Here is a 144,179-nt window from a genome sequence, read left to right as displayed (position 1 = left end):
TAAAGGCCTTTTTATTTTTTTGTCCGTTATAGCGTTTTAAGCTCAAAAACAAAAATATTTAATGTGACAACGAAATAATATAATATATATATATATATATATAAGTAATCAAAAATATAAGCATTAACGACATTATCGAAACTAAATTATAAATAAATTATTTCGGTATTGCAACTAAAAAGTATATATATATATATATATATATATATATATATATATATATATATATATATATATATATATATATATATATATATATATATATATATAAGTATTATTTATATACAAGAAATAGAGTTTGTATATGATTCAGTCTGTAGTGTTTAGACAAATCTATTGTACTTTTAATCATAAAATGTTACGTACGAAAATCGCAATGGTGATAAATTGAACTTCAAAATCCGAAATTTTTAAATTTTAAGTATAAAAATCTAATATTTTATTTTGTTTTGGATGACTTTCTATTGTTATTTATTTATAGTCCCATTTTCGATGATGGATATACAAAGAAATAAAATCTTCTTCATCATCGAAGGGAATCCCCAGTTGTCGTTTAAAAGAAATTCTTTTAATATATCTGATGTAAAATATTTAATTTAGAGAATTAAAAAAAATATTCACATTTTCCGAAAATTTTCTCAATATTAAACGCTAACTTATAACCAGCTTTCGCATGTGATTTAGGATTCTTAAAAAAATATCAGTTGTTAATTCGCTATAAAAATAAATATTATTGGCAGGATAGTTCATTACAGCGTTCTTTGACACATTATCAGTTATTATAAAATAAATTATTCAAAATACATAAAAATATAGTTCTTTTTAAATTAAAGGCACGCTTCTATTTACATCAGTATGAAAATTCTCAGGTATAAATAAGAATCTATTTTTGGAAAATTCGGTATCAGAGAAGTTTTGGTTTCTCTTTTTTTTAAATTCCGATTATCACTAAGCAAATAAACGTTAGAAAATAATGCTGAAAAACGATTTCTTTCTCGTCTTCCTCTAAAATACCATTAAGAAGGCACATGTTTCCCAGCATGGTAAGGCTTCACCAGTGCAAACTGTAATTATTGTTCCCAACTATTTTTTATTTCCGATTACCCTCAGTAATCCTATACCAAAAAAAAGGGGAAAAATGAGAGTTTACACTAATGGAAGTAAGATGGATAATAGAGTGGACAGCGCTGCAGCCTGGAACGATTCTCAAGGAATCTCATGTGGAATTTAATATTAAACGTAGCAACGAGACAAGCATATCAGTAATAGAGGCATTTGCAATTTTACGGGTACTGGAAAATATCAATTTATATAATAAATATTAACTATGATATATACACGAACTCAAGTGGCTCTTAATGTTACTTTATGTTTGATTGATTTAAATCAAAAAATTATTTGAAAAAAATTAGAATTTTTCTTTTTTTTTTTTTACCATTAAGATAAGAATCAAAATTATGTGGAGGGGCCGCAGTGGCCTGGTGGTAAGGTCTCAGCTTCGAAACCGATTCTATCGAATAACCGTCGTCTAAACGGGTCTGTTGCACGCTAAATCTGCCGAGGCCAAACGTCCTCCAGCTGGTATGGTGTGGAAGCTTGGAGAAAGGGGTTGCCAGCCCATGTGTCGTCCTCGTCATCTGACTGCGGCTCAAAATGACGAGATCCGTCCCAAAATAGCCCTAGTGTTGCTTTGAAACGAGACGTTAGAACTGAACCATGTGCACTAAAGACTATACAGTTATAAGAGGAAATGAGTTTGCAGATATTATAACTTAAAAGGTAGCAAGGAAAGAAAATAATGACAGCGAGTAGAGTCCTAGTAACAGATATTTAAAAAAATTAATCATTATATCAATCATTATGTTATTTATTAACTAATATTTTAACAATCAATAATGTAATGTTTATAATTATAATTAATATCATATTATTATATAAAATTAATATTTTATATCGCTTATTACACTACTGAAAAAATGAATTCATTTCAAAAATATTTTTAAAAAAAACTAGTTCACAAACAGTGACATGTTAGATCTCATTTTATATATATATAGCGTTTCCAGACTTAATCAAACTAGATTCTTCGGAAGTGTCAGGATGTGATTTAGATGATGATACCACATGTAGTACGTATACGGTTCACTTTTTGTGGATAATTTTCAACTTTATTGTTCAAAAGTCAATTAAATTTTTTTCCTAGTTTAATTATTAATAGTAGCAAGAAACATAGATGGTTGGACAAAAAAAGAATGCGTTGGCTATTTCATACAAAAAAATTATTTGTGTCCACTTTTGTAGAATGTGTAGAATCCATCCATATTCTAAAATTTTTTTTATCGAAGAAAATGCTAATCCCGTGATATATGAAGCAACATTTCTTGGCTTTGTCTGACAGAAAAGCAACCTTAAATTAACAAATTTTTATTCTGAAACGCAAATGCGCCAAGACTGCAAATATAACTTTTATATATATATATATATATATTACATAAATAGATAATTTTATATAAGTTAACCTGTGGTTACTACAGAATAGTTTCGAAAACAACATTGAGACTATTGGATCTAGTTCATCCTTTGGAGCTTAGATTTTCACAGAGATCTTTGTGTATATCATCTACTCGTATATCATTTGTGTTTAGTTTTGTTTAATTATATTAACGTCCTGCTTTAAAGAAACACTAGGGCTATTTTGGGACGGACCTCTGCGGACCTTTGAACTGCGGTCAGATGACGGAGATGACATCTGAGCTGACCTTTGAAATATTATACTTCTATATAATCCGGGTTATTATGCAGAAATCGTGATTATTATGCCTAAGTGACTTCTACAAAACATATTATATCGTAGCAATAAATGCAAATAGAATAAAGAGACTCTAGAACTGTTAGAATTCCCCATGTTCAGGATGTCATTACTGATGAAGATTCCAATTTCTAAATTTTCATTAAGTGAGAATTAAGAATTTATAAAAGACCGTAGAAATATCAGTATGACTTTGAATATGAAGAATCGGGTATAGATTATGAATTATAAACAAATTTATTATTATAAATATATTCTGTAAATGATATTTCAAACCGTTATTATCATATTTTATAGGGAAGGAAAATGGTTAAATTTGCCAGATTTCATTTTTTTTTCTCTGTGATTCATTATAGACTATCTTTCCTTTTTGCTTGTTTAGGCCGATTTTAATAAAATAGTGTCTTTGCTGAGCTAGAATTCGAATATGAACCACGCTGTGCTGTACATGTCTTGACAATTAGAATCGAATTGTTATTTGTGAAACAGAAAAAAAATATTGATAAAATGTTTATTGTTATCTTTCAAAATCGAGTAACAATTATAAAATTATATATTAAATAGATCCCCCCCCAGTTCCCTTTCAATAATTTGTTAGTTCATATTTAAATAAGAATGGTTTAATGTAAATAAAATTCAGTTTTACATTTCAAGGATTTGATATCATGGAAGCTTTTAATGCATGAGTTTTAACTATTTTTAAATATAAATGAGCACGGAATTTTTAAAATATAGAGAAGACTATAAATTTTTCTTATCTTATCTGGCTTTCAGTTTCTTGCGTAGTCAAGGATCAGTCTTAGATAGAGTCAAGGATCTTGATTGTCAAATTGACAGAAATGTTTCATTCATTTCATTTGTAAAAGTAGAAACAAATAGATGAAAACCTCGTTTTATATATGTCATTTTAATGTAGAAAGAATTGACTCCACCATTAATAAAGACATTGTGTAATGCATTTTCTAACAAAAATAATTCTCTGATAAGTAATATAAGGAGATGACATTTCTATTATTAAAATGGCAAATAATAAAAGTTTCTTTAAATGACTAATAAGATCATTCATTTCTATGTAGCTGCCAGTCTTGTTAAATTTCAACAAAATCAGAATATTTGAATTTGCTTATGAATCAAAATTTCATAGGTGGAATAATCGATGATGAGTGAATTTTAATTAAATTAGTTCGTTTAAAGAATTGACTTTTAATTTTTTTTTCATTTCCTATAATTTATGAACTGGCTCTCTGAAATGACTTCCTGCACCCCCGCTCATATATACCTTCATAAGTTTATTTCAAAGGAGATAATTAATTTTCCGCAGAAAAGTTTTTTTTGTCCTTGCTTGTTTTACCACGTATCCTACAACATAAATAAGAAGAAATAAGGAAGTATTTTCGTTTAAACATAACGACAATTATATAAAAGGAAAAATTGAATGATGCAAATAATACCATTAAACGATTAAAAAATAAAGTAACAATTAATTGTAAAACATCGTAATCATTTTTCGTTCAATCGTCCTATTTCTGAAACTATTTAGAAATCCACACTCTTTGCATTTTATTTATTTACTGGATCAAGTTTGAATTTTAGAGTACGAAACTCAAATCATTATGTAGATTGCGGGCTCAGAATGAATCTGATTTCTTATTTCTTTTGTAGAGCCTATGTTACTTTTAAGTGCATTAATGAAATAGACGGATTCCTTTTTTTTTTAATTTTCAATGCCGATTTTAGTCGAACTAAAGGTTAGGTGGAAGAATGTATGTTATTTTTCATCGTCTTCTTCTGTGCTCTGATGTCATTCTTTTGTTTTTGAAAGACGAACAATGGACTCCAGAATTAAACTGACATGTAGAGTTTTCCTTGAAGCACGTAAAAGTGAATTCACTTCCTTTTACTTCAAAATAATTATTTATTTATAATTTATAGGCACCCTTAAAATCCTGAACTATAAGAGACAAGTTTCTTTTATGAGTAAACTGAATAAAATTTTCTACAATTAAAAATACTTTTTCATAGAAATACACAGTTTATTTAAGCTCATTAAAACTACAAATCCATGAGCTAATGAAAAAAAAAAATACAGCATCATTTCTCAAAAGAAAAATATGATATATTACGAAAATATTTCATATCTTAATTTTTTTAAAGCCAGTTTTAACATCGTTTTAAACTCGCATTTTCTAAAATAAAAATATTTGACAAAAAGAAAGGGACATGCAGAGCCTAGGAAACGCAACACTGCGCTCATAATAGCTTATAATTATCAGACAGAGCTTTCGCTAGCTCAACCACGATGTCTCTTAAAAGGACATTATCTATATTTTGTCCAATAAGATCAATGACAAACCAATCCCCGAAAGATCCTTTTCGCATCAGTATTCGAATGTCCCTTTTATCAACCAAATGAAAGTGAGTTTGCAAAGTGTAAGTTCTTACAGCGACGGAGAAAATCAACAGTATGTCCATCATTAATGATAAACTAGTTAAAACGATGAGTATCACGAACCAAAACCATTGAAAAAGGTAAATCTTTTCATTGACAATATTCATGGGCATGACACAGAGGACATCGTAGATTTCTATCGCCGATGACTGTCCGTATTTCCGAAACACACACTTGGAGACTCGAGGGAACATCATAATCATCGGATCGCCCCTGAGGTCAACCGTCGAGTTGGCCCTTAGCCGAGGAGCTTCGTAAAGCTGGAATTCGATGACCCTGAGGCCATATTTTAAGAAACTGCCACCGAAGAAAGTATCCAAAAGAAACATTTGTCCGATGACATTGAAGAGAGCTAAGAACTCGCAGACAGTGTACTGAACAGCGTAAGCATCATGAGCTGTCCAGGTTCGAATTAAATATTTAGTTAAACTACCGAATTTTTCTTTTAGTTCCAGGTCGGGGAGCAAGGGATCTCCTAGATCTTTGGTCAGAGTCTTCATTTTCCCGGCTTCCCACACTTTCCAGAGCCATCTTGGAATGTAGAACAGAACTGCTTGGAAGAAAAGCATGAAGTAGATCCATTGATAGTATCGAAGGAAGCGGAATTCTCTTGCATTTTGGGTTCCATCTATGCCGGGATGAGGAACTTCTATGCCTACCTATGAAATGAAAAGAATGATTTTATCACAGAAATTTAGAAATGAAATGTACCACGAACGTATTGCACAACAGTATGTTTCCAAATGACAGTGATTACTGCCTTTCTTAATCTAGAAACTGCTATTGATTATTATATTTTCCTTAAATGCCAAAATTTTTAACTTACTGGCTCTTTTGGGAAAGTGAAATAAATCTATATCTATATCTAACGAGTGCGGCATAAATTCGTGCAAACTTCAAAAAATCATAATAAAAAAAGTAATGCTCGAAAAAATTGCAGTTCATGAGATTGAGATTGCAAAATGTGTTCTGAGAGCCTTTGGATTTTGTTATTTCCATTAAAAAAATGTATTTAAAAATGACCGATTTATGGCGCACACACGTCATACTGAGACTGTTTATGCAAATCAGTATAGCTATAAAACACAAGGCTGGAAATGGATCTGTCATTCGACGCCAGTAGCATGCTATCGCTACCGGATCGAGCATTAGTGGTTAAACTGTGCTATAAGAACGGTGAATCCACGACTAAAGCATTGCGACAGTTACGGACGGTGAAAAGAATTAAAGCGAAGAAAACCCCAATTTCTTTTAATGGGATATTGAATTTATTTCGCTGTTTTGAGGAAACGGGAAGATTAGAGGATCGTCCACGAAGTGGCAGACCATCCGTCAGCGCTGACCGCGTCCCTGTTGTCCAAAGAGTCATGAGAAATGTGGCAGCCGAGACTTCAACGGGAGTTCCAGTGCACGTGAAGCAGGTACAATAACAGGAATTCCGGAAAGGTTGATACGACGCATTCTGCACGAAATCTTGAAGCTGCATCCTTACAAGATAGAGGCATTTCACCAGTTGTTGCCAGCAGATTGCGAGAAAAGACAAGCCCTTGCAACATGGGTGCTCGCACAAATGGAACGTGACCCACAATGGTTACTGAACATCATGTGGACAGATGAAGCCCACTTTTCATTGCATAGTGACGTCAATACGCAAAACAGTAGTATCTGGACAGCATCAAACCCTCATGCGTATAGGACCAAACCACTACATTCTCCACATGTGACTGTTTGATGCGGTTTCACTGTGTCCTTCATTCTAGGCCCTTTCTTTTGAAGAGCGTTGTCCTGTATCCGGTTGGAAAATCTGTTCCGTCACTGCAGAACGCTATCTTACGCTTTTGCGAGGCCACGTTATGCCTGTTTTGCAGCAAAGACGTGCGTTATCTTCCGTCACCTTCATGCAGGATGGTGCCCCACCCCACGTTACTAGTTCCGATAAGACGTTCCTCCTAGACACATTCACCTGGGACAGAGTGATAAGCAGAGGATGTAAGAATGAGTGGCCTTCACGATAGCCAGATCTTTCTCCAGCGGACTTTTGGTTGTGGGGATACCTGAAGTCTCGTGCCTACCGGGGTTCTTTTGCCACTTTGATGGAACTGAAAGATGCCATTCAATTGGCTGTTAGTGGCATCGATGCCGCCATGTTACATGCAGCTGTAATAGGCATAGTTACGCGCCTTACTTGCTTAACACATTGTGGTGGCGGTCATGTTGAGCATCTTTTGTTTTAAAATAAAATGTACTATAATGTTACTGTGCTCTGTTTTCCTGATTTGCTTAAACCGTCTCGGTATGACCGTGTGAGCGCCATCTATCGGTCACTTTTAAATACATTTTTTAATGGAAATAACGAAATCCAAAGGCTCTCTGAACATATTCCAGCAAACCGCAATTTTTTTCGAGCATTACTTTTTTTATTATGATTTCTTGAAGTTTGCACGAATTTATGTCGCACCTGGTATATCTGTATCTGTATTTGTATCTGTACCTGTATCTATATTTGTATCTGTATCTATACCTATTCCTATATCTATAGGAATTTTATTTAAAAACGCTGCCAATATACAAGTTCCTTTGGGATAAATGAATTCGAATATAACTGTCAATGCAGCCATCAGAACGCAATTATTTAAGCCTGATCAATCAACCAATATGATTTCAGCCTTCATCTTGGAATAAAGAAATAAGATACTGATAAAAATATGGAGACAACTAAAAAGTACAGAGAATACGCATGAAATATGTTTTAATTGCTTTCCGAAGTTCTGCCGTGCTGAATTTCATGAATGGCAACATTGGAGATGTGATAGATTTTGAACAGCGAAGTAGAATTAACCCTTATCGTGGCAAGACTGCTTTTTTGAAGAAAAGCAAAAAAATGCATATAATTAGCTTATTTTATATTTTATATATATTTTTTTATATTTTATATTTTTATATTTTATATATATTATATTTTATATATATTATATTTTATATATATTTTTTATTTTATAGTGGTAGTATATTTTTATAAAGTTGTATGTATGGTATACTATACAAAATGACCATAAAGGTTAATCAAGGCAAGTGAAATCTAATGGTGTCTTTTTAGTCAGATGCAGTTTAAAATTTTAATCTGTATCCGTTACTCTATAACTATAAGTGCACTCAAAATTCGTCAGCATTTAGAGGTCCCACATATAAGAAAAAATAAATTGCACATATTTTTATGTCTTTCTTTCTTCAATTCATTCATTCAACCTTTTAAGATATTTTAAGATTTTCAACTCTTATTAAAATATAAAGTAATTAATTAATATGGAAGATTTGAGATAACGACATTCTTAATCTCATTATTTCATCTTCAATTGCCTCATTGTGTATGTATGTATACATATAGAGAGATACTGAACAATGACACACACACGTATGTAATACGCGTATTTTAAAACAATACCTTTTTTTTGTTTCATTTATGGGATTTATTACCACGCATGCTATAACGAAATTATTATTATTATTATTATTACTTTTTAGTATACGAGGTATACAAACAGAAAGTATAGTAATCTTTAAAACAAAGACTTCTTGATTTAGATATAGATAATTCTAGATTTAAAAAAAAACTATTTATGGAATTACGTCTATCTATTTATTGATCTCTCTACCCGTTAAGAAGATCATCTAAAAGAGAAAGCAGTTGGAAGGAAAAATCTAGTATAAGATCTTAACATCACATTTTTAAATTTCTATGACAGTTTGGGCCAAATACGTTGGAAAATATGTACCTGTCCTGAGCATGGGAATAGGATAACTCAAAAATGCAAACAAAGAGATGGATGACGTTTTGCACAAAATTTTATCACAGAAATGTATAAGTGGATTACAATTTGTACCTCATCCATGAATAGTCCTGCATCTATTGGCTAGTTTTATCGCTAGGTATGTGAAAGCGATCATCCGAAAAGAAGCAATATAGATAAATGAATAAAATTTGGTATGCCTTTTTGCAACTAAAATGGATCTGTATTAAAAGGTTGACATAACTGATCAAACGAAAGACGACCGAAATTCATAGTCAATTTTCTTTATATTGTAAAACGCAAAATACTGCACGCACACGCGCACGCACACAGAGAGAGAGAGAGAGAGACTGGTTCAATATTTAATAAATGTTCCTTATTTCATGATAATGTTTTTGAGAAGTAGTGATATCAGCAGTTTTCAGAAACCCGAAGAGGATAACTCTTTTTTCTAATTATTAAACTGCAGCCATAATCATCTTCCGATGCAACTTTAGCTTTGAAAAAAATCCTTTGATGTTCATTCATCTATGGTGCAAGAAGTATCGATTGTTACACAGAATTTACTTTTCGTTATACCTAACAATACTATGCAGGAATAAGTCAATTTGTTTACTTAGAAGTCTTCATAGTCACGAACCATTTTTATTTGTTCTATTCATGGGGTCCTACATCTCTTGGAAAGATTTTTATACCTCTCAATTCGGTGGAAGTATCTACTGAATGATCAAGACTGAAATATTTTGCAATGTTTTGGCCTGTTCTTATTTAATGTGGCCTCAATGGACTCTTCAGTTTCCTTATATCCAATACTTTCATCTCAATGACTAAACGTCTTGAAATAATATTTTGCTTAATGCTTCTGGTCCATCCCCTTTCTAAATGCTTTGCTGATGTTCTTGCAATTTCTAAAGTATTAAATAACAGTTTTAACTCATTCAGCAATATCAAGTGCTCACATATCACATTAGGGGTGATCTTAAGACTACTCAAAGATCGTTATGATCCTTAATACATAATACAACCATCTTATCGATGCATCTCGGTGATTAAATCTGAGAGCCACTGTAATAAGAAAGTAATCAATATTACTCAAATTTTCTTTCATTATTATAAAACTCTGAGATAACGAAACAAAACGAAATTTCTACCATATAATATTAAAGAGCAAATTCCGCACTTTGCACTATTATATAATATGAACAGAATTAAATAAACCCATTTCATGGATCAGCTGTGAGAGTCTGCAAGCAGAAAAACCTAAGTTACTTTTGAATCAATCTAATATCAAATATCCTTGTTTTCGCTTTAAAATTCAGCAAATTAAAGAGACAATGAATACTTTTTTTGTCAGCTAAAGTTATCAAATGCTCATCAAATACGCAAAATACATATTTCAGCAATAATTACCTTCCTTGGCGATTTTACAATAATTTCCTTTCGTTGTAAATCATACCAATTGGAATTTTCTTTATCTTCGCTGATTTATGCCAAGTTGATATCACAATGGATGGTATAGTTATAGTAAAAAATATTTCTCAAAATTTAATAATTATCTGGATTGAAATCTACATCTGTTGTTAATATAGTAACCCAAACAAGCGAATAGAGTAGCTCTTCTAACAACCCTATAGATACATTTTTTTTACAAATGTTTTCCTTTTTGAACTATTCACCTACTAATTGGCGATTTGGCATTGTTGTCATCTTTAATGATCTAAATAGATACATTAAAATCAACTTCAGCTAAGCTTTAATATACAGTCATTTGGCGTCTTGCGAGGTTTGCAATTTTTCGGTGGCGCTTTGTTTCGGTTACAGTGCCGCCATTTTCTTATGTAACTGTATTTCGATCTTTCCTGTTCATTTCCCTTGATTTTTTTCCTGCTGTACATATTCCGTCTACCTACTTTCATTATTTTCATTTAATTTTTTTTTCATGTATTCCATTTTACAGCATTTATAGATTTTTTTTCTGTCTCCGTTAATTTGCTGTAGCGTTCATCGGAACCTTACGATTGGAAACGCTATTGCTCCAGTTCTCACCACATTCGGCCATTTAACTAAAATTTAGTAACAAACATTTTTTTTTTTTTTGGTTAAAATGATTGTAAATCAAAGCTGTTTCTCAACTTCAACAGTAATAAAAACCTGAAAAAAAATAAACGATAAGATTTAAGATTAATGTACGTACCAAACATGCCAAAATTGTCTAACATAGTCTCATATAGTATCTTCTGGAGTGGTTTCAACTCCAGGAAACCAGATAGGACATTGCTCCATGTTGATAATGTTGAAAATCGTGCCAAGTACTGTTCAGCAACGGATTGTAAAACCCTCCGCGCTTTTACGCATACGTTAGGATGGGTCCGTCAAATAATTAATCCGTCAAAATAAGGATGAAAATAAAGATGAAAGGAGATGTTTACATTTACTAGTATCTAATAGAGGAAATCCAAGGTCAAAGGGAATACCGGAAATACACTTATCGTTCCGCGTCTCACCCCTTAATGAAATGGAGTCTTCGAAATGTGGCCGTCTCAGAATCCGTTGACGAACAGTAGTAAGCGATTCTATCCTTCCAATGCGGAATTTTACCAGAAATGGTAAGAAACGAACAACTTTTAGGTAGCAATAAATATTTGTTTCGATTACATTTGACAAGAAATTACTCCTAAATAGTTTAACTTTAGTGGTAGTACATTAATCTTAAGACTAGCCGAAATTAACTCCTTCTTACCACTTTGTAAAAGGCTTTGGGGATGATGTAAGTGGAGTGAATCCAGCAGTAGGTGTTGATTAAGTCCGCTGAACCCTCTTCAGTGACGTCACACTCAATAGGTTCGCCCACAAACTGCTTGGTAGTCACAATTACAAAGAAAGCCAGGAGAAGTCCGACTGTAAAAGTGTAATGGAGTCTAAAAGTTTTGTAATCATTCTTTATCTCCGTTGTTTGTAAGAGACCAGATTGAAAAATACCCCGAACTACAGTGAACATCTTGCTTTGCTCAAATCTGATCAACTAAGGTGGGGAAAATGACGAATTAATTATTAATATTCTTTGAATGTTTATAAATGTTAGATAATCATATAATGCTTGAAGTTGCCAACTTCTTATGACTTTCAATTTGTTCGAAACTTTTTGTTATTACTAATAAATAATGAAATTTCATTTTTGAATATTTTTTACAATAACTCATACATCTATTCAATTTATATCAAAAATTTTAAAATTTTAAAAGTTATGAAAGTTTTGATACAACATCTTTATGAAACTGTTTCCATAATTAAATAATTGTATTGCTGCTTTCAACAAACCTGTCTCTTTTTAATTTAGTTTCACATTTTAATGCATAGTGCTACTATATTAAAAAAACAAACGCAATGTTATGCCAGGTATGCACTCGGTCAGTTATAAGACAACAAGTAGGTAGCGTATGCGTAGAAAGGGTCACGATTTAATAAGATGGATTCAGGCATTCCATGCTTGGCTATAAATTGCCGTTTTGGCGTATCTGATTTTTTTTTTTTTTTTCACTGAGCATCGTATTAAAATGATGGATACTTACACAAAGAAACATGGTAAAATAAAAAGAAGGTCAACATACCTAAACTTGGAAAACTATAGAAAAGAAATGGCAATTAAAGTGAAAATAACCCAACCTTGCATCAGAAAGAGCAAAAATGGCGGAATTAATCTATGATAAGTGATCAATTTTTTAACGCCAAATAAAAACTCCGCCAAATTCTACAAACGCATGCGCAGTAAGAAAAAGTACAATGCAGAGGCTTGTAGTTGTCCCGTCGGGACAATTACTTGACATCGACCGAACAGCATTTTTCAGCTTTTCTACGCATGCGCTGCCTACTTGCCTTCTTTTAACTGGCCAAGTGTAAATCCGGTAATAAAGTTTGTTTGTTTTTTTTTAATTTTAAAAGTATGAAATAATAAAAATGTATTTCTGAAATCAAAATTACCACGAATAGTTACTACCAATTTTTTCACTAAAAGAAGGCTCCGTGATAATGTTTATCATGATGATAAAGTAATACATTATTATCAGAGGTATATATAATAAATTTGGGAGGCTTAAAAGTCATGGGACAAAGATAACTACAGAAGACAACAAACTAATAACATTGATGTCAATTAAACACAAGTAATCGAGATACGGTGTACGGACGATTCGACGATAACTTGGATTCACGGCATCAGAATAGATCTTAATTTGCTTAGGAAGAAAATAAAAGAAACTAATTTTTGTTTATAAAAAAAAGGAAAAGATCTGTGGCACGATGAAAAAAAAAATTTCTTTGATTTGAAAAAAAAGTACATGGATAATTAATAATAAATATAAACTGTCACAAAGGATCGCGTTCAATAACATTCTACATAAATATTTCAAACTATCGTACACAGCTATGCTAAAGACTCAAAGTTCAAAACATACTTATTCATGTTAACATTTGATATCTTTATTTTAAGGCAATTGAAATTTTTTTAAATAAATACTTTGCATTTTTTAATTTTTCTTTTGTTTTATTACCATTAAATGGAAAGAGAGGCTCTTAAATCAGATACAGTAGCGTTTCGAATTTCTGTATTCTTTAGTTTATCCTTTGGGATTTCGTATTCGTAAAGAGTTTTCTTGCTGCCTTTACAATTCAGTTCCAACCATGTTCAGGTACAGACGGAGTTTAGCTGAATGTTTGTCTTATTGTCCCAATTCCGTGATCTGACATATTTTTAACTCAAAGTTTAACCTTTTAGGAAGATACTTCTATTTCTCATCAAAATAGAACAAGCCTATGATGGTTTTGATCTAGAAGCTGCCCTCGAATTAAGATCTAAGTTACTTTGTTCTGTCATGTTGTTTACTTGCCTATTATCACTGATGCTTTAATTAAAAGAGATTTTTACTGCAAATCTTTCCGTAGTAATTCATAAGATGGAATAAATGTTTGGATGGGGGAATTTTAGTCTAACAACAGATGTAAACAATAAGTTGATAACAATAACAACAGATGTAAACAATAAGTTGATAACAATAACAACAGATGTAAACAATACATGAGAAATATCGTCAATGTTATATTAAAATGTTATCTGGCATTTTTGCCAAAACATTTTATAGATTCAAATGGCTCGATTTCACATGAGAAATATCGTTTTGTTGTTGTTCCTGATCCCAGGTGCGCTATACCACCTCCATGAAACCAAAGATCTCTAAAAAGTCCAAAAACAAAAGGGGATGCCTAAAAATCTCGAAAATAGTAAAATTTAAACATTTAAGAATATGATTGGAGGAGACTTGATCTACCTTGCACCAAAGACATTCAGCATAGATCATCCGGCCATATTGGAAAGTGAGGGATGTAATGTGTCCACTCAAAAAACGAGAGAGAGAGCAGTTTTCTGTTTTCTAGAGATATCCAGACGGTGACACCAACCAAGACTCTTACCAAAGAACCAAAGATGAGCAGGTGGGGCTATATGCACTATATTGCATCTTTTTGATAGAGGAAGTTTCAAAATAAGTTAGTGTTACGTCACCATGAAAAATGTCAGCTGAAGCTGTCTTAGCTAAGTTATCGGCTATCTCATTATAATTTAAACCAACATGTGTGGGGACCCACTGAAAGTATATAGAGTGTTCTGCAGAGATCCTGGCAATAAGGTCTAAGATATTCATGCCAATCTTGTCCCCCACTTTCGTCCAATGAGAAAAGTGCTGTATAGAGGCACGACTATTCGTTAAAATCCAAATGTCTCCGAAGACAATTTCAGAGGACGGGTCGATAAATTGAAGTCCCTTATAGATTTCAATAAATTAGAACCTGAATACAGAACAGTTGACAGGATTACTAAATAAAATATCAGTAATTCCTTCAGGTGTCTCAATGTGCACGCCACTAATAGAAACGCCACTATCTCCTTTACTGTCATCAGTGTACATTTTCAGAACCGAAGATGGAATGCTATGAATTGTTTCCAGAGACATTTGTCTAGTAAATTCAGGTAACTCTGACTTTTTGCTAATCTTGGTCAAGACATCAGTATGGAAATGAATTCGATGAGGGTCAAACTTAAAATTCCAATAAGGCTTTAAGGAATGTGGTTCCACATCTCCAGAAGGTAGATCCATCTCTTTTGCGAGGGAAAAAAGGCTGTGTTTCTTTAAACGCTTATTATTATGCCAAGAATGAAGGTAAGCAGAAGTTCTGTGCTGATCATTGTAGCTATAGAGCTAGTTGTAATATTTTGAAAGGCAGTGACTTCTTCTCAGAGAAAGAGGTGGCAGATCACTCTCTTACAGTTCAATGTCATTAGGACAGCTATTACGAAGGCCAGTAATTATTCTTGAAGAATTTAATTGCACTCTTTCAAGTTTGTCTAAGTTAGCTTTTGGGGCACAAAAATAAATTGTTGAACCATATTCTAGAATTGGTCTGATCAGAGAGATGTACGTGATTCTCAATGTATTAGCATTCTGCCCCCCCCCCCAGTTTCTCCGGAAATATATTTAAGTATGTTGAGTCCTTTCTTACATTTATTTACAAGAGCTCCTATATGTCTGTTGTTCAATATCTCTTTATCAAGAACGTGACCCAAGTATTTGCTATTTTTTGCATAATTTAATTGCCATTCATAAAGACATTTGGTTGGTAATTATAAAGATGTCTATTGGTAGTAAAGAAAGTAACCAATGAACTTTGAGGTATTGAAAGTAAGTTTATGAATTTCAGAAAAAGCACACATACCTCAGTAAGTGCAGAGTTGAGGTTAGATTCAATTCTCTCTACGTCAGAACTAAATAAAAAATAAACTAAATAAACTAATTCTCTCTAAACAAGATTGCCACAAGATGATGTGATCGGAAAAAAGCCCCACGTTACAGTAGTTATTGATTATCTCTTCGATACCAGCAATATATAGTGAAAACAATAATGGGCTCAGTACTGACCCTTGAGGTAGTACATGTCTCAGTCCGGAAGGCTCAGACAAAGTGCTTTTGTATTTAACTCTAATCGATCTGTGTTGCAAAAAGTCAGAAATCCAAGACAGGGCTCTCCCTTTAATATGAAAAACATCATAAAGTTTCGGAAACCGGAACATCATAAAGTTTGTCTCCGGACCCTGTAAAAAACTCTACTCATGTCCAAAAGGACAGCCGCAGTGTGGTTGGTTGGTTTTCAGTTTTGAGAATCCCTGACATTCTAGCAAAAGAATAACATCTGATCAATTGCACTATGTCCCTTTCTAAAGCCATATTGCTCCTTTGGAAGCAGTCCATTTGAGGACAAATAAAAGTTCAACCTGGCTAGGACAAGCCTCTCTATGAACTTGTAACCGAAAGATGTCAGCGAGATGGGCCTAAAGCCCTCTACGGATCTAGCATCCTTTTCAGAGAAATATTGTCGCTGTTATATAAAAATATTTTCTGGCTTATTTGCCAAAACATTTTATAGATTCAAAGGGCTCGATTTCCACATGAGAAATATTGTCACTGTTGTATCAAAATGTTACCTGGCATATTTGCCAATACATTTTATTGATTCAAAATGTTTGTTCTGGTAGGTTACATGTTCCTCAGATTGTTTTATTTTATATTTAGCTGTTCTGTGTATTGGAAAAATCATACATCGCTAATGGTCCAGTTATTTTTCCAAAGTACATATGTTTTGAAGTGCAGGGATTTTGACATACGATCATTTTAATTCGCCTGTGACTGGTATTTAATATGATTAATTGAACGCAGCCGAATCATCCTAAAAATATACATTTTAAGATTCCATCTATTTTTGAAGAACTCTACAGAAAAAAAAGTCTTTAAACAACATTTTTCTAAAATTAACTATCGTCCTGAAAATCTGTTAAGAATCGAATTTAGTCCATTTTTGTATTGGAAACTGCATATACTTCGACGCATTTTGTAAAAGTGAAACTGGGAATCGTTAAAACAGAGCTTAACATTTTTATGACTTTAACCTTAGATAACAATTTTATCTAAGATTTTCCTCTCATACATATGAATTCTCTCTATAAGAAACATTTTTTTATCAACAAAAGGGGAAATGCTTTTGAAATTTGTAACATTTTTTTTTTATAATCAGACTTCTTTTTAATTGATTTTATTTTATACAACAGCAAGAATTATAGGAAAATTCTCAGTAAAGTTTGTAAGATGATAAATAAAGAAATCTCTTTGAATTTCAGGCTTCTAGTGCAAAAAACTTACACATAGAATGCCAATCTGAAAACATTATTATAATATTGAAAATTTCAGTCAACATTCTAGTTTGGATTTACAGCTAAAAAAGCAAGTTTGTTTATTAGAACTTCAGCACTGGAAAAATTGCACGAATGGATGATTCGAAGAAACCGTATATTAGGTTTCAATTTCAATACAAGAAGAAAAATGTTCTTAACAAATTAATTTCGAAATGTTTTATGGAAAAAAATGGCATGAAAATAAATTTGGTGTTTCTGAATATATAGTGTTCTGAATTTGCAAATGGTGTAAAACTGATTTAAATGGTAATGGAATGGTTACATTTTTAAATTATTAAAAATAAAAACCAAATCTTCAAAAGCCCTTTTCTAGCGAGTACTTTCTAAGCAAGATGTAATTATTTGATAAACTTAGTTCCTCTAGGTAGATTCTAGTTTTTAGAATTCGCATTCTATGTTCAAAAAGCATGATTATATTTCGCAATTTACAGGAGGTATTTCAGTCTTGAAGCATTATCACATAAATATTTTGATTTATAGACTCATTTTCTGCATTTTTATTTGATTTAAATACATTCCAATAAAAAAATCAATTGCTTAATATCTGCTTTTGTGTGGTATTTATAGTTACTAGGTAGAAAGTAAACGAGTTCAAAAATTTAATTCTTTTCCCAATGTAATAGTTTGAAATATATTATCATTACCATATATAGTAGTTACTTAAAATATCAGAAACTGTTTTAATAGAGTCATTAGCTTTCGGTATAGAAGTTTTCTTTTGACATTTAAAATGCATTAAAATGAATTCATCCCTCTTTTTATAAAACGTATAGTCGGCACACTGCTAAAAAAGACCAACTCAAAAGAAAGAGAAAAACGACCTAATGTGCTATTATTTTGAAATGTAATCTCTGCAACAGAAAAAAAAATACAAATATCAATATATATTCAGTAAACAAAGTATGCTGCTAATTATGTGTACTTTTTTTTTCTGTTACGGAGATGCCTTTAAATAGTGTATCTTCCGATTCGGATATTTTTAACTCTATATTGACAATATCGGAAGTTAAACCAGTTTCTAATGAAGCAGAAAGTAGTGAGAATCTGATATATAGTTAAAAGAAGATGTTGAAAAATAAAATACAAAACATAAATAACATTCGATTCCAGCATTTTATAGCCCAAGATTCGAATACGGGCCTTGTCGATTCTCGAATAAAATTTAAAAGAAAATTCCATTCCGATGATCGTAAGACTCCGGGCACGTCTCATCCCATCTTCTCCTTCGCCTCTTTTCCATTTTGTATTCCAGATTGGTTTCTCTTGTTTGCACAGGACATCTACTTTGGAAAAGGATCTTTTTCTTCCGCCTCATTTACCGTCATAATTATTCATGCCAGGCAGAAAAATTCTTCCCGGGTACCAAAAGAAATATAAGTTCTTCTCTAAGCCCAGAGAATATCTGTTATCCAACATTTGTGTCGATGAGGGAAATGCAGCATTCTACTACCCTCTTTATACATAAAAGAAAGAACTGATTCTTTAACGTATTACGAAACTAGATGAAAGAGAAGTTTTAGAAATTCCTTTAGATATAGTAATATAATTATCTATTTATTTATTTAATTATCAAGCTGTCGTATTTACTCTTCCCTGTACGAAATAAAAATTGAAACATTATTATAAACTTCATTTTAGATATCCTAAAGCCGAAAAGATCTTTAATTGGAATTATGTTTGCGTATCTGCAAACATAACGTAATATAAAGCTGAGATATTGTATGCGGTTTCATTATAATTAACCTCTTTTAAATTTTGCACGAGATTCACGGCGTAAGAATATAATAGTGGCATATATAATAAGAATATAATAGTGGAATATATTTTGGCAAATGATTTTATCGAGCAGCAAAATGTTGACCAACTTTTTAAAAAAAAGTTTGACTGTGTATCGATTTACTTATTCCTGCGTATATGAATGTACACGATAACTCAAAACATACCACAAGATGCTTAAATAAAAATCTGGTACTACTCATTCTTTTCTGATTATTCAAGATACACAAAACACAGCAAAATAGATAAAAGAAATTCGGAAAGTGAGATTAGCACCGAAATTATAGATAGAATCCATCAATAAACTATAGAAATGTAAATATTATATTTTGTTTTCTATAATATACTACAAACTTTAGCACAAAACACTGAGAGTTTACGAAGTATAAGAGAAGGAGCGCATTCACCTTCGTATCATTTCTAAAATTCTCTCAATGCATCAATGCATTAGAGTGCATTTTATACAATGAAATAAAAGCGGAAAATAAGTTTTTTTTTATTTTTTTACTAAGCATATGGAAATCAATAGCAGAATCATAAAAGTATGAGATATACGAAGCCATAGAGGAAGAATACCAGATGTTTCGAAACTTATGAACAAAAATTTAAAGGACGATAAAAAAATATCTAAGCAGGCACTTTTCGGCGGCCTTGCAATACACGGGCAGATAGCAAGTGGGGAACTACTGGATAGAGCAGTAATGGAAATGATAAGGCGCATATTTTCTTATACATCATCATTTTTTTAATTGAAAAGAGAAGAAAAACCGGCCTCTTAAACTGGCCTCTAAGCATCCTCATCAACTGATCCTACAGTAACACCCTGAAGAATCCTGTTAACAGAGAATCTCTGGTAAACACCCGAAGACAACTCGAATAGATCCTTAGCCCAAATTTATACACCAGACAACCCGAAAAGGACCCAATTAGAAGATAATATCCTCTCTAATATCAGTGAAATTAAAGATCTGCTGGGAGCACAAGATGAAATTAAGAATTTTTCTAAGGGAAGGCTCCGGATTAATAAAAGCAGCAATGAAATTAAAAGAAACTACCGACAAAAGAGAGAGAAAACTTCTCAGCGCTTTCCTAGAATAGGTTGCAAACCTCATCCGCTCACCAATTCAACGAAAGTTCCTGATTCGCTACCACCAAATAATAGATAATCCAGCAACGGCACCCGAAAACATGCAAAAATGTTTCTATCTCACTTACGATACCTCCCTTGAAGCACACCAAAGGTACTGGTAAAGACAACACATCTTTCTGCCTTCACCAAGTCTCCAAGTGCCTCTCGGTCGGCACGTATCAGCTACCTCATTTCGAACTTTTGAGTCAGACAGGACACACATAAGGCCAGAACCCGAAGACAGGTTTCTCACTTTGATAAGATCGGAAATGCTTTCAAAAATTTGCGGTGGGTACTCCCTTGAACCATTATTCAATTGTCACATCACCATTTCTACAATGAATTTCAGAAGATATAACGATGTACAGAAACCAAGAAAAGGAGGACATACATTTTATATATGGTCTTTCGAACGAGAACGCTTTAAAGCCGAAAGACTGTTTAGGTAGCGTTAACTGAGAATATGCATATCAGACAGAAAAATGTTCGATCAATTGCATCGGTGCTTGTATGAAATGAGATCCTTTGTCCCCAGTATGTATGATACAGTGCGTGGCATAAGTGTGAGGATGCCAGAAGTTTTAGAAGTCATTCTGCAAAGCGTGGAATATCGTCAGGATATTAGCATATGGATGCTTTCTCATGCGCATCACTCGATTGTTTGTAGTACTATGGGAGTACGGATTTCACCCGTATCATGTACAGAAAGTGTAAGCCTTCATAACTGCAGATTACGGGCTGAATTTGCACGTTAGCTTTTACGACAGCTAGTAGCGCAATCTCAGTTTAGTGCACAGTTGTTATTCCCGGATTCCTTTATTCTTGAAGCATTCCTTATACGCATTACTGTCAATCATGGGTATCGAGCAATTCGTACTACTTACATCTTAATTAATATTGCTTATTGCTTCAGCGTAAATGTTTGAGCTGAAATTGTGGGCAACGATTTGAGCGGCCCATACTTTCTGCCATTCTAACTGGACGGCAGAACATACTTCAGATTTTTACAACAAGTATTTCCAGAGCTACTTAAACTTATTGCAGCTAACACAAAATTATATATGTGGTTCCAGCAAGATGGAATTTTCCCCATCGTGTCCCATTTCAGCTTGGATGTGTGGACGCTTTAGACGCTAAATTCTCAGTACGATCGTTGGTGGAGGTGACCCATACTTTGGCTAAGTTGCTAGCTTTATAACTTCAGTCGGGATTTTTTCCTTTGGGGCCATTTGAAAAGTCTTACGTATGAAAGCCCCATCGACTCAGACGAGGACCTAGTTGCTTGAATTTCTGTTGCTGTCTAAGAAATGTCTGTTGCATGATCCGAGAAATGCCGGATGTGTGTGAAAATGTTCGGCACTCGATACGTCGCAGGTGTTACGCCTGCATTACTGCAATTGGTCGCTCTGTTGAGCAGTTTATGTAGTTTTGACACACATACTGCCAATAAAATTATTTAGCATCTCCTCTAGTCTTTTGGTGCTTCGTTCTTTTATGTGATAATGATGGATTCCTCCGAGCAGTTCACCACTTGTTCACTTGTTCTCATTGGGTCCATACATATGGTGAAAGTTTCTTATTGAGATGTTTTCAATCACCCCATAAATTTTTACTCAACTTTACATCCTTCATAAAGGCACAACAAATGTTTCAAGAATTAAACAAAACAATCCTAAATTTCAATCATATAAATATTTGAACACATTATTAATGCATTTACAATTTCAATATACTGAAAAGTATTCCTGTAGCTCATACTTTGAATAATTTTGTTTTTACTTCCTGATTTTCGAAAAAAAAAAAAAATACATATTTCTTCTTAAGCATTTAACTTTTTTTTTTCTTTTCTTTTCTTTTTTTTTTTTTTTTTTTTTTTTTTTTGCTATCCAATTGCCAACTATTTTATCCACAGAAAATTCAAGAATTTTAAAGATTATATGTACTTTTTGTAACGAATTGTAACTTTTAAAAGCATTTAACCCTTAACTGGGGAGGGGTGGTCTACGAGACCGCATTTTATTTACACTCAAATAGAATTTTCTAATGAATGTATTAGTATGAAAAACTGCCAATATATGTTGCAGATATTTTTCTTGATATATAGATATGTTTTAGAAATTTTTCAAAATATATTGTCATTGAAAAAAAATAAATGCGTCGGCACATACATTTTCTCCTCAAATGACATGTTACAATAAATAATATTCTTGAAAAGGCATATTACTTTTTACTTTTTAAATCATATTTATTTTTACTGTATATGAAGGTATATAGAAGACAATATAATGTAAAATTCAACATTTATATGAAAAATAAAAAATAAAAAGACAATGGGTTAAATTGGCCTTTTTTTTATCGGCTTGTGTGACTTTCATAGCGCGTATTTCTAGGGCATTTTAAACATACAGGTTAAGAACTAGTATAAGAATCAACCTATAAATTCTGTATATATATATATATATATCTCTTGGTATATTAATATATTTTATAAATTTTTCAAAATACATTATCACTAGAAAAATTGATTATGTTTGAACATACATATCGTTTGATTATGTTGAACATACATAGAACACGTTTCATCGAAAAATTCTTCTGTACAATTATCCTTATCACTAAAATCACTTTCTGCTTCATTTAAAAGTGTCTGGAGCACTGCTTCATAATAGGATCAGTAAACTGGATGATATTTCGGGCCCCAAGTTTTAGCGCCATCTGCTAAGCCTTGTTTATCACTGGGACACTAACATTGAGATGCGGTCTTAGACATGGCGCTCGAAGAAATAACTGAATTATTTTAAAAAGCATCTTCTAAAATCGGTTGAAAAAGTGCACGTGTAATGAAGGTCACAAAACAGGAAGCTACAAGGTCAATCCATTTAATTGAGCTAAAAATAGAATAGGGGTGATAGAAAAACCATCGCTAGTGGTCTCACAGACCGCACGTCCCCAGTTAAGGGTTAATAATAGAATTTGTAAAAGATAAGTTCGGTGTATGTATGACTCGTGGGGACGATAGTTAAGGAGTTATACATTTATTATTATTATAAAGTTAAGAATAATATGAAACTGTTTTTCAAATCTTCATTTGACAACTCTGAATTGTTAAAAACAAGCATTAAAAATCCTTAACCCTAAAAGTGGCAAACCCGTCAAAAGACGACATCTTTTCTCCCTTCAAAATGGCGGGCCAATTCAAAAGACAGAAACAAAAACTCCCTTAAAACTTTCGTGCCCGTATTTTTACGGGTTACTGTTTTACTCTTCCCCCAATCTCAAGCTCTGAGATAATGAGAAGGGAATGTGAGATAAGGAAAAGTGAATCGTTATCAGTGGATGATATGATTGACATCTTCCTGCTCGCGTCCTTTTATGCATTTTAAAATATCGCTTACTTTCTGAGCCGTTACTTCTGAGATTTTGATGATAAGTACGTATCCAAAATGAGTTTTAAATAAAGGGAATAAAATTGAACGTATGAAAATATATACCTGGAATGAATAAATATACGTATTATTAATAATACACTCATGTCCAAAATTAAGGTCACAAATATAAAATCTGCGAAAAATGAAAAACTATTCACTGTGTTGCCACGAAATTCGGCACAGAGGTACACCACAATGGAAGAAAGAACATAGACACATAACAACATGGAAACGATTTTAATTGGGAATTTAGAAACAGAGTATATAAAAAAGTGTTACATTATGAATCACAGATACGGCATTTATCTCGGGAATATTCTGTCTAATATGGAGTGTGACCATTGTGCACTGCTATGCAGGCTTCACAACGAGCTTTCATACTGTTTATGAGGGTGTCAATAACTGCTTGGGGCAACAAAACCCATTCTTCCAAAAGTGCGGCTTTTAACTCTTGGAGTGTATTAGAAGGGGGTTACTCTGTGAAATGGCTCTTCCGAGATCACCCCAAACATGTTCAATAGGATTGTGATCCGGAGACCTCGAGAGTCAGTCCATACGTCGAATATCCTCTTTCTCAAGAAAATCATCAACGATCTGGGCTCTGTGTGTACTCGCGTTACCGTCATAAACATGAAGTCTGGGCCAAAAGCACCCTGGAACAACCTCACATAGGCTTCAAAGATCTCATCCCTATAGCGATGTGCATTGACAGTCCCCGTATCGACGTGCAGTTGTTTACGAATGCCCAACATTATGCCGCCCCAGACAAGGATTCCTCTGCCACCAAATCTGTCGATTTCTTTCATGTAGGAGGGATGATAGCGAGCTCCTTGCTCTCTCCAGATAAAGATTCGACGAGTGTCACACTGTGTGGTAAATTTCGACTCATCACTGAAAAGAACACGCTCCCATTCTTGCTGTGCCCAAAACTGATGTGTTCGGCACCACAACAACCAGGCTTTTCTGTTGGATACAGTCAAAGGGATGCACTAAACTGGTCGCCGGGCGTAAAGGGCCCTCTCTGCTAGACGTCTGTATTCTGTTTGTCTGGAAATTCTTATTCCAGACGCAGCAGCAAGGCACGAGCAAGTTGAGGAGCCGTTGTTAGCCTATGTCGTCGTGCGCTTAATGCCAAATAGCGATCCTGTGCAGGCAGTACCACTTGTTTGGAATTGATTTCCACAACCTGGATACCACTTTCGGTGCCACTTGTAACCATCGAGCCACCTTCGCTTGAGACTGCCCAGCTTCAAGCTTGCCAACGACTCTCCATCTCAAGGAATCATCTAAACAATTATGAGAACTCATTCTCACTGGAAACAGTTTTTTTTTTTTTTTTTTTTTTTTTTTTAAATGCAAGATTCATAAAATTGCAGGCAAAAATCCCAGATGCCTAAACGGTCTAATTTCAGTAGTTCCTCAAAAATTAATGCTAAACAACACTTTTTCCCACAACAAAAGTTACCGGTCCCTCACAATATATAAAATATAATTTGTTTAAATTTTACTGGCAGCCATTTAGAATTACTTTAAAAAACATTTTTGTGACCTTAATTATGGACATGAGTGTATTTTGATCAATAAGATTTTAAAACTTTCTAGTATATGAAAATAGTTTATCTAATAAATAAAATATAAAATTAAAATCTGACAAGTATCTCGTTTGTAGCTTGCTTTCATTTAAAGATTACTTATGCAATTTATTTTTGAAAATAAGCACTAAACATATGTACAGAATTTACTTAACGAACGAAACTTTTTAACTTTTAATGAAATAATTTTTTTAGTTTTCATTAATAAGTGTATTTAAAAACGGGGAGGTATATAGAACCAATATATTAAAGTAGGATATTTCGGAAAGATTAGCATTCATTATATTAAATCCTTATTTTTATAACGTAACAATCTATGTATGAAAATTGAATATTTGGTTAATTCTTTAAACCTTATAGAATTTCACATTCCTTGACGAATTCGAACAAAAATGTAAGCAATGTAGAAATATAATTTTCATTGTTTTTATATTTTTCTCTGGTTTTTAATAATATTTTCAAAGTTAATATTAGCGCAGATTTTATAGGTTCTTTTTTTGAATCGAAATGTTAATCTTATTTCACTGCTCAATCTCATATATATCGAGCGGTTTTGTTAATGTTAAACTGGTTTCTACTGACATTTTTACTTATACGTTTAATGTTGAGTAATTTAATCCGCGGGAAAGTAAATGAATGAGCGAGTTAAAAGTGAGAATTTTTTGTTAATTTCATTAAAGTGAAATAATTATACTATGTTTGTTTGTTTTTAAATTGTTGCTATTTTGACCAAATTTTATCTTATCTTAGCATTTTAAAAATTTTTAATGCATACAACTGGCATTTAGACTACCTTCTCCTGTTTGTCCAGTTTGAGTTCACTGGATGTGATTTTAATTTATTTATCAAGTTTGTTAGTTTTTATCTCCTAATATGCCAAATAAAGAAACTAAAATGCTCGTTTAGTTTCCCAAAGCTTTAAAGAGGTAATTAGTTATTGTTAATTAGGGCTAAGTTTTCTAAATACTTTTAAGAAATTGAATATAACAATTCAAAAACTTAAATAAAAAAATCTGCTTATATATATATATATATATATATATATATATACACAATATATATATATATATATATATATTCTTTTTCACAAACAATAAACGCAGGCGAGGTGTTTTATATATACTAGTTTGTATACGTAAAATTAATGAATCTTTTTCTGACATTTTGGCTTAATTTTTTTCACATATTTACCACCTTTAAATTTTTAATGTATCTAATATATATTATACCTTTTTTTTAGTTTGTTAAAGAATAAAATTGTATTTTACTTCGTAAGTTTGACAACATTATATATTTTATCACACTAGATTTAAAACCATACTTTTAAAACGTTCCGATTGACAAATCTGATAAGCTTCCCTCACTACAGATTTCTGGCCTTCTTTTAATTCCGTCATAAATATAGACTTCAAGCCTTTTTTTTGTGTGTGTGTGTGTGTTATTGAAAATCTAAGTATTTAGTTTTGGAAATTTGTTTAAATACTGTAGAAAATTTGAACAATAATGCTCTTAAAACAGAACGAATAGGAACGCGTACTTAAAAACCTGTTACAAACCAAAACTATTTTTACAAACACAATCAAAAACATTTTAAAAATATATTCTTATATACACATCTTCATTGATATGTTACTTTTATTAGTAGTTTATAGTAAAACTTCTACTTGTGCTGTTACATCGGGTTTTTAATGAAGGGATTGTTACCTGAAACCAAAACATTTTTGATTCCACTTGATATTAATTCCTTAAAAAAAATTAATCCCTTCAAAATTCCAGCATGCACCTAGAAACTTGGTTTTTAACCAACGTTCAATAATGGTTCAAGCAATCTGTATATATTTGCACCAAATTTAAGACTAAAAATGTTGTTCTTCCAAATTCTTTAGATAATTAATTAATTAAAATAGAGGATCTTAAAACTTCTTAAGGATTTAAAAAGAAAAATTTGTTAATTAAATATGTTCTGTATTTTTAGTAGCAGATATAGCAGATAAATGCAGGTGAATCCACGTATAATATTTGTGATTTCTAATCTAGTTGAATTTTATATAAGATACTTATATGGGTGTTATTTTTAGAACTGTGCAATAAAAATAATATTTTCCTTACTTTTATGAAAATGTACAAGAGAATAGACACATTTAATTTGATGACAAAACAGCAAATAAATTTACTCCATAGAAAAATGAAGAGAAATTGCTCAACCTATGAACCTTAATAACCTCCATTTAATTTAAAATTTTATATTGACCAGCAATCTCGGCCCATGTGTTGATCGCAAAAGCAGCTAGGAAGAAATAAGTAAAAAAAGATCAATGTAACTGCATTTGCAAAGCTTTTAAATTCAGACATTTTTTTAATGATTCGTTTACCCCACGGTATGTCGTTATTCGATTGCAAAATAGTGAAAACTTTGATTTCAACCCGAATAACTTAAAGTTGAAATTTTTTTTTAGATTGTAATTTATTTTAAAATGGTTTTTAATATTCTGTGGGAGCTTTCTTTAGAAGCATTCGAAAAATTCCAGTTGCAAATGGTTAATTATATGTCTAAATAACCTGTATTATTTAAGTCATTTTTCCGGGCCAAATTTGTATCATGGATATTACAAAGAAATATTTTGACAATTGCTTTTATTTGTTATAGTCATAAGGTGCATCCGCTGCATAATACAGTTATTTCAGCAATACTGAATTATTGCAAAATATATTTAATTATAAAATTTTAATCATGCAGATAAACACCAAAAATCGATATCTCGGAAATTTAAATATCGTATGGAATTCCATAATTATACAATTATTTTCTAAATACTTAAGAAACAAAATTATAATTTGATGTTACTTATCGCAATTAATGTTTTAAATGCGCATTCTAAAATATTAAAATACATTGGCAATGCGCTGAAAGGAAATTTTTTTCAAGAATTAAATCGATTGTACGTAATTTCGAGAAATAATTTCCCAGTAAGAGGGGATTAAAAATTTTGTGAAAAATATTTCAGTGAAAAAAATATTAGATGTACACTTTCAATTTATAAAAATTAGATACTTATCGAATTAAACATAACAATTTATTACTGACGCAAATTTTATACGGTGTTTCATGAAATAATAAAAAAAACCTCTAAAGACAATCACGCTTTCTGCATTTTCAATCTATGTTATTGTTACTCTCTTCCTAACCACTAAAAGAAAAATGCTCTTAAAAATCGAAAGACAGTGATAAGCAACACCTGCCACTCACACCATGTGGTCTGCTAATGACTCAGATCAGCAGCTCTGAACTGACCGGAAAAGCGGAAAGCAATCCCTTTGTCAAAATCCAGACACTTTTAAGAATAAACCTGACATTCAGACGTGCCGCTTTCGGTAAGTATAGCAATCTGAATGCCACCGACAGAAGGGGTAACTTCTGTTGCACCTCTTCTTTACCTCTGATGTGATGTCCCGGTACTGAATTCAACACAAGGAAAAAGAAAATCTGATTGGACAATATTGAGGTTGAATATTTAGCTAATACCTCCCATTCCAGACAACAAATGAGTTCTGCAATTTATGTTGCTGCGTGTGATCATGCATTGTCAACATCCTTCGATGACGACCCCACATCATTCTGGTCTCTTGGATTAAATAATGGATACCAATTTGCTTAAGGTAGACCACTTTCCCAGAAAATGTTTCTGCGTCATACTAGCACGAATTCTCAAATAAATTTTGGCATGCCGGTCTATTGCTTCTCTCTCTTCTTTCACATTCAACGAATGCGCCAATGCTGCCCTGCTTTCTGTCCGTCGAGGAAAGATAGACTGGCTTTATGGCAATGTGTTTTCTCACTTTGGAATATAGTTACGTTGCTAAATAAATTGACGAAATTTATTTTTGGAACATTTATGCGCAAAATTATTAAAATTTATCTTAGTATAGTTCAATCTCAGGATTTTAACAATTTCTCTTTTTTTCGTCTTCTTGAGACGGAAAAATACATTTTTGAAATCGTGTCTTTTTATCTCTGAGCAAAATAATTAAAAATTGCTATGAGCTCGAAGGGTGGAATTTGGTATGTGGTCTTTAATTCAATTTGTAGTTTTCCTTCAAATTTTGAACGAGTTCCATTCAATCAAAATCAGACTGTCCGGCTGTTTAAGTAAACAAAAAATTTGGTGTACATGTTTAACATCTATAATACAAACCAAGTTTTTGAAATTTGAACCAAATCTGTCAAAGAGTTGACCCATCAGTCCTCCTGTTTTTCTCATGCATATAAACATGGTAACTTCAAATACATTGATTACATTAAATACTTGGTATGTGATTCCATTGCTAAAATTAAATTTACATATCAAATTTTGGTTTTAATATGTTGTGGAAAACGATCTCAAGATGCAGAATCGATTTTCTGAGATTTACATATTAACTGCATATAAAACGACCCAATATCGATATTTCAGACTTATTGATAGACATGCAGTGAATGAAGTAAACGTTTTCTTAACGTTCTGCAAAGGGGTAGTGGGACAAATGTGTACGAACATTTGCGTACGGGTCATAAAAGGTCAATAAATCACGCGTAGCTCTTTGAAAAAAAGGGGGTAGGGAGTGATTTGTCTAGGTTTGCTAAAACATATCTTATCTGTTGTTAAGAGTATTTGGCGAGAAAATGTATTAGTATTTTAACTAAATTTTGATAAACACAAGGAAAAAAACTTTTGTCTCTATGTGTATATACTGGTTCTGTACACACCAGGCCGTCTGCCTATCAAATTTGGCAAATATATACTTTGGATGGTAGGAAAGTGATTTTTTGAACTTTTAATTAGAGTTTTAATTAATCAAAAATTATGAGAAATATTGACTTTTCTCCGTGATAACTTTCTAAAAATTTACAGTAAAAAATAGTTTTTACTTTCAAATCATATCAATTGTCTGCATTAATCTTTCACCGTCAAAGTATGGTAAATATAGTTCTGAAATGAAAATCAATAAACTTTAAAAGAAAATCTGAAATAGAAATTCCATTCTAAAAAATTACGCCTGAAAACTTTTACCATCACAAACGATTCCAATTGTTTTAAGATAAATGGATTATTTAAATGTGCATTTCAGCTAATTAATAACACGCAAATCAATAAGAGAATTTAACAGTTGATAAATTTCCTACTATTTGAAATTAAATCTGTTCAAAGCTTTTGATAAATCTGGTAATCAAATAAATAATTCATATACATATGAAATAAATAACTTAAACCTGATATAGTTATAAATATGTTTAACTTATATTTAAAATAATTGTATTCTCGCATATATGAAAACTTCTTCATACGTAAATATAAACGGAAGATCTTGACTATAAAACATACATGCTATCTAAGTTCTGTATTTTTTTTACAGAATAAAAATATGCAAAAACTGATAAACCAATAAAATTAATGATTTTTTTTAAATTTTAAGATAATTTACGTTACAGATAACATTATTTTTTGTATTAATATTTTTAAATGCACTGAATTGCATATTTCTTTCTCCCAAATATACGTGTGTTAAATTTAGTATCTCTACGTGCAGTGGTCTATATTTTAAATAGACTTATAGTCGCATATATATACATTCACTTTTATTCTTGGAAGAAAATCTTATTTTGTTAATTAAAACTTTTAGATTAAAGTCTGAATATTCCACACTTAAATTTTTGAATAATTTTAAACTAAAGATTTGGAGATATCTGTGAAATTTAAAGAATATGCTTCCGAGTTAAAAGTCAGTTTTTTCCATTCCCCCCCCCCTCCTTTGTGTGTGCGTGTGCGTATGTTATCACGTAGTTTGTTATGTACGTTCCTAAAACAGTCCTTACTTTATTTTATGAATTAAAAATAAAACTCAGGATATTTTAATGGAACATTACAACTGGAAATGGAATAATAATACGTAAGAAAGCATTTTTCACTATTTTCAAACTGATCCCGCATTTACTATTTATTTGATTTTTATAATATTGCAGTGTATTGAATACTATTTTAAAATATTCTCAATGTGATTTCTTTTATCTTTTGTGACATTGTTACAAATTTAGTATGCTGTATTCTTTTATTTTTCCATTGATGATGTAAATTTTGAAAGCAGAATGCATAAGAAAATTATAAAGAATACTTATGATAAATATTAATCGCAAAATGCATATGCAGGTAAGTTAACATAATATTCTAGTCGGATGAAGAAGTATTTAAATATCACGAGTCTGATTAAATGACAAATCTTAACAAAGAATGATTAGTTAAAAAAAGCAACAAAAAAGTACCCTCAGCTCTTGATAATTTTTAGTAGTTGTAGAAAAGTATTTAGTTTTAGACTTTCATTTAATGACAGAGGGCTCTGCAGTCAAATTTATTCAAGTCATAATCAAATATTGATTAAATTAATTTTGGAACTTTATTCTAGAAATATTCCTAATTACCATTTACATGTTATTCGTTATGCTATTTTATAATTCTAAAAAATTTGGAGCTTTACAGTTTAAAAAAAATATATTCCCTTCTTTTACAATATTGTTTAGTGTTATAGAAAGTTGTCTTTTGTTTTCGATATTTTGCTTAAAATTAATTTTACGTTTTGACTGCGCACTTTTTTTTATTTATACAATATTGAAATGGACTTTTTAGAAAGGGACTTGCGACTTCAGTTTTCAAAATTTACTATTAAAATTGCTGAATAAAAATTAAATTAAAATCAATAAAAAAAATTTGGATAGAAAAAGGAGCTTTGAGATTTGCAATATCTCAGAGACCTTTAAAATGGCCATGAATTCTTCTGAAATTAGAAATAATTACATTGTTTAAAATATGGAAAAAATGCATAGCTAATCAGTAAACATTTCAATAAAGGTGTAGATATATATTGTTGAAGAGTGTATTACCAGAACTTCATTCAACACTATTTTTAATGACTTATTGTACATATAAGAACGATCTTCAATAAAATTAAGGTTTCTGAAAAACATATATTACATTTATTAATGTAAAAATCATTTTTCTTAATTTAATTTTATTTTTTAACAGTATATTTGGATTTTGGTTTAATAAAAGTGCAACTAGAAGAAAATTACATTTGAATTCAGCTAATATCTCCTACAAATTTTTGCAGATACAAATGATCAGTTAGCAAAATATTAATATACTTCTGATTTAGTAAGCTGTTTATTTTATACACCGTATACTTAACAATATTTCATATACAAAATGCAAAATCATATAATGAACAAATAATTTATCTTTATCAGAGTACAGATTTAAAAAAAATGTAACAACATTTAAATTAAATCTATGTTGATAAATAGAAAAGTTTAAAGTTGTAATGACTTTCTACTCTGGAAAGTGATTTTTTTTAAAAAAAACTGATATAGCATGGAAACTTAACATCCGTAGTTGGAAGCTTTTCTTGCTACTTACGGCATTTCAAGAATTGCTTTTGCAACTTTTCCCTCCTTACACATCATTCCAATACCACTAACCTCATTTAATTGTACTTTAAATTTAATAAACAACTTTTTTAAGTGCCTATATTTAAATAACATATATTTTAATATTCGAAATTATTGAATTAAATAAACGAAGCAAGATGAAATAAAGAAAAAAACTGAAACGCAAACTCTTTCGTTTAATGCAAAACGTTATATTTATGTAACTTAATGCCTTTATATCTAAAAACCTAGAAGAAATGATTATTATTTCGAAGTGGATACACTATTTATATGAGAAGAAATATCATTCCTCAATGATTTTCATCATACATTTTTGAATAAATATATTGAAAAGCAATCCATCTTTCATAAAAAGCAAAGTGGAAATTATTCATATAGTATTAAAGCGCATGAAATTGTATTAATGAACCTATCGTTAAGTATTCGAAATTGTGTCAAACATCATGCTAACTTTCGCCAAATCTGACATTTTTACATAATGTTTAAAATGTTGTGATCTCTTCTAGAACTTTCCCTTATCAGTAACACAACCGCATTGTAAACGAGACTATTGATTGGCAGTTTTATGATTGGTACGCAATTGTCATACAACCCTGCAAAGGACTCTACTCTCATGTGAGCATAAGAAAAAAAAATTAAGCACAAGTGGCCTTCATGGTCTTGCCCAAAGTCTACCATTTTACAAGCGGATGACACCTCTATTAGAGAATACGGGAGAAAGTTTCGATAAAGAAAGTTCAGTGAAAACTCGAAAAATAAACACACGTGGTTCAGATTTATCTTTAATATGAGCATAAGTTTTCAAATGACTAATATTTTGCAATTTTTTTTTTTTTTTTTTAAAAATTGAATCCTTTTTTAGTATTTTTCAAATTAGTTTATGATACAGCTTTATTTAATTTAATTGCTTCCAAGCTGAGGAAATAAAACCTATTAATTTATTTTTCGTGAATGAAATATGCTGTTGAAAGAAAAATTTTAAAAAGAACTTTATTGATTGGTTTGACGCAAATACCATACTGGCATTTCAAGCCAATGAATGTGTCAGGCTTTATTAAAAAGGAGATTTTATTTTCCTAAGGAAATTATTGTTATTCCGATAAAAAAAATTTATCATGGTGGTTAGGGTTAATTTCACTGCTATGAAAGATATTTTAAACATTTGGTTTTTACATAGAATTCGAAAATATTTTAATTTGATCATTACTATATGTAAATATTAAATAATTTTATGATAAAATTATTATAATGTGATTTTAAATTACAAAAATAATAGTTCATTTCCAGTAGGAATATCTCGAATCTGTTTGACAGAACTTTATATGTGTGATATATATGATATTAAATAATATTTGTTATAAATCTTTTTTTTTTCAGTATACGAAGACAAAGCATTCTAATTGCCAAATAATTTGACTTCAACATTTTTGAGAATCTTTACATTTTAACTCAACCTCAAATTCCTAAAAAAAGAAAAAAAAAAACATTTTTGTTATTACGTCTATCTATTGGTAAGCACAATCCAAAAATGGCACAAATAACAGAAATGGAATTTGTTAGATCATTCTTACTTCACATCCTTCAAGAATAAACCTTAATAGATTTGTATAACTCTAGCAGATTTGTATCAAATAGAAGTTGGATACACATTCTATAAAAGAAATTTGAAAATGTTATTTTATGCATTAATATGAGGTCCGTTGACATATACGGCCATTTCTTGCCACATAAGAGGCCATTGGACCCTGGTTGTTGAAATCAATTGCGCTGATCTTGAAAAATATCAAGCATTGGTACATACGCGCTATCTTTTACATAACTCAAAAATAGGGTAAAATTCAAAAGCAATTCGGATGTACTCAACATTTTCATCTAACGCGCGAGGATGATCGGTGCTTTTTTTTCCTTTTGCATGTGCAACCATCTTTAAGAATTTTTTTGCACCAACTTTAAATCTGTTTATAAACAGGCTATTTACGAAATGATAACAAAATGTACGTTGCGATGCATCAATGGTTTCAGTCTTTACATACTGCAGCATACAAGATGATATTTGCAGAAAATGCCTTTTTTCGTAAACAAGCAATAGTTCTCGTTTTAGCGGGATTATCAGATTGCAAAAAATAAATCTTTTTTCATTCAGTGATATATCATATGAGTCTATATCTATTGTAGTTCATTAGAACTAAATATCTTAAATCTGTTCTTTCTTTATGAATAACTCTATATTTGTATTAAAGTTAGAACACTTGTTCCCCCCCTTTTTTTTTTTCAATAAAGCACTTTTAGTAATCCGACAGATATTAGGTCAGAAGATTTAATGAAATTACTGGATCAACTGAAATTCATTTAATAAATGTATTTAAATATTAAAACTTACGTTTGTTACACGAAATATATTAAATTATAGAGAAAATTATGCTATGCGGAATAAGTATTCCAACGTACAGAATCCTAGCAACAGCATATTATTGAGATATATCATATTAGCACTTTATTGGGATCACTAATGTTCTATTCATGTGATTCCCTTTAACTCAACCTTATGATATAAAAGAGTCGCAATGATGAAATGCCGGATTGCTAAAAATCTTCTGAATAATTTCAGCTAACTTTGCGTCATTACGCTTTTTGATGAGAATGACTGATTTATTATTTATGTTTGTTATTATTTGTTTATTAAAATATGTGTCTTTACATATATCATGTTATTCAGTTATTATACCTTCAAAGATTTTAGGGACTCTAGTCTTAAATAATAACTAATAGCTTCTCTAAATGTTTCAGATAAATGTCATTTGAAGTCTCACCGTTGGATGTATATGTAAATATTCAAATCATATTTACATATAGCAATATATATATATAATTCCCACACAAGAATTTGACAACATGTAATTAATTAGAAGGGACAGAACCATGGAAATTCATACTGGATTTTTCAGTGATTAATGACATCAAAAAGAAATATCAAATGAAAGAAACTGCTATTCAACGAACTCAAACTAAAGACGGCAAATAAAAAGGTATATGATATCACAAATAAAAATATTAAAATTTCAAAAGAGGCTAAAATAAGCTAAAAAATTAAATTAAATAATTTTAAAAATTGCACAAATTTTAAAAGATGGGGTTGAAAAGCAAATTAGTGTGCTCACGTATTAAAAAAAAATGCTTCATCTACTTAGTAAAAACAAGGATAACCAAATGCAGTGATGTCTCCAAAACTTTCTCCCTGTTCTCTGACAAATGTGTTTCTCCCCTCCCTCCTACATAAAATTATGGACATGGGATAATAGCTTAACTTCATTGCACGATACTGGTGAACAATAATTATAAAATATTGATATTTGCTGCGAATTTATGATTTTTATTATAACTATCGTTTTATCCTTGGCGATTTTTTTTTTGGCAATTAATCCTGACATTTAGCCCAAAAATCGAATTCGTGTTTTTGTCAGGTTAATTCCAAAAAATTAAAACTAAAATGTGACATTACAATTGTGATCACAAAATCGAACACCAGATTTCATACATTTAAGCCATTGTGTTTCCGTTATCTCATTTGCATGCATGTGAAAGCAGATAGACCTACAGAAAATCAAATCCCTCACAGACGTGGTTCCAGATTTGTGATGATATAACACTTTAGGAAATAAATCAGTGCTCCAAATTTTATCAATCAATCTCTCGTCGTTTTGTAATCATAGTATTAACTTATATTCTAACAGCCAGACAGAAAGACTTCTTGTGAATGGATTTCGCTCAAAATTTGAAAGAAATCTGTATATTTGCTTATAAAGATCATATACCAAATTCCATTAGCGTAGATCAAAATGTTTTTCAGTTATCTTTGTCACAGACAAACAGCCTAATGTCTAGAACACGGTTTTCGAATACGAGGAGCTCTAACACAAAAAAAATTTGTCAAAATCTTGAGTTCGATTTTTTTTTGACGAATTTTTAATATTTAACTATATTTTCTCTGCACTTCGAATATGAGAAAGTAAAACTTATGAATAGAATAATAATATCAATTCATGTTTGTGATTACAGAAGATAGTGATGAAATGGAAATCAGTATCAATTTTGAATCGTAAAAGATGAACTTTATTCATAAGATTTATACTAAAAATATGCATAAAAAATTCAGTCATTAAAAGTAAATTATTACAGCTATAATATTAAATGTCGATTACGTTTTTTTTTAAATATATAATTTGATAGCTTCTTCCTATCTAATGTAGATTTAAAAATAGCAAACAGTAAAAAAAAAATCATTTTAACTCTGCACAAATGAAAAAAATTAAAAATCTTCATAAAATTCTATAATTGAAATGATGCATCTAACCCTGCACAATATAGAATTATATATATTGATTTTCGTATGGTAAATTTTAAAACATGTTTCAGTGTAAAAGACAACATCTGAACTTTTTAATTCAAATCTTGAAACAAACTAATTCTTCTTGTTATCAAGCATTAATAACAACGAAAACCCGCGAAGGATAGTATTGATGATTTAATAAAATTAGGTTCAATTCATTATGAGAATAAGAAGGCATTGTTACCAATTATGGTTAAAATTAATTTTAAACAATTTATTATTATTATTTTTTTAATTTTCGAGAAAATATGTTATTACTAGAAAATTACCTTTCGGAATATTTTTAAATACAAAAGTTACTAGCAACTACTTTTATATTTTCACTAGCAATCCTTTCACATTTGCACAAAATTTTAAGCTGTAAATGACATTTATCCGAAATCTTCAGTAATTAATTAATTGAAAATCTCGAAACTTCTTAACGGATTAAATATAAAAATGGTGCGATGCAAAAGTGTATGTGTTATGATTTTTCCTACCTATATACATAAAACAGACAAACGATATGATTAATAATGATTTTAAAAATAATCAACAAAGCATCCGCTGAGAAAAAGACTAATTTTAAAGTAAGAAAAAAAAAAAATTTACAAAATGAGACTGAAAAATAGAAGTCGAATCTTTTTAGAAAAAGCATATTAAATTAAATAAAAATCAATATACTTAGAAACCTATCAGCATGTATGTTAGTACTAATGAAACGTGCATTTTAAAATATTTTTCAGCAAAGGACAAAACGTTTTATAACGCACTATAGAGTTCCAACTAAACAGAGGCAGGAATTTCGTTTACCAAACTTTTAATTTGCATTTCATGAATTCACAAGTGTAGCATTTACTTATATTCCCAAATATAAAATCAAGAAAATTTATTATTCGAGGCAGTATTCAAATTTTTAAATTTTAACGTCTTATCTACTGCCAAAGTAAGCACATCTCTCTTGATTATTTTTTAACCTCAAGTTCTGTATTTCAATTTTTAACTTAAATTCATATTCCAAGGTAGGATCTTTCAAGTTGCAAGCGACTTCTCATTCATTGGACCTATGCCATGCGATATCGCTTACGGCAATTACAAGTTTTTATAGATAGGAATATAAGGCACTTCTGCATCTAATTTTGTATTGTCCTTTTAACAACTCTTTATAATTAATAAATATTATTCACCAGTTTTGTTTTTTTTTAATTTAAGAAAATTAAATTTTTAGTATTAAGAAAAAAAGTGAAATAAAATTTTACCTAAAATAAGGGTTCTGCACCAAAGTTCTAGATAACTTTTTTAAATATAATAATTTTGGTGCGCTCGATGTAGTAAAATTTGGATTAAGAATTTTCAAAAGCAAATTTCTTTTAATTCCTGATATTTACTTTTTATACATTTCCTGGAGATAATTTATTTTACTTTAATCTTTATTTTACTTTTTAAATAGATAAACCAATTTAAAATAAGATTTCCAAAAATATTTCTGGATTGCCTGATCACTTTCTTGTGTTCTAATAACTTCAAAATTGTCTTCACTTTCATGTTATAACAGTTTATTATTCATGAAAATGGATAATAAACTTTTTTATAGTATTTTTAAATACATAATTTCATACCGATGATAATGTAGAATTTTCAATATAGTTTTTACAATACTGTCGCGTAGATGAAATTAATGGTGATAAACCGTGTGTTAACTAAAGTCAAAGATAACACTCGCTATCTCAACTCGGGACTTTATTCAAGTTATCCACGAGAAGAAATGACTGGAACCTTCCAGATTTAGAAAGATACTGAAATTGTAAGAACATTCTAAAACAAACGAGAAATAACAGAAACCAAAACAATAACAAAATAATTTTTAGACAACTTCCTGCAGTCAGATACGAACTTGAAACTGTCGCTTTCATTTAAGAGCATTCTACCACAGAGCCCTTCAGACTACGTCAAGTTAGAACAAGTTTCGTTACAATATAATTCAGCGTTGTTTAATAATGATTTCACAGTATTGTTTGTTCAAACTTGTTCATTGCAGAATTTTCAATAATATCTTCTCGATACTTTACAATATCATGCAATTCTCCGGTTTTTTTTTATGAAATATTATTGTAGTTAATTTTTTCGTATAAAACCTCACATTAAATGAATTATTAAGCGAGAAAAGTATTTGTGAGCGAAAATTTAATTAAATCTCTGTTTTTAAAAATTTCGGTGCTTTCTGCAGTATTGTTACAAAATATGCAATATTGCATCATATATGGCATTTGATATTCCTTTATATTCATAATTTTGTGCAATATTTTCTAAATATTATGCGACACTTGGGTATTTGGAAAGGCAAAGCTTTGTTTCACGTAGTCACTGGACAATTCTGGGATTTCTCGGAGAAGCTTTTCTTAGAAAATGTATCAGCAAGGCGTCAGTGTTTTATGAGATGTTGGTCCCTACGTCTAACTTGCTAATATCAACTCGATGTTAGCAAGATTTGGTGCATCGAATCAATTCCTGGTTCATGTGCTGTAATAAAATAAGCCACAGTTAAGTTTATACCTGCTATGATACTCCCTCTGTCAGATATATTCATTATGGTATTTGTTGTTCATTTGATATTATGTACAGATTAACATTCGTCTTCATATTGCGGTGTTTCAGAGGAACTTCATTCTAGCTGCGCTTCATCTATTTCGACTGAATTAAATTAAAGGACATCCATTGTTAAAGAAATTTGACTAAAATTATTGTGTCGAAATGTTTGCATACTGAAGAATCCTGTTTAAAGATCCTCTTTTAATATTAAAACAGCCCTCGTGAAATCATTTTTCTCCCTGCAATTCGATTCGATCGTTCTAGATCCAAAGCTATATAAAAGCCAATCAAACAATCATTATTTTCTTTTTAACTACAATTTCGTAGTTTCGATTTGGCAGTTCTGATTTCAGAAGATGAAAATATTTATGAAATTGGGCAGAAAGCTGAATACATTCACCGGTTTAGTCTTTTTATTGCCAACAGCGCACTTATGCTCTCTCTGCACGAATTCGACTGTTAAATTTTGAGAATGGAAGATTTGAAGCAGCGTCTAAAATTTGACGACGTAGCTGTTCGATCTCGAGTAAGTGCCTTGAAAATTGTATTTTATTTTGGTATCGAAAACATTTTACGCCAATATGTTACGGATTTTCAAACTGAAATTAGTCTAATTAATGAAATCTGCATTATAACAAAAATTGTCCTTGTATGTCTTATCTTTCGGAACAAATGCATTAAATGATACAATAGAATTAATAATCCAGATAATTTTTTCAATTATCCCCAAACTTAATTATTTGCAAACTTAAAGCTTAAATAAGAGTTTGGGATATTATAATCATTATTAACAAACTTAATTTTTGCATGAAATAAAAAATTTGTTTAACCAATTGTTATTGCAAGTTTCTTTGCATGAAACATATTTCTTTTGTCATTAAAGTTATAGATACTCGTTATCAAAATATTTTTTTGTTGGAAATCGAATAAGTCTCTTATCTGTATAAACTAAAAAAACTGCAAACAAAATAAATTTTCTTTTCCTATTAAAAAATACTTATATCTTTTTTTTTCCAATTCATTATAATATTACAAATATATAGTATTTGCAGTCAATAATTCAGATGAACTTTTTAAAAAGTTTTGCTTAGGCTTTTGTATATAAACTTATTTTTGCAAAGTTTTTTTGTAAAATAATCAATCTACTTTGATAAGAATTAGCATTTGTTATCAAATATGTGCATGTTCAAAGTGTATTCTTTGTTCAATTTATAAAAGAAAAAAAATATTTTATATTGAATAACTTGTTTTTTAAATTATAATTATTTGTAATTTTTATTATTACTTTTAGTGCATCCAAAAAATAGTGCAAGTGGTGAAGAAAAAAGCAAAAAAGGAACTTATTACATCATCATCAGTCCAGGTACATTTATTTACTTTGTTTTCTAAATAATCAGTCAGCAGTGAATAATTGAAAAAATAGATAGTTACCATATGAAAAGTTCACAAAATAGTTTTGTATATATTGAAAAAATATTTAAATATGATTAAGACTAAAAATTAATAAAGACATGAATTTTTAGTTATAAACATTCATGAGTTCATTTAGCAACAAGATTATGTAAATTATTGTCTTCTGTGTTGGAAGAATGCATTTTACATACAATATTATAATGTCCTTAATTTTAATAAATTAATTTTTCATAATTATAGAAAATTCAGATAAAGATATTCTTATCTAATTTTAAGTATGATAGCATGACTCATGATGAAGTATATAGATACATTTCTCATTAAGAAATATTTCAGCAGGAAGCTTATTGAATGGTGTACAATTTTCCTTGCGAAGCTGTATAATCTGTATTAATAGAGGAATAAAGATGGTAAAGCTCAGTCTTTCAAATATTTAGATTTATGCCATATGGCTTAATTTAGATATTAAGTATTTTTCTAGAAAAAAAATTAGTTGCAATCTGCTTTCCATTAATCTATCCTTTAAGGAAAATGACTATCCCTTGAAAGTTTTTTGTCTTTATGTCCTCTAAATACAGTATTTTGTATGCGCTAGTATCTATCTGGCTTCATGGTATTAACAATTTGGAATTCCTTGGCTATCATAACATAAAGGGTATTGTATACAAGAAAAAAAATAATAAGGTCTTTGATTATTTTTATTGTAAAATCATGGATGTAATATTCAAAGCTATTGATTTGATGAGTTTTAGCCAAGCAGTCAATTAAAGCCTCATTGACCATAAAAAAAATTGTTAGTTACATGAATAAATACTTAAAGGTTTAAAATTTAATTCTACTGCTGTATACAAAGCTTGATGCATATTAAATCTGTTTAGGTTGAATATCCTGATTATGCAATATGAATGTTAGGAGAGGGAAATGCCAGCTTGGGCTTTATCTAATTGCAAATTTCTGGGTCTCTTCTAAAATAGTCATCATAGAACTTAAATCATGCTACTTAACTAAATCATACCAAGCAAACTACTTACAAGTGAGATTAAAGGAATCTAAATTACCTATTTTATGTCTTATTTACTTGTTTTTATGAGAGACATGCCAGGAGATGCATTGAAAACTTTCAAGTATTGCATAATTTGTTGTCCCTATCTGTGCAATCTTTCAAATTTCAAGCCCCTGTAATACTACTGACTCCACTAATTTCTTTCTTTAATTTATATAACAATTCTTGCACCATTACATTTCAATTTTTATAAGGGATGGAAATTTATATTTTTTGAAATGATTTTAATTATTTTTGTTACTCAATTTTTACTTTATATGTCTGCTGCAACTTTTACAGTTTTCATATGTACTCAATCAAGTTTAATTTCTTTTTTAAAGATCCCTGAATTGAATCTTTTATGGGAAGTTTGCGCTGATGAATCCACTTCAACTTATAATTTTGCAATACGTGGAATAATATATCTTGTTACAAATTGTCATTTGGATATAAATTATGCTATTAATAAATTCCTTGGCAGTCTTTCATCTGCAAGGCAAGTTTATACCATTTAAATTTTAAATTTATTTCACATTTAATTTTTTTTATGCTGTCATAATTTTTTTTTATTATTATTATTTTTTTTAGCAATGTTTATGGTATTGTCAAAGCGATAACTAAGCTTTTAATCTGTCAAAATGATGGAAATCAGTCATCAAATTATTCACTACAGTAAGTATTCTTTCTTGTATTTGATTTTTTTAAAGTAAAGCATATTAACTTGCAGGTTGTTATCAAAATAATACAAACACCACAAACAAGTACAATCTTTGTTAATAAGGCATAGGAAAACTTTTAGCATGTAATTCAGCCTTTAATCTTCTAGGAATTGAATCATACAAGTGCTGAATATGTTTAGAGGAATACTGTGCCTGAATTCACTTGTGAATCAAATCTTATAAATACTGAATAATATTTGGAGGAATATTGTACCATTCGTCATGGAGATATTATGAAATTTCCAGAAGAGATGCCTGTGGAGAATATCAATTCTGGATTGAATGTTCTAAAATAAACCATAATAGTTCAATTATATTGAGGTTGTAAGACTGTGTGGGCCAAGGTAGATGTTTTGCCTCATCCTCATGATCTTCAAACCATGAATGGACAAGTCCTACCACATTAATAGGAGCATGAACATCCTGAAAATTCCATTGCAAGCAGGAAACAACATTTGCATTATAGGATGAACCTAGACAGCTAAAACTTCTCTATACTTCTTCTTAGTGATCCTTCATTTCAGGGCTATGACAGGGCCAGAGGAAACCAGGACATGGTTTCCACGAGATCCATTTTCATGCTTGACATTTAGAAAAAGACAATCATGATTGTGTATTTATGCAAAATTGCACTCTTCTTGCTGTGGGGAAAAGTATGAAAGAGGATTTGTCTGACCATATAACTCTCTTCCACTTATTAGTTGACCAGGTTTTGTGGTTATGGCATCAATGTAGATGAGATTTAACATTAATATGTGTGATAAGTAGCATGAGTATTGTTGCTTTATTGTAAATGTTCTGTTTATAAAGCTACCTTTTTACTGTAATTATTGACATTGGAGAATCCAGATGCTCATTGAGCTCAGTGATCACTTCGATTGTCAAAATTTTCTATTTAAACATTACAATCCGCTTTATACTTGTCTTTTTCACTCAGCTTTTCCTTCCATCCACTGTTTTGCTTTGCTAAGCTTTCTTGTCACGCTCATCTGACCTATAGACACTGTACCTTTACAAATGTCTAAAAGCTGGGATGTTTTGGTCACAGTTGTTCCATATAGTTATGCTCCTACAATGTGGCTTCTTTGCAAGTTTGGGAGGTCTGACATTTTATGTTTTTGACGAAAAATCCCTAGCATGTATAACTTTTTTTAATGTTACCTCATACTAATATGACATATATTTCTGATATTTTAAAAAACGAACTTATAATTAGGATTTTGTTTTAATGCTTACAGATGTTACTTTTATTCACAGTTGTTTCCATTATTCTGATAACCATCTGTATATGTTTAAAAATTATGCATCAAATATTTATGACATATTGTATTATCTTGTTTATCATTTCTTGTGAACTAAAATGCTAACAAATTATGGCTCTTTTTTCTTCTTCTTTTTTTTTTTTTCTTTTTTTTTTGCTTGTCTTAAATAAGTTAAAGTAATTAGAAACAACTATTTGATTGGATTTTTAGATTATTATTTATTTTTATGTTTTAATCAACTTTAAGTTAATTTTCTCTATAAATTGTACTTCTGAATGAAGCACAGTTTATATATTAACTTCAGATTTAACATATTTGACTTCAGAATTGGAAAGAAAAATAAAAAATGGTAATCGGAATTTTTTAAATTGAAAACATCAAATTGTTATTTCCTTGCTGTTGAATAAATAAAATGCATCAAAACTATGGTCAATATATTTAATAAAATATTCAAGTACCTACATTTTTAGAATGTAGTTTAAATATTAATAAGTTTAAAATAATTTTCTAGCTGAACATACAAAGAAAAGAATAGACTTATAATTTCTTATATATATTAAGAGATGAGTAATTTATATTGCTATATTTTCAGTCGACCTAAACATCCCTTGATAACAGTCCTCCAAACTGATGAAAATTACTTGCCATTAGTGATTGAAAATATTGCTGATGCTATAAATGAAGATAATCTGAGGTAAGCAGAATAATAATAATAATAAAAAAAATGTTTTATTTAACATATTTTCAGCCTTATATGATGAATTTAAATCATTTTTACAAATATTTTTAGGGGCTTTCAATCAATGGAACCTGTAATTTGTTATATTTTATGTAATCCTGATTCAAAGAGAAAGAGTGACTGCTCAAAAAGTTTATTGATTGAGACTCTTCTTGATGTTGTGAAAAATGAAATTAAAACAGCATTTTATATTCTCAGATGTATTCCATTATTGCAGGTAAAATAAATTCCTAATGAATTAAGATATTCTTCTTTTTTTTATACTTATTTTTTAAACATATAGTTTTATATATTTTTATATCATAAAAAAGTTACTTTCGTTTGTCTAAATGTTATATTTTCGATTCTTTCATGTTAATATAACTACTATCAAATGCATGTAAGTGTGCCAAATCCCGAAAACTGTATGTCACAGATATTGTCAAAAAAACCCACATTTTGCTATAAAATATTTTATATATTTTGCTATCAAGAAGAAAAATTCTGTTATTTTTATTGTGCCATTTATAACTATAACATACTAGCTACATTTGATGACCAACTTGTTGATCAGAATCATCGGCTGCATTTCGTCTTTCTGTGAAGTAACATCACTTTCAGATAGCAGTACTAATTTATTGTTTGGTTTCTTTCTTTTAATTTTGTGCCTCAAAGAATCACAAGAAGATTGTTTGATGTTTTGAAATTATTTTCATTTTTGATTATCACTCTCTTGTTTATTAAGCATTCTTTAACGACTTTTTGTATACTTTACTTACTGCACATTTTTTTTTTTTTATTGCACCTTTGCGAATTATTTCTCAAAGAATCTGTAAATATATGGTAGATTATTGGAATATAATTTTAAAATCAAGTTTCATTATATTTGATTTTATTGTGCATATAGTAATTTCCAGAATAATCCAGTAATAATGAACTTGTATTGGATGCTACTACTTATTTTTTACATACAACTATTGCAATATAACAAAGTTTTGAGTTGTGTTTCATATAAATTAAATCGAATCTTGCTCTTAAATTTTTTGGGTGGAAGGTATATTAATAAGTATGTCATAAGGAATATCTTGAGATTATGATAGGCAGTTTAATAACCCTTACAATTTTAAGATAAGGTAAAAGAGATAATTCTGCAATATGATAACAATCTTAGTTATATATTTCAACAAAACAAACCTTTTGAAATCAAACAAATAATAAAAATTTCAATGAGGTTGAGCTAAAAGGCATACATTAAATAAATAATAATATAGCAACTAAATGCATTAAAGTGTATTACTGCATTTAAATGCTTAAAAATAAAAATGAAAGTAAAATTGGAATTATTCTGAAAAGAAATAAATTTTCCTATAAAGATTTTTGCAATTTAACAAAAAAGAAGCCATTAAAACATTTGCTGAAACAAAATTAATTTGAGTTTCATTTTAAAAATGAAATCTGTTGCAATTCATTTAAAATTATTTTAAAAATTTGTTAAGATGAAGGCAAAAAAAAAAAAAAAAAAAAAAAAAAATTAAAACATCAATTTGAGATCATCAACATTATTATTATTTTTAATTTCAAATTTGTGTAAAGATTTTGCTTTCATTTTACTTTTGAAAGTTATTAGAAGAAAATTTCCTTTATTTAATTTTTAATTGACTAAAATTCTTTTTAAAATTTCAAACAAGCATTACAAGGAGCACATTGCTGTTGCATTTAAGAATTTGGCTGCAAACTCAAGATCAAATTAGGCAGCTTTAATCTAGGGTGCCAACTGATGGGCAGACATACATTTCCTTTTCTTATTATTAGAGTTACATAGCCAGGACCACCCCAGACAAAAGCAGAGCCAAAGTTGAGTGGCAAGGCCATGAAACAAAGTCAAATTTTTTTTTATTTGATTTGATTAATTATTAGAATCTTAAAAATTGATGTAATAGACTTATAGTATACTTGAAAATAATAATAAATAAGTAAATTGTATAAAGTTTACATTTAGTTATTAAATAACTATAAATAAAATAATGAAAATTAATTGCTACATAAATATATATATATAATTGAATTTGATGTGCAGCTCACTAGAATAAAATTACAGTATTAGGTTTTTATTTCACCATTTTTTGTATGTTTTATAGCAAATTTGTTTCTTATCACTAGAGTTTAATTTTTTGATTTTGTAGTAATTTTCTGTTGTTGTTTTTACTTGCAGTTTTAAGAAAGACCTTCTGCAGAGGTCTAGAAAAAATGTAGAATATAGACAGTAGAAAAAAAAAATGTAGAATATAATATTTTGATCTTGGGAAAGACTTTATGATAAATTTTTTTCTTCATTAAATGATTCTGTTCAATCAATATTGTTTTGCAAAGCTGCATTTATATATTTGAGGAAATTGTTTTAATCAGTTTTTGTTTTGTAGCGAATATTATCTCGATTATATTCAATCTTTTGATAAATTTCAAATCTTTTCTGAAAAGACATAATAATGATTTCAGTTATGGCCAGAACATTGTTTTGAATTGGAGTTATAGTCAATTGTGTGATGATATTTAAATGCATGTATGTTTTTGTATATATATGTATCATGTAAATAAAATGTTTGGAATGTTCTTTCTTTTTTAAATTTTTTTTTATAAAACATTTATAATATTTGGATATTATAATTGTTATTCACTGAATTATTTAACATATATTATGTTTACAGATTGAAAACTATAATCAAGTTGTTGAAGCTGCCAATTTTATTCTGAAGTCTCAAAAAGCATTTATGTGCTTACAGTGTGAAGAAAGTGAAAGAATTTATATATCTGAATTATTATTGCTTTCTACATTATCTTTAAGTGAAAGAAGTATAGTTTATGGACATGATCCGACCAGATTACTAGACATAGCAAGTACTGTGAGCATTTCATTATTAAAAGTAAGGAAATTTCTTTAAATATTTCTCTTCCAAATAAAAAGTTATATTTTTTTGAAGACTTTACCATTAATTTATGTAAACAGAATGCTCAAAATACTGTAACCAGATTGAATAATATACATTTTTTTTCCTGACTTTGTAGGTAAAATTGTTATATTTAGCACATTTTTGCTATGATGCTCTAATCAAAAAGATTTTATGACAAATTCATGCTTGGAGACTGCTGCTGTCAACCTAGTGATGAAAATATCTTTTTCTGCATAGGATTAATTTTGTTTAAATTAATACTGATGACTGACATTTCATTATTTTATTTTTCAGATTAATTTTACATCTTCATTTGTCAACCTGTGTTTGGCATCCATAGCAAAGATTTTAAAAATAGTATCTGGAGAGCTTATTGAGAAATATGTTTCTATAGGTAAGAAATTTTCTTAGTTTATAGAGGGTAACTGTTTCTTAGAGAGAGATTTTAAAGATATGAATGATTTTAAATCATATGTTTGTACAATATATGCCTTCATTTTCTGCAGCCTTGTTTCATTCTTTTACATTATGGTTCTGAGTTGGCTCAATCATCAAGTAAAAAATATGTCTGAATTAAAAAAAAAAAAAATATTTTCTTTGCCGTACCAATTTAAATAAATATGAATTTTTTCGTCTTTTATCTTCTGTTATAAAAAACAATGCATGCTTATAGTATTTATCTTATGTCATTAGTTTGAAAAAAGCTATTAAATTTCAAATTCTATTTTGGATAAGGATAGATATTTTGAATGATGATTATATATGATATTTGTTTAATGCTGATATTGTGACTTAAAAGTTTGTGCTAAATTAATAAAATTTTGACATGAAAAAACAATTAGCATTATATATGTCAAATAGGGTTGTAATATACAGATTTGAATTGTTATTGCTCATCATTTAATATCTCAATATAAAATGTATGAATAAAATTTTTGGGACAATTACTTATTTGTATGATTAATTTATAAAATTTTATTTAAGCATATTAATATGCATATGTATTTCTTTTCTTTTTTTTCTTCTTTTTTTTTTGTTTAGAATAAATCCAGTATGATAAAAAAAAAATCTAAAAAGTGTTACAAAATCTTATTTTTAAATTTTAAATTAAATGCCATTTGTGTAAATATAATGAGATTTATTCCTACTGTATTATATTTATAAAAAATATCAGTATTGATGTTTCTTATCAATATTGCTGTCTTTTATGTCAAATTTTAAAAAAATAAATATTGATTATTTATGTGTACAAAAAAATTAAATAGGTAAAGAATGATTTATGTTTAATTTAATTTATTATTAGAGACTGCAATTTAATCTAGTAATTAAATAAAATGATAGTGTATTCACAACTAGTCTCAAATTATATTCAAATATATACATGATCAATATAAGTAACTTACAGAAGAAATGTTATTTTGTTACATGCAATTTTTTTGTCTTTTTATACATCCATATTTTATTAGTTTTGTATAAATGAATAACAATTTTAAAAGGTAGATATATATTTTTAAAATTCTATTTACTGAATTTTGAATATAAAATCCCTTGCTGTAAAAACTTTGTTTCAACTAGATTAATTTGTATTTTTCTTCTTTTATCCACGTACATTTCTTTTCCTACTCATTAGCTAATTTTAATGCATTCTTGTTTTGAACAATTAAATTTGTATAAAGTAAAGTAATACTTCTTTCAATGTGTCCCCTCACCCCTCTTTGTACTTTTCCCTTTCTTCCATTACAATGATCAGAAATGTCCAAAGATCTTATTTCTTTGTGTTATAAATTTATTAAATTTCTTGAGTCTATTAGTGTCTGGTTTCTATTTTTAATTCAGTTCTGCTTTTACCCTTCAAATATAAATCGGAAGCATTTATAGAATATAATTTTTAAAAGTTTTTGTGTCTCTAAAACTAGTACTTTTATTTTTATCTTTGCTTTTATGAATTAATGGATTTATAACAATAATTATTTTTATTTTCCAATATATTATCAGGATTCCCATAATACTTTGAAAACTGGAAAAATAGAGGAAAATTTGAAAGCTTCCATAAAAACTAGGAAAATACAGGGAATTTTAAGTTTCTTAATTCAACATTTTTTAGATGGAAAAAAAAAATCTCTAAGCATTGCAAGAATAAGATATCACAGCCTTAGCTCAAAAAATTAAACTGCATTTAAGCATCATAGGGAACATAGGATAAATGGTATGTGGTTCCTAGAATTTGGTATTCATTGTTATTCATTATTGAGTATGTCTTGTGTACAGATCGATGTGGTTTAATCTTCTGAACTTTTATGAGCATCAGAGCTTGTTGCATCTATAGCCAAACAATGTATATTAAGTTGTGCAAAAATGTTATACATTATTTTTTACACATTAGCTTCATTTTTTTTCCAGCAATCTCTTTAAAAATAAACTTTAAACCATAAAAAATTTCTTATATGGATATATACAAAATTTCTTATTCTCCTATAAACTTTGAATTGTACTTGACAAAAATGTCAAATGGATCTTATTGTAAGATATTAGTGTAAATTAACCAAGAATCTTCACAAGACATTGGAATTCAGTACAGTACACTCCCAAGTATCTGGTTTGCGACTATCCTGTTTCTGTACTATCGGCAATTAATCGTACAATTAAATGAGGAAGGCAAGCCTTGCATCAACAACATTGCCAAGGTATTAGAAGTGGGCATCAGCTATGATCCTCCTATGTGCCATGTGCAAAAATACAAGTTGCAACAGGAAAAGAGCAGTATTCTGCTCGTTGATCATTGTTTCTTGTTTCATCAGTGTGTAACAGACCTCAATTGTTGCCCCTGTTCCTGATTATAACTGCACAGTATTTGTAAATTTATGTTCAACATGGTTTGAGGTAAATGGAGGGCTTGGTACTCAATAAGAAGTGAGAAAATAGATATTATAACAGTGAGTGTGGTATAAAAACTTTGTCTTCTGATATTGGTGTGCAAAGGAATGCGTTCATAGAACTCCACCCTATCTAGTTTCTTTTTGTTATTTGGCCTGCCTTTCCACCACATTACACTGGATACTTTGGTATATTTTAAAATACAGTATACTCCTTTGCTGAAGGATTGTTTGTGAATTTTAAAGAAATTATAACAAGTTTTGACCTATAGTTACTTTAACAAATTCCTGTGAATGGACCAAATGTAAATTAAAAATTTTAAATATGTCAAAAATCTTTGTGCAAAAATAATTGCTAAATTTTAGATCTAGATACTTTTGGAGCATTTCAATATGAACATAAGTCTTCTGGATGGAAAGTAGATGGTTCACTAAAAGCAATGTAGAGAATATTAAAAGATAGTTCAGCTAGACATGCTGATTTCCTGGAATTTACAAGTTCTTCTGAATTTCCATTGAAGCTTTGTTCAATCCATTGGGTAGAAAAAGGTGGTGTTTGTGAATGTGTTTTGACAACATAAAGAAATATATAGATTTCAGTTAGAAACTTTACTAGATCTGTCGTGAGTAATAATATTATAAATGTTTATCGGATTCTTAAACAGTTAGTGAAAAAATATTGTCAAAAGAAGCATATTCGAAAAAGCTAAAACTTTTGACAACTAATTTTTGATAGAACTTGCTAGTTCTAAATATCTAAAAATGAGAAGAAATACTGATATTATAAGTTACTTGATTACTAGGGGATCTGAAGTTAAAAAAAAAAAAAGATTTTTTAGCAGAGTGTTTTATATTTGTGAAGAATATTATTAAAATATATTTAAATGCTTGTCCAAAAATTTTGTTGTTTTAAAAATTGCATTTTGTTAAATCATCATTTATTGAAGTTCATTATTGTATAAAACAATAGATAGAATTGAACAGTTCATTATTATGTGAAAAATGATTGGTTGATTTACATCAAATTCTTTATTTCAAAGCACAAATTCTCTCAGCTTTTCTCTCAGAAATTTTTCTGAAAAATTAAAAAAAACAACTTGATTTATTTAATGAAAAAATTTCTTTATATAATTCCTATTCTAATACGAGGTGGTCAGCCAATCGGGAATCGTCAGAGAATTCCAAGAGGTTGAGAAAAATCAGGGAAAAGGTAGAAATTTATTATGAAACTAGAATTTTTTTTATGAATCTGTAATTTTTATAAAACATGATAATTTGCTGGAATTTTTTAATAAGTAGAGTGCAACATAGTTGGCAACTAATGAAAATAAAGCTTTTACTGATAATCTAAAACAGACTTTGGAAGAGAAAGATTAACCTCCATATCTAATTTATTTCATATATGTGTAAATATATAATATTGCCGTCAAAAGTTTTGGTTTGCTTTTTTCTCAGAATAAGTTATTGACATAATTAGCAAACAGGGTTTACTGTGGTTTACTGCTTACTGTGGGAAAACACAGTAAAAAGCCCAGATCCTGTTACTATTATGATTTTAAGTTTTAATGGGTCTCTTTTATTTAAAATATATATATATGAAAGTACCCCCCCCCCCTTCCTTCAAACGTCAAATCGATCATACCACGTATTACGAGAGCAGAAGTATGAATTTTGGGTATCAATATTCAAAACTGGTTGTAAAATATTGATCTATTATTATGATCCAAAAAGTTTATTTTAATTAAATAAGTATTTTACAATAATTATTTTTTTCCCTCTCCTCAGAGATTTTTTTGTTGAATTACAAAGTATCGGATGTTTTAGCTATTATTTCCATAAAATATTTTTTGTTTATTTTTAAACATTATGAATTTGAATTACTAATTCTTCATATGAATGGGTGCTATGAATGTCATGAAATGGACATTATTGCTTATATTTTCTTTTAACATTTTTTTTATTTGTTTAAAATTCTCCATACATTTAACAAAATGCTTTATAATTTTAAAATAATATCAAACACAGTAAATACATTTGTTTGATGCATTATAGATACACATGCCTCTTATAATTTTTTAAAAAAAGAGGACAATATTTTTTTATGTAGTTTGATGTATATTAAATTGTTTGCTACAAAAATATACAAAATTCATTCATACTATCTTTTTTTTGAAATTTATACCTCTAAAAAAATTTATGGAATAAAGAAAAAAAAAAGGAAATTTTCCACTTTTTTCTCTATTTTACAGATTTGGCACTGAACCAGCGTACAAGTGATTTATTTTATTATAGTTGGTGCAAAAGTCAATGCAAATCATTTTGTATATATAAATGAGTTTTTTTTTTCTGTTAGTAAAATTATTGTTCAGTTCTGATTGGCATGTTAAACAGTGTAGATAAGGAAGACCCCACTGGAAGGAATCGAATCATTTCATTCTTAAGACTCCATCAATGTGCATTTATTTTTATACTGCATTTTTCATGAATGAATTTGAAAAACAATTCTAAGATATAACTGGTTAGCTAAAAATCAGTCTAGATGGGCATGTATCTTCTAGTGTTGGTTAATATATTTGCAAAATAAAGGGAAGGGTTCTACAAAATTGAAGCTTTTTTGAAATTCAATAATTAAAATATTTTTTTTTCTGAATTAAATTTTATTTTACATTGAATTTAGTTAAAAAGAGCAGAACAATTTTTCAAATAAAGTTAAGAAATATTGTACAATAATTAAAGAGAAAATAAAGTGACATCGTTCTGAAGATGTTAGAAATATCTGAAAAATGCCGGGGAAATTTCTATGAAAACCTGGAAATATCAGGGAAATTCAAACAGCAGAAATGCTGGCCACCCTGTAATATTTTGAAGTTTTTGGGATTTCTTTATTTTTGGGCAATTGTAAAAATAGTTCTTGTTTTGTCTTATGGCATACTGTTTAAAATGGATTTAGTATCAACAAGGTATGCTTGTTGAAAATCTGAAAAAGATTCTTTAATTGATCTAGGATCTGTGTATGATATTTTAAATATTTATGGAGGTGTTTTAAACAATCCGAGTTTTTTTGTAATATTCTGTTTGTTAAATGCATGTACAAGATATTATGAAGCCTCAGAAAAGCAGAGAAACATCAACGAAAAAAGAGAGGGAGGTGTTCAACAAACACAAAGTAGCATTGCAAAAAAAAAAAACTGATGACTGAAAAATTTGTAGAAATTAATTTCTAAATATATGAATTGGCACAAATTAATAAGTAAAAATAAAAAAGTAATGTTGTTTTGTAAAGTTTTATTTTTGTTATTGTTGTTGTTGTTAAGTACTCATTAAATGATTTGTATCATTGTGTTATTTTGCATTTTATTTCACTTGAGTTCTTAATTTTTATCTGACTTATTGATCGCCTCTCATGCTCTATAATTATATCTCCTGCACCCTTATAATGTGAATTTTGTCTTGCTAAATTCTAGGCAATAAATAAAGATAAATTGTGTTTTTATATATATAAATATTCTTTTAATATGCTATTATTTTGAATTGTATTAAATTGTGACTTCCTTTCCTTGCTTTTCTCCACTCATTATAACTAACTAGTGCGCAAGTGCTGTTAATGCATTTCCTTATATGTTACATATATGTACAGGGAAAACACAGGGAATAATTCAAATATTATTCAAATAAAGCTATCAACTTAAATTTCTATTACTGCCCATGTTGATAATTTTACTGATTTCTTTTTTCTCATTTTTATAGCTATTGTACTCCTGGATTTTCACCACATATCCCCTACAATAGCTGCTTTATTGGCATCTTCTGTGATTCATCTCTTGCCAGAACCATCTGTAATATCATTCAATGAATCAACATCTTCTTCCTTATCACAGCTATTAACAAAACTGGAGCAACTCTTCTTGAATTCCAAAGATTCAGGAAACAATGCTATTACATCTCAGAATGCTGAATCATCTAATGGATTAACATGTTCTGCTGCTTTAGAAAAGACTAAAAGCATCAATCATATTTATATTGAAGCTTTTACATTTTCAGTGCAGTCATCTTTACAATGTGCCAAATTTGCCATCCAACTTGATGAAGCCAATTTTGAGTTTAAACAAAACTGGTTGGAAACTGTCAAGAATGTTGTGAGTTGCTGTTCTGCTGACAACTTAGATATGATATTCTCCTTAGTGACTGCACTTTTTCTTTCATCCACAGATAATCGAAACTTTATAATTTCATGTTTAGAAACTTTTGAATCTATTCTTGCAAAAAGTTCATATTTGGTAAGACATTTTTAATGCTCTTATTTTTAAAATACGCTTTGGACATTGTTGTCTTTGTCACAAACACTTTTCAGTCATTTGAAAAAACTTTAGCTCAATGTTTATGCTAATTTAATTAGACATATTTATCCTTGTATTTTGTTTTAGTCTACAAAATTATTTGCAATTCTTCTATACAAGCAAAGTCTACTGAACTCACCCGAGTCAAAATATCTAATTCTGGATTTCTTACCAAAATCTGCTGCTCATAAGGTAATTAGTGTATTATTATGGAATATTTCTTCTCTTTAGTATGCATATTTATTTTTTTATTGATTTTGTGTAATACAGAGTATTAGTATTACATTTGTATTTATAATACCTATAGGAAAAACAAAATAGTTAACTTGTATTGAGAATTTCCAAACCTGTTGTAAAAATAACATCATTCATTTATAAGACTTAAATATGTTATTGGTGTATTGCTCAGTGATAATTATATTATCAAAACCATCACTTTTAGTATCTAAAACTTTAATTCACATTTGCTGTCACATGCAAACCTATTTAATGTCGCCCACAGTTTTTGTATATTTATAGGGAAAGACTATCTTGAATAATATGTTTTTTTGTGTTGTATCTGGTAATCTGGTTTTGTAATAGCATAATGAGGGTTTTTTTCTCCCTTTTCATGAGGTAATAGTGAATATTACAGTAATTTTAAATTATTTAATGCTTCATTATGAAATCATTTCTTCAGAGGCCCTTGCCCCAGAGGAATTGAATTTCTCATTAAATATTACTACAGGGATAGTTTCTAGTTTATCTCTACCATTAATAAATGCTTGTGTGGCACTCTACTGGCCTAGACTATTTGGTCAACAGCTACTACAAATATGTTTTGAAAAATAAAAATGTGAAATTTGGAGAATTAAAAAAAATTATTAAATAAAAATTATATCAATTTTTAGGTTTTTGTGGAATAATTTGTGCAGTATTGTTACGGAAATTAATTCCACTAAACTTGATGTTTTCCCCATAGTGACAAATAACATAGCCTCAATGACAAATTATAATGTTTATTAACATGAATCAAGTGACTAAATACTGCCAAGCCGTACACAAACAATATCCAGCAGCACTTATAACAAACAGCAACCCACAAGTAGTAATCAGTAATAAACAATCACGACAGCACACAAAGCAGCCAGACAAAACTTGGTACCTGCTCATTAAGGCCTGTCCACTGTCTCCTCACTTTAGTTGTACCCAATTGCTGACTCACTACTATATAACTGCTACACCAAACACAACTTGATACTGCTTCAAAACTTGGAGCATGGCTCAGTTCTCAATCCACTGATTGTTTGAGCTTCATTAAGCACTTACTCTTCACTGGACTGATCCAACTAATTCATCGTTGACTCACTATATGACTGACTTTGGCTTGGATTGCCAGTCTTTTATATCTTCTGGAGTAGAACAGAGAAGTTCCTTGAAGAATCGAGCAGAATTCACCTCCATTTGTTCTTATTATCATCCATTTTCTTGCCAAATAGTTGCCAAGCCAAGGGTCATTGATCTGACATCTTGTCAACATCCAATAGAGCTGTCTGTAAAACTATCTTTCCTACAATTGAATTGTGCTTGGAAGCAACATTACAGATTCATATCAATATTATAACATAAGAATAGTTTTTACAATATCCAAAACTTTTTTAAATCTTTTTAATGATACCTATTTGTTAAGCAATTTTTATTGCTTGAATCTTGATAATTAAAAAAAATGTACAATTTTCATTAGTTCATTTCTTTTACATGATTTTCTTCTATTGATGAAAGTTAATAAGAGATATTGTTTTTTACCTGAGCAAGTTATATGAGGAATATGAATAAATATGGTTGAATATGATAAATAAAGTATAATTAAATAATAGATTACCCCTACAGCTTATTTCCTTTATGAAATGAGACAATATTTATTAACAATATTTATGCACATAATGAAAAGACTTTACGGTTATTAAAATAATAAGACACTAATGTCTATTATAATTGGATGCCTTAAAATACATTTTGAATGAATCATGAATGACACTAAAACCATGTACAAGAGATTTAATTAAAATTAAATATAACCAACATTTCTGGGAACCAGTTGATCACAATTTTTGCTATTAAGAAATTTAGAAAATCCATCCTACTTCCACGTCAACATTTAAGATTGCAAAGATATTTTCATATTAATTTTAAACTTCATTCTTGTGAAAGCCTAAAAATTTTTTTGATAAAATAATTTTTATGGATTTTTTTTTATATATATATATATATATATGAGTATATTATATAGATGAAATTCTTTCATTAAATGAAAATTTTGAATAGGTTGAGAGTTAGATGTATTTCTGGTGTTGCACACCCTGCTATACACATAATATAATTTTTTTTTTTTTTTTACAGTATGCCATTCCTCCAATCCTAAGTATACTTAAAGTGATGGCAAATGAGGATCACTTAAAAGCACAGGCGATTCATTTAATGATGCAGTTATGGAAAAAGCACGACAGATGTTTTTCTTACCTGCATAAACTGTTGACTGAAACCAATAAAATTCAAAACAAAGATCTTAATATAAATGAAGCCTTAATTGCTCAAGCAGCAGCAATCCGAGAAATCTGCTTAATAGCGTGAGTACATTTATTAGTTCTCGTACATAATTTGCTTGGTGCATGATATTCTTTTTATTATACATGTGTATCTCAAAGATTTGGAGAAAAGAAGGTTATGATGAAAAATCTTTTTCAGATTTTGGAATATGTGGCAATGGCATTTATAAGTTGATCATTGATAATATACATAATTCCAAGAGTCCAAATTGTTGCTACTATATTATCAATTTTCCCTATATATCAAGGCTTTATATATATATATATATATATATATATATATATATATATATATATATATTCATAAAGCCTTGATATTTAATGTAATATCTATATCTCATGCATTTTTATTATTATTTTAGTTAATAACATAAGATATGAGAAACATTAATTTAGCATTATATTTTTCGCTAGTTGTTGAAATAATTTTAACCTGAATCAACATGATTTGTGTTTCAGAAAGTACATAAATACTATTTTACATAAGATATATCTGCTATGTATATTTCATAATAATGTATTTTGTAATTTACCTCAGCATTTTGTTTAAACCATATGATAGTTTTTATAAATTTTAAAAATTAAAGTGTGTTTTTACTTATATTTGCATGATGAATAATAAGTATTTCTAATCAATTCTCAATAAAAATTAAATTTGTTTCATTTTCATGGAACTTATCTTGTATATTATATTTGACATTACAAAGAAGTACTAATTTAAATACAGAATCAATAACAAATTGTCAAAAGTTTAAAAAGGAGGGAAAATGTTAATTTTTTAACTGGTTTAATGTGCATTATTCTTCAAAGCCTGTGTGATTTCTAATATTGCAGTGAGGAATGGGATCATTTTTTATTGAATTATCTTTCATAACATTTTTAAATTATTAAGTTTATATATATATATATATATATATATATATATATATATATATATATATATATATATATATATATATTGTAAATAGATGTTTTTAACCATCCAATTCTTTTGTTCACTGAGACAAGCATGAAAATGGTTATACCACTTATAGAAGATAGGGTAAAACAGATTCATTATGTGTTCAAAGCTGAATGAAAGTACAGTGCACCATAATAAAGTTGTCCACCTCAGAATACTTTTTATTTTTTTGTAATTGGAAAGTCTCTTTATTGATTTTATATGTATATTTCAATACAATCTAATTTTTGGTTTATTAAGTTTCTAATTGCAGTGCAAATATATTATTTGATAATTATTAATCAGAAAATACTTTTATGAACTAAAAATGAAATATCTCAGGTTCCCACGCCACTGGGAAAACACGGGAAATTTATAAATCGCCTAAAAAAACTGGGAAAATGCAGGGAAATTTGAAAATTTTCATAAAAACCAGGAAATACAGGGAATTTTAAATTTCTTACGTATTTTTTCCCATCTCAAAAAAGCCAATTTCTAAAGATTGCAAGAATAAAAGATCATAGCCATTGCTTCCAAAAACAAAACAATACCATTCTTGATTGTATAGTATGGAAGTTCGCACCTTTCCTACTCTCTTCCCCTTTTTTCTGTATAGATCAGTACAGTTTCGATATGCGAGATAATAGTTCTTTGTCCAAGATATTCCCGAATTGCAATTAATGAACATGTGCAAGACATTTGTAACTGCATGAAAAAATGGAATACATTTCTCTGGCGAGAAAAATAGAATACATTCAATCTGCGGAAACTGCACAGATGTATTTGGTCACCCACATGTGAGTTTATTGAAGGTTTGTTTGTCATTTGAGAAATTGTCATAGAAATTGTATCATTTGAGAAATCCATATTTTGTATGAATTAGCAGATAAAAAAAAATAAATTCTAATTTTGCTGGATGAGTTCAAGAAGTTCAACAAAATGCATTTGCTGCATACTGTTTGCTTTGTAAGAAAATAATAAGCCAAAGTAATATGGAAAAACAGGCACTTATTAGTCATGCCAAAATAAAAGGAAGAAGAATATGTGCCAGTTCAAAAAAATCATAATTAATGTTAGATTTTGAACTTTTTACTTCAAGAATATGTTTTAGTTTAGTTTTCTTTAAAACAGAATTTATATGGGCATTAAAATTTGTTGCATCACATTCATCCATTAAAGCATTCTATGATATATCAGAAATATTTCCTCATGTGTTCATTGAAAGTAAAATAACAAAAAAATGTTCTTTTGGCTATGCAAAAACATTGTATCTTATTTGTTGAGGATTAGCTCCATTAAACATAGATCAAAAATCATCTGCAGAAATTGATGCCCAAATGCATAAACTGGTAGAAATGAATAAATAAAAAGTAATTTTGCGTTATCATTGTTTTTTGTTAAATAATTATTAAATGATTTATATCATGATAAACAAAAATGTTTTGTGTTTTATTTCACCTGAGTTTTGAATTTTGTACAATTTACAATTAAAGAGCATGAGAGTTAATATATCCCTGCACCCTTCATATTAAATTTCATCTTGCTAAATTCTAGATACGAAATAAAGAGAAATTGTTTTTTTTTATATAGATATCAAATTTCTTTTAATATGCTATTATTTTAAATAATATTACATTTTTGCTTTCTTTCCTTGCTTTTTTCACTCCTTAAAATTATATTACATTATAACCGGGACATGAATACTATTTGTGCATTTCCTCATATCCTTTATAAACATACAGGGAAAACACAGTATTTTTTTTTTTTTTTTTCAGATTTTAATGGCAATGGATAATGTTTTTGTAACCTTTAGTACTAATGAAGAAAACCATAGTCATATATTACATAATTGGTTAGGAAATAGTTTTCTACAAAATTGTGCATTGGCAAACTTTCTTGTCTTCTAGTGTTAATAGTAATAATGTCTAGTGTTAATAAGAATAATATATATTTAAAAAGCATGCATTGATTTACTTTGAAATTTAATAATATTCTTCGTTTTCCAGACCAGAAAACATGTTGTCAAGTACATGGTGTACATTTGAAAAACATGCATTGATTTACTTTGAAATTTAATAATATTCTTCATTTTTCCAGACCAGAAAAACATGGTGTTGGGTTTTTAGGAATTTTATCAAAGATTTTCAATGAATCAAATGATGAAGCAAATTTACCAGCTGCTTGCTTAGCATTGGATGGGGTGATTCATTTATGCAAATCTGAGGTAAATAAATGTAAAAAATATTTAAAATTCCTTTTATTTTGTTATATTTAATTATTTGTTTTCTGTGATGATAAAAAAATCTCCTAAAAAACATAAGATATGTAATATACTTTCTTACACAAATTTCTTTCTTTCTTATATGATATAAAATGTTATTTTTTTAAAGCAAACTTTTTAATTTTTAAAATTAATTTAAAGGAGGAATAATAAGTCTTATTAAAATTATTTTCTAAAATGTAAACTTTATTGTTTATAAAAAAAAAAAAAAAAAAAAAAATCTGCAGTTAAGAGCAAAATAGATAAGAAATTTTCTGAACTCTTTTATTAATGAAACTTATAATCGTTAAAAAATTGAATTGTAATTTGGTAGTTTATTACAAATGATACATATAATTTCATTTCATTCATTTAATGCTACTTTAAAATTATTTAAAGTTTTATTCCAAATTTATTCATAATAATTTTAAACATTTGTTTGTAAATTCCATATATATATATATATATATTAATTTAAACAATGCACCAATTCATATCTTCTCTTAAATAATGTGATTTAATGTTTTTGCACCTTCTATTGTATGGATTAATATGTGTTGTATTGAGCTTTCTTTAGCTTGACATTTTAAAATATATAAAATCTAAATAATATAGGAAAATTTGGAAAGTTCATAAAAACTGGGAAAATATAGGGAATTTAAGTTCCTTAATTTCTTTCCTTCCCCTTCTTATCCAAAAAATACCAATCTCTGAGCATTACAAGAATAAAAGATTATAGCGAGAGCACCAAAAATGAAAAACTGTGCAATTGCAAAAACTCGCCCCTTTTCTACTTGCTACCTTTTTTATGGTATGGATCAATCTAATTTTAATTTCAAAGAACAGTAGTCTTATTTCATGAGATTCCCTGATAAATTGATTTTGTCTAATGTTAACTTTTCTTTTATTCCTAATATTTCTCAGGCATTTCTTAAAAAATTTCATAAATCTAAACCAATCGGCCTTTCTTATATAAAAATCTTTTCATGTTTGCCAAACAGTTTATGAAAAGTGCTGTCAAAAGAAGCATAAGCAAAGAAACAAAAACATTAGACAGCTCATTTTTGATAGAGCTTGATAATCTTAAAAGACTGGAACTGAGAAAAAATACTGATATTGGAATAGGGATTATAAGTTGCTTGGTTACTAGTGGAGTTACTGAAACTGAAAAAGGGGACTTTTTAGCAGTTTTTTTATATTTGTGAAGAATATTATTAAAAAAAATATTTGAATGCATGTCCAAAAATTTTATTGTTTTTAAATCTACATTTTATTAAATCATCATTTATTGAAGAACAGTTCTTTATGTGAAAAGTGACTTGTATCAATTTCTTTATTCCAGTGCTCAAATTTTCCTGGTATGTACAGAACATTATAAATATTCAATTTGAAATTTTTTTGAAAAAAAAAACTAAAAAAAAATGAATATAAAAAACAGCTTGATTCATTGAACGAAAAATTCATTTAGATGTTTTCTGTTCTAATATTTTGAAGTCCAGAGAATTTTGTGATTTTTGTGAAGTAAAAATAAATCTTATGTTGCCATATTGCAAATGTGGCTGTGGAAAATGGATTTAGTATCAACTAGGATATGCTTATTGAAAATCTGAAAGAAGATTCTTTCATTGGGCTAAGAACTGTGTATGATATCATAAACTTTTATGGAGGTGTTTTAAATGTTCCAATTTCCGAAAAGATTTGCCTCAGTGTGCTAAATGAATACGTGAGGTATTAAGAAGCGTTAGAAGAGCAGAAAAAAAGGAGTTCAACAAACTCAAAGCAGCATTGCAAATAAAATTGTTGGAAAAAAAAAAAACTTAAATGGATGGCTGAAAAATCTGCAGAAATTGCAAAAATTTGTGCCCAGATATATGAATAAGCAAAAATGAAAAAAGTAATCTTGCTACATAATGATTTTTGTTAAGTAACCATTAAATGGTTTGTATCATATTTGTAAAAATGTTATTCTGTTTTATTTCATCCAAGTTCTTACTTTTGTCTGACTTATAATTAAAGAACATTAGATATGATCTCTATTTCTCCCTCAGTATGTAAATTTTTGTCTTGATAAATTCTAATCAATAAGTAAAACGAAATTGTTTTTTCTGTGTGTATATATAAACATTCTTTTAGTATACTATAATGGAAAATTGTTTTGAATAATGGGAAATTGTTGCTTGTATTTCCTTTTATATTGCATGTATGTACTGAAAAAACACAGGGATTTTTTTTTTTTTTTTTTTTTTTTTTTCAGATTTGAGTGGCATTTTTGTGACTTACTAAGTAACTGTTTGGATGTAACTTTTTAAGCTAATCCATAATTCTTTTGATTCAGTATTTTAAATTCTACAAAAATAAAATTTTGAAAAAGTCATTAAATCTATTGCATATGTATATTTTATGAAACTGGGTAGAAAATAGTAAGTTGTTTTAAAGAAATTTTTTTTATTAGATTACTGATCTTAGGTCTACTTGGAAAATGCTGGGTCCAAAGTTAAGCAGAGACCGAAGGTTAGTATATTAATAGTCTGAATGTTTTTCCATCTCATAATCTTCTTTTCAATATATTCTATAAATTATTCAGTTATTTTATTTTCATCCATTTTTATTCCACTTAACAGAGCTTTGATCACTTGCCGAATGTATAAACTCCTTGCTTTGGTTCCTGACCTGCAAGTTAAATCCTGTGAATATGATAAGTTTATGAGTGAAATTGCTACTAGTATCTGGAAACGAATTTCAGCTGGAGCAATGCCACCGGAAGCTGTTGCTGAGGCATACACGACATTATCAAAATTCCCTCTGGATTGTCACATACTGAAACAACTACCTCCTCCTGTAAGTTCATAATATAACTCTTGTGATTACATCATTAGTATAATGCAAGCTAATGAATACATGAAATTTGTTAGTTAGCAAAAAAATCAATTAACAAATTATACATTTTATATACATTGCAATTACTAACTCTTCAGATTATGAAACAAATTAAGATGGTAAGCATTGCTATCATATGCATTATTGCTGAGGAAGTGGAAACTATTATATGCACCCTATGAAGCAGAATTGAAAAAAAATTGATTTTTAACATTTTACAGTTTGCATTTATATTAACAACATGATGTGTTAAAAATATAAATTATGTAGTACAATTTTCGGGGGGGGGAGCCGTCCAGCTTTATTCTGGTATTATTCATCATGTAATCATTAAAAAAAAACATTATAAGAAAGGAATGGGCATACTTTTAAAGATGTTTGAATTAAAAATTGTATTAGAGTATACCTTTAGACTGAAACAAGAAGAAGCTTTGAAATTTCATGTGGCAACTAACATTTTTCTCATCAAATTTCAAAACCGTATCAAATATTCTTCTCGGAAATCAGTTTCAAATATTTAGATATATTTGTTTCAAAATTATGAGTTATCAAAATTTTGTTCTTCTACTGTTAAAATAAAATTTTGAACTTTTATTCATATCTTAAAATATAATATAGTTATTGACTTAAACTCTTTTTTTTTTATGAAAGTATAAGATTTTCTACACATTTTGAACACATATTTTTCATTAAAAAATAATTTTTAATGTATGAAAAAATTGAAAATTTTTTAATAGCAGTACACAAAAATTTGGACATAAATTGAAAGACAAGATCATTCTGTCACAAAATTTCAACTAATTCGCACAAGTAGTTTTCCTGTTATATTAAGTTTTATCTATTGCTTTTAAAATAATGTATTTAGGAGCGCATTCATAAATTTTAAAATGTCAATAGTATTTTGACATTTGAATATTACTGATCAAGCATTTTTTTAATCAAATATCATGAGACTTTAATTTAATTTTCTTTAGTCTTTGTAAAAGTCATCTTTTGGAATAATATGTATATTTATGTGTGTGTGTATATATATAATATGTATATTCTCATAGTTATTTATAATATGTATATTCTCATAGTTATTTATATTTAATTGTTCTTATAATTGCATATAATGTTATATGTGTTTTCAAATTTATATTTTATCAGATGTAGCAAAATATGGGATAAATAATAGCTTAAAAAGTGCAATTATGATGTTCAATCATTTATTATTTATATCTTTATTTTTCATCTAAAATGATATTCTACGGTTTGTGTTCCATATCTGCAACACGTATGTATCCTGTATATTGTCTTTATATAATAAGTTTTGAAATAAAAAAAGAATTTACATAAAACATTAACTTTTCAGCATGTAAAAAAAAAAACTGATTTACATTTATCAGTGAATGGAGTGCACTCTCTTTCCGTATGCACATAAAATAAAATTGTATATCTTTTCATATCTATTTAAATAGTAGGCAACGATGATAGAAAATACAGGAATGAAGCAGAAAAAGAGTAAAAGCCAATTTCTTTCTCTTTCTCTATTGGTAAATTATTAATTTTAACTTTAAAATCAATATCTTCTAAACAGTAAAAAAAATTATTAAATTTTATTTGTTTTGCTCATACTGAAAAACTTTCCACTTTCATGCTTTCATCATGATGGAAATTGAGATTTCGATGTAATTTGAATAAATCTTTAAGTGCTCTTGAATATTTCTTTGCAGAAAAGAATAAACTTTTTGTAGAGATTTTTGCAGTAAATATTTTGTCAGCAGTAGTGCAGAAATTAGCAATCTGTTTTGACATATAGATTCCAACTTTATAAATGTTTATGACAGATCTTTAATAGAAAGTGTCAAATATCTTCTGATACAAGCATGATAAAATTTGTATTCAGAGTAATTTTTCCATGGAGAAAGACATAAAAAAAAAGGTGTTATTTAACATTTTAAATGTTAATATGTTATAACTAATGTAATAAAAATATGTTAAAATTTTAAATTTTCAATATGTAAAAAATTTCTTATAAATAATTTAGGCAAAGTGTCTTATATTTTACTAGCTTTAAATTGCTATTATTAGGGTTCATGTAAAATGATCAATGTAAAATAAATCTGGGTGGCCTTTTTTTTTTAATTTTTTTTTCACAATTGTACATTTATTTGAATATTAAACATTATTCATTGTGCTGTAAAATAAAATTTTACAATATGTATAGTTTATTGTTTTAAATTTCATATATTTGTCATCATAGGCATCTTTCTTTTGGTGGTCTTATTTTCACCAAATTCTTTAAGCTGTAAGGTAAATAGCAAAATTCTGAAGAGCCACAGTTAGCTCTACAGACAGATCCTCAGTTTTTGCTATTGAGGTCATGAATTCAAGTTCTGATTCCACTTTATGTTAAACCTGGGTGAATATTAAATTGAACATGCACTGTATGTCTATCAATTGATGAGTTGTGCAGGTTTTGACAGAGAAATGCAAATTTATTTAACACAATTATCTCATAATTAATGACATTCAATCTAAACTATCCATTGTGTAATAGGACATTTAAGCAACTAAATTAAATTAATTTCAAATGTTAAAAAAATTGCATATTGAAGTTTTGTGAAAGTTTGTGTTAGTTACTTCTCTAAAATTGTAGCAAAAAAAAAAAAAAAAAAAAAACTCCTCATTTTAAAAATTTAAGAAGAAATAGTTGATAAGACAGTTGCAACACAATTTATTGCATAGAACATCATATCCTGATACTAAGAGAATGAAACCAACTTTCTGGTATTTTATTACTAGTCAAATTTGCAAATTTCCTCTTAATATTTAAAATTACCATTTTATAATTTGCAAAGTTGAAAATTAGTCACAATGATGTTTAATAAATTGAATATTTATATATATTTTTAAAATTCCTTTAGTGTTCCAATTTAAGATTTCATTTGAAATATGTAGTTTATTTGAAATTTATTTTATTATGGCAGATGTTCAGCTTTTCTATTTAATTCATTTTTACAAAGTTTTATAAATCTCTAATGATTATTTTAGTATGATTTTATTTTTTTATTTTAAATAAAGTTCATTAGCTGAAAAAATGAATAGATAATGTTAGAATTTTCTGTCTACTTATAAATATATATTAGTGTATGTAAATATCTAACTGCAAATGGCTATTCATTTTTTTTAACTTAAAAGTTAAATGGTCTCACCAGAGGGCACCCCAAAAATGGGGATGAAATACTTCTAGTTAGATTATTGGTTCTCATATCCTTGATGGATAAAGTAATGTTGTGGAGTCGTCTACCTCTGTAACAATGATGGGACCTACCTTCTACAAGAAAGGTTATAGGATGTCCATTGATAGATAGCTATTAGGACTTTACTTCCCACCAGAGTCATAATGGTGTGGATCATTCAATTAATTTCTTCAAACTACAATAAAGAAGTGGTAGTCTTTTGAGGTTATTTAAATTTCTTTAATATGCTTTTATAATTTTGTGATAATAATAATTATTATTATGATAAAAGTTCAATTTAATTTAATGTACTTTTTTTAATTTCTGACGTAAGTCATAATCTGCTTAACTTATTATTAACCTAATAATATTTTTTTTAAAGGCTAAAACCAATCTACAACTTCCACCTAGTATGAAAACAACACCATTTGAAATGGGTAAATTACCTGAAGATGTCCTAACATATATCCCTGGATACTGTTATTTAGACTTATTGAAAAGTTTAGAAAATGATATTATTTTAAAAGGTAGATTGATATGTATTGCCCATTTTAGAATTATCTAATGATATATTTTATAAGAAATGTTTGAGTAAAATAACTTTTAAATTGTTGTTGTTATTTTTGGAACTGTTGTTATAATAATTCTTTTATTTGTTGAAATAAACTTTTTTTATATTTTCTTGTCTGTTGGTGTGTGTTTTTCAAAATTCAAATTTCCTTTATTTCCTTATAATACATGATTTCTCTAAATTTTACTTAAATGTATTATTCTAAATTTGAAAATTTTGTCTGTTTAAAGAAATTTATTTTTAACATTTCCCATTAACTTAAAAATTGTTGCACAGGCACAGTGTGAAACAGTAATTGAAAAAACTTATAAAATGTTTGTGATATCATTTATTTGTAAACTGGTAACATAAATCGTCTTTTTCTGAAATAATATATATAGGATAATTAGTTAAATCTTTCAAACTTAAAACAGCCTCTTGTATAGCCAGGAAAATAACATGCATTTATAATAAAATGACTCTGCTGGATTTATTGAGACAGCATCCCTAGTGACAAAATACGGTAGTTACATAAAATAATTCAAAAATTAAAGGAAATTGGCCAAAAATTCCAATCAGAAAAATGTGTACTATACCATAATAAACTTAGAGAAATGCTTCTTTTAATTACAAAATTGGCTGATATATATATGCAGTTAAAATTATGAACCTTTTTGTAGATTGAAATAAGCTATGCTTGAAAAATATGTTCTCAAATATTACAATACAGATTTTCTGAGCTAAGAAATGGAAGGTGAAATTTAAGCAATGAAAAAAAAATAAAATAAACAAAAATTCACCAAAAGGGTGAGATGAGGAGAATATATTTATCAATTCAAGACAAATTTTTTGAAGTCAAGGAAAGCTCATAATTTTAATCAACAATCTCCACCACTTTAAAGATAACTCTATGCAACTTTTTCCTGACTTTTTATTATGGTATGGAGTAAACAAAGTTTTAATGGAGCATTTTGGTGATTTTCCTTTAGTTTTTGAAATCCTTTGTAACTTCCTTATTTCACTGTTAGGAATTGCGTAATTTGTCTCAAATTCAGTATAATCATTTTACTATAAATATTTATCATTAATTCCTGACTATGCAAGGTATTTTAAAATTAAAAGGACTTTACCTATCACTTTGAATATCAAACATTATAATTTGTTTGTAATTTACATAAAATTTTATGGATGCAAGTTCGATTTATTTTATTATAGGTATTTATGCGCACAAATCTAAATCGGTTTTATATCCATTAAACATTATATTTATCAATATTCAGCATAAAATAGTTGGAAGAGGAAACTGTGGTAACAATATAGTCACCACTTTTAATGGCTTCATTTTCAATAGCGAAATGCTGTAGGTCACTGAAATATGTGCATTGTATGAAGATGTATTAAACTTCTCCATTTTTTTTTAAATCTATACTTATTTATTCTATCAATAATAATAGTCATAAATACTAAATTAATTAAACTGAAATACTAATAAAGTGACTAAGCATTGATAGATTTAAAGTGAATTCATGTTCCTTCAAAAAAAAAAAAAAAAAATTGAGACACTTTTAAGAAGTAGCTTAGTTAAAGCAGAATTATCTTTTTTTTTTTTTTTTTTTTTTTTTTTTTTTTTAGTGGAAACAAGTAAATTGTGCTGGGGGAGGGAAATAAAAGGAAAAGAAAATAAATATAACTTAGGCTAAATCTTGTATTCTGTTTGTTATTGGATCTTGTTTTCACATATATTCTTTAGTACTAATCTATCTATTCTGATTGCATGGTAGAAATGAATATGGATATTTAAAATATTTTCTGTTTGAATTTTTCTGCTTATCTCATGTATGCATTATGCATAAAATATTTTAGAATAATTTTGTCAGTTTATAGAGTATTAAATTGCTTTTAAATAACATAAAAACATTTATTGAGAAACATCTTTAAATTCATTTGAGAATATTGTGAAAATAATTCCCTGCCCTCCTATTAATGTTGCATAATCTAGTCTATATTGTAAATGACTTTTAAAGACTACTTCTCTAACTTTCGGTCAATACGAACTTGAAGAAATTATAAAATTCAAATTAAATCTATGTTTAATTTTAGGTTTAGTTTGTATTAAAATGAAACTTTTCTTTTGTGTTTGAATATCTTTCAGTTTTTGATTCATGCACTTATTATAAATTTTTCTGAATATTTTTAACTAATGCACAACTATTTTTCCAATGTCTCATGTTATACATAATCCAATTAATTATTAATATGTATATATCAATTCTTATTGAATCCATGTAGTGGTTTATGCTTGTCCAGATAGTATAATGGTTACTCAGACAGTAATTTGAACTACTGAATTATAGATATTGACCTTTCGTAACCTAATGTTGCTGTGAAAAATTTCAGTTTCTTAATTATTTAACTACTAAGCTTAGTTTAAAGTTGAGACTGTTTTATTCTTATTTAATATTATCACTGTATTCCTAATTGCAGATATATATATATATATATATTAAGTAAAGTTGTTACTATTTTAACTAAGCTGTCAATATGGTTTTTATTTTCATTTTTTATTCTATGATAAAAGTATTTTTTTGAAAAATAAGATAACATTTGTTTTCAAAATTATTTATTTAAGTGATTGACAACAAATTTATATTAATAGGGTATTCTAAATTTTTGAATTCACTTATCAAACATGAAATTGAAGAACTTCCCAGAAGTGCATATAGTCAAAGAAAGCATTTACAGAAACGTCAAAACACAAATGATTCTTTGTCTAAAGTTCCTAAATTCTTATGCAGTCAATTTGAAGCTAGAAAAGCTCCAACTCTTCAAAAAAATATAGCAGGTAAGAATTAATGATTCATTAGTCTGCTTTTGACTTTTTATGCTTACTTTTTCTTTACAATTATTGGATTACAATTTAAAAACTTTCCATATATTATTTATATTATTAAAAACAAATTTTAATTTTATGCTTTATAATTATAAATAACATAATAATTTTTTTAGTGTTTAGTGTATTATGTGTTTGAATATTTTTAGAATTCTAACTTAATTCTAAAATTACTTTGCTTTTTATTTAAAAATCATAATAAGACCTCAGGTTTTATGTTAACCATAATTAAATTATTATTATTATTATTTGGATTTTAATATAATTTATTTGGAATTGTGGAATTTTACAGAGTCTACTTCATCTAATAATTTATTATTGGTTGATTCTATAGGAAACTCATGAGCATTTTGTTAGATTGATGATATATCTTAAAAATTATGATTAACTTGCTTCACAATCGCCGTTTCTAATTTTTTTGCATGATCTATGCCATTGAACATGGTACAAATTTTAATACCAATAAATATATCGTAATTTCTATAAATATATTATGCTTAGAAATTCTGTTTTCAGATCTAATGAATCTTTTTACTAATTTGTGTAAAGCTTAAATAAGTTTCAAAAGTGTATAAATATTTGATACATAATTTTTTTTAAAAAAATGAGCATTTAATAAGGAAATTGCCATTATTTGAAATAAAAGTTCAAAGACAATTTTTTTAACTAATTTATTCTGAAATTATATATTGTATAATATTTTATCACCATTTTAATTGATGCCAGTTTCTGTATCATCTGTTTAATTGTTCTGCATATATGCCTTTTATTAATTATTAAGAATCTGTTTAACTGTTTCTGATATGGTTATGTAATAACATTTCCTGGGTCATTAAACCCTGAAAAAAAATGAAACTTTATTTTGAATCCTCTTTTTGATAATATAATAAATTAATTTATGAGAAAAAAAATTCAGAAAGAAAATAACTAAGGGCAAAAACTCTTATAGGAAAAAAGAATTTGCAAATTTAGTTACTATTTTGCTCTCTGTATTTTTCTTTTATTAGTGTATTATTTTATTATAAAGAGCCTTTAAAACCCAGATTTTATTTTTTTTAGGCTTTAATGATTCAAGCGAGTGATACCATTATATTTATATCGTATTCTTTTCATACACATACATACACAAATATATATAATATGAAGAAACCTTAATATTTGATAATGAGGAAGAATGTACCTTCAAATTCATTCCCTTAAATGAATCCTATTATGCAAAGAAATATTATTTGCTATCTGAGGTGGTTGGAATCTAAAAGTTATTATTTTGCTGAAAATGTATCTGATTTTATATTTACCTTACTTATATTTCTATCCCTTACCTTGCTTTAAATTATATTTCAGAAAAAGCTTATCTTTAATGAACAACAGCAACAAAAAATACATATAAGTTTAAAATTTCGAATTCATTCACTTCTATGCCATAATTGAAATGATAACTTATGTTAGATTTTTTTAAGTGCTTTATAAAAATTGCTATAAATACTTAAATTCCATAGTTGCTCACATAATATCTTCTGGTGCTAAACTCTATAGGTAATTATAATGAAAAGAATATCATTTTTAAAAAAAATCTTATTGAAAGATTTAAAAAGAAATAATAATGTTTAAAATCATACTTTATACTGCATTCTTTGCCTTGTTATTAGCTGGACTGACTTATAAGTTGCTTCTTGTTTCATAAAGCAGAGGTACATGTGAAAACAAAGATTAGAACTGTTGATGCTGTTGGAAACTCTGAGTTAATTAGATTTTATTTCCCTATTATCTACTAATTTCACTTATTTGGTTTCTGCAATCGGCATTAACTTTATGCAACTGATAATATATTTTGAATCTTTTTTAATGACGAAATGAGTAATAATTATGCTCTTTGTTTAGCTTTAAATATTTTTATCATAATTATTTAAAATTAATTTGGTAATAAACTTATGCATCAATAAAAACTGCTTACTTTTAATTAGTATATGTTGGCTCATTTGAATTTAGTTGGAGTATTGTTGAGTTATGAACCTCCTCTAGAAATAGGAAAAGATGGTGAGCCAATTAAAAGATCCTTAGCATCACAATCTCGTTTCTTTGAGCAAGTACTTAGTGTACTTCTCAATGAAGTAAACATTGATACTACAGATTGGCATAGATGTATTCTTCTTCCTTCTGCTTGGGGAGCTTTCATGGAGCGAGCCTTTTTCACATGTGAAGAATCCCGTAAAGCTGAACTAGATTTACAGAGAAGTCTTGGCCATCGTGAATTCACCCCAGAGGAGTTTAATTTACAGTGTAAATGTGCATGGTTGTGGTAAGTTATTTGCTATAAATTGCCCTTTCAAGATATAGTAGTGCAGCACAATAACATAGGTATCATTTTCAAAGCATAAATCTGTTTTGATGTTCAATCCATTGAACAAAAATTTAATACTATGGAAAGCATGGCATTATTAGCACGACTGTTTGTTAGATGAAATAAAAAGTATTTTAAAAGTGTTAATGAGATTAAAAATTTTGAAGTGCATGATTCTTTTCGATTTCTTTTCACAATCTCTAAAGTAAAGCATTTATTTCATGCTTTAAATTTAGAAAAAGTATTGAAAAATAAAAGGATTAATAAAAATAAAAGGATTTAAATGATGATAAATAAAATGTATCAACCAAATTTTCAAACATCTGAAACCTTTGAAAGTTATTAAAAATTTGAAGAATTGTTAATGTTACTGTCTTTATTACTCTCAATATTTTGCTTCATATCTCCATGTTGTAAATAGATATCCAAATAGTAGCTGTTTGAGAATTGTAATTAATGGGTTAGTATAACTAAAATTACTATAAATATTTTTAAAAAATATTACAGCTTATTTACGAAATAAGTTCTACATCATTTATTTAAAATTAAAAATGTTTGAATATTATATGTCAGTATAATCAAAATTCATTTTTGAATAAGGTTTATCCTTGTTATGTATTAGATAAAATCATTACTAAAATTCATAAAGTTATTGATATTTACAAAATAAAAATATATATTTTTTACCCATTTAAATCATTACAACCACTTTTTTTTTCACCTTGATTTATAATGTATCACAGAAATATTATTATTTTTATAATTTAAAAGAAATATTTAAGTTTTGATGTGATTGTAAGATTTATCACAAAAATTTTCATTCAAACAATATTTTCACAAAGGACGAAATTTTAATATGTCAATAAATTAACAAATCTGGATGTACTCGATCATTGGATTAAGGGAGAGAAAAGATTATAGAGCATTGCATAAGTAGTCTCTTTGTCATACAACTTATGGGCACCAATAATGATAACAGCAAGGAATCTTCTCTAATGTCAGTGTCGTGCCATAATAAAAGCTGCTGGATAAAAAGAAGTATGCTTGTGAATTTCAAGAAAAGTTTTTATTAAAGTTCATATAAAATTTAAAAAAAGTCTTTAGATTATTTATGATAAAAATAAATATTATGTAAGAAATTGCAAAAAACACAGAATAAAACCACAGTCCTGTAAATGAGTTAACTCTAAAGTCAGATTAAGAAAAAAATTGATATGAAAATTTGATTTCTTTAGCATCAATTAAAAAACTTGTTGAACTGTAGTTATTCAATGTTATATTAAATGGCTATTAGCTATAGCTAAAATATAATATGCATAAAATGCTGAATGTTACTAGATTATACTTCTCTGTTCCATACTGTTTCTTTTAACTATACAATTCTTTATTTATCTTTATAATCTCTACATGTTTTAAAATATAATGATTGTCAACTATTCATAGCTAGATAATTACTATTTTCCAAAACATCAGCTACTCAAAATGTTGAAATTTTTCTTTCTTTTACTTTTTTTATATTAAATAATACTCTGAAATTATTCTTCTTTCATATTTTTTTACACCAGACAAGTTACATACAAGTATCAACACCATCCAATGTTATACACCATTCAGTGTTAGCATAAGAATAATTGTTAATATCATTTAACGATTAATTTTTGCAGTAACAGTGCTATTATAAAGTCTCAAAAAATGCATCTTGATGGCATTGTAACACAATTAATAACATAATACCATTACTATTCTTAATTGAAATCTAAAGTTTTAAATTAAAATTCATAATTTTTATTTAAAAAATAGGAAGTATGAAACAAACTTAAAACTTCCAGTTTAATTTGGTTAAAGGTGAAACACAAATTCTATTTATCAACTCTTAAAACTACCCTATGACTTTAACAATCCATTTAATTTTGAAAATCTGGATAGCATTTATTTCATGCTTTAAATTTTGAAAAAGTATTGAAAATCATATGATTGTTCTTTTTGAAACTCTAATCTGCTTTCATTTTTTAATAATTTTGCTTTTATTCTCTGCAAAAGAAAATTTGAAGTTTCTTACCTAAACTAAACGCATTATTCTTATTTTAAAATTAGGGTAAGAGATCGTCTTCTAAGTGTTATCAAAACAAGTGTGAAGTAAGTTTCTTTGTGGTATTCAATTTTTATTATACTGTATTATGTTAAGTGTTCATATGTTTTTCATTATTATTGGCTAAGTTTTTTTTTTTTTTTTTTTTTAGCAACATGTATTTTTTTCCTACTTTCATTTCTTTGTGATACTTCTTTTTTTCTTACTTTTCTTTTCTTTGTGATATTCAGCAAGTACTTTATGAAGAAATATATATTTATTTCATATTTTATCTTTTAAAAAAATAGGCTTGGTAAAAATATTTTCATTTTCATCACCATTTGCGAAATATTTTATGCAATTTCTTTATAAAATATGTATATATAACATGTATATATAATGTATTTTGTATATGTAACATGTTTATTTATGTATATATAACATATATACATAAATATTTATGTTTATATAACATGTTTATTTTTTATTAATTCGTTTTTTAACTTATATATAAAGTATACTGCATAGTTATCATTATATGTAAATATATTTTAAAATTAGCTGACTGCCTTCTGCATCCATCACATTAATAGTATTAATTTAACTATGCCAAACAACTTTCATAGATTGCATACTATTATTACAAAAGAAAATATAATTTAAAATTATTCTTACACTGTAAGTGTAGGGCATTCTGCATGATTAACTTTGCTAGGGCAAATCTGCAAAATGGCAATATAGTGAATAAAAGTAACTATGTCGTTTAAGTTGATTTGGTTAGGTACTCTGTCAAAATTTTGTTTTGCAATATCTTTTGAGGACAAAAGATAATAGTAAGATCAATGACATATCTAAGTGTCTAGAGTTTTCCTATGAAATAAAAATTTGAGAAACAGATACAGTGGGTGTGGCTGAAGACTCTATAAGTGTTTCCCTCTTTAATTAATGTATATTGAAGTAGTGTTATTCAGATTTCTCTCAGAAATGAGGGGTGTTGGATAGCAGATAATCATTCATCAAATATCTAGAGATCATGAGCTTTTATATCAAAAGTAGAAATTGATACAGTAATTGTAAATTGGGTACTGATTCTGTGGTTTTGTCAACTATTTTATAAATATAGGTAACATTAAAAGGGTTTTGCCTTAATAAAAGGAGCTTGGTGCTTCTAATTATTGAATTGTGTAATAGTTTAATCTTTTCAAATATTGTCTGTAATAATTTCTGTATTTCATGCATTTTTTTATAACTTATTGCTATTGTATTGTATCTTTCTTTCTTTTATACCATATGTGTATCATGTTGTTATTTTTATTTCATTGTCTATAGAGATGGGATTTTGAGAATTTAAAAAACTGCTTATTTATAATGCCTTTTATAGTGGTTTGAATCAAATTATTCTTTTTTCTTTCATTAGAAATGCACCTACATCTCATGCAAATGCTATTTTTGCAATATCTGGTCTTATTCAAGCTTCAAATAAATTTCAAGCCAGTCTTGATGATAGCACAAAAGCTTTATCGGATGATAATGAAAGTTACACCAACCACCAAGTTTTTGCAACAGAATATACTGAAACAGTTATTTGTGCTATGATATCTAATTATAAAACTAAAGGAAAAGTACATAGCTGGCTGCTTACAGTAAGTATGATTCATTAATAATAAATTGGGGAACCTATAAGTACTTTATTGTATTAATATTATAAATTATTTTCAATTTACTTATCTATAGATAAGGATCAGTTAAGATAAAGTATTCTAAAAAGTCACCATTTTTTATTTTAACTTTAATGGACTATAAGTTTTAAAAAATTGTTATAAAACTTTGCTCTTTTTTTTCTTGTTATTTTAAATAACAGTATTAAAAACATTTTGTATTAAACTTTAGGGAGAGGGGAGTTGAGTTAAAGCAATCTTAGGATGCATTTATTTTTATATGTTATATGAATCACATTACTCTTTAGGATAGATAAAGTGAATAGTCATTGGATAAAAAGATCTTAATTAATAAAAGAATACACAGAAAAGTATTATAATTTGATAGATAGTTTATTATTTAAGAATTTTGCTCTTCAAAATATCTGACATTCAATTGCATCATTTTTAGAAAGAGTGCAATAGTTTCTAATTTTAAAACTTTCTTAGATATTTTACTGACATCATATCTTCTATTTTATCAACAACTTGTTTGATTTTTTTCCTTTATATTTTACTAACAGCCAGTATCCTATAAAAATACTTTGTAATAACTCATTGTCTACAGTTGTTCTACTTTTTATTAATTTTTTCTTCAATGTGTTTAATTTTTTTCTTTGCACCTTTTTCTTCTTGTGGGCATTTTATTCCAGTTTTCTTCGGTTAAAATTTCACCATTGTTTACTTGAACCCATATATTCTTTTCCTTCTTGACTTCTGCATTATCAATTTTTGTTCATCTGAAACAGATGGTAATAGAGTAATAAGTATAGCTCATTTCAAATCTTTCAACGGTGAAACTATGTTGTCATCAACTATACTTAAAATTCTATTGCATTCTAAAATTGGCAAATAATTGTTTGTACATGACCATACTGGAAAAAAAAGTGTTCTTCAAAATGTAAATTACTGTAAATTAATTAAATTAAATTAAAAATTTAACTAACTGCAATTACTACAAAATTTAAAAAAATGAAGTAACTGTAATTACTGCAAACTAATTAAAATTTTAATAGAGGAATTGCTTAATAAAGTGTATAATAATACAATCTTTTTTGTACATTCTTTAAATTGTTGAGAACAGCTTTTTAATGACATTCCCAGGCAGCATTTTTCTTAATTTTTATAAAATTAAAAAAATTAATTTTTAATGTATTTTGTAAAGATACATTTTTTTAATGCCATATACGAAGTATATAAAGGGGAAATATTGCAATGGTTTGAAAAAAAGTCATCCTCTACATTTTCATGAATCTTTGTATAAAGACTGAGTCTCTCTCTCTCTCGCATACACACACAGAGCAACAGCAATAAATGCAGGACAGAATTTGGCACACTGCCTTAATCTCGAATTTTTTTCCCTTTGAAATCCATCAAAGGGAAAACCCCAATTTTCCATCAATGTGCACTTGCACGTGAAAAATTAAAGATATAGTGAGCATGATCAATAAAATTTGGATTTGGATGAGCAATATAGATAAGCATCAGTTTTTAAAATCATTTAATCATTGTTGCTGCCTGTCGGTTAATTTATTTCCATGCGTATGAGCTGGTAATTCAGAAACAGAAAGTAGACGACAGACTGCTATATATTGTTTATTGAAAAGGTAGTTTATATAGAAAAGTTAAGCCAGAAAAAGTCCATTATCAGAGTAAATGTGCATTGATAGGGGCAACTTCCTGCACATTTTTTAAAATAAATAAAAATGAAGAAATCATATTTTTTTATTGATCTTTACATGTTGACATATAACAAAGCTACGATGGCATGTTAGTAATGATTAATAGTATTTGCAAGTCTTAAATAGTTTTTCAATATGGTATGTTTTACAATAATTTCGGTTTGTTAGATTAAAACCATGATTTAATATAAACCGAGAAAAATCGTTGTACAATTATGTCCTGGTTTTAAATTCCCATTCAGGTTGATTGTAAATTCAGTTATGATTTGCTTGAATATCAGTAATGTAAATAGAATTAAGCAACTGAACTTTGAAAATTTTGAATATTTATGTGCTGCTTATATTTCTTATTTAGTATTTTCTTAGTTCTCCACCTTCCTTTGGTAATCATCTGGTCCCTGGGATTGATGATTGCTAACATTTTGAATGAAATATTTTAGGAAATACTTCTAATAAAAGTATTTTTAAACATTAAATTTTGATAGACATGTAAATCATATTATGTTAGAAAAACCTCTCATCGTTCTATTCCTTGCTATGCATCTTCATAATTTTCTATCATCTCACTTATGATTGGAACATTAAATTGAAATGATAGTGAATAAACTTCAAAAAATGTAATAACTTTTTTGCTGAATTTAAACATATTTATTAAAAATGTATGGATGAAAAGTAGAATCATTCAGTATTGAAATTTTGTATATGCTGCCTTTTCATGATTTTCACTGTGTCAGGGAATGTCTTATGGATCAAATTATATTAGAAAAAAAAAAGAACAATGGTCTTTAAAAGCAGATGCATTTTTTAAAAAAATTCATAATTACTTATATAAAGAATCAAATTTCATTTGTAAATATAATAATTTTTTTTAAAAAAATTATAAATTATATTTTAAATAGAAAATTTTTCAGCGTGGAAAATTCAACCATACCTTTATATTTCATCAGCAATATAAAGGTCAATTCAGCAACAATTGGGAAAAAATTCTCAATAAAATATTTGTAGTAACAATCAAAGCAATTTGAGTTTCATATCAAGAATGAAATATACTGTTGTAAAAATAAAATATTTTTAAAAATTAGTTGATAATAAACAAAAAGTTGTATGATAAAAAAAAATGGCATTATTAAAAAGATAATTTTTTAAAAACTTTAGTTAGTGGAAAACTCAATTTTGTGCTTTAATATATTCAGTAGTCATGGTGAGGAAATATCAAAATTTTGCATAATTATTAATTGAAATTTCAAGAATATTCAGCTGAGTGCGCATTTTTCTCTCTGCACACTTTCCCCTGAGGTTTGTTTTTAATTAGGTAGTTTTTAGTCTGTTCTGTAAAGCCCCTACATCACACACATTCTCCCTTATTATTAATAAATATGAAGTAATATGAAATTTACTATCATTTAGTTAACTACATAAAAAGATTTTGTGGGGAAAAAACTATATCTTGGTAATAAAATGAAATTTTAAAAACTGGAATTATAAAAGAAAAAAAAAATGAAAGAATAATATCACAAATGCTGAGCATATTATTATTGATCATGATTCATTTATTACTTTGTGTTAGTTTTCATATTTAAAAAAAAACTATTACTATGTATAGGATTTAAATTTCATATTTTTATATTATTACTCTTTAAAATACTATATTTTCCAGTCCTGTAAATTCACTTTCATGATTATTTATAGATGTTTATTTTTTCTCCTGCAGCACTTATCTCGAGCAAATTCTAGTGCTGGGTTTCTAGTTATTGGTTGCAGTTGTGCATCCCTATGTATGTTGACATCTGTTCTATTGAACTCTTTAAGTGATATTATACCGACATTATTCCACAGCTTGATTGAAAACCTTTCTCACAGTTCACCAGTTTTAAGTTTTTACTCTGGCTTAGGTTTAGGACTTCTCATTAGATCACTTTGTGAAATTGGTTTTACTGAAGCTGGTGAAGCCCAAGTAAGTAATCATTTTTTTATGTTTTATTATTTGGTGTTGTTGTAATTGTATTAAATTTACAAATAATAATAATAATAATAAATCTAAATACTCTTTTATTATTGCATTTAAAAGTAGAAATTTTACATTTTAATTATTTTCTACTGTTTGGTTTTAATTTGCAAATTATTGCAAATATTATGGAATTTTGAAATCACTTTTTTCTTGCACTTCAAATATGGAACTAAATTTTTACTAAACTAACCAATTGATAGTTATAGTCATTTATAGAAAGGATAACTTTAATAATCAGATGAAATATTTTTCTTTGTAAAAGATACAGGCAATTATTCTTTGCATAATTATAAAGGAACTAGTTTTAGAAGTTAAGATTTTTATACTAGAACCAAGACCAGAACAGTAGTGAAGGTCAAATAAGAAAGCAAGAAACAGAAAATAAGATTGATCTAGAAATACATTCAAAACTTATATAATTTTAAAAAGATTCCTTAAATTTGGCTAAGATAGTATTTATATTGTGAGCATTTAGATTGCAAAAAGCAGGAATCAAAATTGTGCACTAATCAAAAATTAAAATCAATATCAAGTTTGTATTCAAACGATTAGAAAAAAGTTATTCCTATTTATATTATATGCATATATCCATATCAAGTTTCAAATTTGATTAAAGAGCAACTGCAGCTGATCTGGTAGTCCTAATATTCTTATAAAAATAATTTCTAAAACTATTTTTGAGAATTACAAAATATGGATGTTTGTAATACAAACACAAACAGATAGTAGGGTACCTTACCATTTATTGGTACCATGAAGCACTGGAGAAACTTTTAAGAATAGTTTTAATTTACTTTGCTTTTGCCTCTATTGTATTTTTGAAATCTAAAAATACCAAAGTCTTAACAATTTTATCTTCTCTTTTCTTAGCCGAAATCCTCAGGCCGAAAAATGTTGATATCTGTCAAGATTGTTTTGAACACAATTCCTTATATTGTCTGCTGTTTTTTTTTTTTTTTTTTTTTTTTTCTTTTTTTCTCCTATAATAGTTCTGCTTTGAAATTTTTCGAACTTCTTTTCCTGAATCAAAAGCATCTTCTGCAAACTCAACTATTTTCCAGCGATTACTATTAAAGCTCTGCCTTTTTCTTATAATATCAAATATGATGCTAGTATTTTGTAAGAAATAAAATCCAAAAGTTGTTCTACTTCTCTTCTCTGATAGGATAACAATAAGAGTTGTAAAAATTATTTTTTCTTCAAGTTCTGTATTTATATGTTTGTGCTTCATTTTTTTTTTCTGTATTTGTTTGGTTCTGTATTTATGTCTTTTCTCTTGAAGAAAAGTGTATAATGCTTCCAGCAATTGAGTGTTTAGTTCTGCTGTTTAAACATGCAAATTATTCTGCAAAGCCCATGAATATAAAATTCCAAAATTAGTATCTGAACTACTTGTGTAAAATATCAGTGCAAGTTAACTACATCAATTTTTATATTTCCTGTGTTTTTAAGGAATAAATAAGGCAATTTGCTCTATGAATCTTGGATTTCTACATCCATACAAATAACTAGGATCCATTCTTGACTGTCGGAGTTTTCATTTTTGTGATAAAATTCATTGAGAGTTAGAAATTTTGAAATTTGTGCTTAACTTCTTTATTCAAAATATTCTTTTTTCTTGCATCCGTTTGATGGGTTTCTTTTATTTGTGCCTTTAATGTCTTAGAAATTTATCTTGTCTTGCTATCTCCATTGGCATAATCCAAGTATGTCAACAATCAAGGAAATGTATACTATTTAAATTCAAAATATATTCTAATGTTCTTCATTCTATTTAATCTACAATTATTAGTAACAATTATTCAAACTTTGTATTCTATAATTCTATATACCTTTCAAAAAAGTTTTTCAGTTCAAAATAAAAATCATATCACGTACTATCAACATATGGTGCCATCAAAAGAGTTCTTGGAATCCTTTTGCACTCATCTTAAATCATTTTTAAAGCAAAGTTTTATCATATTCATTTCTTAGCCTGTTTTAATAACAATTAATTTATCTGCATCATTTTGGATCAAATACATAACCCAATTTGCTTTTGGAATATTTAGATAACAACTGCTTTTCAAATAAGAAGTATTTCAAGCACAAAAGAATAACATTTTCTTTAAAAATCAAAATAATGTATCAATTTTTTGATTTCTAATTTTGGAAATAAATTAGGAATGAATTCTAATTTAGGAATTCAATAAACTACCTTTATTTATACTATTCTGAATTGCAGCTTGTAATCTAAGCTTTTCTAACTTGAATTATCTCTTTTTTTTTTTTTTTTTCAATCCTTCTTGACTTTTACAGCAGCAAAAGATTCCTTTCCTTTTTTTTAATGTTTCCTTCCCTTTCTTTTCTATTATTAATTATGGTGGTAAATGATTTTGTCACAAACATCTCAGCATAACTTCCACTTTGTAAAATGTCATCCTTTATATAATTTTGAAATAATCACCTGCATTAATGTCTGTAGGTTATTAACAGTTAATTTTAAGAGATGTTCTATTCTTCCTCTAGAGAGATATGCCATTTTAAAAATACACGTAAACATGATTAAAATATACGGGTTATTGCAAAACTAACCGTCCATACTATAAGGGGCGATAGAACACGTCAAAACAAAAACTTTCACCATACAATGTGGGGTCAGAAAGCCGAGAGAGGGCGCTTCGTCTGAAGTAGATAAATCATCCGTCTTTCGCAGAGCCCATCATTCTGACGCTATTCCTCGCCAGAGATGCCTCTCTATTCGAATTTGGAGAAGGCAGATATGCACTTCATGTACGGACGTGTAAATGGAAGAAAAGCGGTAAGACTTTACCAGATATGCTTTCCGAACAGGGCGTAACCCGATCGGAGAACATTTCAACTTTTACACAGGCAAATCTCAGAGACAGGTTTATTTCGCGGCGAAAGACAAGATACATGTCGATCACGAGAACGACAAATCGAGTAGAGGCAGTCTTGAAGGTAGTGGACAATCAGCCTGAACCATCAATAGCTCGGGAACATAGGGACCACCATACGACAGTATGGTGTGTGCTGCATGAGGAAAGGTTACATCCTTACCATCTCCAACGAGTCCAGGCCGTACAGACAACTGATTTTCCACAACGTGTAACATTTGCACGTTGGTTCTTACAACAGTGCATACTGTAGCCCCAGTTTGCAGCATCTGTCCTGTTCACTGATGAAGCTACATTCACGAGTGATGGCGTATTTAATATGCACAACAATCATGTACGGTTTGCAACAAATCCACATGGTACACGTTCGAGTGGTAGCCAGTAAAGATTCTTCGTGAATGTGTGGACAAGATTGATCCACGGTCACTTAATTGGGCCGTATCTGTTACCAGACCGCCTAGATGGACAAAAGTACCTCATCTTCCTCCAGCAAGTGTTGCTGATTTACTGCAACATGTACCAGCAAATGTTCGAGGTATCATGTGGTTCCAGCACGACAGAGCACCAGATATTTTTCCAGGAATGTACGAAACTACCTGTATACTACCTTTCTGAACAGATGGATTGGCCACGGTTGGTCAGTCTCTTGGCCTCCCAGATCTCCCGATTTGTCCTGCTTAGATTTTTTTTTCTCTGGGGATAGCTAAAAGGTGTCGTATACGAGACGCTCATCGCGTTACCGGAGGACCTCGTAGCCCGAATTAGGCCTGAAGCACAGACGTTCATAATAAGCCAGGAATATTCCAACGTGTGTGGGATTCAATGCATCCCCGATGTGAAGCCTGTATTGCAGCTGCCGGCTGCTCATTTGAGCATTTGTTATCAATAAAGGTTCTTTGTCTTCATATTGTTGTTCTTGGTGTTTATTGTATTCTCCATTTCTACAAAGCAAGCACCCTCTCGCTGCCTGACGTTTGCTTTCCGACACCACATTGCATGGTGAAAGTTGTTTGTTTTGGAGAGTTCTATCACCCCTTATAGTATGGACCATTAGTTTTGAAACATCCTGTATAAATATCCAAATGCATACCAGACAAAATAACAAATCCCAGAGGAAGGATTTGGCCTTACAGTCAAAATTGACTTTTGAATTCAAATTTAGCTATTTCATATATAATAATATTAGGTTAAGATTTTTCAGGTGCGTCAAAATTTGGCTCAACAGTAGACATCATTAATTACAGATAATCTGTTATAAAATCCAATTATGTTACACATTTGAAATAAATAAAATTCTTGATATCTGAACTTGATGAAAAGGCATCTTTCAAATTTTGTGTCTGGCCTTTACACAAGATTTGAAATCGGATAGCAATTTTTTTAACCAGCTACAAAAACGGTTACTTAAATATTTACACCAAGCCAAAGTTACAATTATAATCATTTTGTCATGTATTGGGCATTGTCTCTTTTTAGTTTAATGCCATTTATCATATATGTGCATATAAAATATAACAACTGTACAAACATCAATTTTTACATTCAAGTTTGTGCCACCAGACTTCCAAATATAGTTTCTGATATTATTAAAATAAGGCATTGTCATAAAAAAAATACATAAATGTGCGAAATTTTGAAACTTTCACCTATCATCAATCGAGTTCAAAAAAAAAAAAAAAAAATCAATTGTAGAATTTTATTTTTACTAACGTGAAACAAGTTAAATAATGGTGTATAAAAATAAATTTATTTCATTCTGAATTTTATTTTTTAAAAACATTTTTGTGAATTTATTTCTCCAAATTAAAAAAAATTTTTATGTTTTCTTAGATGGAAATGTTATTAAATACTTCAAAAGAAATTCAAAAGCTGTGTTTTTATGAAGATACTCCACAGTAAGTGTTTTGTGTAAGAAAAAAAAAATCTTTTATTATTTTTATTTTTAAATGTTTTAGTGTCTCAGATAATCACTAGTCACTCAGATAATCACTTTTATCATTCTTATCATTTTAAGAATTTCAATACAATATCTGTGGATTTAATATTCACACTAATTTTTTTATTGATATTTCTTTTTTTTTATAGTATAGAAGTTTGATTCAGTTGTTTATTTTATAACACTTTTACAATATTGATAGTTAATCAATCAAATTAATATATGTTTAGTTTAAGTCATAAGGCATTTACTGTTTTATGATTATTAATAAGTGCTTATTGATTAACTATCAGCATTTTTTATGATTTGCTGATTCATTTGTTATAAAATACAGCAAAATCTTATTAGTTTATGATTTAAGAAACTTTGTGAGAGAAAAAATAAAATATTGTATTTTCCAGATTCTTTTAAGTCCTCATTTATCTGTACACTGTAATTATAATGTACATTTTTTAAATAGATTTTAGAACTATTTTTATATATTATATTAATTTTTTTTTAATATTTTAAATATTCAAATATTTTTAACCTAAAATAAGAATTCTATAATTAGAGAATTCTATTTCAAAATTCTGATTAATTCTGTAATTAGAATAATTCTATTGTGAATTATTCTAAAAACAACTGATATGTTAAATGGCAATCATATATTTTTGCTACAATAATCCTTTATGAATAACCATTTATTTATATTTCTTCATTCTTGAATTTTTATTGCAGAACATCTTTGCTAATTGAAGCAAAATGTTTGTGTTTTTCTATATGCATTGGCACATTCTACAGGGCAGTTCCCTGGACCTAAAATTATAAAATTTGGTTATTTCTTTATTTTAAAAGAAACAAATATACTGTGGAGATTGGGAATGTGTTCCTCCAAGTTAATGTTTTGAAATTTTAATTAAAAACTGAGCAACTCCCCCCCCCCTTTCTTTGATAGCTTTGAAAGAATTTAAATAGCAAATGTGTGTGTATATATATATATATACCATTGAAAATTTTTTTAATGGTACAAATGTTTTATAATATTTTCTCTTATTTATATTGATTTTTTTTTAAAAAAATGTCTTTTTGACAGTACATTTTTTGTGTTGTAATAAAATCAAAATATTTTGTCATATTGCAATATTTAATCAAATAAAAATCATATTTTCTTTTTATAGTCACTGCAAATATTTTATTCATTATTAATAGCTAAGGTATGATTTTTTTTATTTACATATTAAATAGGGTTTTTTTAAATATTATTTTAATAAAAATTCTAATTTTTTTTTAAAGTTTTGTAGTAATTGCAGATATGTATTAATATCAAAAATAGGCAATATTGATTTTTTTTTTAGTTTGTATGTTTCTAAACACATTATATAATTGAATGTATAAAAATATATATATATGTCATTTGGAAGATTGAAACTTTGCATAATAATGCCAATAATCCAAGATATTAGAAAAATTATAAAACATACCTGATATTGTACAGAAACTCTGGTGCAGAAAGATTTCATGTTATCTTTAAATATTTTATAAGTCTGTTTTTAAAATATAGTTGTTTGGTTAGTTGAAGTTTAATAATTTCCTCTCAGATTGAAGTTAAAAAATTGATCTGAAATTTATTTTAATATATTATTTATTTATAGATCATGTTCCCTAATCAGTTTGACAATAGCTGTGGCTTCTTTGTCTCATAATTCGCTTGAAGAAAGTAAAGATTGGGTTTCAACTACATGCAATTTACTCCATGAGAAACTGAAGGAAGAGGAAGTTTCATCAATGAGCTTTGAGGTACATTTAAAAATTTTTTAAAAATGTATTCAAATGTTTTACCTATCCTTTTCATTTCATTATCTACAGTTGTTTTGTCTTCTCTACCTTGTAAAAGGGATGAATGCCATTAATTATTTTTTTAAGCTGCAAAATTAGGAGCCTTTAGAAAGAATTATAAATATTTTCAATTTAATTTCTTAATCACATATCTCTGAAGGCCTTTTTGTTTTAAAGAATCTTTATGAAAGTTCAAAATTTACTTGTGTGAAAAACTTGGAGTTTCATTTTCATTTTAGGAGAATATAAGAATTTTCATATGATTGTAGCATTTGGGATTTAAGAGAAATCCTTTAACCTTGTGTTGTAATTATAAACAGTATTTCTCAATCTAATCTTATAATATAATTTTTCATTCCATTTGTGTTGTAAGGAGAAAATAAACATTTAAAAAACAAATAATTGATAAAAAAAATTGTTCATTGTATTAAAGCACCTCTTTTTTTCATTGCAATTGAGGTTACTTACCATAAGCACTCAGTATTTTCCTGTATTGAATTTTTTTAATAATATATTTGTGTATTATAATTCTCAAAGATTTTAATTCAGCTGCGTAATTTTACATTTTGTACTAATGTACAAATGCATATTATTTAATCAAATAAATTATGAATAATAATAGAATTTCCTTCCTTAGGTGTTAAGTATTTGTGTATCAGCTATGATGATAAGTGCTGTTGAAGGAAGCTGTATGCCTATTGAAAATATATGTAACTTGGCAAGTTGGTTTGAAGAAAAGCAAGCTGAATTGCCTCAGGTATACAACAATCTTTAATCTTTTTGCTTTTGCATAATTTTATTTACTTTGATAGTAACTGACTTCAGCTTGCTTACAGTTTATATTCTTATCTTCAAAGGAAAAATATTTTTTTTATAAAATTATAGAACTTTTTTTCCTTTTATTGTGAATAATGCATGCCATAATTATTTATGATATCTGTTTGTCATTAAATGATTCTATTACAGTTTTAATGTATTATTGATTAGCTTAAATTATAGGTTAGCATTGATATCTTATTGTGAATAAACATAAAAGTTTTTCTTGAGAGCTATATTTTATTTAAAAATTGAAATATTTATAGTGTTCTGGTGTATCTATATCTTCTGGATTGCTAATTGAAGCTCTAGAGAAACTTGGAAATCCTTTAGGTTCTGAAATTAAACAAAAACTACAGAAAGAATGGTTTAACACTGTTGTATCTGAGGTATTTACATTTTATTATATTTATTTATTAATTTTAACCATATCTTGAATAAGGCTTGTTAATTGTATGATTAGTGTGATTATTTTCTGTAATGAGTGGGTAGCTGTGATTAGCTTTGTGTGAATATTTTATTTTATCTTAATCCAATGCCATAAAATTTCAAAAATGCAACTTTGGAAACATGAAGTTCAAAGATATCTATTTTAGAATAATTAAAATGTCATGAAATAGATTATTATATAAAACATAATGAGCATAAAGACTTTTTATTAAATTTAAGAACTTATGTGAATTATTATTTAAAGTGGGTATTTATAAAGTTATTTTTAATTAGTTGTTTGTGAAGTTAAATATTATAGTATTTGTCATCTGTATAAAACATATGTAGGAGAGATTCACAGTATTTCTTTGTGTGTTTCTTTTTAATTTGTGCATTTTTTATGTTGATTATTTATTTTTTAAATCCGATTTTTGTAAGAACGTGGTAATTTGATATGTGGAAGAAGAGAAAGTGAGGGAGAAAAAAAGTATTAAGGCCTTTTTATTTTTTTATTTTTTCCCTCCATTAAGAATTCTTAGTTTTCTTTTGAATGACATAATTAAAAACTAATTATAAGCTTCAAATTCATCCTCTTGATCACCATTGAAAGGCTCTAATTTGCCTTTGGGTACATTAATTTTGTCTATAATAAAGATAGTTCATAATTTTTTTCCAGATAGTTCATAAAGATGTATTTTAAGTAAGTTGTAAAGTTTTATAAAAGGTTTGATATGATTAAATAGAGTTGATAGTTCAGAGTAAATATTTTTGAATTCTTAAATAATTAAATGTAATTTAATTATTTAATTGATAATGTAGAAAGAACATTTTGTTCATTAATTCTTAAGATATGATATACTAAGCATTATAGAAATTGTGTTGTGATTTTGGTAGGAAATATTTTTTTTTTTTAATTTTCTTTTCTTTTCCATGTATTTATACAAAAAGAAAATATTATGAAAAAAGTGTATTTTTCTAATATTGGACATTAATTGAAAGAGGCAATTTTTAGAAATGAACTGTTTTAGATTCTGATTTCTTATTTTGGTACCACTTACTATTTTCTTTTAAAGAGCTGAAACTAATATATAGTTTCTGGTTATATTTACAGAAAAGAAACACACTTCATAGAATTGCTGCATTAAATGGACTTTGTGCTTTATATTCTTCTGGTAGAGGACTTTTACAGGTATTGATTATTTACAAATTTTATATTTAATAAACCTTTGTGCAATCAGTTTTGTAAAATATAAGTTTATATAGTAGCAATCTGTAGATGGGATTGAAAAAAAATTAATAGTATTTAATTAAACCTATGATATTAAAAGAATTTTTTTAATTGTTTCTATGAACTATATTGCCGTAACTTAGAATAGAAAGCATAAAATACAAAATGTTATTAATTAATAATTCCAAAATTTGCAGAAACTAATAAAATTTTGCATTTATATATAGAAGTAAAATTTTCCTTATCTTTCAATGCAAAATTAAACCAAAAATAAAAGTTGGAAGTTTTTTTTAATTTCATTTTATGCATTAAAAATCACTTATTTTTACCCTTACTATTTGAATTATCTAAATAAGAAATTCTATTGCAAATTGTAGAGCAAAACCAGAGAGGGTGCAGATATGACTGCAGTAAATGATCTAGTTTCACTCATGTTTCAAATGCTTAATGCTAGTCGAGATACAGGATTGCAAAACATTTCCTCCTGGGAAGTTGGAAGACTATATTCTGTACATTCTTTACAGCAAGAATCTCAAGAATCAGGTTGAATACTCTTTATTTTATTAATTAATTCTTAAAATATTTTTCAAATACTGTTTTTTCAATTGTATGTAATAAATTATTATATTAGTTCCAGCAAATTATTCATATCTGAATGAGAAGAGTGTTCTAAAACCCTTAATTAAGAATATTCTTAGCTACCGAAATACAACAGGTAAGTAGTTTTATTGTCATTTGCTGTTGGCATTAATTAAAATTGTTTTATTTTTATAATATGTAAGATATACACACTATTTTTAATGTGCTTAAAAATGTATACTATGATATTTTGAAAAGAAATGTGTATTAATGCAGTTATGAATTTTATTAAAAGTCTGTTGACAAATTAAGAGATTAAAAAAATATTATTATAATAATTCACTTATTTTCCTAAAATAATTATTCCATCTAATATGTAGTAGAACCTCAATAATCCTAATCTAGGAATCTAAATTTTCAGATAAACTGAGCATGTTTTGATTCTTTGGAAAAAATTTATTAAAAGATGAAGTGAAAGCATTAATTATGAATCCAAAACAAAGATTTATCTATATTTCAGAATATCTAATACTTCAGAATGCCAATTAGGAATTTAATTTGTAGGAGCAAAATCAATTATCTTCTTTTGTCATAAGGAACTAAATCTGCTCCATATGATGCTGCACCAGCACCTCATAGGCATAATGTCGATCAGCATGGCAGCAGCTTATTGTTCTGCATTCGTAGCACCAGTTGAAATGCATTAGAAGTATCCGCATATTATACAAAAATCTATCAAAACATCTTTTTCACTTTCTTTGAGCCTATTTTAATTCTAGCCATGAAAACAGTATTTTGTGGAAACAACAATACTCTTTTTGAACAAAAATTAAACATTCACTGACATACACTTCAAATCTTTGGCACAATATAACAATGATTGTCCTCATAAGGACAATACATACAACTTCAGTGAAATGAACACTGATTCAACTTAAGAAGACTCAACTCAACAAGGAACCCCCTCCCTGCCATTTATTATTACATGCTCTCTAAATGTTTGTGAATCACTCCACTCCAGACAGTACTCAATTTTTGTTTGCCTACAGCTGCATTGTACCATATTAATTATTGCCAGGCCTTTTCATACTGTTACAAAGATCCAAAACCAATTCTTTACTGCATTTAATATTTTACTGAAAATCCTTGGTAATCCTAATTTTCCAGAATCTCAACAGACGTCAGCCCCAATTCTCAGATTCTTAGATCTCACTGTATTTGTATTTTTAGGTAATTTCTTAGTTTATTTAATATTGAATAAATATGTACACTTAAATAAAATTTCAAAATATAATTTCAACATTTTTGTGGTATTTTAGTATATAAATAAAAATGTTAAGCACTCAAGCTATCAATATATAATTCTTTTGGATGAAACAAAGTGTTGCATTTTTTTTTTTAATTATAAATTGTGTTTTAGTATGCTAAATGATCAGAATATTTTTAACTTCATTTTTAGATGAAGAAACTAAGCAAAATGATCTTCAAATTTTGTCAAGTTTAACTGCGTTAGTGGGAACATTTTCGAAACCTTTGCCACCATTAAATTGGTCTATAGTCTTGTCTCCATTTCTACAGCAGACTGAAAGTAAGATTAATTACAAATAGATTAAATCATTTTCCTTTCTTTATTATTGTAGTTTTTTTGTCATATATATATATATATATATTGAATAACCTTTCATTTCTTTTCATGTTTAGATCCATTTTTAATTGAGGCTGCATTGAACATTGCTCTGAATCAGGCTAAAGGTTCTCCATATGCAACTAATCTTTTGTCATTGTATTGCTGTCCTCCTTTATATCACACTTTACCTGTATGTATATTGAATTATTTTAGAATTCTTAACCTAGGGGCTGTGATATGTTTTTGATATGCTACAAATTTGCATAAATAAAAATGAAATTTTAAGTAGTTTATATGCTATAGAAGTCCAAATAATGGAATAAATTTCTTAAAATTCTACTCATAAACCATTGACACCTAGTGAAAGTATAATGAAGGCTTTATGATTAATCATTAAATACCTAATTTTTTATAATTAAAAGCTATTTTTCCATATTTGGGATAAGTTAGTTTACTTGAAATAAATTTCTTCTTATTCATTGAGAATACAGTGAGAATAGTCTTATTTTTTCCCATTTTTATCCATACTGCTACTATCAATGTTTAATTAAACTTAATATCATTATTTAAAAATTATGTGAATTATTGAAACTATATGTATATACCTATAACAAGCCTTGTGCTCTGCATTCCCGTTAATGGATGCAAATTCCTACATAAAACTGGCTCATCATGATCTGGCAGATAAGCAAATAAAGTTTATAAATGGCTTTTAGGGACATCCTATATTGCAATTCATATGCACAAATTTAAACATCTCTTACATCTGTTTAGCATTTTATAAATATATCTATTGCAAATAATTAAAAAAAAATTTACTAATTTGTTTCCATATTTTGAATTATTTATGCAATGATATGTTATTATAATATTTTAATTCTTATTATTTTTAATCCTGATTGTTCCAAAAGGACTGTCTCTCACCTTTTTCTTGAAGTTTGCATTTACAGCTGTGATATACATAATACATATGGAAGGAATATGAATATTTGAAAAAATAAAATTCATAATTAATGCTTTTTTTTAGGTGAATGGCCAGCATTTCCTATTGAAAAACATACCTAGCATATTTCAAGTAATGCCACCATCAAAATTAAAAGTTTTCTTCCAGACTATTATTCCTTTCACTATCAAAAAAGAAAAAAACTTGGAAGAATTAGGCAGTATTACAATGCAGGTAAATAAATATATATATATATTCTTTTTAATATTATAAATATAATTTAGGCCATACTCATAATCATTTTTAATTAATATTTATTTTCAGGGTATTCAAGAAGCATTTTTGGAAGTAGCAGCAAAACCACAAACTCTGAATGTTTTGCAGGATGCATTTATTTCTATTTTTAAATATTTCAAGAAGGATTGGAACCTACTTAAAAAGCATCTAAGATGGATATCAGAAATATTTAGTCACTTATCAAACAGAAATGTGGAATCTCTATTGTCAGTTTCTAAGAATGGCTCTGATGTAACTAGCTTGACTGCAGTATTATGTTACTTAGTCCAAACAGGGCAGAAAAAACTTTCTGATTTGAGGCCCTGCATTGAAGAAGGAAAACATTTACCAATTCAGTATGTTAGAAAAAAGAAATGCACCCTTATTTCATGGGGTTTTTTTTATTAATATTATTTATCTATTCATGTTTTTGTGTATTTAAGTTTTTTAAGAATGAAAGTTGAAATATTGTCAAATATTTGTTTTGTAACTTACTTTAAAATCTAAAATCCTTAACTACTTTTGGGCTGAACTTTTTTGAAAGATTTGCTAAAATAGTTACGTTTTTGAATTTTTCATAAAAGATTTAAAATCACATTTATGAAACCAAAATATATGAGTTAATTGACAGAAAAAATTTAAAAAAAATTTAAGAAAATGCTTTGGGGGGGATAAAAAGCAAAATTCCTCTAGTTTAGAAATTTATCAAATTATTTGCTTAAAATTTTGCCATTAACAAGCTTAAGAAATATATTATTTCTTTTCTGAACTTTAAAAAAAAAAAAAGCTATTCCTATCCACTCTTTAAATATTAAACTATAACATTTTTTTTTCATTGTGGAATATTAAAATAACTCTTGAATATTTTTAAATAAATAGATTATTTATTCTTTTGTTTAGGAACTGCAAAACATTTTGAGAAATTATTATTCCAAATTTGAAGATTTAGATTTTTATTCATAAGATTCTTTCATAAGAAAATTCTCTCAAAAATTAGAATTTGGGAAATCAGATTAGCATTTAAAGATGTATGTAATAACTAATTATGTATGATTGACTTTTTCTTCCCAAAAAAGATATAGAAACTTAAGACTGAAAAATAAAATTAAACCTGTTTTCTAAAGCAGACTGTTCACATATTAATAATATTAAATTTATTTTAAAATTCATATTTTTGCAACAAAAATAGTGACTTTTTAACATAGTCACCTATGTTAAATTATTCTCGTTTTTCATACCTGTAACAATTTTAACTATATTTATATTTGTCTAATCTATCTATAAATATCTTTGTGAAAATATTTGATGCACACTTATTTTTATCTCCTTGCTATTCAATCTTACTAAAATAGCATATTTATTAGCTTAATTACATATTTATAACTTAGTTGAAGTTATAATCTTTTGTTTTCTTACAATAAATTGTCTTTGTCATTCCAATTCAATAATTTTTGCACTCTTTCTGAATAATAAAACAATGGGAAAAACAGAAAAAAAGCATTATATAAGAATAAAATTAATATCTCATCAACAATGCTATAACTTCAATATTCACTCATTTAAAATCTTAATGTGCAATAATTATGTCATTCATTTTTGAGTACAATCAACTGATGGGAAAATAGACAAGATTATATTATTTATATATACATTTATTTATTTTTAATCATAGAGATAAGGAGATGATATGTGCAGCATTGTATGAATGCTTTCTGACTGGACGTCTCAATGGAAAAGGTGATATTAGCCAGCCTGAAAAATGCATTTCTTGGCTCTTAGAAACAATTGGCTGGATTAATGTGCTGAGTGATTCCAAATCGCAATATCAATTAATAACAATATCTGAAGTAAGTTTATATGTAGATATTATATTCAAGTATTTATGTTTATATGTAGATATTATTTTTAATTTAAACTTTCCAATCTTTTTATTAAAGAATTGATTTGCTATTTATATGCAGCAAACTTTTCAGTATCACACACAAACTATTCAATTTCACAGCAACAATATCACATATCCAAATTCTTTGACATTATTAAAACGCATTTCGTAAATTGCTCATATATAAGAGAAATGATTTTTGACATTAACGGTTATAATGATGAAATAGTTAATATCAGTCCTGACATCAACTGATGTTTGTTACATTTTTTTGATATTTTATTTTGAGATGCATTCGTAAGATATTTTTTGCTTTATACTTCATAAGATATGACAATTTATGCTTCTGAAAACATTATTTTTATTTTGCTTTTGTTGTTTCTTCTGTATTTTATTAAATTTATTTGATAAGATTTTTTGAACCCATACTTAATATTTTCAGTATTTTAAAATAATGCTACAGAAAAATCTCTAAATTATATTTTTTAAGATATGATAAGGGTTGATAATAGTTTGCTTGCATTATACCAATAGGCTATTGTGATTTAAATAAACAGCATTCTAATTACTAATGTTTGGACACTTATGCATATTGTTTGTTCCCTTTGTTGATTACACACATTTAGTACTTTGATAGAATACAGTCTTTAAATTACTGACAATATTGAAATCTTTTGACAACATATAAGCTGAAATAAACTTATATGCAGCCATTAAAAGTTTTTGTGACTTTTATACATTTATGGGAAAAACTTTCAGAGAAATGTATATACATATATCCTTGATTATTGTTTTTATATGAAAATTTCTGTGGCCCTAGAATGGAAAAATTAATCACTGACTAATTGTAAATGAAATTTAAGTTAATATAATAATTATTCAATGAGTTTTAGCAAAATATTTTAATTTCAGATAACTTTTTTTTAACTATTTTGTTTAGAAATATTGAAGAATCTGAAATAAGAAGGTACTGTAGAATTTTCTGCAACCCCAACGCTGTTCTATATAACTTTGCATGGAATCTTGATTCTTAATTGAAGAAGTCTTGTGTTAAAGATAGCAAAAGTTAGCTATATTTTGACAAAATGGTCTTAACAATATTCATACAATATATAATTGTTTATAATTCCAGATATATAGCAAGGATAAGCAGCACTTGAGACAAAATATACTTTTTCTCTTCCTCTCATGTTCCGCTTTAAAAAGTAACCAAACATGCTCTAAATGTTTTTTCAGGACATCTAATATTGGCCCACTTGATCCCTGATTATTATGCCACAACTATATGTCTACTTTATATCTACCATATGGTAACTGAAGATTTTTTCCCCCTAAATGCTTTGAAATAAAATTTTAAGTTCTTTTAATGGGTTAGAGCATACAATATATATAGTGTCTATTGTCACCAACTCTTTTTTTTTTTTTTCTATATTCTTTCCTTATTTTCTATATACTTTTTTTCTTATTCTTTTATTACCAAAGTATTGCAATCCTAAGTAATAAAATAATAAGAAAAAAAAAATTTGTTTTGCTTTTTCTATAGTAATCAAATGTGCAATTATGATTAACTGCAGTTCTCAAAATAATTTATTAACAAAAGAACTATTTAAGAAATTCAAAAGAATTTAGAAGATGCTTCATACAAAAGCTTAAATAAAGGCCTCTAGAAGTTGCAGGAACATTCATGTTCATTTCGATGGCTTTGGATTAGTATAGGGAATGGAACCCCCATACTAAGGAAATAAATACTCCACCTATGCTATATATTTGATCAGCATTCTTAATAATAAGTGGTTTTGGAGTAATCCTTTGAACGAATTATTAAAGAAATTTTACTGTACTTTTTTTAATTGTAATTCCATTGTGTAATTATCTTTGTCAATTGCATAAAATCTTATATATTTTAACTTGAAGGCATAGATTTTCAATGATTGTGATTTCATTTAATTGAATGCCCTATCCGTTTTTTGAATGTCCCTATCCATTTGAAAATTATTTTTTGTTGAGCCAATCTCAACAAATGTTAATTTTTACTAAGGAAAAAAAAAATGCTGCATCTGGCTCTTAAAATTTTTTAAAGAAATAAAAAATAAAAGTTTGTGAAAACTTTTATTTTGCATGGTTCAAATTCTATCATTTTATAATGATTTTTGCTCTTTTTCTTTCTATAACTTAGAAATTCTTTCCCAATGAAATCTCTCTTTACATCTACAGGTTCATCCTGAGCAAAGCTTAACTTAAACCATTGAAGTTTGAAGCATGAAATTTGAATAGTTCATTTTCTGAGTATTACAGGCCCCCTAAGAATGGATTTTTTTAAAATTTTGATTCAAAATTTGATTTAAAAAATAAAAATAGAATTCTAACATGTTTTCAGAATAACTTCAAAGCATTTTATTGTACAAAATTTATTTTAAGACTGTTTTAAAGGTTTGAAAAGAATCTTTCCAATGATGAAAAAAAAAATTTTTTGAATGAATGCTTTTAGAAATTTTTGATAAATTAATTTGGACACTATTTATAACAATGATTTTTTTTAGAATGTAAAAATTCAAAACAATATCATTGTTTCCATATTTTTTTTAAAGTAAGAATTTTTGCTTATAGGTTAAAAAGCAGATTTTTATTAAATTTTCAGATTGTTAAACATTCAAATAAGTTCTATACTAAATTTCAAAAATAAGAAGCTTTATAAACTTTTTTGTAACAGTCTGACTATTTCTGAACGCTGTTATTATTCTTCTTTATTAAAAAAAAAAAATGTTATAAAAAAACTCATTTGGAACATAGCATTTTTGCCAGTCTTATGATGATGGTCATTCCAGAATGCTTTAGTTCTTAGTTTTGTAAGACTGCAAATAAAATTACTAAATATGGCGGAGGAAATTCACTCTTTCCATCTTAATCATGTCAAATATCATTTGTTATTGCATATATAAAAATTAGATACAAAGTTTTTGGCTGTGCTTTGCTTCTATATCACTACCAACATTTTCAGAAATACTGTACCCATCTAAATAAACTGCTAATTTACTTTGAGAAATGTTGAGAAAGATCACAGATCTTTGTTGTTAATCTTATAAAGGTTGACGTAATTTTTTGGTATTAATCGTTTCAACATTTGTATGTTTTTGTCAAAACCAAGACATAATTTGTTTTAAGACCTTGTGCAAATACAGAAATAAATATTGAAATGTAAAGATTTTTTTTAAACTTTTCAATAAAACTATGCATTATTATAAAACAAAAAATATCCTATGCTTAGAAAATACAAGTTTATATATGAATACATGCACAAAAAGCTTAATTTTTGCAGCAGTTTATCACTCTGCACGATGATTCTGTCTGGATCTACTTTTCAATAATTCTTCATTTGTTGTTTCTTCTGTTGATTCACTTATCCATTGAATTCGTCTTTAATTGTTTTGATAATATTTAACAGTACAGTTATGATTCATTCATGTTTAAGTAATAACAATAAACGGTTGAAATAAAAATTATGTTTGTTGATGTTTTGAAAGAGAAATCATAGGATCATGCCGGCAATGTTACCAGATTCTACATTCAAAGTTAAGTTTTTAGGGGTCTCATTAGAGAAATTTTGTATAGATAAAGTGATGATGAGAACTCTTAATTGATTAATTCACTATTGTAATATCTTTGTTTCTGAACTGGACAAAAAATCTTTTTTTTTTCTTTATTTTCCGACGAGATTTTTTTAAATTCTGTTTTTATATTTAAATTTAACATGAAAAGTAATAATTAATCCTGCTTCCTCTAGATATGATGAGACCTTGTTATGTTTCCTTTAGCTCTGTGAAGAAAATATTGTTGTCAGAAAAAAAAAAAAAGAATTAAGTTTCATATTCGTATTTGATTATAAATGTCATCTGTACATTTGATAAGACTTTGCCTGCCTCTCAGCTGTATCCATGACAATCCATGATCTCATTTTTCCAACAACAGTATCTTTCAAGTTTTGTTTATTTGATATATTTAGTTACTAGCCGCTTTTGGCAATCAGCATAATCTTCGTACCTATTACTTATGTAAAATTTCAATTCAATCTTTTGTAGATAACTTAATAACTTCCTTAGAATAATGTATCTCAGACTTATTTAGAAAGCTTTATATATCTTACGCTATTACAAAAGCTATACTTTAATAATGTTTACGTTCTATATGCCTCCCTGATTTTTTATTCATTTTACCTAAAGTTGGAAATTTAGTTTTGAAAGAAAAGTGATTAATCCACTAAAATACTTATTGAATCGAAGCATGTTTGTAAAAAATTATATAAATAATATAAGAACAGAAAGAAAAATCATTGATTTCTAAAGTTTTTATGTTCTGCAGTATATATTTTATGTTTTATATGATATATCAAGATTATTTCATAAAAATTTCACCGATTTAATTTTAAAAAATTCAGTAACTGCAATAAAAAAAGCTAAATTTTACTAAAAAGAGTAATAATATAATAAAAATGTATTCTACGATCGCAAATTTCAAGTTATCATGTGAGAACATTATTAATTTTTAAAACATTATTTGCCTTCTTAATTAATTTAAGTCATTAACCAATCACGAGACTTCTATATCGATCTCTATCCCTCTCTCTTTATATATACAGTACTGTGCGAATTAATTGGGATAAACAGATTTTTTAAGAAAATTGTTCTTTCTCGGGGATATTCTGCATCAAACCGTTTTCAACTACATTTTCTTAGTACGCGCGACTGCCCTTGACTAGTCGACATCGGTTTGACCACGTGATCATGGCAGGTCGAAAATTTTTCCCTTCAGTTGCTGTAAGAAGTGATCGCTTGTGTGAATTGTCTCCTTCTAACTTGTAATAAAAAAATGGATATCATTCCCAGGAAAAAGACTGGAATTGTTACCCTTAGTCAGCGTATTTCTATGACTGTGAGGGATATTGCTGCAGCAGTTGGAGTTGGAAAATGCAGTGTTTCTAGGATTATTAATTAGCAAAAGAATTTTGGGACAGTGTCTCCAAAACGAAAGAGTAAATGTGGACGCAAGCACAAGAACACACTTTGAACAGACAAATTTCTTGTACGAAATAGTACAATGCATCCTTACAAAACAAGGAGAGATCTTCAGAGAGAATTATTAGCTGCTGGTGTGAGCGTGGATTCATCGACATTTCGACGAAGGCTTATTTAAGCTGGGGGATTTGCAAGAAAACCAATCGAAAAACAGTTATTAACACCTGCAATGAAGAAAAAACATTTGGATTGGGCTAGGAAATATCAATCCTGGACTGCACAAGATTGGAAAAAAGTTGTATTCAGCGACGAAACACATTTTCTTGTGCAAGGTTTCGACTAAGATTTGTCAGGCGAAGTGGTGGAGAACCCATCAGGGAACAATATCTTATTCAAACAGTTAAGCACCCTCAGAAACAGATGTTTTGGGGTTATTTTACTTCTGGAGGACCAGACCGCTTAGTACCAGTTGAAGGAATGATGAACTCTAAACAATACATTTCTATAATAGAAAGTAAAATTGTGTTTGTGATGCAAACGTTCGCTGGTGGTGTTGGTATCTTTCAACAAGATCATGCTCCATGCCATAATTCTAAGCTAACAACAAATTTTTTTCATAAACAGAAAATAACGGTTTTGGATTAGCCTGGTAATTCTCCTGATGTAAATCCCATCGAAAATTTGTAGAGCATTGTAAAGAGACGTGCGAGTAAAATGGACTGCTCAACAAAGAAAATAATGATTGAAAATGCTATAAAAGTTTGGTTTCGTGATGACGATATCAAAAATTTATGTTTTAATTTAATGGAATTCATGTCAAACCGTGTACAGGATCTCTTTCAAGCTAGAGGAGGATATATTTTGTATTAGATTGCTATACCATGCATTTAAGTTAACCTATACTAATTAAACAACATTTGTGAAAATTTTTGTGTTTTCCCCAATTAATTCGCACAGTACTGTATATATTTAAACTTTCATTTTTAATTTTTCTAGCTGGCAAACAAAGTTTTGAAGCCTCGACCGATTTTGAGATGAAAAACTCAGAGTCTCGTGATTGTTTTAAACTGCTAAATAACTTAAATTAATTAAGACAATTCGTAAGAATTCAGAGAATGAATAATTTGGAAATCAAGTTGTGACTTTTGTTGGTGATAAATCGTCAAATGTGACAACCTTCTGCATTATTTTCTAATAACTATAAAAGCGAAAAATTGACTCCTCAAAAGCGATAAATCTCCAATTTGTTGCCTACGCATTTTGAGGCTTCAAAAACCTCAAACCAAAAACACATCATCTTCTCACATGATAAAAGTTTTTACAAAGCCCAGAGTTTTTTTTAATTAAATTCACCATTGTCCACTTCTAAATTATAACATTAGCAGTAATTACTACAGCCTTCAGAAATTTTATCAAATACATGCTTTAAATAGAAATGTATTCAATATGGAAAAAATAAGCCAAATCTTCATAACTATCATAAAAAATGAAAGAAGCAGGATGAAATATTAGTAGCAATAATGAAAATGATTTTAATACAGTAATAATCAGAACTTAATTTAGAGCAAGCAGTTGCTTATTAATAAAAGCTTAACATTCTGTTTGTCATATCAAAATTTGTCTAATATATATATATATATTTTTATGTCTGTAATATGTTCATATTTTTACTATTTCATTTTTATATCTCCAAGTGCAATAGTAATGTGTTTAAAATTAAATGTCTGAGTAATTATTTCATGCATACTTGAAACTTAGCTTTTAATTTTCCTTTCGGATCCAGTGATTTGAGTTTATTAATAAACTTCAGAACATATTTTAATGTATAAATATTTAATAATAACATAACAATGTTATTTTTCTATTATGGTGATTTAATCATGTGTAGTTTTGAAACTTAACTATTCAAATTTCATTACTTGTTTAAAATTGAGTATTTAAATAAATACCACTATAATAAATATTTGTATTCAATTTCAGGTATTCCTTTTTCTGAATGATGTATGTTTTGCTACTATTGTGGGTTATTCTGGATTAGAATGCAGCTATAACTGGTTGCCTATACAGACTCTGTCACATCAGTTGCTTTTAGAAAGTTTACCATTAGCTCTTAAAAAGTTATCTACAATAAATGATTGGAATAAAATTACAGATAAGGTATCATTTTTATTATTTTTGTAACAAACTGACAAATTGATTTTAAAGATAAATGTAGTCTATGCGTGCAATGAAATACTTTTCAAGTGCTGTAATGCAAATTTAAAATATAATTTCATGATAATGAGCATAATGTTATCAGATTTTAATGATTTATAATTCATATTGTCTTATGTTATCACTAATAGTGGTTAGTCTTAAAATATTCTTTTGAAATATATATATATATATATGTAATTAACTTTTAGTGGAATAAATGAAAAAATTGACGAAAAAATATATATACTTTTTCACCTTTTTAATAATTGAAAAATTATTATAACATTTTGAATAGTTAGGCAAGCTATTAATTTTTAATATGGATATCCTATCACTGATTATCAATCATAAAAAATGTTGATTATATATAACATTAATCTAATCACATTTTTCTTTGGAATACTTAATTTTAAATAATGTTGATGTCAATTACCAATTGAACATCAACTGTACTAGTGTTAATATTTTGAAGAAATAGTGATAGGCTTAATGGTCAGGTGCACCCTCAGTGCAAATATACTTAGAGACACTGTTGCATCAATTGAAAGTTCCTTCTAATCATTTCAATAAACTTTTCTTAGAGCATTCATAAAGGATTTTATTAAATGATGATGATGATTTCTATTAAAATGTTACTATTTTTCGTGTTTGATTCATTAATAGTAACTTTAATTTTTATGCAAAAGATCGATATAAATAATAACATTTTAGAGTGGTGAGTTTATAGAAGTAAAATATAATAAATCAAAAATGGGGTTTTTTCGTTGGTTTTTTTTTTTTTTTTTTTTAGCAAAAAAATGTGCTTTTAGAATGATGAAAATGATATTCAAATGTGTTTGTAATAGCATATTTATTGGAGCACACAAACTAATTTTTAATAAACCATATTTTGTTCTTAATCACATTTATATTTACAGATAATTGACTGGTTGCTGTTGCTGCTTCAAAGTCAATACTTAGATGATAGTGAAAAATATTTCATAAAATTGAGCTTATGTGGATTAAGAAGTTCGGATGAATTTAAAAAGTCAGATATTTGGACAAATGTTTTATGTTCTATTTTTCATTAATATAAAAATGTAAAATAAACAATTGCATGCATTTACTGTTATTTCTTTATATATATTTACACATTTGTTACATTTCCAGATTTAGAATATATTATTTGTATCCACAGTTAGTCAAATGTTTTAAATAAAAAATGTAGTATTTTCTATACATATGAAGAGAATATCACAGTTTTATAACTAGACACCAGCTGATATTTGCTGTTGAATTCGCATCATCATTCTTTGATCTAATTGTTTCTGACGGATTGACACAACAACAGCTCCAATTATTGAAAAACAGGCCATGCAACTTTCAAATATGAGAAAATTTCTTTCTTCTAACCATAAAACTTTATCACAGCTGTAATAAATACAATTCTTTAAGAAAGAGTTACACAGTGAACAAAATTAGCATTGGAATGAATTATATCTGCAAACAAATTTTAACTGTTAAATATGATGGATTTCATTTCTTCTATATATAATTTCAAAATTTCAGTGATAACTTTGTTTCTAAAATTTTTTAACATATTGTTCAATTAAACGATTTTTTTTTTTTTTTTTTTAGGAAGATCTGGGAGTAATGGGTCTCAAATAAAAAAAATTTCAATGCAGCCATTTCTTTGTCATATTATGTCCCTAAAAGAAGTATGCAAATCACAATTGTTAACTTTGTCATTATTTCTAATAAAATAAATAAAACACTGATTATCACTGATATTAACACTGAACTGAGTCATTATCCAAAAATGTAATTATTTGTGAAATTGGATTCTTGCATATAGTTATTCCACTTACGACATTTTAATGCAAAAGTAATAATAAGTATGTTTTTTCAATCTAGCAACATATTGCATTTTGTTTGTGATCTCTAACTTATCAATTGGTATTGATTGATTTTTGTCAATTGGTCACATTCAAGTAGACTATTTATGTGTTTTGCAAATTTATATACACCACTACAATATAACAGTTCCATTATGCAAATTAAACAGCTAATAAGCATACTGCTGCATTATGAAACGAAACAAATGGTATTGAAAGTTCCTTCAGTTATGTTTACCATACGAAATCATAAATTGAAATAGAAGTGTATTTATAATCAGCCAACTCTTAAACTGAACTTCTGAGCAATGGTCTGTTTTTTATCATCTAGCAAGGTGTGAATTCAAAATTGTAGCAATGTTATGCTGGAAGTCATATGTTTAAAATTAGAGGTTTCTGAGAATCTCAGTTTGCAGAAATTAAAGAATGTTGTTTAAGTAAATAGCAATTTAATTGATATACACTAAAAGAGAGAAAGACTACCTAAGATCTGAATATCACTTGAAATGTAATAATCAGAACTTGGAACTATTTTTTAAGGAATGAATTGGCTAAAGAACAACTGCAACCAAAAATCATTTTCTTTCATTGTTAATTAAAAGAAATAACAAAATGACAAGCAAGATGGATGTTTATCACAGGAACTCAAATTAGCTGTTTTTCGATTGCATGAGAGCTTCAGAAGGTTGGGTTTATTTAACAAGATCAAATGTCCCACTCAATGTCCAATTTGAATTGACATCTTTCTCACTTTCAATTCAGTCAAAAGAAATAGGGCCATATGTTGTTTATACTTATGAGTGGGACAGTTGAGTTGAATAATCTATAAGCACAGTATATCCAGTTTATTAAATCCCATCTTTTCTGCAAATAGTTCTGCAGTTGTTAATGAAATCAACAAAAATAGCCAAATCACACAATATTCTTGATTGAGATTCTATAATTATGTCAATAAAATCTCATGCAAATTTGTTAGGGGTTTATGGCTTGGAATATTTTGCTGATGAGTGATACAATGTGCATGCATGAAGTGTCTCTATTGTAAAGATAAGTGGGAACAGTAGATACCACCTCAAAGGATTTATCAGCACACTCAATATGCTTGATACCTAATCCATAGAATGATTTTCCAAACATTAAAGCAGATTAAAACACCACTGCAAGCAGGAAGAGCAATTTCCTTCTCCTAATGTATAATAATTAAACAATTAAATATTACTGATAACTTTAAAAAAGACAACACACCCACATTTAACATCTGTTCACTACAGAACATGTTTACGGCTTTTAATCTGCATATTTCATTTGCTCATTTCAACAAGGTATACAACTATATTTAGGGTATTGGTTAAAATGAATAAGAAAGTATTGTAATAATAAATTACAAACATATAATTATATTTTTTAAACTGAAGGACAATAAATATATAGAAAAATATCAAAATTCAAACTAAATCATTTAACTTATTTAATTTATGCAGAAAACTTTTGTTATTAATGAAGATTTGCTTTCCAATTTAAATTATATTCTTACCTTCTATATACATCTCCAGATACTTTGCAAGAAACCATTTCTTTGAAACCAGTTTGAGCACAAGCTGGTAAATGCCTGCTCACCTGCAAATATATTTCACACATAGGTACAATAGAAAACAACAGCTGTAACTTTGATTTTTTTAAATATTAACTTTGAATATTTTTTAACATTGATAAATCAGATAAATCAACCCAAAAATTAAATAAATTTAAAAAAAAACAAAAAACATGAATCTTTACTAACTTTATGCTTTGAAGCAAAAGATTAAAAGACAAGTCCCACCACACAAAATATAATTCTAATAAATATTCACAATTTGAAATGAACTAAAACAACTGGCAATTAAAGTCTATATAAATTACTTAAATAATAAAACAAAAATGTTTTTTTATTTTTGCCCTGTTGCTTTCTAATTAATTAATGTCCAGTATTTGATTTATAGCATAGTTATATCCCAATCCTGCAGTTAAAGAAAATACACTTTATTGCTAAATTTTTGCTTTTTTTAAAGATTTATGTTTCCAGATTCCAGAATAATTTTCAATCTACATATACCAACCATTAGCCAGATTTTGAAATCAAAGTATTGCCACTTTGAAATTTTTTTGTATTGATTCATATTTAAGATAATCGTAGGAATTCAAAAATACTTATTTTTCAGTATTTAAAAAAAAAAAAAAGTTTTAATTAAAAGTTTAAAGTTAGTTCACAAAAAAAAATCGATTTCCAATAATTTTTCATTATTTTTTTTTAATTTGGAATTTAATTATTTTGCTTCCATATTCATGTTTTTGTGTTTTTAACAAAGTTTAAAAGAAGGTCTATATATTAAATTATAAAGGGTGTTAATAAGTTGAGTTTTAATTTTCATCAACTAAGAATGCATTGATACAGCAGAAAAAATTTATCGCTCAAAATAATTAAATAATAATTATTTTGAGAATGTAATACGAAATACTTTCTTTCATATTTAACATATTTCCATGCTTTAAAAACATATTAGATGCCATAATGAGCACTTATAAAGTTTCTCAGAAGGTTGCATCACACTATACTGAGTAACATTACAATATATTTGAAAATGGGTGTTTGATATTGTGAACTATAGTGAAACATTTTTAAAGTATGGTTTTTGTAGATGGAAAATAATAAAATATGTGAGCTAGAACTAATCAAATTCAACAACATAATAAAAGTAAATACAAAAAGCCTGTACTGGTGCCCTGAGAAATATTACCCATTTGATTGTGGCACATAATGTATTAAGATATTAGGCACTTTTGTAACCAGCTGATAAACCAAGATAAATGAAAAGGGGGGGGGGTAGCTGATGAAGTAAAAATACAAGCAACTAAGTTCCTTTGTCAAACCTCCTCAAAAACTGTTTCCGTACACTGAAATATCATCAGTATTATCAATCAGTATTAAGCATTCAACTGCATCTTTCATGATATAAATATTCAAGCAAGAAAATCTTTTTCATATAACGTACCAAAAATGGCAAAAGAATGTAGAATGTTAAAAATGGTTGGATAACTTGGTCAAAGACAAATAAATTTTCAGTTTGCAAATGGAGATGGTCTTTGCTCCATTTTGCAACAAATAAATAAGATTTAGATTTTGGTATAGGAAAGTTTCCTTTTCAACATTCTCAACATATAACAATAAATTGTTCCACATTTTGAAAACCTGTTGAACAGTACCCAATTTTCTAGCTAATATTTTGGCAAAAATCTTTGGAAAGTTTCCCATACCTAAAAATTAATATTTTCCTTCTCTTTCACTGATATATTTCTGAATAAATAATAAACACTATATAATAAAAGGGTTTACATCCCATGTAGATATTATTTTGCTACATCTTATAAATTGTTGACAACATGCAAATTACCTACCATATTTATTAACAATGTTGAAGATTCTTTTTATGTCTCATGATTCAGTAAATAAGAACACTTCCAATTTACTGATTAACTATCTATTAGGACAGAAGCCTTTCTCAAATTTTAATTTTTCTGTATATTAATGCAATTCTTAAAAAATATCATTAGCTGTGGAATAACTATGAAAACCTAATCTTTTTCCTTTTTTTTTATTCAAAAACCAAATGTGTGAATATGTTTGAAAAGACTTGTTGAATACTTTATCAGTCATAATGTAATTAACATTAAAATCAGTTAGATCTTTCAACAAAAAGCGATTAATATAGGAAGCAATATTAGATAAATCTATGCAAGAGCATTTTACTAGCTACATAAGACCTTTTCAGCAATTTCATTATCTAGAAACATTTCTTAGAACCAATTTAAAATTTCCTTACAAAAATTATGTGAATTCAAAGATCACCTCACTTGTGCATCCAATCAGTGAAAACAGAATGAAAGTATAACAAAATTTTCCCCAGCTCCAGAGCTGTTGAAGATTTTGGGACAATGTTAATCCTAATTGCTCATCTTTCCTCCAAAATAAATAGAGAGAAAAGATTGACAAAATTCCCACATCAATCCATTTAATTGTTGGAGGAAGAATAATAATACTCAAGACAAAACCAAGTCATAGATTGTTTCCCATTTCTCTCTCCAAAATTAATATTTTACCTATTTTTTTAAAGACTTTTTAAAACTATTTTTTCAGGATCCTGAGTATAGAAAAATAAAATTCAAGATATGTGGGAACCTTGTTATAAAGTATTAACACATATATTCTCTTTCATTAATACTAGAGATGTAATGTCTGTCTGTCAATATCTTTAACCTAGAGGTTTTATTTATTTATCTTTTTTTTTTTTTTTTTTTTTTTTTTTTTTTTAGTAATTTGGAAAATACATGACGCAAAGCAGATATAACCCATTCATTCAGAAATGCATGAATGGATTAATGAGGTGATTTTTAAATATACTAGTCTAAGATTATCTTTTGTGAATGTTACACTTTTAGGGTATCAATTGTGGTGAAAATATATCTTTAATAAATAAATAAAAAGATACTAGTACATATTTGAAGTATCATTACAAAGGAATATGATACAGAAGGAAAGGAAATCTTTCCAAGATAGAAAAATAGCAACACCATCATATTTTGATTATCAACAATATATAAAAAGTCAGGTTGAAATATTTGCACAAAAAATAAAGATCATTACTTTCATTTCAACATTAAAATGTACTTTTGTAAAATATTTTTTTTAAAGTAGAAAAACCAATACTTAAAACAAACTGGTATCATTAAAAGTATAATTATTTGAATTTTAAAATTTTTACAGAAAAAAAAGGGGGGACATGTAGAAAAGGAATGAGTTTCTGTGATCACACAATTGCCAATGGTATTGTTTAGGTTTTGGAGCTATGACTATGATCTATAATTCTTGCAATATTTTAACATCTAGTGTTTTTTTAGATGGAAAAAAGAAAACTAAGAATATTAAAATTCCCTGTACCTTCCCAGTTTTTATAAAAATTTTCAAATTTAAATTCCTACATTTTTTTTTTAATTTTTAATATTTTAACAATGGCCTGTGAGAATGGAAGCTATCCTGGTGAATAGGTTATGATTTGTTCATTTGATACTAGTGAATTAATCATAAGTCAGTCATTAATTGCCAAACATGTAATGTTAGTCTATGGACTATGATCACGATTTCAGCTTAAATTTCCCAATAGTTAAACCATAAATACACTAAAGATACACAGTTAATATACCATTAACACCCTCCCATAAATTAGGTCATCTACTTTGTACCATATTAATAACAATAATAATACACTAATTGATCAATTCCAACTAAGATAACAACTAAATGGTACAATATGTTCAATAAAGACTTGAGCAAATGGAAGAAATTGTAACACAAGATCCAGCTACATATTGTTTATCTTTGATTTGTTTGTTTGTAACATACCTTGTTAAAAATTTATTTTTAAATTCATAGCATCATTATACAGAATATTGATTACTTCAGTGTTCAATACTAAATTTTCTCAAATATGTTACAGATTTGATGAATTAGATATTTCAATAATCGATTCAACTTTGTTTCTCTTGGCATAGTAATACATTATTAGTTTTCTACCTTCGATTAAAGCTGTTACAGCAAAAAAAAAATTTCAAATACCAGGAAACATTATTTTGTAGCTTTCAATGGTTTGTTTATTTAAACTGATCCTAATGTAAAACCACATAATAGTTACCTTTTCGAACTGCGAGCATGGGGAACAATGTTGCTTAATAATATAATCTTCATTCTGCCAACAGGGAGCACTTGATGTATTTTCTCCTTGACTGCCTGGATGTTCTGGATATTTACCATTTGAAGGAGTTAGAAAGCTCTCTATAGTTAGCACAATTAATGATGTACTGAAAAGAATGTAAAATTTATACTATGTTTATAGAAAACAAACAACATATATTTTTTTAATCCAAGTATAATAATTAATTTAGAAAAATTAAAAATTGTTTACCACATTAAAATTAAAAAAGAAAGCATAATCCTAATTTTATATTTTAAATTTGCTAATGACTTAATTTGTCAGAATACCTATATATATATATATATATATATATATATATATATATATATATATATATATATATATATATATATATATATATATATACATTAATTTCTATTTTTATATAACACAAGAGCTTCTAGCAAAAAAAAAAAAAAAAAAAAAAAGTGATGAACATGATTAAGAACTAAAATAATGTTTTGAACAATAATAGCAAGAGGGAAAAAAGAGAGGAAGATATTTAACTGGAAAAGTAAATGGGTTTTGAAATATACGAAGTTTAAAGATATATTACACTTTAGTGCAACATATTATACACATAAAGCATGGTAATTTACCTCAACTACTAGGTTAAATTGCATATATTACTTTGATAATTTATACTATAAAATTTTAAGTATTGTTAGATCTAATCATGTCCATGCCAAGGAAGTATTCCCTCTGGGTTTCAAAAAAGAAATTTAGCAGAAAAGAAAGAAGAAAAGCTAAATTTCAAAAAGTAATATCTGTTTTCTTGTCTACGAGGTAATTCTGGCAATGAAATTGCTTTGACTTCAAAAGTTACAGTTCCAGCTTCAACTGACAAAGAAAGTTCCACACAAAGTACACAATCTTGCAATGAAAGTGTAGAAACTGTGAAATTTTTTGAAGAATCATATGTTTATACAAATATGATTGAATCAGAAAATAATGATGAAAATGACAATAACAAATGTGATAAAGTGCATATAAGTGATTTAGGTTTATGGCCAAGCATTGCAGCTGATAAGTTTAAAATGTGTTTTGTTAAAAACAGACCTGTACAACAAAAAAAGATTTTTTGTTAAGAATGTTGAAGGTAGATCTTTTTCTACTACTTATTATTTTTTTCTAAAAAAGTTCCAAATGGTGAAATGCAGCTTCGCAGCAGCTTGATTTAATCAAAAATACAAGACTCTGTATTTTGTTATTGCTGTACATTATTTTCCAGAGACAATAAAAAATCTACATGATTTATAGGTGGCCATTAAAACTGAAGAAAGTTATCAACTGTAATTCAAGAAAATGAACGTTCTATTTGTCACTTAATTCATTTATTGCTTGGAAAGAATTATAGAAATGACTAAATTCATATTCCACTATTGATGAAACAAATCAAGTTACTATAAATAAGAAAACAAAACAATTTAAACTACTATTTCAAAGAATTGTAGATGTAATTCTACTTTTAGCATATAACAATCATCCACTTCGATGAAACCATGAAATAATAAGAACACCTAATAATGGAATTTTTTTAAGTTTAATCAAATTATTATGTAAATATGACTCTGAGCTTATGAATCATATAAACAGAATAAAAAAATTCCAAAAATAAAATTGTGCATGATTTAACACATACATCACAAGTACAAATTATTCCTCCTGTAGGAAATGAAGTTCTTAACAAAATTAAAGATGATACAAAAGTAGTCAAGTATTACAGTATCCAAATGGATACTTCAAATATTTCCCCTTAAAAAAAATTCAGTTTTAATTAGGTTAGTAAATTTTGAAATTTTGATTGAGTATAAATAAATCATTTATATTGTTTATTGAAGTAACTGATGTGACTGAAGAAGGACTAACAAAAGCTCTATTGGAAATATTAAGTGAGCTTGATTTAGATATTATGGATTGTAGTGGACATGCATATGATAATGGTAGCAACATGAAAGGGAGATATAAAAGTTTATAATCTAGAATAATTGTTCTAAACCTTCATGCAATTTATGTGCCTTGCCCACGATATAATTTTAATTTATTAATATGTGATACAGGCAGTAGTAAATATTACATATATACATATTGGAAATTGCAGCATTTATAATCCTTATTTTCTTCATCTACAAAAAGATGGGAAATTCTGTAAAAGTATTTAAACATTACTCTTAAACCATTAAGCGATACTCCTTCGAAAGCCAAAATAGATACTGTTAAAGCACATACAATTTTAACAAATTTGTAATTTCCTAGAAGAATTTATTGATGCAAATAACAATACAGCAGTATCTGAAGCTTAATTTTTTTTTTAATTCAATACCAGTAGTGAGATTTATTTTATGTTTAATAGTATGGTTACAATATTTCCAAAATTAGCACTATCAATAAACTATTTCAAGTAAAAACAATTGTTATCAGCTGGGCTTTTAATTTAGTCAATAAAATTAAAACTGAAATCCAAAATTTAAGAACCAAATTTAACGCAGTTTTATACGAAGCAAAAGCGATAGCATGTGATTTGAATCGTTTGGAACATTTTCCTGAAAAATGAATTCGAAAAAGGGAAAAATTATATTTTGAAACAGCAGAAGATGAAATTATAGAAAACCCATGTGAGGAATTTAGATGTTATATTTTAACTCTATAAGTGATACCCTTATTGTACAGATAGAAGACAGATTTAAAAGTATTTCAAATAGAAAAACATGGATTAGAAAATGTTTTAAAATCATGATGTAGATGAAAATATAACACCCCCCAAAAATTGTTTTGCTATGGAATTTGATTTTGAATGAAAAGCATGTAAGTAATGCTCAGCAAATATTGCAATATATATTAATTAATTATAATGAGTTATTTCTAAATATATTAACTATGTTAAAACATTTCTTTACATAGACAATTACTATAATAAATGCTGAGTGCTCTTTCAGCAAATTAAAATTAATAAAAAAATTGTCTTTGATCAAGCGTATGTGCATAACACTTAAATGCACTTGCTATAATAAGCATAAAAAACAAACAAGAAATTGTAATTTTTCACAAGTAATTAACAGCAAACACAAAATCATGCATTACATAATGCACAAAATCATGCTATAGTAATATGTGTTCATATTTTTTTTTCTTTACTTTGCAAAATAAATTAAGGCCCCTAATAGTTTCTGGCACCCGGGCCTCTTCATAGACAGGACTGGTACTGTGAACATGATACATATTATACATTCAACAATAAATACTTTATAATGAAATCAATATGCTAGACCTGATGTTACAAACTTTAAAACATTGTGATCAACTTTTAAAAAAGAAATTTAAATGTTCCTTTTCACTCTTGATGCATTAAATTTTTCCAGAGATGAAAAGCATGTTATTTCTAAAAGATTTTATGGGCCAGAAAGAAACTTTTGTAAAGAAATATTTATTATAAAATATAATTTTACAAAAATATTGCTGATGCAAAGGTATAAATACGATTTAAAGCTCATATTTCATTTTAAGAAACTGAGAAATATATATATTTAATATCTAAATGCAAGCCGTCAAAAACTGACTCACAACCCACCAATTTAACCCGTTTCTTAACACACGCTTTAAAATCAAGTTAATAATAGAATAAAAAAGAAATATAGGAGTATACTATTAAGAAACCAAAAAATTTGTGATAATAAATTTTTTAAAAATGTTATACAAGTTATTCGATAAAAAATTTTTAGAGTATAAAAAGTGAAATTTATTAACTTTTAAATCATTATTTCAGTTTTGCTAGAATCATTAAAAAAAAAGTTACCTATTACCATAGCCATTAATTCATAAATAAAAATACGTTTTAGCAATTATTTAATTTCAAAAATCAGCTCTCGTTTTATTAATTCGAAACATTGTTTCAATGTGAACTTCATAAACTTATTTAAACACAGTTAAATTAAAACACTTATTTATTTATCACAAAAATGCACACTTACGCAATTAAACCTATAATAAATAAGACCATTCGCCGAAAAGTGCAAAATTCGATCATTTTAATATATCGCTAACTCAATGAATCTTACATTTAATAAGATGATTGAGATACGTTTCCGTCATTCTTGTTTACAAATATGAAAAAAGAAGGAGGGAAAAAGTACTTCCACTTTTGCCTTTTTTTTTTTTTTTTTCTCACATTGTATTTTAGATGAAATCTCAATTGGTAGATATCAGAGAAAAGCGAGAAGCAGTTAAGGCAAATTTATGCATAATGATCTCTAAAATATAATTTTTGCCATAAGATATCAAAAATATTTATTTATGTAGCGGCATTTTACGCCTTTATCGGATTCAGCGAAAACATATCATGGGTAAATGTGATGTAAACTGAACTGATTGGAATATGTTGTTTAGATTCAGTATTTATTTATTTTATTGTGAACAGTGATTTTTTTAAAAAAATTTGGTTGTTGAATCAGGATTATTTCCCTAGAAACAGTGTATATTTACAGAAAGTTTTCTATTACTTATCAACACACACACAAAAAAAAATGGGAAAAGGTTATAATAATTATATGTGCAAAAAACCTTTCCATCCTGGATCGAAAGCAAATATAAAGAGAGTAAGTGCATAAACAAATGAAACATCTAAGCTTTTAATTTTTATTTAACTATACAATTGTTATCTTTATTTCATTTAAAGTATCAATATATTATCTTGAAACTTTTTTCGAAAGATTTCTTTTTACACTGAACTACTTTTTTTGTAATCTTTCAGGCATGGATGGCTGAGCAAAAGACTGAAAATGAAAAGAAAAAGCAAGAGGAATTAAAAGTCCAATATGAGAAAGAGCAAGATCTTTATAATAATAGGTATAACTAATTTGTTGTATGTATGATACTTTGCATTGTTGATTAGTCAATTTCTAATCTAATTTAATTAATAGAGGAAAAACTACTTCGAAGTTACTTATTCTAAATTTATACACTTATATAACAATATGAAGAAAATCTATCCAAGCTGATTAGTATTAGTTTAATAAATAAACAGTATTTATATTAGTTGAATCGGAAAATTTGCTCTAAATTTATTAAATTAACAAAAAATAAACCTTCTACTCGTATATAGATCCTCACAGATGTCAAATTTGCTATAAATGAATAATTTCAATAAATTTATTGGGAGTCTTATCTTACTGTACATAAAAGTATCTGTATTTAAAATTCTTGTTTCATTTTAACTTTTTAATTACCTGCAATGTCTCAAAAATAATGTTAGGAGACTGAAATAAATTTTTTAAAGTTATGAAATAATTTTAATCAGAATTAATATTTATATATATAGTTAATCAAAAATTGATTAGCATTTCAGTTAATGTGTGGCATTTTGTTTCTAAGAGTATAATTATTTAGTTTTATGGTTTTATTTTGAATTATTGTAACAGTTGAAATCATACTTCAATTTACAAAGGACAACAACAATGCCAAAAAAAAAAAAAGTTGTTTACTAAAGTAAACAATACAGTAAAGTATTCAGAAGTAAAAATTAATTGTTTAAAATCTAAATCAGTTTTTATTTTTACTAGAGATTTCTTATTTTTTAATGTTTGAAATTTTATGTTGGGATTGCTCTGTCTACAAGTTGGCTTCTGGAATCTTTATGAGTTAATAATGTTCATTTTCCTTGGAATTCTGATATAAAGTAATCTAAAAGTTATTTGAATAAAGATTTTCTGAAAGTCTTTGAAATGGGGGAATTGTAACAGAGCTTTGAATATTTTTGTCACCTAGGTTAAGTTCCATGCAAAATTTTGTAACTTAAAAGAAATCACCTTCAACTTCATTTGTTATAGAATCAGGAACTTATTAGTTTCACCAATACATTGTACATGCCCCTCTGAAACTTTTTTTCTCTATGATTATAACTTACCTATTATTTAATATGACAAATTTGATATGAAAATATTAGTTTAAGTTTTTATCGCCATTCAGATATCATTTTAAAACCATTGCTGTGTCATAAAATTTCAATCATATAGAGTTCTCAGATTTTTTTTATTTAAAGAGATCATTTATCTAGTTAATTCACTGTAAACATAATAAAAAAAAAAAGAGCTTTTAGTCTATTTGAACGTGAAGTTGCTTATCTCCAAAGCAATTTCTCAGGCTTGTATATATGTATATAAAAGGAAAAAGCTCCCAATATTGAAACCTGAGTAACTGTATACAATATATATATATATATATATATATATATATATATATATTGCAGATGTGCAATCGAAAAGAACCTTTTGAAATTTTAACATCAATTTATTTCATCTCATGAAGCATTATTTGTAAAGGGAAAAATAAAGCGATGATAAAAGACATCTGTTCATATTGCACTACAAGAAATAAATGACAGAATTTTTTTTCCCTATAGTTGTTTTATTATTAGATTTCAGTAGGGATTTTGTTGACATGTATTAACTTAGGAATGGGAATCTTAAATGCTTCAAAAAACCTGTATAGGCTCCAGGAGATTCTCATCCTTTTATGTATGGCATGAGAAAATAAGAAATAAAAAAAAAGGCAGTGTGTATGTTGCAATAATGAAATAAAAAAAAAAAGTGGAATCAGGAAATTAGAGAAGATTTTAGAATAATATAATATCGGCTTGTTTAAGACTTAAAAAAATGGAAATTAAATATTAAAAAATATCATTACATATATATATATATACAGAGAGAGAACAAAATGTTCTCTTATTAGTGGCATTTTCTTTTTCCATATATTGTAGATACATTGTGAAAAGTGACCTAATCAAAATCTCTCCTTTTCCTGCTGAATGCTGTTTGCATGTACACAATTGTTGTCAAATCGAATCTAAAAACTATGAAGAAAAGAAAAATGTGAAATTTTATTTAATACAGCAATCAAATTTCTATTTAAAGGATTTTTAATTGCATTCTTTTAAAAATTACCATTTTTTATCCTAAGTAATGAAGATATAATACTTTCCAATCTTGCCATGATTTATTAGATTTTTTAAAGCATGAATATTTAAATCATTATATTTTTTAAGTCATTGCTTATAGGAAAAAAGATAGAGATCTCATTTTGAAAAAGATTTTATACTGTTAAAAGTAGACCCCCATCTTCTAAGTAAAAAACACATTTTTTTTATTTTATCTTTCTTATAGATTTTTAAAGTATGAATATTCATCAGTGTATTCATAACTAAGACTGTTTTGAGTAATGATAGAAAAAAGGTTGATCTTTAAACAATAAAAAAAAAATCAGTATTTTTTGCATGCTTTTTGATATTTTGTTAATAAATAATATAATTAATATAATTTTTAATATAATAGGTGAACATGCAGCTAGAAAGAATTTGAAAAGTAAAATCTTCAGTACCTCAGCTTAAATTTGATTCATAAATATAATCAAACAATATCTCATTAATTTCTTTTTGAGTTACAATTTTGTGATATTCAGACATTTTCACATGAAAGTTAAAGATATCAATAAGCAGGAAAGAATATGTAAATTGAACATTTGCACTTAAAAACTTACTGGAGACATAAATCAGGAGAGATAGTAGGAGGGTGGAAGAAAGGAAAAAATATTATTATGTGCCATTTACCAGTCCTCTTAAAAAAAGGTGAGAAAATAAGCATATGACATTTTAGCTGTCATCTGGCATTTTGCATGATAGACTATTTTAGCTATCAAAGATTTTTTTATATATATAGTAATAGGATAGATTATGTGTAAGATATCAATAACATCTGTAAAGAGCTCCAGGCAGTATTTTTTAATTGAAAGAAATATGCCTTCGCTTTGTTTGCTGCAGGATTAGCAAGGAGAGAGCATAGGATTGAAATCTGATATCAGGATGAGATTTAGTATAATGATAGTATACATTTAAAATGTTCATTCATGAAAATATTAAAATGCAATGGCTAGTCAATTTCAAGAAAATGGTCCTCAAACTTTTGGTAAAGCTTATATATTGATAACTTGACTCCCGTTCCGATGGCATGGTTGTGTAGATAACCGTCTCATATACGGAAGGTCAGAGTTCAAACCTGGTTAGGAATTTTTTTTTTCTTTTTTAATAACTTTTATTCTATTTGAAATTTGCAAATACTCTTAATTAATATGTTTTTAGTTTTTTTTCATCCAAAATAAATATTTATTATCGAAATACATAATAATAAAATTAAAATTTTAAAAGAAAAATTATAAATACAGATGCATTTTTTAAACAAAATAAAATTATTTAAATTTAATTAACTGTTTACAGATAGTTTTAATTAATACATGACTTATTTTTATGCAAGTATAAATGTTTATTATTTTAATACTTAAATTATAATTTAATATTTTAAAAAATATTAATAAATTTAACATAAATGGTGATAATTATTAATAATAAATACTCACATTGTAAAAAAATTATTCAATATTTCTAAAAAATTATCTTATATACATTTACTTTCGATTATATACAAGACCAGAATGGTAACTATAGTAAAAACATTGGAAACAAAATATATTTTGACATCTTGCACAACTGATAAATAATGATTGTCCACAGGAGCAAGGTTTCTTTAAGAATCTATGGGGAAACAACTTCATTTGCATTTAAAAATATCTCTCTTTCATCAAAAAGTTGAACAGCGTATACCATGCATACCTTATCTTATTTAAAAATTGGTGATGACAATTGATGGTGTACAATTGATTGAATTTTTATACTATCTTCACAAGAATTTGTTTCTTGATCATATTCGGTTAAATAAGAATTTTGTATATGCTTAATACGTTTTGAACCATTTGCCTACGCATTCAATAAATTAACACCTGCTCTCTATTTCTTTTGATTACTGCAGTTGGGGAATTTTGCTTACATATTAACAAATATCAACTGCTCCCTTCAATTTTTGATATAAATATAGCTTAGTTGAGTTAGAATTGATAATTTATTATTATTAAAATCCAAGAATTTGAAAATTAATTGTTTGAAAATAATGCAATCAAGTTAAATTATCTGTAGCCATTAATGTTATGTTTTTAATTATTTTTCTTTTAAACATTAAATTATAATTTAAGTATTAAAAGAATAAATATAAAAATGAGTAGCATATTAATTAGAACTATCTGTAAATAGTTAATTAAATTTAAATAATTTTATTTTAAAAAAAAAACACATCTGTATTTATAATTTTTTCCTTTTAAAATTTTAATTTTATTATTATCTATTTCAGTAATAAATATTTATTTTGGATGAAAAAAACTAAAAACATATTAATTAAGAGTATTTGTAAATTTTGAATTGAATAAAGGTTATTAAAAAAGAAAAAAAAATCTTTGCCATGTTCGAACTTTGACCTTCCATATACAAGACAGTTACTTAGACAACCAACTCATCGGGATCATCAGAACGGGAGTCAAATTATCAGTACATAAGCTTTATGAAAAGTTTGAGGACCATTTTCTCAAAATTGGCTGGCCATTGCATTTTAATATTTTCATGAATGAACATTCTAAATGTATATTATCATTATGCTAAATCTCATCCCGATCTCAGATTTCAACCCTGTGACCTGCCCTTGTGAGAAGTTTCATTTGCACATTGTAATTAAAATTAGAAACAAATAATAAAAAGCATACATCCTTAGTAGTTTAGCAGAATGGATGCTTTAAATGCAAGATATTTTAAGGAATTAATATGCTTGCTCTTTTCAACTAATCCTTTTTTTTTAGAAGAAATGTCTGAGATACTTCTTTTTAAAAAATGTTTTCCTGTAATGTGAAACTTGTTTTGCCTCTGTCATATATACTCCGCTATATAGGCATTGGAATTCAGCATCATAATTAATGCCCTCTAAAAATCATTTCAATGCACTCCAATTTCTTGTTAAGGAATTGTATGCATTTCTTCTGCATGTGGATTTTTTAAATACCAAATTATGATTCACATCAAGGATATAACTATGAAATAACCTAGTATCTGATATTATAGTTTTCCCAAGTAGAATTATTGTTTTAATATTATCAAGCAAGACATCAAAACTATTTTCATCATTTCAAAGAAAGAATTCAACAGAGTATCTTAATAAGTCACTAAGCACTTATTTGCCTTCCACTAACTTTCCTGTATTATTTTCTGTTGCTGAACTTAGTGTCATCCATACACGCTTCTCTTTAATAATTCAACCAATCAGTTTGATCTAAATAATTTATAATTCCAATTATTCTATTAAGCCACATATAAATCAGACTTAAAATCACTCTTAAATACAAGAAACTGACATCAAGCCAAGAGTTTTTTGTCAAAATTCTTAATCTGGTGTGAATTAATTCCTTTTATCCTATAACATAGAATTCCCCTATCAATCACTCCATCAATATAAATGAATTTCATGTTCATGCTACATATTGAGTATTCGTATTTTCACCAGGTCAAATTTCAACTAAATATTTTTCATAATTTTGTTAATTCATAAATGTATATCCATTTTCTTTTTATCTATTTTTTATTTCTTTCTTTTTTTTTTTTTTTTTTTTTTACCATTCCATTTGCTTAATATTTATTCAGAAACATTCACTGAGATAATAAATTACTATGATAATTGTAAATTCAAGAAAAGAAAATTGAAAAATTGTAAAGAATTCCAATTATTTCTTTACATAAGAGGAAACACTGGGATATAAAAACAAACAATTAAAAAAACATAAGTAGATGATTTTAATTAGAAATAATAAATTCATTCATTAATAGTTCATAACGAAAAAAAATATTCTTAAAAGTTTGCCTTAAAAATATTATTAAAATGTTTTTGTCATTATTCAAAATAAGTTTAGTTTTAAAAAAGTAGAATTTAATTTCAATTAAATTCTTTAAATCAGTAATTATTTGAGAACTATTTTTAATTTCCAGTTCTTCAAAAAAAAACTAGTAGGTATACAACTTTGCAACAAAAACATCTATGAGCAATCAAGCCACAAGAATGCCAGCAAAATTACTCCACTTGATTATATTGTCTATTATATTAATGACAAATTCATATGGCATATTAAAATACATTTCAACTTATTTCATTGATTTTCTGTTTTCATTTATTTGTTGCAAAAATTAGGCCTTTTTTTTATCGTTATAATATTAAATATAAGCCTTTTTTCTCCTGTCTATTTAGAGCATTAATTAGTTCAGAAAGCAAAGATAAACTGGAATTAAATTTTATGTATGAAGCTCCTCCAGGTGCTAAAAGAGGTAACCATATTTTATTTTTTCATTCATTATCTTTGTGTGTGTGTGTGTTTAAAAAATAGTAGAGTTTATTTTGGTTGGGTATAATTTAATATTTGCTTTTTTTTTTTTTTTGAAATCTTATATATTTTTATAGATTAATAGCTTTACAATTAAAATTTGCTTTTGAAATCATTAATTTTTAAATATTAAAAATTCTAGATTAATATTTTTTACAAGTTGTATTTACTCCTATTTGAAATAAATGATTATATTGTTTTAATTAATGAATTTCTTAAAACAGTAGAAATAATATGACTAAATTTGATATTTTTTTATGTGTGTGTGTGTGTGTGTGTGTGTGAAATTTATGTATAGCTATTTAGATTTGCATATACCACATCAAATATTATAAGGTATACTATTCCATTATCAAAATTCCAATTATTTTCAAGCTTGAATATCGGTACTGTTTCATTAGTACCACCATTCATTGTTAGTATTTAATGAGTTATCAGTGAAATCGGATGTGTTTTGTTATCCAGCAAATAAAAACTGAATATATATGTTTTGTTGTTGATACATTTGTACTAACTGCTGGCTAGCAATTAATCACAAAATATGTCCTTAAATTATATAATTGATATATATAATTAATTTATTGCTATCAGTTCTTCTTACAACTAAACTTTGATTTTGTTTGCCAATGATATGCAGTTAATATGCGAGTACCTCATTATTAGCCCTTTTGGGATGAGTGGGCATAGAAAGAAAAGCTCTCACAGGATGGCTCTTTATAAGTGCTGACTATCCATGTGGCATTCGCGTCTGAGGGGAATCTAGCCCAAATGAAGTATGCATTGTTTGTTCCAAATATTTTAGACTCAGTGTCACATACTATTTACCATACACAGTATGTGACATGTCTGCATTTCAACTGTTCCCAGATTATAAAATACCCAAATACTAATTTGAAAATCTATCTGCATTTACTTAAGCAGACATAACACTCTCGTACAAGAAAGGTTTCAAGAAGCTCATTGATTTAAAAAATGCAGATTTTTAATATTCAATTATTGGCTACTTAATGAAAAACATTCTTCCTTTTGACATTTAAATTTAAATGACAATCTGTAAATTTATTTTTTGTTGAATGCATTAGCTGTTATGTGAAAAAAAAAATGCTTAATGCCAGATAAGTTTAAATTTATTTAGTTTTTTTAAAACAATTAAAAATTTTATTCATTTAGACATTGCTGTGTCCAATAAAGCTTTCAGGTGGTAATAGTATCTTTGTAATGTGTTGCAAAATGAGTATGTTGCATTGTTTTGTGCATTTCTAATATGCATAAAATTTATTATTTTTTAGAGTGTTGATTAAAATATAAAAATGTTGAAATAAATCATTTAAATGTTTTATGTACAATATCCAAATAATTCTGTTTTATATAATTATAATTTGTGTTAATCATATTTTTTGTATGTTTTTATAAACCTTGTTCACTAATTTTATTTTTTTGTTTGTTTTCATAAACTTCTGCAGAGCGGCAAGTAAGTATTTTTTTTTTTCCCTTCTTTTTTTGTTGTTATCATTGAGTTTAAAAAGTATTTAGATTATAATTTTTTCTACTTCCGACCTTATTTATGTCCAAATAATTTCTTATGTCTTCAAATATGCATTTACTCAAGAATAAAGATGTGCCAGCAAAGTTTTATTTAAACATAAATGGGAATAATGTTTAATACAATTTATCAACAACTATGTATTTAAGCTTAACTTTGTTCCAGTTGATGATAGATGTTTGTGTATGAAGTATCTTTGGCATGGTATTGTTTAGTTATGAATATTAAAAGGCAGATAAAAGATCTTTAATCGAGATCAGAGCCCAGAAAAAACAAACCACAGTTTAAATTCTGTTCTTTTATTGAATGTTAGTATTGAAACAGAAAAAGATTTGTTAATTCAGTCTAATTATTGGCAAAAACAAAGAGCCAATTCCTCATCCAAAACCACCACATCAATTTTGTCAATTTTATTTCATATTAAAGATAATGAACTTCAAAAACAAAGAGCCAATTCCTCATCCAAAACCACCACATCAATTTTGTCAATTTTATTTTATATTAAAGATAATGAACTTCATTACATCTTCAATAGTTCCCTGTTCTAAACCATTCTGAATTTTTGTGAAAAATCTCAAACACTTTACTTTATTGTACATTCTCTGTACAATAAAGTAAAAACTCATTTAACTGCCCCAAAGCACCTGAGCCAGGTCCCTGTCAAACAGGACAATATCAGGTGGCCAGGGCTCATATGGTTAAACTATTGTAATTAGATGTCGTAAGTATTGAAAAAAAATTCGAAATCAATATAATGGTTGACTTTTTATTATTTTATTGTAGTTTTTCTCTCAATGAGAATATAAAACCAAATAGAATTAAATTAACTTCTCATGAAAGTGTAAGATGGTCAAGAAATCATTGATAACATCTCTAAAATGTATAAGCGCTTATAAGAAGAAAAAAAAATTGAAATTGGTTCATTGATCATGGCTGGTAAATTCTGTTGCTATTTTTCTCCATAGAGAATGTACAGTGAAGTAATTTTTATCATTATTATTATTTGTTTTGAAAATCTGAGGATGAGGAATTGGCTCTTTGTTTTTGCCAATTATTTTAAATTCTAATTGCCTTTGGCGACTATCTGTTTCACCAGGATTAATGATTGTTAAAATTTTGAATTGGATATTTTATGTAGCTTGCTCTTGATTGATTCCTCATCAAAGCATTTTTAAATTTAAAATATGATAAAATATTTAGCTTGTACTATTTTTAAAGTATTCCGTTAAAAATTAAATGTTCCATTCATTGTGCAATGTATCACTCTCCTCACCCCCCCCCCCCCCTTCTCTATTTTTAAATCTTCTTAGCTAAAATTTCAACTGTAATTTGGAAAATAGAACTGTTTAAATTTCAACTAACATATGAACTTTGTTACTGAAACAAAGCATTTTTATTTAAAATATAAGTACAGAAAATGAAATCATTCAGCATTAAAATTTTATATATGTTGAATAATTTCATAATTTGTATAATTTCTCAGAAAATTATTCAACAAAAAATTTCTCTCATTCTACAAAACTCAGTTACTACAGTAAAATAATAATTTTCAAAGTATTAAGAATGGTAATATATTTTTATGTATTCAATTATATTGCATTAAAGAGCAAAGATTTAAAAATGAATGAACTTTAAAAATATTCATCACTTTTTGCATGTGAAAATTAATCATAAGTGCAACAAATTTCAAAATGTCTATGAAAAGTGTATAAATAGAAACTTACTCATTAGGGCTAAATAAGCCCAGGGGTGTTTGTGCTCCGGGGAAACCCCGGAATTCCGGGGATTTTTAACTTCGATCCCCGGAATTTCCGGGGATCGTCGTTCAAAAGGAAGTAGGAATAATAATGAATTATTTATTTTGATCTGGGTAATTTTGTTTGCTTTTAAAGCAGAAAACGCAAGGTCAATGTGTGTGGTGAAAACTTTTCCTTTCTTTCTCCAAAGGCAGTGATAATGCGTGAAAAGGGGGGGAAAACTTCTTTTTTGTTCTTTCCTTATTGCGAGTTATGACTCATTCCCCCGGTTCTCGGACATTCTCTTCTGGATTCTTTTCGGCAAGTAGGCGCGGCAGAAAAAAAAGGGGGAGACTTCGTTCGACCAGATGTGCGATAACGTGACTCTGGGTTCAAAGGTCTTATCTCTACTGGCGTGGCGCCAATAAGTAGAGAAGGGGGATTTTTCGCCGTATTAGCTATTTGTCATTGATCGCTTCGGAACTTTTTTTTCTTCGCTGTGTAAAATTTTTGTTTCATTTATTGATGCACGTGTAAATTTTTCGTTTCGCTTATTGAAATATTTTTTTATTTATGTATGCAAGAGAATTTCATTTAGAAATTTCAGCATATGAAACAGAAATTACCCCTTAAAAATTCATATCTAATTAGTTTTACAGCATTAGATCCAGAGCTTAAGAGGTAAAACCAGTACAATATTAGCTTTTGAAAAATTATCATCTTTTATGTCCCATATTTTTAGTGATAATGAAAAGTCAAAAGTAGAAGCTGGAATAAGGTTATACCAGAATGATATTGATATCACCAAAGAAATGCTCTACACATCTGATGAAAGTGGAAATCAAGTCAAGTGTACAATTGATAAATATTGGTCTAAAGTTTTTAATTTAAAAAATGATTATAAGTATCCTACATTGGCTAAATTGGTCAAAGCCTGCCTTAGCTGCTTCCATGGCCCATTAGTGGAAAGTGCATTCAACTTAATGGATACACTTGTCACTGACTATAGAACCTCTCTTAAGATTGATTCCCTAGATGCAGTGCAGACTATTAAATATGATTTAATGGCTTCTAAAGAAACCTCATGTGAAAAATATGGCTCAAAAAAACCAATGACTGATCCAATTCACAAAGATCTCTTACTGAATATGAACAGAAGTTGGAAAACATATCAAGAGGACTTAAAAACATGTATTTCAGATGAGTCACCTATAAAAGTCTCTGAAAAACCTTCTACATTAGCAGAAAAGCAAACTGCTTCTACCTCTGCATGTGCAGTTCTCGAGGAAATTTCTTCAACTGTAAATGAGGAAAATAAAAGTCAACCTTCCTGCAATTATGAAGTTCACCACAAAAGAAAGACAAGCCCACAAACATCAGAAAATAAAAAAAAAGCAGCAGAAATTAGATAATTTTTTTTCAAAGAATTAATTCAGGTAATTTAAAAGATTTGCATAAAATGTAGTAGTTTATATGTTTGAAAATTTATGGTTATTAATTTTGCAAAAAAAGTAATTCATTGAACTTTTATAATTAGGTCATTCAATACTTCATAATTGTAATTTTTCATCCCCCCCCCTTCTCGAAACTCCAAAATGCCGGTAGTAAGTCCGTAAAAGTTTCAGGGGATTTTTTGGGGTCCCACAAACACCCCTGTAAGCCATATTTCAATACTTTTATCATCAACAACAAAAGAATAATCTTTGATGAAATATATGTAGCAGCGATGAAAACAATTTACATTTATTTATAACAGTGAAATGTATTATTATAAAATATGCTTAAAATGTATTTAAAAATTAAGATCAAAAAATTTGTTGCATCAAAATTGATATTATTAAAAAGGTTTTTTTTCCTCTTTAATTTTAAGTTGATGTTAAAGTTATCTTTGTACTTGTAATAAATTAAAGTATTGATGAAAAAGTTTTGCTTTATTTTAAATTATTTTAAATTTTTAAAAATTCTCGGAGGTATACATGCTCAACATTTTTTTTACCAAATGATGTATGTGCTAGGTTTGATAGCAAATAGTCTGGCATATTGAGTGCCATTGTGCACACAAATGCACATGCAGTCATCTTTATTTTTAGTAAAGATTAAAATGTTGAGTGAGGAACTGGCTGCCAAAAACAACTATTTATTATATTTTTTTGGAATAAAAATCTATTCTTTGCTCTAGTAGTTTCTTTTTTATCATTTTCTTACAAATAAAATTTAAATAATTATTTTTTAACTATACATTACCATGAAAATTATTAAATATATGTAACATCAAAGATTAATCATCACATTCTGTTTCTGTTGCTTATAAAATGTTGTTTTCTTTTATAGTATTCTGATAAAGCTTCAAATCGAAATGAAATCAGTTTCGACATGTTTGTTCAGCATGTTGAGGCACACTTCTTTAAAAAGAAAAGAGAGGGGGAAAGATTGAGGCTATTTATTATTTTTATTTTGCAGAAAGAAGATGATGAACCAGAATATAAGTTTGAATGGCAAAGAAAATATAATGCGCCAAGAGAAGAGTAAGTAAATGGAGGAAAAAATAAAAATTATATCATTAAAAGAAATTTTTTTAACCTTGTGTAAATTTTGTACATTTCGAACTTTAGTCCAAATTTTGATTATTATTTTATTTTGGAAAATTTAATTTGAAATACACTTCTGTATTTTGCATTAACAATAAAAATATATTTCTAATTTGTAAAATGATCCCACATTTTACACCTTCCAACTATGCAGATACGCTCATTGATTTTGAGAATGAATTTTTATTAACTTTTCAGCTGACAAATTTTTATTAAAAGGGGGACTTATCAATTTGATGTGAAAGTTCACTAACTCTCATTTCAATATTTTCAAATAATGTTTGCAGTAGAAATGTCTCCCTTCTCATAGTACTTTAGTTGATATATATGATATTAATATTTATCTGTCAATCATTAATTATCTTCTGCTATCCAATTTTCTTTTAAATTTTTATGAATATTTTTATTAGTGTTCTATATGTTCTTTTTTTTATTTATTTATTTATTTATGGTAGTATTACATAAAATTATAACTTTTATTATAAATGTGTTGCTGAGTAAATATATATTTGTTCTTTTAAAAGTATTTAGTTTGAAATCAAATCAATGGTAATTGATTTTTTTAGCTATGCTAAAGGGAATACTGACATCAAAGATCAACCATTTGGCATTCCTGTAAGTAGTATTAATTTTGTTTCAAATTTTGCTATCCATTTAAAAAAAAAAGAAATATGAATGTTTAATTTAATTTATTGAACAAATGCTTAAATTTATTACTAGGAAATAAATCATAATAATTCGTTAAATAAAATTTATCGGCAAAATGCTGTTAAAGCCTAATTGTACTCCGAAATGAGGATGAAAATTTATTTCTAACATTACAATCATTTTACGAATTTCTATTTTTCAGGTGAGAAATGTCCGTTGTATCAAGTGTCATAAATGGGGTCACATTAACACAGACAAAGAATGCCCTCTTTACAGTCAAGCAAGTACTTCATCAATGCCAACTAGTAAGTTATTACTATTATTTATTTATTTATTTTTTTTTTTTTGTTATATTAACAAGGTTTTCTTATAGTTTATCAGAACTCCCATAGTCATTGAAAGCTTTTTGAATTTTGTTTTGCGGAACTAAAATCCAGAAAAAGTATTTTCTCTATCTTTTGTGATGGGAGTTCTTGAAAAATAAAAATAATTCAAATCTATTATTTTTTATTTTTTTTGAAATAGTTTTTAGTTGCCTGGGGGGAAGGGTCCTTGAAAACTCCACCAACAAGAAAGGGCATTGAAATGGGAATGCTGTCAATCCTCATTCTTTTCTCAACATATTGTTTGGAAAAAGGGATCAAGCAAGATTACTTATACTATATTCCACTATACTATTTTCCACAGCCCTTTCTCTTAAGATAATACTATTATATCAGTCATTGTATGTTCACAGTACTTAGATGAGAACTGAAATAGTTTTTGAACTGTAAGAAATTTTATTATGCAAGAAGATTTCAGTCTTTTTACAAAAAAATCCGCAATGCATATATGGGAGAGTTGAAAAGAGTGGGACATATTGCACTTTTTTTTTTTTTTTTTACTTTATTAGTTTAGATTTACCAAGAGTGCAGTTTATAGAACTTTAATAGTCTGTTCTTTAATTTATTCATTTTTTAAAATTAAATAACAGTAAAATACAAACAGCTAACTTTTATTTTCATAGTTAAAGGGATATGAGGGAGCAATAGGATAAGGTTTGAGAAAATAAATAATGTATTTTGATATCCTTTCCATTCAATGATTTATGTTTTTGGACATGCCAAACAAGAGCCGATTTTGAAATCTTCATTGGTGCTACCATATCTTGAAAACTTTTTTTTACAACCATTTCCACTGATTGCAGTATGTTATTATTTAATATATTTTTCTCTTTCTAGATGCTTTTTCTTCCATATTCGTGTTATTTTGATATGAAAGAAGATAAAATTATTAATTCTTTTATTTAGAGTGACAAAAGTTTTAATAAATAACTTTCAAGACTTCATATTTTTATCATTATTTAATATTTATTATATTGCTTATTACTTTATTTTATTTACAGTAGAATTACCCTTAACTGAAATTAAGTGGTAAACAGGATTTTAAATTGAAAAAAAATAAATTATGTGAAATAATGTAGAATGATCTAAGGTATGAATTAGTACTTTACATGTTACAATTATTAACAAAAGTAAAGAATAGCAAAATATATTTAACCACACTGGTGATCTTAGGCAAATTTTTGAAAAAGAATGGAATTTTATTTTATGCTTTTTGTTTTGGGTAATGGAAGCCTGCCATTTTATTATAATTTAATGTATTAGTATTACTTTATATATATATATATAATAATGTATAATAACCTATATATTTATAATACATTTAAGAGCAACTTAGTATTGCATTGTAACACACCAACAACAACTAATTTTATTAAACAACATTAAGAAATGTTAAAAACCTTAATCGGTAGCATATTTAGCTATTTAGAAAATTTATTGAAATGTAATTTAGCCTGTCCCATTCCTCCCTAATTAATACAAAATTTTCTTTTAAAATGTGCGTGACATAAAGCATGCTATATTTAAATTATTTAAAATTTATTTGATTGTTAGTTTATAAACACCGAGTTTATTATGCATTTAAAATATTTTTATTTTCCAAATAAAAAGATTTAAAAAATCATTGAAAAAATAAGGATTTTTATTTATGTTGTGGGTGAAAAAAAATCATATTTTCCATTTCAAACACAAATAATATTGTAGCTGGTGTAACAGGAATCAACTAAGAGGTTATAGTTGCTCTTTCTGATGGAAAAATTGGAAATAGATGCTAATCTTTTATTTAGATATAAATACAGCTGTCCCATTCCTTTCAACTCTCCCCTATTTCTTCTAAAAAAATATTTTGTGATCCAAATAAGTAGCTCTTACTTAATTTCATCTTGCGTTGTTCCATAAATTAAAGTTGTTTTATTTAAATATCTGGGTGATCTTAACATGCAATGTCTAATGTATGGTGAAGCATTCAACAAATGCAGCAAATGGGTTTACACATTTAGTGTTTGACTGGAAAAAAAATAACAAGAAGGATGAAATGAAATTATTTGTTTTAATTTCTATTTCAAATCACAAAAGAAATTAGATCATAAGCCAAAAAAATATTATTTATAATTATTTTAAAAAAACTGCTGAAAATTGGCAATTTCTCTTTTGTAGAAATTTGGGAACAAACTAGTTGAAAATAGAGGAAAGTATAAAAAATTTTAACTAATAGTAGAATCAAATAATGCTTCAAGAGAATAACTAAAAATGTAATTGTAAAATATTTTTGTCACACTTTTTGCAGTTCAGTTATTTAAATGTAAAGCCAGTTTGTGAATTTGTATCTATCTCTTGCATATTTCTCTTCATTTTGCCTAGCACTGATCAACATAAGATTAAAATTTTGACTTGCATTACCTTTTTTAAAAAAATATTTTATTTCTACTAAAATGTAAATATGTTGGTGAAATGAACATCCTGCAGTAGTTTATGTGAAATTAGCATCTATCCATTGTCGTGATTAATGGTAAAGATGCTTCCATTGTGATCTTGCAATGTATTTTGAACTGCAGTTTTGATTTATTAGCCACAAGATGAGCATAACAAAGGTTTGAAGTATGTCCACTTAAACATCTAGAAATAGTATACAAAATAATGGCAAGTTTGAATGTTAATGGTGAAAGTATTTTGTTTAAATTGTTTCCTCCTTTGATAGGAATGAGATTTATTTATTTTTTTTAATGAAAAGCATTTTATTGCTTGTAAATGTATTAATTTAATTTGTTTTCTTTCTCACATAGCTGCAATGGATCCAATGGAATTAATGAAACAAATGAGAGAGGATGGATATGGTTTGAAAGAGAATGTTCTGGGACACCATTTAAATCCTCAAGCTGTTAATCAGGTCTGAATTTTTTTTAATATAAAAATTCTTAATTATATTGTTGGGCCTTTTTATTACTAAAAGTAATATTGCTGTGTAGCAATTTTTTTATTATTATTATTACTTCAAAACCATTGAAGTCATATTGTTAATTGTACTGTTTAATCTAAATTTCATCTCTAAATAATTTTTAGTATTTTTATGACCTAGATAGTACCTAACAAGAATAAATCATGATATAATCATAAGAAATGCTGAAAAGTGGAAAATGGATTCAGAGTTATAAATAATAACTGTTTTAAAAAATAAAAATCATTATATCTAGAAGTTCTCAATTTTACTTTAAAACTTATCAAATCATATTTAAATATTGTATTTTTGAAAGTTTACCACTATTTGTTTTACAAAATAATAAAACTGTCCTTTATCTGAGAGATATTACTGTTTTTATTTGATTATGACTTAATAATTGTCAACAAATTTAATACTCTTTTATTGATTGATACTAAATAAGATGTTCCCATCAGTTTGATATGCATTTTATTGTAAGAAAATAAGATAAAACTGACTCATTAGGAGGAACAGATCAACTGGTGAGGTCCATCTCTATTGAGATTTCATTATCTTTAGTCTCTTAATTTGTAATAAATTAAAAACATTGTGAAACAGACACTTATATGATAATTATGATTCTTTCTTTTACAAATTTTGCTAATATTTATATAATAGATCGTTTGCTTCCTAATTTTCAAAAATAACTAGTAATTATAACATAAAAAAATATATATTGCTTATAACTATTATAATATCTATATTTTACTGTACATTTGATAAAAATTGCATTCTACTGTGCAATCCATAGTTTCTCTTTTCTAAATTTTTTTCCTCTAAGTTTCTTCAAACCTTTGCCAATAAGTGAAATATTTGTGAAAGTAATATGTATAGCCATATGGGATAATTATTCTGAAATAATATTGCTTCAATGGAAAATATGGCTTCTTTTACAAAAAATAAATAAATAAATTATATTACATTTTTGACATATTCTAACGAATTGAATTTTCTTTTACAACAAAAATTGTGTACATAAATACTTTTTCTTATACAGTAAACATAATATGTTGCAATTTTTATCTTTTATGCACTATTTGAATATGTGTTGTGCGATTGTCATAAATATAAGTCTCTGAGATGTTACTCTTGAGAGATTTCATTGGTTACTTACATAAATTCCTTTAATGATAATTAAATTTACTATGCAATAGATCTATCACAGCAAAGCATTTGTATATTCATAAGCAACATCTTTTATTTCCACTGTGATTGATATAGTACCCAATTTCAAATTATTAAATGGTCATTATTGCATGTTGTATGGTCATTAACAAAAAAGGAAAAAAAAAAAAAAAAATGGGACAACTCTGTAACTTTTTTATTTATTGTTGCATTTTCAAAAAATTGGTGTTGATAGAAATAAATTAAAAGGATAGGTTTATTGATATAGACAAACTGATTAACAGAATTATAATTAACTCAGTTAACTGTTAGTTAATTAACTATCTCAAAAATTTTCCATTGTGAGAATCAAGATTATTTTTTTTAATAATTCGATTCAGCAGGCCTCTTTATGTATGTATATCAAACTTCGTTCCAAAATGCATAGTAGTTTTTGAGATATACTTAATTTTGTTTCCTGAAAACTCCACTTTTTTTTTTTTTTTTTTTTAATTTGCTAGGAATCATATATTAAGCAACTCTCACCTTTTTAATAACATCAGTAAAGAGAAAAAATAATTAAACATTCCTACAGCCAATTTGTCCTGTAATCAAATTTTATATTGTGTAAGTAAAAAAAAACAAAAACAGTGATTTTTTTCAAAAAAATTCATATTAAATTAAGATTGTCTGATCTGAAAACAAATTTATTATTTATCTAACTGCAATATTATAATTAACATTGAAGCTTGTGCTTCAGGTAGAGTAAATCTATAAATGCAAATAAATGTAAAATATGATAACTTAAAATGTGGACATTGCAAATTGACTGTGGGAATTTCACAATGTTTATCTATATTTTAAAAACCATTTGAGATATGTGAGCAATTTTTTGAATTCAGACATTTTTAGCATATCAGCTTTATTGTGTTACTATTCACTTTTTTCCCACCTTCATGTTTAAAAATGCATGAAAAATATCAAATTTGTTCTATTTATGCATTTATTTTGTGATTTAATCAAAAATGATAATTTTCTTTTAATGAGCAAAAAATTTTGAGATAATAGTTAATTAACTTGCTTCATCAGTTGGAATGAGAGCCATTTCCATCAACACAAATTTTGTGAAAATGCAATAGTAGATAAAGTTACAGAAGTGACTTTTTTTTTTTTTTTTTTTTGGCAACTGTACTGCATTTGTATTTTTACATGTTGGTTACAAATTTAAATACATAAGAAATCCTTATTAGAACTTTTATTATGATTGCAGTTTTTCATAATTACTCATTATGAGTTGTAGATTTTGCATGTCTGCTATACAATATGAAAAACAAACATGCAATGAATTATAATGGCATATGCAATGGCAAATTTTAAGAAATATTAATTAATATTTTTTGCCAGTTTGAGATGTTTTTCATTTTGTTATTTTCTAGAAAATATTACTTTGTTTTTGTATCTTAACTCCAGTGATTTTATTATTATTATTATTATTATTATTTTACCATTTATTAAATTGCTAAATTCATATGTTTTAATAATTGTACTTTTTTATCAAATTTTTAGCAATTTATTCCTAGTGATGAAAGTGATCCTGAAGCTGAATTTCTAAAATCCCTTTCAACTGCAGATAAAAAGAAACTTCTGAGGTATTTAAGTATATTGGATTTTATAAACTCAACATTTTCTTTTTATCAGTAATTAATAAATAATTTTAAATAATTTTTTATTGTAATTCTGCACTTCTACTTCTTCTAAAATGATTTGCGTTTCATGTTAAAAATAACATGTGCAAAAAATAAATTTTCATAATAGTCTTTCTCGTGTATTCACTCTTCTACTGTTTTGTTATTAGGAAGCTAAAGAAACTATCAAAAAAGCATGCAAAAAGTAAAAAGAAAAAAAGCAAAAAGCATAAAGCTAAAGCAAAAGATTCTTCAGACTCTGGTAAGAGATTGGTTTCCATTTCAATTTAATACATACTTTTTTAATTATTCTTTTTAATTTGATCTTTCTTTTTTCTCTGTTCATAGTTACATAAAAAACGTCCTAATTTTACATCTTGATAATAAGATTGGTTTCCCTTGTATGTATCCAAAGATGTTTTTTCCAGTATTGTTTGAAGACTATAATAACCTGATGATATTCTTGGTTTCAAAATTGAATAATTGTTAGTTTTAGAATTCATTCAACTGAAGATCTTGTGTATAAGAGGATTTGATATGCATTGTGTTCCATTTTATATGCTTTTTTTATTTTATTTATTTATTTGTTAATTTAATTTTTTTTTTAATTCTGAGTTTTGTTTCAATATAATCTTGCTGCTGATTCAGAATGGATTGTTAATCTAGCACATCAAATACAGGATGTTTATCATTATATGAATAATTGTGTAATATTATCATTGCAAATCTATGCTTTTTATCTTCCCAAAATTCTGTTTGTAAAAATTATTGTCCAGTCCCATCGATTATACAGGATGCATTTGACCTAATCTTTCAAAACAAAGAGCGTAATAGAAGAGTCCATGGGGTCATAAAGCATTACTGTAATTCTGTCCAATCTCTTATTGGTTGTAGGTTATGGCAAATAAATAGATTATGCTTTCAAGGTAGAATATCCTAATTTAAAAATCTTCTAACAAATTTACATGCAAAATAAGCATATGCTTGGAAAGTACAGAAAAAGTCCTAAACCAAATCATCAAAATACCTAGATTTAAAGCCAGGTTATAAGCATCAAAGCATTGATGAAATGTAAAATCAAACTGTTACCAAAATCCTTAAACTGTCATTCTAACTGCAATACATCAAATTTATCAAACACTTGTCTATGCCATCAATTCTCAATAAACCATACCAGTGTTCGAAATAAAATTTAGTTTTTCATTTGAAATTTATGAATGAAATCAGCAGTCTTTGAAAGAGACATTTATTGGAAAATCCACAAATGAAAGAATGATGAATAAACCGAATGTAAGCAAAATTGCCAATTTAACTCTTATGTATATAAAGATATCTGTTAATTCATTTTCATTGCGTGTTTGTAATTTAATGAATATGCTGCTTTTCTTATTTGACTTTAAAATTTGTTTTTTTGAATTTAACTAAAACAGCAAGCGTAGACAGGAAATTAATATTTGGAGCAACAAGGATTCTCCCTCAAGTTTTCTTTTTTGATTAATGCTGATTTCAGTGATATATTGCAAGTGTAAAACTAAATTTCTTCTGAACCAAAACACTAACATTGTTTATTGTACATTCTTTCAGATCCTGATAAAATGGTCAGTTTTTTGTAAATTTGTGAGATTATAGCTAGAACAATATCTGCAGTATTAAAAATTTTGGCAACAATTCAATTTTGTATTTTGCCAAGGTTCCAGCACTTTTGGCTCAGCTTAAAATTCAAGTATCCTAATGAAAATAGTGCCTCCTTATAGGACTTTACCTACACTTTGAAAAATTGAGCTTATTTAATGTGCAGATCAATCAGAAACTTCTTAAATAAGAATTTTTAACTGACTGTTAGCATAATCTCTTAAACTGCCATAATTTACAAACGATAAGAGCTGAGGAGAGTTGCTATATAAACGATGCGAGTTCTTTCATTCGACAGTTTAGGTCAGATTTGCTTTGTATACTGTAGTTTTTCCTATAAACTTTTGTTTTCTTGATACTCAGATCAGAAAATCAAATTGGCACTTTTAAATTACAAAAAAAATGAAAGTTATGAAGAAAATAATTTCTTATTCCATTTTAAAAAATGTCAGTAAAATTTTCCTGGTATTTAAACTGGATGTATTATTAAGAAAACAAAAACAAAATGCATATTGAATGATATATTAATTTAATCAAAAATATTTCATATTTAATTAATAAAATGATTAAAGCTTGCATAAATGAAGACTGAAAAAGAATACACAGTTAAGTGCAAAATTGCTAGTTCTATCTTCAGGTCATTTATTGTGGTATTTATGTCACTAGAAACAACTTTTGATTCATTTTTCAACTTTTTAGAGTGTGTTAATGCTTGCATCATCCACATCTTTCGTATATTTTGATGCAGAAAAAGAAAGTAAAAAAATTATGGCATTTAACATTTCTTCTATTTTTATTTGGATTATAAAAGCAAGTTTTTTTTAATTCAAATACATTTGATGAAACAGTAAAGAAAATAACGGTAAAAAAAAGGGGGGTTTTTCTATTTTATTTTATAAAATACAGAATGATAAAATGAAATGCTGATCCTAGGAAATGAAAACAATTGTTTTAAAAGTAGATTTTAAGTTTAATAAAAAGTGATATAATATTATTTAACCGTGTTTATTCTCCAATTATTTCCAGAGTAACTATAAGATATTCACTAAAGTAAAATATATTCCATAAAATATTGAAAGTAAGTTGTGTAATGTCTTTTATCAATTAAATTAACACATTAAAAAAATGAACATTTTCTCCAAAAAAAAAAAAAAAAAAACATTACACTAATGAGACAGCAAAACAAATATGAAATTCAAAAACATTCACATAAACTTTGTTGGTTTTCTTTTTACAAGCTGTCCTATATATTCATATATATAGGACAATGCTCCAGTCCACTATTACATGCTTTCCAGTAGGGCATCTTGAAATGATAGGAAATATTTGACACAAAGTCCTAAATTACAATAAATTGACATTGATGTGGTTTCCCATTTGGATTTCTAAGAAAAATGGGATAATTTTGCAATTTCAGTCTGGGCTTTTATTTATATATATATATATTAATTAAATGTTAAAATTCCAGAGTGATACAACTATCTTGTCATTTCTATAAACAGTTGAAGATTTCTATAAACAGTTGTCAGATTTTCTATAGGATGTTCCACAATCTGTTTTCCCTCAATATTTTGGATGATTTTAAAGGGCAATTCTCTATTTCCATACCATAAAGCTTCGAGACAAACAAAAATGATGAGAAAAAGTTATTAAAATCCATTATTGTGCTTTGCTCGTTGAACAACAAACAGAAAATTTCAAACAACTATGTGGGATAATGATTTCTGTATTTTTATAGCCCTGCCATGACTCTTAGACATGGCTTCTTTTTTGATATGGTATAATATAAAAAGAAAAAAAGCTAAGGGCATTTGTGTCTAAATTTTACAGGTTTTCTTTTCATATACATTTCGCAACCATGTTCCCAAAAATATCATACCATTCTTTCATCAATACTTAAATGTTTGCTAGACACCCCAAATTGTTTTAAAGTTTCGTTCATGCAATTTACAATTTGGACAGGCTTTGCAATAGCAATCTGATGTATTTAATTTTTTGATTTTCCTTCTTTTTTAATTAATCACTAATGAAATGTAGTAATTTGTTATTCACATAAAAATTATGTTTCAGATTATAATTTATTCAAGGTCGTCTTTGTTCCCTGAATTTTTCTACTATCATCCATAGATGTCAGCATTTTTTTTTTTTTTTAAGTGTTCAGCATGCTTTTACTGACCAAATTATCCAGCCTTGAAATCAAGTTGTCATTTTTTTTTATAATCCCCCATGCATCATTCTATCAATCTTCAAATAATTACTTTCCCTTCCCCCATTTCCTATTAACCTCAGTCTGCTTAGCCATTCACAATAATTAACATCCCCGATTGCCGAAGAAAAACTCATAAGTTTTTTCAGGAAATTACAAAAAAAAAAACATTTTGTAATGTTTTATAAATTACGGAAAATTGTGAAATATCCCACTGTGTCTCTTCTTTTAACTTACGACAAGGCAACAGTTAAATGTTGAACATTCAAAACATCATTTTATAAATCTGTGTTAAATTTTTCCTATATGTGCAAACATTTAATTGTTATTATATATTTACCTTATAAAGATGGCATGTAATTAGATATTTTTGTAATTTAATTGACTTATTGTAAAATTTTAATTGAATATTCCTCTGTCAAGCAATATCTTGTTTGTATACTTTTTAGATTCAAATGACAAGAAGAAAAAGAAGAAGAAACATAGTTATAAAGATTCTAGTAGTTCAAGTAGTGAGGCATCCAGTGATGAAAATACTGAAAGGAACAGTAAAAAGCATAAAAGCAATTCACATTATAAAGAAGAGAAACGAAAAAAGCAACCTGAAGAAACAGATAGTGAAGATAATGGAAATGTGAAAAAAACAAAAAGGTCAAAGCACCATACTCAAGAAAAATTGGATGAGGAGTTTAGCAGAAAAGCTCATACTTTGAAAAAAAATGAATCTTTGAGGCCAGATCAAAGTGAAAAAGAAAAATATGAATCGAGCAATAAGAGAGAATATGAAGAGCCGAAAAAGACCAAGAGATCAAGCTATTTATCATCATCTTCAGAAAATGAAGAACAAAATAATAAACAGAAAACAGGAACAAAGTCCTGTAAGCATAAAGATGATGAGGATGATTTTGAACCTCAGACCACAAAAAGAATCAAAACAGAAAAAGATCATTGGCGAAATGATACTGATGAATCAGAATCAAAAACTACAGAACAGAAAAATGAAAAGCCAGAGCATCCAGATGGCTTCAGTCATATTTGCCCACAAGCTAAAATAGAAGCTAATTACATACAGCCTGAAGAAGAATATCAAGGCAAAGTGCACGACAGATTTCGCCACTTATACAGAGACAAGAGATCTCCTTCTGTAAAGCAAAAATATAATAAATAACTGTAATATTAATGATTTTATATTTCTTGTAAATATGAACTTCAAACCGTATCATTCACATGACCTGTATATTCTTTCATATGCCTCATAAAGTAAAAGGAATGATTTAAGCCATTTCTTTGACTCATCCTTCTTATGCAATTAACATTATCATATACAGAAGCAATAAATGCATGATTTTTTTAAAGTCATATATCAGTATCATTACAAGAGTACTTTTTGTTGTTGTTGTTTTATATTTTAATATTTATTATTCAGAAAATACATTTTAATAATTGTAAATTATTCTGCCTAATTATATTTACTACTTTATTAGTATGTAAATGAAACCACAATGTGTCATCAAAATTTAACAGACAATCTGAAATTTATTAATTAATTAAAAATATGCTGAATTACTTCTTACTACAAAATTGATAAATTTGGCAGTATTTACTGAAGAAAATCATTGAATTCTTTTACATTATCAAAATATATCGATCTTTTGTTTTTCTTTCAAAAGAGTGGTATATTTGTCATGATATAAAATATCTATTGCATCTAAATTATTATTATCTGCCAAAAAATAATTTGTTGATTTTTATTTCAGTAGAAATGTTTGTTTTTTGTCTATAAATATTTATTTACTATATATTCAACAGCCATGATAAAATATTAAGAATTATTTTAGTAGATCAATAGAACTATAATTATTAAAATATCTATTACTAATGGTTTGTTTGTATTCAAAAGAGTTTATTTATTAGAAGAAATTTATGTTTTTTTAATGCCAACATATGTTGACAAATAAAGCTACAAATATTTATATGTTTCTATTATTTTTTTTCTTGAATTTTATTGATAAGCTTGATTCATATATTGGGTATCTCTGAAAAATCGAATTAATGTTTATTTTCTTAGCTATCACAATTAAACATATGCTTCTAATTGTAAAATTTCATCAAATAAAATACCCAAATGAATGAAAATATTTTCGCTTCTGTAGAGAAGAATAAAAAAAGGTTAGGAAAATTAAATTTTTATAAAATCCCATAGTGAAAAAGTTTCAATGAGAAAAATGTTTTTCTTTCATTCATCTCTCAGGAACAAAGCCACAAGTCTCTAAAATCTACTGATAAATTAAAAGGCAAATTTATTTACATAGGTCATTTTTTTATACCTCTGGCCAGTGTTTGAGCAAGACTTTTACTGTAATTTTAAGCAATACAGGATGTTGCAAAAAAACCCGGACAAACAGTTTTTAATATAACCGAATTGAAAATAAATAAATTAACATATTATAACAAATAATGATAAGAATTGACTTTCACTATTAAATTTAATTGGTTTTTAATATGGCTGGCTTTTGCATCAATGCAAATGATCAAACGCTTATTGAAATTTTCAGCAATGGGCCACAAGTCTTCTACCATTAATCTATCCCATTCCCGCCGGAGCAATTGCTTTAGAGAGTCCAAACTTTTGTGTGGTTTTCAGGCTCTAGACTGAAAAATGGACCATACATTGTGGTTCATTGGATTGACACCTGGTGAAAAGGTTGTCATTCTGCAGATTATATTACGTTGGGAAAATGCGCCTTGCACCACTCGAGTGTCTTTTTGGCATTGTGGCGGAACTCTTTAAAACGTCGAGTTTACATTGACAGAGTGCTTTTTGATCCTCGGAAGTACAACAGCTATTAGAATGTCCCGCTGGTACACGTTTTGGTTTATTTTAACTTCCTCATCCAAAGAAGGGGTGGGTGGGTGGAGTAGTGTTTTGCCGCTTACTCAAATTCTTCCCCAGATCATGACCGACTTCGGATGTCGGTGATGTTTAACAATTACCGAGTTGTTTGGAACGTCTACAGACCAAATCGTATGATTTTGGGAGTTATGAGTTTGTTGGACGGTAAAGAATCTCTCCTAACGCTGACTTGCGGCCCATCTCAAAAGTTTTAGCCATTTTAGTTGCCTCATGAGTTTGTTTTCTTCAATGAGAAGCTGATCTTTTTGGAACTTGTAAGGCTCTGTTACTGTAATTCGTCGCACTGATCGGTCATTTATTCCCATGTCACGAGCGATCTCTTGCAGGAAAACGCTCGAAATTCGTTGAACTCGCTTTTTGATGACCTTATAATTATTGGAAGTGTTCGTCCACTTTCTGGACATCAACCATCATTACCAAGCTCTTTGAAACGGCAGATTTCATCAGACACTATTTGCCGAGGCACATTAAGCAAGGGAACTCATTCATACTGTTGTTTTCCTTGCTTAAACAACTCTAAAACAGAAGATCTCTATCTTAACATTGTAAAAAATTCAAAAACCAATATGCACTAAGATATACATTATAAAATATTTTAGAATTAAGGTGATAGTCAAAAAGAAATGAACGCACTAATTAAAGTTAACTTTCATTCTATTCACTGTCCGTTTTTTTTTTTTTTTTTTCGCACTCTGTAATAACATATCACGAAAAATTATTAAAAGAGCAGAATCAGTAAATATTGTATTTATTAACTTCCATTAAATTTTAAAAAATGGTCAGATGGCACATAAATTGGAAGTGCTTAAAAACTTGCTCAAAATGAACATTCTATACAAAGCTGTATTCTTTTAACAATACTTACTCATACCTGATTTTATTTGTGATTTTAAGATAGACTTTAAATGTGTCGGTACAGATCTATAGAACGTGTATTGCAGTCCATCATTTAGTTTAGATCTAATACCAATTCAATCTGGCTGGATGAGTCGCCATTCAGCATACTCCAGTACAAAAGGAAACCAAAAGAGTTTCTAAAAAGCCACACTGAACATTGACAGAAGATTGCTACTAATGATGTACCTCTTGTGCAAGGATTCTGAGGATCAATGTTTCTATCTTGATTAAAGCAGAATTCGTTTGTTGGAACTGTATTCCTCAGAAGAGAAGGATTTTATTTTACTTGAAAGTATGTCTCGGTTGTAAAATTCTAGATATCGATCATACAGTTGTCCATAAAACGAATTACTGCACAGATGTCAATTATTACATTGAAATATTCTCTGCACTTTTGTTTTTGGAATGCTGAGTTCCAAATTGACTGTTCATCAATTTAGAACTCATTATTCCAAATTAAGGAATTTGGAATTTATTTTTAATAAATTGAAAAATTATTAAAAATTGCAAATTTCTGTATAATGCCTTCTCCTTCTTGCTTCTTTGTGGGAAAATAAAAGTCTCTTAATTTGTAATTGCCAAGCTGTCGAGAATACACCTTTTAGGATGATGTCAGGAATTCGGAAAACAACATTTGTATTCTTCAATTACTCTGACTTTACGATAAACTTTACATATCCAAAGTTTCTTGCTACTGACATATATCGTTCTTTTAGAAAACACGCAAATGCGAGCAAAGAATTTTTTTTTCATTGCTCAACATTCCGGTACTTTTCTCTGGTAATTTCAAATGTTCACTTCCTCTTGCCTTCTTTATAAAGCCAATGTTGCTGTGTTGACAATGTTATGTGTGATTAACATATTTCTTTAAAATCATGACAATTCTGTGATAAGGCAAATATTTACTTATAACAGTTTTTCTGTATTGAATAAATTTACAATTCAGAAATAAATTTTTCTTCTAAATTTGTTATTAGTCCCTCCAAATTTAGAACTAAGCATATATTTGCAAATTTTGTATATGGAAATGGAAAACTTTATGTGTGCATAAAAACTGTAAGAAAATATTTTATTAACTGAACAATTTTCCACTGTGGGAAAAGAATAAAATTTATTTTTTTAACTTTTTATTCACAACTTCTTTAGAAACCAAAGTATAATTATAAAGTTGCCGCCCTATATTTATGGAAACTAGAAGTGTATACCTAGGTGCAATGTTTTCCCCTTTTCCTTCACATAATTAAAGGCTTTCAGATCAGATGTAACGTCTCCCATTTTTACCACACATAGTTAAGTGCATACGGACCTCTAGATGTGGATCCTTTACACTAAGTGAATCATTGTGTCTAATCAGTTCTTACTATATCCAGGTGGGAAAACAGATGCGTAGCCCGTCGTTTCAAATAGATCTAACATGCCTTTAAGAGAGAGGAACGTCAAAATATCTAAATGCTAAACTTATTTTTCCTTTATGAAGAGACTCCTCAAGTCGCCACGAAATGATCAATCATCAGCAACCGTTGCCATTAAGTGTCAAACCCAGATGCACTTCAGCTGGTGTTAGCTGCGAATTGACTATAATTAACATGTGTTCAAGAGGCAGTCGGCCATAAAGACGGATGCTTAACAGACACTCCCTCGATCCAGTTGAGAGCATTAAGGAAGCGTTGCTGAGCAGCTATTGAGTGATAGAGAAATCAAGTTCACTAATGAGAAACCAGATGTGGTTATCTAATGAAAATAAAATGCGATTTTCTTTCAGAGAAGAAAAATAATAAAAAAAAAAAGTTTGGAATTGGAATTCGGCGATTTCACATGCGGAAAAATTGTACTTTTTTTTTTTTTTTTTTTTAAAGCTCTGTGTGATTTGGGCTTATGTGTTAGGGTCCACCCGACAAAGATAAGTAGATTTTCGGAACTACTCTGGAATAGCCGCTTAGAGCAAACAGTCTGTTATCGGTTTTTTGGTGACTTCTTCATTGATTTTGATAGAGGAACGATTTCATGATTGAACTGTTATACACTGGGCAATCCCAACATCAAGAAGGACTTGTGCTAGATAAAAAAATAAATAAATTGGTACGCATTTTTATACATCTGAAAGATGACATCGAATCAAATTTCGAGCTTCCCGCTTAAGTGTGGTGCTAGTAGCGCCACTCAGAATTTACATATCAGGTTTGCTTTAAATGAGTGCTGTAAAGTTCGTGAGCGTTATTTATCTTTGAAATGTGACGTATTTAGTTGATGTTAGCCAAGAATGACTTTAAAAAGACGAAGAAGCCATTATCAACAGCTCTCCGAGTTTGAACGAGGTCGTGTAATAGGGCTACGAGAAGGTGGATTTTCTTCCCGCGATATTGCAAGAAGATTTGGCCGGAATGTATCCATTGTGAATGATTGTTAGGAGCAGTGGTCAACGGATGGTACTGCCTCAAGAAAACCGGGTTCTGGGCGGCCAAGTGGCACTACGGAGAGGGAAGACCGCCATATTCGACGTACGGCTGTGGCGCATCGTACTGCATCTGCGGCAGAAGTTCGAGCTGCAGTTGGTACCACAGTGAAACAACGAACTGTTAGAAATCGGTTACTTCAAAGGCAGCCCCAAGCCAGGTGCCCTGTAGCATGCATTCTACTGACTCCAAGCCATTGCCGTTTGCGACGCCAGTGGTGTCAAGCCAGAGCTCATTGGAGGACGGAGTGGAGATCTGTTGTGTTTTCTGATGAAAGCATGCTCTGCCTTGGCACCAGTGATGGCTGTGTGTTGGTCATGAGGAGGCCAGGGGAAACTGCAATCAAACTGTCTGCAGCCTAGACACACTGGACCTACACCTTGAGTCATGGTCTAGGCAGCTATTTCCTATAACAGCAGGAACACTCTTGTGGTTATCTCAAACACACTGGCTGCAAATTTGTACGTCAGTCTGGTAATTCAACCTGTTGAGCTACCATTCATGAACAGCATTCAAGGGGGAGTTTCCAACAGGATAACGCTCACCCTCATACCGCTGTTGTAATGCAACTTGCTCTACCGAGTGTCTACATGTTACCTTGGCCTGCAAGATCACCAGATCTGTCTCCAATTAAGCACGTATGGGATATCATTGGACAACTCCAGTATCATCCACAGCCAGCACTGACCGTGACAGTATTGACA

At 27.9% G+C, this 144,179-nt stretch overlaps 4 protein-coding genes across 7 annotated transcripts; 2 read left to right on the top strand and 2 right to left on the bottom strand.

The window, feature by feature from the left end:
• Positions 1-5,059: 5,059 nt before the first annotated feature.
• Positions 5,060-15,192, bottom strand: LOC129969024 (innexin shaking-B-like). Its single transcript, XM_056083423.1, has 3 exons — positions 14,893-15,192; positions 11,787-12,068; positions 5,060-5,917 (listed from the first exon to the last, which is right to left on the bottom strand). The coding sequence occupies exons 1-3, from the start codon at positions 15,190-15,192 to the stop codon at positions 5,060-5,062; spliced, it is 1,440 nt and encodes a 479-aa protein (XP_055939398.1).
• A 24,808-nt stretch (positions 15,193-40,000) lies between these two features.
• Positions 40,001-102,858, top strand: LOC129969193 (focadhesin-like). 2 transcript variants are annotated; one of them, XM_056083633.1, is made up of 34 exons: positions 40,001-40,219; positions 40,985-41,056; positions 42,490-42,644; positions 42,737-42,820; positions 44,722-44,823; positions 44,920-45,085; positions 47,553-47,768; positions 48,090-48,189; positions 54,416-54,945; positions 55,093-55,197; positions 57,385-57,611; positions 60,628-60,754; positions 63,243-63,301; positions 63,412-63,628; positions 67,274-67,418; positions 70,098-70,283; positions 72,321-72,630; positions 74,767-74,808; positions 76,158-76,383; positions 79,831-80,073; positions 84,855-84,919; positions 86,595-86,739; positions 87,416-87,535; positions 87,861-87,983; positions 89,135-89,212; positions 89,629-89,794; positions 89,883-89,966; positions 91,290-91,418; positions 91,532-91,647; positions 92,485-92,634; positions 92,725-93,032; positions 94,349-94,523; positions 101,548-101,724; positions 102,681-102,858. In XM_056083633.1, exons 1-34 carry the CDS (start codon positions 40,166-40,168, stop codon positions 102,831-102,833), a joined length of 5,355 nt encoding a protein of 1,784 aa, XP_055939608.1. In that variant the 5' UTR covers positions 40,001-40,165; the 3' UTR covers positions 102,834-102,858. The 2 variants fall into 2 exon arrangements, with proteins under 2 accessions (XP_055939608.1, XP_055939609.1); XM_056083634.1 differs by lacking the exon at positions 42,490-42,644 and having other exon boundaries at positions 40,203-40,219.
• A 6-nt stretch (positions 102,859-102,864) lies between these two features.
• LOC129969195 (protein JTB-like) lies at positions 102,865-113,542 on the bottom strand. The gene is made up of 4 exons (XM_056083638.1): positions 113,389-113,542; positions 109,361-109,526; positions 105,172-105,254; positions 102,865-103,173 (listed from the first exon to the last, which is right to left on the bottom strand). Exons 1-4 carry the CDS (start codon positions 113,442-113,444, stop codon positions 103,011-103,013), a joined length of 468 nt encoding a protein of 155 aa, XP_055939613.1. The 5' UTR covers positions 113,445-113,542; the 3' UTR covers positions 102,865-103,010.
• Positions 113,543-113,607: 65 nt separating this feature from the next.
• Positions 113,608-138,493, top strand: LOC129969194 (corepressor interacting with RBPJ 1-like). 3 transcript variants are annotated; one of them, XM_056083637.1, is made up of 11 exons: positions 113,608-114,012; positions 114,168-114,262; positions 120,577-120,653; positions 122,173-122,180; positions 126,449-126,513; positions 127,143-127,191; positions 127,427-127,529; positions 130,391-130,494; positions 133,255-133,337; positions 133,544-133,635; positions 137,661-138,493. In XM_056083637.1, exons 1-11 carry the CDS (start codon positions 113,941-113,943, stop codon positions 138,377-138,379), a joined length of 1,467 nt encoding a protein of 488 aa, XP_055939612.1. In that variant the 5' UTR covers positions 113,608-113,940; the 3' UTR covers positions 138,380-138,493. The 3 variants fall into 3 exon arrangements, with proteins under 3 accessions (XP_055939612.1, XP_055939611.1, XP_055939610.1); XM_056083636.1 differs by lacking the exons at positions 113,608-114,012; positions 122,173-122,180; XM_056083635.1 differs by lacking the exons at positions 113,608-114,012; positions 114,168-114,262; positions 120,577-120,653; positions 122,173-122,180 and adding an exon at positions 125,460-125,643 and having other exon boundaries at positions 125,959-126,513.
• Positions 138,494-144,179: the final 5,686 nt, after the last annotated feature.

This window comes from Argiope bruennichi, chromosome 5 (genome assembly GCF_947563725.1).
Source record: "Argiope bruennichi chromosome 5, qqArgBrue1.1, whole genome shotgun sequence".
NCBI lineage: Eukaryota > Metazoa > Arthropoda > Arachnida > Araneae > Araneidae > Argiope > Argiope bruennichi.
This window is presented reverse-complemented; position numbering and strand designations above follow the sequence as displayed.

Bases quoted from the DNA above. Each gene is read 5' to 3' on its own strand.
- LOC129969024 (XM_056083423.1), bottom strand. From the start codon at position 15,192: ATGGATCTACCTTCTGGAGATGTGGAACCACATTCCTTAAAGCCTTAT. The intron at 12,069-14,892 runs GTATTCAGGTTC...TCCCCACCTTAG, and splicing joins GTAATCCTGTCAACTGTTCT to TTGATCAGATTTGAGCAAAG. The intron at 5,918-11,786 runs GTAAGAAGGAGT...TTCATTTCATAG, and splicing joins CCAAAGCCTTTTACAAAGTG to GTAGGCATAGAAGTTCCTCA.
- LOC129969193 (XM_056083633.1), top strand. From the start codon at position 40,166: ATGGAAGATTTGAAGCAGCGTCTAAAATTTGACGACGTAGCTGTTCGA. The intron at 45,086-47,552 runs GTAAAATAAATT...TTATGTTTACAG, and splicing joins GATGTATTCCATTATTGCAG to ATTGAAAACTATAATCAAGT. The intron at 91,419-91,531 runs GTAAGATTAATT...TTTCATGTTTAG, and splicing joins ATTTCTACAGCAGACTGAAA to ATCCATTTTTAATTGAGGCT.
- LOC129969195 (XM_056083638.1), bottom strand. From the start codon at position 113,444: ATGATCGAATTTTGCACTTTTCGGCGAATGGTCTTATTTATTATAGGT. The intron at 109,527-113,388 runs GTAAGTGTGCAT...CATTCTTTTCAG, and splicing joins TTTATTATAGGTTTAATTGC to TACATCATTAATTGTGCTAA. The intron at 105,255-109,360 runs GTAACTATTATG...ATATATTTGCAG, and splicing joins CATGCTCGCAGTTCGAAAAG to GTGAGCAGGCATTTACCAGC.
- LOC129969194 (XM_056083637.1), top strand. From the start codon at position 113,941: ATGGGAAAAGGTTATAATAATTATATGTGCAAAAAACCTTTCCATCCT. The intron at 114,013-114,167 runs GTAAGTGCATAA...GTAATCTTTCAG, and splicing joins CGAAAGCAAATATAAAGAGA to GCATGGATGGCTGAGCAAAA. The intron at 133,636-137,660 runs GTAAGAGATTGG...TATACTTTTTAG, and splicing joins AAAAGATTCTTCAGACTCTG to ATTCAAATGACAAGAAGAAA.